Source organism: Malaya genurostris, chromosome 2 (assembly GCF_030247185.1).
Source record: "Malaya genurostris strain Urasoe2022 chromosome 2, Malgen_1.1, whole genome shotgun sequence".
Taxonomy (NCBI): domain Eukaryota; kingdom Metazoa; phylum Arthropoda; class Insecta; order Diptera; family Culicidae; genus Malaya; species Malaya genurostris.
In genome coordinates this window covers 324,578,951-324,723,129 of record NC_080571.1, presented here as the reverse complement: position 1 = coordinate 324,723,129, position 144,179 = coordinate 324,578,951, and the positions used below count along the sequence as shown (strand labels likewise).

The following is a 144,179-nucleotide window of genomic DNA, read 5'->3' as shown; positions in this document are numbered from 1 at the left end:
GATTGTGTAAGAAATTCACGATTGTTTTAAAAGCAATAACCGAGTAGCAATGCTCCTGTAGGGGCGCTTCGGACAGCCCAGTAATCTGTTATGGGCTCTTGCGTTCGAGCTTTCATACCTTATGATAAAAAAAGAACCGAAATTTTCTTTTTAAAATTCCCGCGCTTGTCCAATCGGTAAACTTTTATTCTCTCAACGTTGGCAACACTTTTATACAGATTCTGTCAAATTTTGACGCATATCGTAAGATAAGTTTTTGTTTGGCGTCTATACAAAGAAGTTGAAAAATTTTCGTGTGGCAATTTTTATAATGGATGAAAGTTTAGAACAACGTGGGTGCATCAAATTTTGTGTTGCAAATGGATTTAAGCGTTCCGAAACGTTGGAAATGTTAGAAAAGGCCATTGGTGAATCGTGTCTAGGAAAAACACAGGCATACGAGTGGTATAAACGCTTCAAAGGTGGTCGTACAAGCTTGGGTCATGATGAGATCCTTGCCGCCCAACAACATCTGTTACTGAAGAAAAAATTGAATCGGCGAAGCAAATCGTGTTGCAAAATCGTTCTGTACCGATTAGAGAGATTGCTGTGTTGTTAGGCATCTCTTATGGATCAGCCGAACACATTTTAACTGATGTTTTGGGTTTGAAACGCGTCGCTTCTCGGTTGGTGCCAAAAAAACTGAATTTCATTCAAAAACAACGTCGTGTTGATGTGGCCAAAGAGATGATTTTCAACGTAGATAGTGACTCCACATTCATCGGATGCATCATAACTGGTGATGAGGTGTGGATCTATGAATATGACGTCGAAACCGTACAACAATCGACCGAATGGCGCTTCGAAGGCGGAGCCGTTGTTCTAAATTTTCATCCATTATAACAATCGCCACACAAATTTTTTTCAACTTCTTTGTATAGACGCCATACAAAAACAAATCGTACGATATGCGTCAAAATTTGACAGAATGTGTATAAAAGTGTTGCCAACGTTGAGAGAATAAAAGTTTACCGATTGGACAAGCACGGGAATTTTAAAATGAAAATTCCGGTTCTTGTTTGATCATAAGGTACAATGGTAATTTATAATTCATAAGGTCGTGCGCAACAGTGATTTTTAACGGATTTTTACATGTATGCTTTACACAGCTTTTTTGAAAAAAATTGTACCAGCTCTCTGTTCTCTGTGGCTTAGATGTGCGTTTTAGATCGTTATTATGTTGAAGAATAGATCCAAAGCGAAGTCCTGGCATTACATAGTTTTTGTGGAATTTGGCCATTCTGTTTCAACACACAACAGTCGATTCTTAGTGTACAGAATGATTAGTACTATGATCCTACTGACACTAATGCCGTTTTTCATTGAAAAACACTGGTGGCGTGGATTGCTCTGGTTTTGCACTTTCAAGCAGGAGTGCTATTTTTTGACGGTGTTTTATTGTCATTTCTGCTCGAAAATGCAAAATCAGAGTAATCCACGCCACCAGTGTTTTTCAGTGAAAAACGGCATAAGAATCCTAAATCCAGGCTGAAACTCGTATATACGATAACTGGCTTGTAAAACCAGTGCCCTATGAATTGATCCGCCAACCTACTGGAAAGGTGTCAAATGGTGTTGCTTTCCGTTGGAGAATACTAGTACCATCTACCATGTAGTGTAAGTACTGTACTTTTGCTGAGATAATGTGGTAGAAAATGTTTACTATGCATTATTAGACCAATCTAATTTATAGTGTCATTCAAATTTATGGCACCATCACATAACGAGTAATTAGTCCAGTAAGTAGCTTCTTCCAAATGACACACTTTTCTAACACACACACACCTTCGATCTACCGTGTGGTCAATCAATTTGGTGCTGCTCACTCACTTTGACTTAATCGCTGGGGTTAGTTCCGATTACCACCCAACTAATATTATTTCACTTCAACACCCTTCGACACATGTTTTCCCGCACCCCACTGTAACGAGCAGTGACCGTATAAACGATCAAGCGTAAACTCCACCCTCCTTCGCTGCCTTAGCACTGTCTCGGTATGTATGCTTAAACGCTCGCCTGATAATTTGGTTTTATTTATTGCCCTACTCGTTTCCGTCTAAGCTCGCGCCCAGTAGCGGAGTAACCCTGCGTTACTTACCCTTCGACGCCCACAACATCCTTTCGATACTGAACTAAGGTTTTCGCACTAGCTGCAGAGGAAAAAAAAAGTAAAACATTTCCCACCGCCGCTGCCGCACGAGGGTGAAAATCGACGCAGAAGAGATACTTAAAAGTTACTTGCCCTATTACAGAAGTGATGAATTATTTATACGGCGAAGTTCGACCCTCCAAACCGATCAGCCCTCCGCTCACAGACCGGTGGAAAAGTCTGTTAGCAGTGTCGTGGATTTGAACCGACTGAAGACTCAGGGTTGAAACCGAGAGATTGCATTTTCAATGACTAGCTACAAATATGACAAAAAAGTATGCGAAATGGATTGAAAAAAAAATCCAAAGCGTAACTCAAACAGAGAATCTACTCCAATGGTGCCGTGGGCAAAACGAAGGAGCAACTGATCGCCATAGCCACGAAATAGATGAAAACCATGTCGTTAAATATCTTCTAATCGGCCATGGCTATTTGCAGCATTTTTGTAGAAAATGTAGAACTTTGAACTTGGGAACTGAAATAAAAATATACCTCATTTAATTATTATTTGTAGTTGGTTTTTCATCATCCTCCTATATCAGGTAATTTATTGATCCACATGCTAAATTGACTCCCATCAACTGGGGCAGCCATATTGAAACAAGTAGTTTAATGTACGAACAGGTATCCCCCAGAGTCAGAACTATGGAACTTTTAATCAAGAAATACCCATCTCAAAAGCAATTCAACAAATATTGTAATGCTTACAAGGTTCTAGTTTTTCTTAATTCTTGCTTCTTTTTATTTTGCATTCCTGGTCACTGACCGCTGGCTTTTACGTGATTTCAAAATATTGTTTGTTTTTGATAAATATGAATTAAGGGGCAATTTACAATCTCAGAAAAACGGCCATACCAGCAATCACCTTTTTCGCAAGATTATTACCAACCAATTAGCTAAGCAAATTTAGTATTTTTATCGGCAAGATTCGGTGAACCTAACAAGTTTTTAGGTTGATGAAACCATCGGGCAGCAGGAATAATTAAAATATAACTGTATGAATGATTACATTTCAAGTTACGAATAATCATTGATTACAAAATTTTGTTGTACATTAAATTTTCAAATAATTTAGAGGCTGCATCAACATTCGGTGTTTTTTTTTAAATTTTAATCCCGATGGAACAAGCATTGCTTTCATCCCTGTTGTCTCGCCGATTCCTGGCGGACAGGAGCGAGTTAATAAAAGCGCACAGGGGTACACAAAGCTAATAAAACTGTAACAATTAATTTACGTTTGCACTCCTCGAAATGCAAACATATTAAGCTGTTCCTGGCGAAGCACATACCAAAGTGAAGTGGTGTGTTTAAATGGGAAGTTTAGGCGCAAGATCGGTATGAGGGAAATAATTTGTTTGCGGCTTATTGTTTTCGTTTCTTTTTTTATGTTTATGCTCTACCGTAGTTTCAGCAGTTTAACCATCGACGATTAGCAGTTTTGCGCCACGAGCTTCGATCCGCCACGGAATCGTGCAGATATCGTTCTTGAATTATACCTTTTTCTGTCTTCGATTTTACCTTTCTGATTTCGATGATTATGTTTGTTGATTTACATTTGAATTTGAGTTTCAAGTGATATGCCTTACGCCTGTATTACTGTGTGGATAGTGGTGTGCTGAGATTGAATTATCTGTAAATACAAATAAATCATCAATGATTCGTTTCACTTCTAGCAGGATTGATCCATTTAAATCAGGATATATGAAGCCCGGCTTTTCCTCAAGATTGATTGGATAAGCCAGTCAGTTTTCCGAACTCCTTGGGTGAAAAGACCAAGTACTTGTAAGGTCTTTTTATGCGATTTTTTATGCGACTTTTTTAATGCGAATTTTCAGAGTTATGCGGTTTTTTCATGCAAAGTTTCAGAGTTATGCTGGTTTTTTATGCGAATTTTCAGAGTTATGCGGTACGTAAACTCGCATAAAAAAGACTTCAGTGTATATTCCTTCTGTAGAATTTGACCATTTTGTTTCAATTGACTCACTGATAAAATTAATAAATGATTTAAAAAATATTAAATTTTTAAATTTCAATACGAAAAATTTGTCTTAAGATATGTAATTATGTTCCCTTCCAACCATTCACGTATTGTAGGATAGGCACTTTGAAAAAAAATCTTATAAAATTTTTTCTTGTCTTATGCAGATACTTTTTGCAAATATCGGACTACTAGCGATAGAGTATTCTGTGGGTCTTCTCACAAATTGAGTTTCATTGGATTATTGTATAATTATGACTTCCATTTTAGTTTAGTTTTCGATAAAAAAAACACTGCCTCTTCTCAAAAGACAGCTTAGACTAATTTTGGAAAAAACGAGTGTCTTTTTTGACAAAGTCTACATGTCCCGAAAGTTCCATTAAAATCTGATGAGGAAGAAAGTTCCAATCAAATCTTAATTTTCATCTCAATCCGACTTCAAATGCCTCATACAATTTTCCTGAAATTCATTTGGATCTGACTTCCGATTCCGGAATTACATGGAAATTTGCGCAACTTTTTGAAAAACTTCACTCTCAATTTTCTCGGAAATTTCTCAATCGTTTTTCACAAACTAAGAAGCAAATAAAAAGTCTTGAAATTCTTTAAAAAGTTCTCGAAAAGTTCCGGTTCCGGTATTACAGTGCGATTAGTGAACATTTTCAATTTCATGAGTATTTTTTCACAAGTGGTGGTGAAACGAGGTGCTCATTTTTATAGAAAATGCTGCTAAATTCATCTAATTGGCAGATCTTGTTAGTTGGTGAATATATAAAACTACTTTGGAACTACTAGTCTCCGGTTTCCGCTTCTGAAAGACCGATAATAGTGAAGCAATGCTCCAAAAATGAACCCACTTCGATTTCTCATCTACGGCCAAACCGATTATCACGACTCATGATTCAAATTAAAGCTCTCATTGTTTTTAAATATACTATGTAATTTCATCCAGATCCGACTTCCGGTACCGAAATTATAGGGCGATGAGCGTCAAAACATTTAAATCGTCATTCAAAATGACAATGCAAAACTGGTACGCGTCGGTACGTGCGGTATTTGAGAAGAAAACAATATCGGATTTACTCCGTTCACAGCGTGCTTTGTTCAATTTTATACAGCGTGCAAGGTTGCCACATTTAAATCTATATTTTTCAGAAGAAAAACATGTAAATTTGTAAATCTTTTATTCAATTTGTACCTATTTGTTAGTGTTATTACAAAATCATGATAATGATGCTTTTCTATTAAAGTACACTTATTGCCTTTCTCGTATAGGAAGTTTATACAATCACCTGAAAATTTGACTAAGGAAAATTGGCTCGGAGGGCTAAATGTTCTATATCATTCGACACAGTGCATCGAGCTGAGCAAAGTATGTGTGTGAGTATGTGCCAGATAATGTTACTCAGAAGGCTACAATTCTTCTAGATTTGGCTCAAAACTGATTTAATTTGTAGGTTATATTAGTTGCTTACTAAACTCTAAAACGAGACTCACTCAATTTTCTCAGGGATGATTTGATCGATTTCCACAAAACTAGGCTCAAATGAAAAGTCTCATAGGTTGCTGTTTAATTTCATCCGGATCCTACTTCCGGTTTCAGAAATATAGGGTAACGTGTGATCAATCATTCAGTGCGACGATGCAAATTAAAGAAAAATTCTCATAAACTTGACGTAACTGTTTACAAGTTGAAAATGTTTTGTTAGTTCATACAAAAGAAAGTTTTTTATTTTATTCAAGATTGAAAAAAAACAATTTCTTGATTTTTGGAAATATAAGTAATATGAGAAAGATAACATTATACCACAAAGTGAATTAAAAAAGGTTTTTAAACTCACGAATAGTTGTAACGTAATATTGATTCTTCAAAAACGAGCGACACTCCAGTGTTCCATGATGGAAAACTACTAGAAAAAAATAAACCTTTATTTTTCTACTTTCCGATGCCGTATTTGATTTCTCCCTTTCTTGTTTGGTTCCAGTGTAACCGGGGAACAAAATATGTCAGGTTCCTTTGCACAACCCTGTATTTGCAAGATAAACAAATTAAGTGGTGTCAGACCCTGTCAGCTTGAAGGGTAATCAATTTTCAGTTCAGCAATGCCATCACACGGCATCACATTCAACATATCATGTCAATTGTATGGGTGCGCAGTGCTGCTATTTTGGCGCGCACGAATTTGACATATCTCTCCCCTACTTCTATATACGAGACTCGATGCAGACTCGCCTGAGGGCGCCATGCTCGCAAAAAAGAATGTTACCAATAATTTGTCGCGGAAATGTGAGAGCTGGATATCTTGTTAATATGATGTCTTTGGTGTTTAGCTACACTCAAATGGAATGAAAAGTTACAGTTCAATGTACACATTTGACAGTACATAAAGAAACTACCACAACTGTATCTTGAGTTTATCGTTGGTTACATAAAGCATCACAATGGCTAGAGTGGAACAAATCTATCTCCAGTATAAACTTACAGTAATTATGAATATGTGACGAGGCTACTACTGGAGAGTACATCTCCTCTAGATTCAATAATCGTATTTAGAAAAAGTTTATGAAAATTAGTTTCAACAAGACTGAAATCACTTATCCTCGTGAAATGTCTTGTTCTGGCACACTTGCAAATAGTACCAATGCATCTCTCACACACAAAAAGACAATTGTCTGGTCGAGTTTACTAAAAAGTAACTTTCTGAAATTCGGAATGAAAAATATCTGATAATCTGGAGCGAAAAAACGAAGAATTCTTATCTGAAAAAAATCGGAAGCTCCGATTGTTGGTGTGAGTTTTTGTAACGGTAAACGTAAACTATATTTTGACTGTTTCTCACAATCATCATCAATGTTGTAGATAAGTATGTTTTCAAAACTATCCTGCTAGAACAGCAAATGCAAATTGTGTATAATTATTTCTACGAACTTTCTACTTATCTGTTTGGACCTTTTGATTTTTTTTTGCCACTCGACCATTGTGAGCCAGAAAAAAAAATTAAATTTGCAATGACATAATTCTAGTTCAATACAAAACGGTTATTTAAACCACAATCCTTCAGATTTGATATCCTATTTGTTTGATTAGTAAAATTTCATGGTTGAATATGGTACTTTCCAATTATTTAGAACAAACTTTTCTTGTAAAATATTCGAAGCAATGTATTTTTCTCTCATCTATTAAATATTTATCCGGTGAATGTTCAGCTGTTTAAAACCAGGGCTGAATAAATTATGAACTAACCAACCTTTTAAAATTCATACCAAACATACACACATAATATGAAATGTGAAATTTTTATGTGTTCAAACCAAAAAATATTCATTGGGTATGTCGCAAAACATGATGTTCCATATTTTCAATTTTGAACATATTTGAAACAACCAAACAAAAAAACACTGAGCCGATAATGAGTGGGTGGAGAATAGCATTAGACAAACAATTAGACGAATTATTGTCCACGTCTTACTTCTTTCCGAAAATCTCTTCAATCAGACCACATGCCGACTGAGGTTCTTCCCAACAGGCTCCTGCCCGTATCCAGTTCGACTTGGGAATTTGCAACCACTTCTTTTGTTTGTTTTAAAAACGAAAAGAAAACATTTACATACAAAACGGGTGTCGTATCGTGCTGCGGCTCTTGTTGCTTTGGTCCACCGCATCTAGAGTAGGAACGCAAGACGGCTAATGCTACCGGTATTGGTAGGTATACCTGGGAGGACATGTGAAAAGGAAAATATCCGAAATCTCTTACGTATTAATGTATTAAGAAAATCAATACGTTAATTGTTGGGCGATTAACGATCATTAGAGAGGTATTTAGGATGGAAATATTTACCGACAGCTTCGAGAACAAAAAACAAGCAGAACAATGATCACCATCGAGAAGGAGAAAATGGAAGCACCTTAAAACAAATAATCGGAAAACGTGTGAATAACCGGATATTTATGCATATGGATCACTGGAATTTAGTCCAATTCGGAAGCTGCTGCAGAGGGAGCGGCGGAAATCTCTTTCTCTTTGGTTGATTGGGCGATGTGAAGAGTCCTGCTGTGAATTCTGGCGTTGGATCCGTCGTTTCGAAAATCCAAATTGAATGCCTCCTATTTGGCTTTCGGTGGTGTGCTGGTGGATTATCATGCCCTAGCCCTGGAAGGGCTAAGACTCAGTTCAATACCGACGACCGGAGCCTGTTCAATGGCTACCGATGCGTGAACAAGGGCCAATTTCGAGAATGAGAGTAGCGAGTTTTCGAGTATTGTTTCAAGTATCGAATCGAACCGAACCGGGATCGGAGATTAAATCGTCTCCTGCATGCACCTGGCGTACTTGACATTGCTACTGTTGGGATTTCATTTATTAACTTCGTATCGAAGCTGTAATGAGCCACGGCTAGAAGTAACGCAATCACTGGAAATGGAAACTCATTTACAGAACTTCAAGTGTGTTTTCGTATCATTTATATGCTTACCTTGTGAACATTCCACCCGAATAATGATGCATGATTTTATTTCTACATAGAACGAAACTTTTAGAAACATTATTATTTGCTCGTTCAGTTGTCCTGTTTTTTTTTTATTTTTCTGTTAACTATCAGAGCCTTTAAGAAATTTTCTATTTAAAGAACTTTACTGATATTCATTTGATTATATTAAGGGGTGGCAACTAAAATTGTGGAATTTTTTCGAGGCCTGTATGCTTAACAACAAACGAGCTCAGAGAGAAATAAGAGTGTGTATGTGTTAGTTCTCTCTCTCTCTCTCTCTCTCTCTCTCTCTCTCTCTCTCTCCTCTTTCTGCTAGTATTTTCTGTTTTGTTTATGCTTGCTCAGTTTTGCTCAAAATGCCGTCGAAACGAGAAGTATTTCGCGAGCGCGTTGTACAGTTCTACGAACTGCACAGAAATCTCGGCAAAAAGTATACGGTACAACATTTTAAAAGCGAAAATGTTGCGGCTTCGACTCTTTACCATATCCAAAGATCCCCAATAACTGCTCGCAAGAAAATTAGTGGAAGACCAGCCAAAATTATGGACGCAAAAGGACTTCGTTCTCTTTCTCGTGCCTTCAACAACAAGGATTCACTGAGGCAACGGGATGCCCAAAGAAAGTTCAACTGTTCTCACCAGTACATCTGCAAAACATTGAAAAGAGTCGGAATAAAGTGCCGAAAGAAGACACGAACCCCGAAGCACAGATTTCAACGCTGAAGTCCCAATGCTGCTGGTTGATCAAAAATTATTCCGGAAAAGGTTTTGTTTTGGACGACGAAAGTTATTAGCCTCTTTCGAAGACGTAAATTCCCGGAAACGACCGTTACTATTCAATGGACAGTTCTATTGCACCTCCGAACTTGAAATATAAGTTTAAACAGAAGTTCGAACAGAAGGTGATGTTGTATATTTCCATTTCCGAGAAAGGTATTTCTAAGCCATGGTTCAAACTCTCTGGTTTGCAATCAATCAAGATGTGTACCAGCACGAATGTTTGAAGAAAATTTTGATCACGTTTCTTCAAAAACATCATGCTGATGGAGAATACGTGTTTTGGCCGGATAAAACGTCATCACATTACGCCAAAAAACACAATCGTTCCTGAATACCCATTCGATCCCATTTGTACCCAAAAACCACAACACGACAAATCTGCCTCAGTGTCGCTCAATCGAAGATTTCTTCGGGGTTTTGAGCTCCTTGGTGTACAAAAATAACTGGAGAGCCACGAATTGCAAACAGTTCATTGGTAGAATCAAGAGATGCATGCAAAGTTGACATGAAGGCCGTACAACGATCCTGTTCCGACATCAAACGGAAGCTTCGCCGAACATCCGATTACGGACCGTTTTGAAATGTTCACTATTTTTTTTAACAGTGGACAATCTATCATTAATTTCAGATCTTCTTTATATATGTTTGTCTTTTTTTGACAGCTTGAGAAAGAAATTCCAAAATTTTTGTTGCCACCCGTTATATAGAATATAGAACAGTTCGGAATTCATAGACTCGAAGTTGTCATACTTCTTCACAGAAATCATTCGTATATAATACAGAAAACAGGCTACGAGGGACGGTAAAAATAAATGAAGTGCTAATTACTTAAAGTCATATACATATTAGTTTTTGTATAAAGATATGGTATGTATAAGTGCGCCACACCTCTGTGTTAATTTTAGTATGAATCATCAATCGTCATAAGCACAGTTGTTCATTCGTTAGTGACATTGGTAGTTAGATTGTTCATCTTTTTAAAATATGCCTACATTCAGCATTGATTATATACTACCATTATGATATATATTTGAATGGTTTTACTTTCGACTATCGACTGCACGGAAATTCGAAATCTATTAGTAAATCAGGAATCAGAACAAATTAGCTCAAGGGCCCGTTTCCCTGTTCTCGACTTGTCACACAAGCAGATAGAGTACAGAAACATCGCATGGCTAGTACTACAATCCTACTGACACTAAAAATCCTTCCAGGTGGGGGCTCGAACATAAGACAACTAGCATGTAAGCCCAGCGCCCTATGCATTGAACCGCCAACCCGGGTCGATTTGTCGCACACTTATACCTTATAATTAGGAAATTCCACACTAAATGGGAAAACTACAGAATTTTTACCTGTGCAAAATAGTCATAGAAACAACGATTTTTTTTTGTTTCAATTATAGAGGCTTTAACATCTTAGGTCATTCGCCTCTTCGGACCAGAAAAACTTTCTGACCCCATGTGCGGGGTTGGGAATCGAACCCAGGTGGGCTGCGTGAAAGGCATCGACTATCCCATTACGCTATACCCGTCCCCAGAAACAACGATTGTTATAAAAATGCTACAACTAAATGTGATCTAGGCCGGAGTGACTGATGGCGTCTTGCCTTTTTCTGAAGGAAGGTATTAGAATTGCTGGAAAACTTTTGAACGGGGCCTCGGAGACCCATAGTATACCAATTGTCTCAGCTCGATGAGATCGGAGAATGTATGTGAATTTTTTACCACCCAATTTCCTCGGAGATGGCTTAACGGATTTTAACAAACTTAGACTCGTTTGGAAGCTACTATTGGGTAATTGGTCAAGTTCGAAGATCGAATGGCTGTCACTTCTGGTTTTAGGCATATAATGGTATAAGTGACGCAACCGACAAAACGCGTAGTTTTTAATAAGCTTAGGCTCGATTAAAAGCTTCTATTGGATTTTTGTCCAATGGAGATCAAATAGTTGTGAAATCTAGTTCCGAAGACATACTGGAGATGTAATGGTATAAGTAACGCTCGTATCCGTACTGTATTTTACAGTATTGTACTTTATTTTCGACCCAAATACTGCGTACTGTTTTTAACCCTCAAATGTACTGTATTTTTACACTGAAATGTACTGTATTTTTCACACTAAAAATTGATACACAGTTTTAAATCTTCAACTAATTTCGATTTGTGACAATACAAATGACAATACAAATATGAATGTGAATTTTAGTACATGCAAACTACATTTTTTCTTGTTCAGAGCGCGTCACTAAATCGAAATCATCATCAAAAATATCCGCATCTCACGAAATGTTTAATGAATAATTCGCGCATTTTTTTTAGATTTTGTCGAACCTAAAAAAGTCCTTAAAAGGAAATAAAAAAATTGAAATTATTAAAATAAATCATTTGATAATTATTTGCTTTTAACGATTTGCTTAGTCTTAAATTCGTATTGAGCTAGTTTTATATTTGATGAGTATCTAACGAGGAAAACAGATTAAATAAATGATATGCGAATACAACTGTGATTCGAATCCGTAGCTAGCTCCTATCCGGGGAAATCGTTTTGCCAAATTAGCTCTGCATGTGAAACACACTACTTTTGTTTTTTATTCACTTATTTAAGAAAAATGTGTACTGTAAAATGAACTGTTTCTTTTCAAAGTCGATGTACTGTATTTTCTTGATTTTGACGCCAAATGTATTGTTTTTCGTCAAAAAATATACAAACGTTAGGTATAAGTGACGTAAACGCTAAATCGTTCTTCTTATGCCGATGGCTGAACCGATTTTAACAAACTTCGACTTATTTGAGATATACTACTACTGAGTCGTACTATCCAGTTCGAAGACCAAAGCATTATACCAAAGATATAATGGTATAAGTGAAATAACCAACAAACGCGCTTTTTCCGCTTAATTTTCTCGTAGATTACTGAACCGATTTCAACAAGGTTAGGTTAGTTGGGAACTACAATTGGTTTATTAACGTTTGAAGTTCAAATGGCTATCACTTATGGTTCCGGTAATATAATGGTATAAATGACGTAAACGATAAATCTCATTACAGTTCAATTTCCTGGGATATGAATTAACTGATTTCAATAATTTTGAGCACGTTCGTGATAAATATTTGGTTGTGAATCGAATTCGAAGATCATATGGCTGACACTTCAATATACTAGGAGATATAATCGTACAAGTGACGTAATCGACAAATAAGTTTTTGTATCCGCATAATTTTTTTTATTTTTTGCTTCGATTATAGAGATTTTATTCTTAATGTCATTCGCCTCTTGAGACCAGAAAAATCTTCTGACCCCATGTACAAGAATAGTCTTTGACACTAGTGTTTTTCAACTATACTCAACCCACCTAGTGGTGTGATAATACCTTTCTCTTGTCATTGATACAGTCTCATTAAAAAGTTTTTTGACTTTTTTACAACAATTCATTAGAAAAGTTTCCAAAGCAAGCTTACGTCACAAATTCGCTGCCGTCACATATTCACTGTTGCATTTTCATATTTCAAATATACACAGCAAAAAATTTTGAAAATTACAGCTGACACAAATTGACATATGACTCAATTCATGAGAACGTAATCCGTAAAAAACTGAATTTTTCAAGAATGATTCAAATATTTGTCTAACACACTCAGCTTTTCAAGCAGGCGTGTACATTTACATGTTTCAGCACTTAAGGCCATCGTCCAAGTACCATGCGCGCGGGTAGTTTTAGGAAATTTTCGATGGAAATTTTGAAAAATTTACCAAAACCAAAAACATACAGACCTTTGAAGTACATTTATCTATCTACAGGGTGAAAATGGCTGGAAAATTCGGAGGATTTTCCGAGTCTTATCAAAAATAGCTCTGAAAAATGAGTGTTTTTGTGATCTTTCACAATTATCTGGAAAAATAAAGCGATGACATAAACTTCTTTTTTCGAATAAACTTTATTATGGATACACAGATTACATTCGGACACATTTTTGGAAAACCTTTTCACGCTTTTCATAGAAAATCCACGAATTTAAAAAATTTCCACGAAATCGGTTATATGAAATTCGTAGATTTTCCATGAAAAGCGTGTAAAGGTTCCTAAATTTCTGTTTGAGCTGTTAGTAGAATGTTGTCACTAATAGTACTGTTGTTGTACCGTTGAATTCCACTATGTTATATCACGTCATTACACTCCCACAAAGTCACTATTTTCACAGTCACTATTTTTCCGAAAGTGTATCAAACGTTATAATACAGATACGTATTTCGGAATGCTATTTGCATCCTTCTTCAGTGTATCGGTTTTATAAGTTTATTCCTAAAAGGTTTTCCAAAAATGTTTTCGAATGTGATCCTTGTTGCCAGCATGAGGTTTATTTAAAAAAAAAAATTTCATTCCATCGAATTATTTTTTCAAATAATTATGAAAAATTACAAAAAAAGCTCATTTTTTCTGCGCTATTTTTGATAAGACTCGGAAAATCCTCCGAATTTTCCAGTCATTTTCACCCTGTAGATAGATAAAAGTATTTCAAAGGTCTGTATGTTTTTGGTTTTGTCAAATTTTTCGAAATTTCCATCGAAAATTTCCTAAAACCACCCGCGCGCATGGTACTTGGACGATGGCCTTAAAATTATAAAATTATTATGCATTAAATATGTGTTATATCAGCATTAAATATGTGTTATATCATTAAATAACACTATTAAATATGTGTTATATCATTAAATAGCATAATATGCATTAAATATGTGTTATATCAGCTGTATAAATGAGTTATTTTTGACGCTCGAATATGCCGGTCACAGAAGATGTAAGTTCACACGTTTTTTTTTAGGTATACATCAGTCATCATTTTTATGTTTAGCTTACTTCGATTCTGTCAGTCACACACTATTTAACCCTCATTTTAGCCTTCATTTTGCGTAGTTTTTAACGCAACAGTGCGCTCAGTTTCAAATACCCGTAAAAGAACTCATGTTCCGGACTCAGGACTCCAATGTGCGGGCAAACGATGCTGTCTAGAATAGTAAAGACGCATAGTATTTCTTCATAATAAGCATACTAAGCATTTGACATAAATGTTAATATTTTTTTTACAACCAGTCTCTTATACACTACATATCTTCTCATCTCTACTCTGTCGTTAAAATAGGTTTGTTTATTTGTCATGTGATCATAAGCATGAAACATAAATTGTTTTATAGATACCAATAAACCAGAACTTCACAGGTTCTGAAAACATCCACTTTAGAATTCAATCTTACTTGAATTCGGCGTGAGCTTTCTCGTTGCTTGGAAGTACAGGTGGAAATTTTGGAAACTTGAAAATATAAAAGAAAAAAAGTTCTGCGAGAACTCGTTACTTGAAATATTCCAGAAACATTTGACAACTTGAAAACACGGTTTCTTTTAGTAAACTTTCTCGCTGCTCAACAGTAATCACGACGATCAGTTGTTTCGTGTGAACTCTCAAAAGTTAGTCGTTTCTTAAAGGTAGTTGGAACATTATTCTTGAACCTTGTAAGGTGCTTAAGCCAAATCGTTTCTACACATCCGAACTTTTGGAGTCTTGCGAATTCGCACTAAAATCGGAACTATTTCAACTAATTTGAGTTCTTTCTTGAGAACTCAAACATATGTCACCAGATTCGTATTCTCTCGTAAGAATCCAAACATAAATCCATTCGATTCATGACGCAATTTGTCATTTGTCATTTGTGAAAGAACTACGGTACCGCAAAGTGCGGGTAAACGATGCTGTCATGAATAGTCAAGACGCAAAGTTTATCTTCATCATAAGCATACTAAGCATTTTACATAAACGCTTATAACATTGCATTTCTTCTCAAAAGTGCAAAACTGGTTTTTACCACTGGTAATTAGCACAATTGTTGATAATCATTGGCAATACTTTCCAATGTCGAGCATAAGGACAAATAAACATGAGTTATAACATGCAGAAGGACTTGGAATACGTACCATATCATCTATATTTAAAACTGACATGTTGAAATTAACGATTATATATTAATGAAATCTCCCAATAGCAAGCGATGGAAACAAGAACATCCAAAATCTCCGAATTCTTTTCTACGAAGCTTATCAAGTAATTGATGAAAGCGATAAAATTAGTGGAATGTTACCTTTTTTTTCTAAGATTTCCTATTTGACCCAAGCACCAAAGTTTTCTATAGCTCATATTGACACTCAAATGAACTGCTTCAATCACGTATCAACACACAAAAAACAATATATTTTTTATGCTTATTATGTACCTAAAGCCAATACCAATGGATGCTCACATGTTTTGTAAGTGCCTGAGAAAAACAAACATACGAGAATTACATGCATTTAGTTTCTGTCGCACATTTTACCTTCATCACAAATTTGCGCCTCTACGTTCGGTAGCGAGCTTGTTTGATTTTCTTTTATCCCTTTTCCATATCCAACGCCAATTATATTTCTAAGAGTAGGTTCGAGTATCTGCCCAGCTAAGAATGATCATATTAATCCGCCTGACCTTCGAACTGAAAGAAGAAGTTCCTACATCGAAAAGCATTTCACGATTGCCAATGTAGCGTGAATCCTGGTGCGTCAATGAAGACTGCTGTAAATTATGTTTCACAACCTCATTTCGGGATTAATCCATATAGATCCGGAAACTTATGAAACTTATCGTAAGCGGATTTTCAAAGGAAGTTTGTTTCATGGCGATGGCAGTAGATGAATAGGGACGTGATTGTACATGGAGTGATAAGCAGCTAGATACTTTAGGTTTTGTCCTAAAAATAGATAGTGACACCCTAATTTAAAAGGCAAATAGCAACCCACGGTTCCTGTTAATTTCTAATCGCGAACTCCGTATCTCGTCCGTATCGGAGATTGAAACATCCAATTTCACAAATTGAAAAGTGTCACCTTTCCCGGTGCTGCTTCTTGTTTGCGACCGCACGGCTATTCACAGTAGATCACCTACAGGACAAAAGCGACCGAAACTCAAGTGGCAGTAGAAGTAGGTAAACTTGTTCATATCCGGATTGAAAAGGTTGGGGATAGCACCCAAGTCAGACCAGAGACACGTTAGGCATATGAAACACGAATGTTCACCGGCAGACATTTGTTTAACTAGTGAGATTGAAAAAATGGCTGTTCGACACACGCCATTCAATTCAATTGCCACCCGAACCAAACGGCCCAAACCAAACCCGTCGAACCGGTGGCTGGTGCTGAACGACGTCTGCCGTCTTTTTCATCACTTTGTATGAATACCGATGGAGCATGAAAATTGCATAGATCTATTTGAAATTCATAGCTCGCTCTTTTTTTCGCACTTAGCTCGTCGGTTATCGCTTCCAGCGTTGCCACGGTTTGTTCCAAGTACCGGAAGTTGCCAGAATTCTGTTCTGGTGCACGTATAGGGAAGCCAATACATTTGAATTGTTTTATGTTTGAAAACATGAGAAAATTTTGCTCTAAATTAATAAGCACGAAATGAAAACTTGATGGAGCATTAAAACGCAATGTTTTGAGAGTTTCCGACGAATTTAGATTTATTAAGTTGCCGAATGTTCAAAATCCTGTTAAAAAAGGCTTCCTATGAGCATTACCATCTGACAGCACTGCGAACTACAAGCAAATGAATAATACGGACCCTGGTAAAAGAGTTATTCCGTGGTGACACAAGAACCGTCGCTTCCCTTTGTCCGTCCGAGCCCGGCAGAGTGTTGGAAAAATCAATTTCCATTTAGCAAACAGAATAGAAGTTCACACTTTTTCACGCTCTGATTCCATCTCACTCTCGTACTTGCACTGTGCGCACACACACGGCAAGCCAAGTATTTACTCCATCGTCTGGATGACGGAACGCCATATGGCAGCTGGTCCCGGCTCATCTCGCAGCCTTGTCACTCACTTGACAAAGTGCCAGGATCTCTTAGCACATCTGGTGCACTTTTCAGTGAATCCGTCAATGTGTCGCCGTGTGTCCATGATAGTCGGGTACGGGATTCAGCTGAAGGGCATACATGCGGCTCCTACTGGAATGCTATCATGGCGAAGACGAAGATAACACACAGCAACCAGACGACAAACATTCAAGGTGAATGATGGACCAAAATGGAAGGTCGCGTACTTTTGTAAATCTTACTCACTGAGCTCGTCATTAGTCTTTGGTTCGATTTTTGATAATTTTAATGAATTTAAAGTTTTTAATATGCTCACAAGAACTACGGTCATGCATGAAATATCTTATGTTTAAATTAGCATTTATGTTCCACGTAGAAATTTGTTGATGTGAAGTTTTTTGAATGCTTAACCATTGAAATCTGAATAAAAAGTGTTCGTGAGCGATTTACAGCCAGTTACCATAAATATAGCAACCCCTTGAAAATAACAAATACTATCTATTCGTGCAACACTGTTTGAGTTGCTATGAACTATAGTTACCAAGAAGCCCGAGAAAAAATATACAAACAGTTTAAAATAGTTGTGGAATAATTCCACTTATTTGAAATTGTGTGCCCTTTTCTCTTATTCACCGAATTGCGGAGAGAAAAAACTAATGTGCATCATCAATGCAAACTATGAGAAAGGTGAGTGCTTAAATTTTATTTTTGTGTTTTCTGAGATATGAAAAATAGAAGTTATTTGTATGTAAACATATCATTATTATGTTTCAAAATAGTATTTTTTCATTCATTCAACAAACAGATTTCTATTATTTGCAGTTAACATTCTTCTGCCGCTTTCGAGAATGCCCCTGATGTTGAACATGGAAAAACAAATACAGCAGTATAACATATTTATAATATTCAATATATATATTTGATGTACATACAGAAGCAATTGAAAAATGACATATCCACGGAATACCAAACGAATTTGAGAATAAATTGAAATGAAAAACGTGTTCGATTTCACGAAGACGCTAGTATTATTACAACATTTGGAGATATTCTTGAATTATTTACAAAATATATTTTTTACCTGTAGACTCTAACAATTTTTGCTTTGATTTTATTATTTTCATTCTGGTATTATCATAGTAAGACATACGATGTTTTCAAAATTATTTTATATTTATTTCTGTTTGTACGTTATTCTCCTAAGAGTAAACTTCTTTCAAGAAAACATTGTTTATCGATAGTCACATGAACCAATTGTTCTGAGTTCCAAATCCGTCGGAATATACCATCCCCAAACACAGTAGTGCCCTATAGGCGTACCCATCTTTCAGTACCACAATACAATTTTCTAGTTACGAATGTGATTTGATTACGGTTAGTTACGAATGTCTATTGATTAGCCTTCCTCTCCGTGACTGCGATGAAATTTTTTCAGTTCTATGAATAGAAAGATACAACTTCAATCAAAGTTTAGCAAAAATGACTCAAAACTCTCTAAAAGAATAAATGTAATACCTGCCAGCGGGCCAGCTGTACTCAGTGTTTCCGTTTTAGATGAGAATCTCTTGCTTTTGTTTACATTACTCAAGTTTAGTAACCAAGGCTACTGGTAACTGTTTTTCAAAATCAATAATTTACCAACTTCTGTTTCCAATTTCAACATTTTTCAGACGATTTCGTTTCGACATTATCAGTTACTGAGGGTTATTGACTGATTTAATTTTACCGGTTGTCTAGAGTAATTAAAATACGTACTCACAACCCAACAATCATTCAATCTTCTGATATCTTCAATATAACTTGCCGTATTTTATCTCACTTGGTTCAGCTCGTATTCATACGTTTGCGCACTTTGAAGTAAGACTACGCCAATTCTATATTACAAAACAAAATTGCAAAATGCAAATCAATCAAAAATTACTGTACGAATTTATACAATTTTTTTATATATTATCTGCTTCGACTTCCCCTATAATATAGCATATAAATTATAAAGAAATCCATTTGGAAAATGGAGAAAAATTAGAAAACTGTTTTTGTAAAGAATTGGAAATCTTCCACTGAATGCATGCTAGATCTTCGATCGTTTATTTATTTAATCGTCAAACAAATGTAGACTACAGACAAAAAAAAAGTTACAATGGTTGCTATGCAGCAGTATTCCAAAATTGGCCCGACGTAAGTTGTATATAATAATTTTATTGTGTGAGGGTCCTGAAAATTATGACTGAAACATTTAATGAAACCTAACATACTATTTGCTCTATTGACAAGTGTATTATATTACTCCGCGAAAGTAAGTTTTGAGTCGTCTAGGTCTCTAATAATTTTACATTTTTCTACAGGTTGGTTTCCTAAATAACTGTTATAGAAGGAGACATGATTTTTCTACGTTACTGAACTACATTTCTTAACGTTTAGTTGGAGTAAGCTTTTATTGCACCAAATGTTGAATTCGTTAATTTCATGTTGGAATACTTCACCATCTACAGCATTTTTTATTTCCATAAAAAGAGCTTCATGTCGTCTGCAAATACAAGTACTTTTAGATGTTTGAGTAAGAAGAAAATGTCCTTTACGCACAAGATAAAAAGAGAGGGGCCTAAATGTGAACCTTGGGGAACATCTGAAGGGACATTTATTGATTTGGAGTATGTGTTTTAATAGCGTACAATTTGTTTACGTTTTGTGAAATATGATTCAAGCCATTCCAAAGGTTTTTGTTCAATGCCATATTTTTTAAATTTTGAATAGTAATAATGTTATGTCAATTCTGTCGATAGCTTTGCTGAAGTCAGTATAGAGAGTTTCTACATAATTTATATTGTCCATAGCTTCCAAAGTGAATGTAATGAATTCCAAGAGATTTGTTGATGTAGAACGACCTTTGAAAAAGCCATGTTGTTTTGGAGTTATGTAATTTTTTACTTGTTGAAATATTTGTCCATTGATAATTTTTTCAAATAATTTTGGAATGCACGAGATAATGCCAATTCCTCGATAATTACGTATGTCTGATTTTGAGCCTGATTTAAAGACCGGTACTAAGAAGAAGGATTTCCATGTTTCTGGAAATATTTCTGTTCTTAGGATAAGTTAAAGAAATGGTGTAATGGTGTTGTGAGTTCAGTAGCTAATTGTTTCAAAAATATTGGTGCTATTCCGTCAGGTCCAGGTCCCTTTGCTGCGTTGAGGTTTTCAAGTGCAGTGAATATTTTTTTGCTTTGATGATTGATTGACACTGATGTCATTAGAAAGCACCGGTATAAAGGAAAAGTAGTCACGTTCACGATCTGCCTCGGCATATGATGTATATATTTCTTGGAAAAAAATTGCAAATAAATTGGAAATTTAGGTGCTATTAGTTCCAACAGTTCCGTCGAGGTTCATCTGGGAAGGAAGGTTGTTATTCTTCAGTTTTGTTTTAACAAAGCTAAAAAAAAATTTTAGGATGCTCTTTGATTTCGCTTTCAACTTTAAGATTTTATTCTTCGTGTGCCGAGTTGATTGCTATTTTCAGGTCATTGCAAATGTCGAGGTAGTTTTGTAGATTGATAACACTTTTATCTTTTCTATATGTCTTATGTGCTTTCTGCTTTCAATTTTTCAGGTTTTTCAATTGCGGGTTGAAAACAGGCAATTTGCTATTGTGACTTCTTCTTCTTCTTTTTACTGGTACAATTTTCAAAATTAAGTTATTAATAAATAGATAGAATTTTTCCACTTCTTCATTGACATTTCCTTTTATACTCAAAATATGTTGCCAGTTTAATGTACTTAGTCTACGTTTCGCGTCTTAGAAATTTGTTTTGTGGTATTCCGGTACTTCCTCGTATTCTATTTCGTTAGGGAGAGACATATTATGCATGAAGATGGAGTAAGCAATTGCTGTGTGAAATGCTTCATTTTTCCAGAGTGGATTTGGTGAGGCGTTCACACAGAATTCTTCGGTACAGATTGTTAGGCGCGTATCGAGTTACGTAATGTTTGCCCTCTGAAGAGCATAATATGAATACAAGATTATTAATAAAATCGTTCGGTGCGTAACGAGTTGTTTTGTGTAGAATATTTACTGAGTCTACTTGATCCATGTGCTTCGCTATTTCGAGCCACATGCTTAATTGACTATGGGCGCCGAATGAAAAGCATTCTTGATTCTGAGAAAAGTCCTGTATGGACTCCGCAAACAGAATTTTACTATATATTAGAAAGGATTTTTGCGTGGACAGGTTCTTCACTAACTCATAATGTTCTGAAAAGTTAATCTTCAATTTCCAGCGTTGATCCATGGTTGCAATTTTCACTGTCGTAAAGCATTAACATATCAATCATGTCACCACAACAGGATTGAGGTGTATAAGTGACAAAATCAAATTATCACCATAATATCAAACGTTAAATCTGCCTCACTTTCTACGTAATTGAAACTCCCATTGAATCGATGAATTACTTTAAAAAATCATATTTTTGCGTTTGTTTGTTAATCAATTTCACTTTGTTTATCACGATTAAATTCTAATATCCACTGTCATGCCACTACACTTTTGCTAAGGAGTAATACTCATAATACAAGAGAGACGAAGTTCTTCGGGACAGCTAGTAGATTATGGATCGTAAAATCGTAAGATAACTAATTGCTAACCAGATTCCTGTGAGTCTATGATAATATTTGGTCAATAGAACGGTGTGAACTGGGTGCTATCGCCTTTCCGTTAGTAGCAAAATGAGACGGTGCGACATTCAGACCTGGTGTAATATAAAACATTTTTTGAAAATTTCCAAGTGTCAAAGAGTTGACGTTTTTCTAAGACAAAACAAAAAAACGAATAACTTTGAAAATTCGCGTTAAAAAACATTAGCTAAATATGCGTAGATTGCTTGTCATTTGCAAGGAATCGGCAGTCTTCATGCGATGTTTGAATCCATTTGATGCAAACATTGCATTAAGGCGGGTCGAAAAAACAGTGACTTTGCAACACGATTTGCGAAATGGACCATCTTAATTCGATTGAGCTCTCTAGGTCCTAGACTAAAGTTATTTATTAAGTTATAAACCAAACACCTAAAAACGTCTTTTTCTGTAAACCGCTGCCAGACAGTGGAGCTTGGGTTAGGTTAAACACACACATACACACGCACACCGGACTACGTAAATGTATTCTATTTACTATATTTTTTAATTCGGCTTTTTTCGTTTTTCTTTTGTTTCCGGTGCGTAGACCCTTCATGAAGCACTGTTTTAATTCACCTAGTGGTGTGATGATGCCTTTCTCATATGACTCATGATTTCATAATTGAAAAAACTGATCAAAATAGTGTATTCGACATTTTGAATGATGATTTTGCACTGATAGTATGAGGGTTAGCTATCGTATGTTTAAAATTATCCGGAGTTCGATCCTGCGAATCCCGAAATACTGATTCTGAATGATGAAATTAGTAGACTTGGTTTCCAAAATGAAAATGTGATTTTCAATTTGATTATCCCAATCCAGATGCATGGATTATTGAAATAATCTTAGATTTCATTGCAAAATGTGGAAAAAAATGTAATCATAAAGATTGCATAAACAAAATGTTTGTTCACGGCTACTGCATTTTTTTCTTATTGAAGTACATAAAACTTAATTTACGCGTACTCTCCTACGTCTTTTCTCGGGTACAGTGAAAGTGATTTAAATTTCAAAGCTGCCTCCTTGCACAAACCGAACCCGAAAACTGCTCATTATTTTGCTTCCTAGAAAGCAGCACAGTACCGCGGCCGGAAGGTACGTATTATTCAGGTTTATTTACTTATATCGAGTTTGTACACTGCTGCACGTACATACGAGGTGAACTATACAGCCCGCTCGACGACGGAACTCAATGTTCCAACTTCCAACGCGATGCGGCAAAGGGAAAAAGGTACGTCACCACGTACAAAAGCGAGACTGACGAGATCAATTATCTTGGGCAAATATTTACCAAAGCTGTTTTTCACCAGTTTGCCAGTCCGTCGCTCGGGGTTCAGTCGTAGCGCAATTTCCGCTTCTTGTTGGGTTGTGGGTTTGGGAAATTCGTGATGCCCTGGAAGGCATTCTCATCATCGTATACGTATAGAATTGCTGCTCGCTCGAGTGGAGCTAGGACGAGGGAGTGTTTGTTTGGATGCGATGCGCATGAGTATCTCTTTTCCCTGCTTTTTGTGTTCAGTTTTGCTGGTCCATGTCGGTGAAAATTTACTCTGGTCTAGGATAGTCTGGTCCAACCTGGACGCATCAGGCACCAACCCGGTAAAAAGGTAGATTCTCTACTGGGCTGCCGTTTCGTGGCGGTAACATGGCAATTTTTTGAGTGCCCTACCGACAGAGAAGAGAAAAGGCACACCCAAACAAGCATCGTACATACAATCGTTATCCTTTTGCCAACTCTCCACGAGCGATCTAGTCACTGGGTGAGGCATTCACAGACGTTCATTTCCACTCTTTTTGCCTGACCTGGCTTTTGCTGTGATCCCACTCGAAAAAGGGTTGAAGATGTGCCCAGAAAGTATTCGGAGAAGAAGTAGTGTACCCACTTTATGGTTGACTATTGTAGCTTGTGCTACTGCCTTTCTATTCGATGCGACATTTTGTGCTGCTTCTGGCAGCATGTGTATTTGTGCCCTTCAGTGACACTGACACAGATGTGGGTTTTGCCGGTTCAAAGAATTGCGACATTTCGAGGGTCTTCATTTGGTTTGGTTTGCTGAAGGTTCGATAGACATAAAAACTATCAGTCAGAGGAGATTGTTTGACTATGAGCTTACGGTTACGGGGTTTCACCACATCCGTCATACGGCTCATGAAACTAGATCAAGCGACAAATTATTTGCCTATCGGATTTGAACATGTTTTATCACCCTTGATTGTTGAACAGCAAGGACGATAATTTTACGGTTGCTAAAACGAATATAAAGTAACATGCAACTTTTTAAAGAATGAAAATAGGATGGTTTACCAAAAAACGTTTACATGATACATTACATTAGGTATTATCTAATAATATTGGAAGTACAAATTAGTTCTGTCCATTTTCAAAAGATGGCTCTGGCTGTTATGAATATTGAACAGTAACAGCTGATGTCAATAATTTCCAACTAGCAATAATCGCAGCTCGGTTGAACCTCATTGGTTACGATATCGCCACTGCGCAGAGCTGCTTATGTCGATAGTTTCAAGAGATTAGACATCTGTAATTAATATTCAGTTTATACTGCCTCGGGTTTTTCAAACCTTCATTTTCACTATATTAATTATGACCATTTTAGTGTTAGCTCCGCTGCATTTCGGGAAGTTTTAGTTATCTGTTTTGATTTGAAGAAAGGTGCAGTTGAAGCTAAATACTGAAAATTATGAAGAGAATTTTTTCGACATTTCAAGAATGAAGATTTCAGCTTTGAAGACAGACTTCACACTGGACAACCAAATAAATTCGAAGACACACAGTTGGAGGCATTTCTCAATGAAGATGAGAGCAAAACGCAAGAGGAGCTTGCAGAACCGTTGGAAGTGACTCAACAAGCAGTTTCTATATGATGAAAATCCATGGGAATGATTCTAAAGCAAGGCAGTTGGGTGCCTTATAAACGAGAGTCATTGAAATGCGATTTTTCACTTGCGAGCAGTTGATTCAAAGGAAATAAAGAAAGGGTTTTTACATCGAATAGTTACTGAGGATGAAAAATCAATATTTTATTTTTTTTTTTACCTAGTGGTGTGATAATCCCTTTCTCTTCTTTCATAACAGTCTCATGGAAATATGTTCCATACTTTTATTAAATAATTTTGGATACTAATTTTGACACCAATTGATTCAGATTGATTCGAGTAGTTCACAAAAGCATGCTTCAGTGTTTATGTCACACAGTCAGCATCATTTTTCCAAACTAGTGCTTGACATTTGCGTTGCCTATTTGTATGAGAACAGTGATGCTAATCTAAAAAAAGCCTTCTTAGTCCACTTAGTGGAATTTTCATATATCTTGAAAAATCACCATAGGGGGGAGTACATGAAATTTTCGAAAGCGAATAAAAATGTTTGATGCCAAAAGGCTTAGAATTGCATGAAATGTCGAGATTTAGTGTCATTTCGAAAAAAAATTTTTTTGAAAGAGTCGACTTTTTGGGACTTAGAAAAAATATGAAATTAGTCCCAGAAAGTTGATTTTTTCAAAAAAAAATTTTTTTGAGATGACACTACATTTCGATGTTTCATGCAGTTTTAAGAGTTTCGGCATCAAACAAATTTTCGATTTTGGGAATTTCATGTACTATGGTGCTTTTCCAAGATCGAAAATTGTCACACCTTTACCACCGGGCAGCACCCCTTACGCATGTCCGATTTAGCTCAAATTTTGCATGAAGGCTTTTTTCGATCAATGGCCCGACAGTAGCTTTCAAACGAGCTCAAGTTTGTTGAAATCAGTTCAGCCATCTCTGAGAAAATTGAGCGCGTTCAAAAATCTTCGAAAAGTGCACACATACACACACACACACACACACACACACACACACACACACACACACACACACACACACACACACACACACACACACACACACACACACACACACACACACACACACACACACACACACACACACACACACACACACACACACACACACACACACACACACACACACACACACACACACACAGACAAACAGACATTTGCCGATCTCGTCGAATGGTATATAACACTATGGGTCTCCGAGGCTCCGTTCGAACGTCGGTTTTTCCAGCAATTCTAATACCTTTCTATAGAGGAAGCAAAAAGCCTTCTTAGTCTACTTAGTGGAATTTTCATATATCTTGAAAAATCACCATAGGGGGAGTACATGAAGTTTTCGAAAGCGAATAAAAATTTTTGATGCCAAAAGGCTTAGAATTGCATGAAATGTCGAGATTTAGTGTCATTTCGAAAAAAAAATTTTTTGAAAAAGTGGACTTTTTGGAACTGCAGTTTTAAGAGTTTCGGCATCAAAAAAAATTTTCGATTTTGGAAATTTCATGTACTCCCCCCTATGGTGCTTTTTCAAGATCGAAAATTGTCAAACCTTTACCACCGGGCAGCATTCTTTACGTATGTCCGATTTAGCTCAAATTTTGCACGAAGGCTTTTTTCGAGGTGCTTAAACTTTTGAGCACTAGAGCTTAACGAAAATAGAAGTGATCCCAAAATTTTGGCACCCTTATATATATATATATATATATATATATATATATATATATATATATATATATATATATATATATATATATATATATATATATATATATATATATATATAAGAGCGGTAAAAATCAATGTGTTTTGTCTCTTACATCACTTATACCATCATATATCTGGAACCAAACGTCACAACCATTTGATCTTCGAACTTGATCAATGGCCCGACAGTAGCTTTCAAACGAGTCCAAGTTTGTTAAAATCGGTTCAGCCATCTCTGAGAAAATTGAGCGCGTTCAAAAATCATCGGAAAGTGCACACATACACACACACACACACACACACATTTTCCGATCTCGTCGAACTGAGTCGAATGGTATGTAACACTATGGGTCTCCGAGGCTCCGTTCGAAAGTCGGTTTTTCCAGCAATTCTAATACCTTTCTATAGAGAAAGACAAAAATACTACCCTATGCCCGGTCAACTGTTGTCGTCGACCTCAACATCTACACCATAGCCGAACATTCATGGTTCGAAGGTCATGTTGTGCATCTTGTGGGACCAAAAGGGTGTTGTGTACTATGAGCTACTACAACCAGAAAGGTCGGAATACAAGCAAAGATATGAAAGTTCGACCTCATCTCGAAAAAGTCGTGACAAAATATTTGGAAACTCTCAAGTGGGACATTTTGCCGCACCCGCCGTATTTTCCTGACATTGCTCCCTCTGATTACTGGTAGTTCCGACAGATGCAGCACGATCTGGCAGGTTATCGATTTACTTCTTTCGAAGAAATCAAAAATTGGCTTAAAACTTGGATCACCTTTATTTCTACATGGAGTTCGAAGAGGTGGGAAAAAGTAATAACTAGCGATAAACGACACTTTGATTAATCTTCAAATTCTTTTTGTTTTCGCCCACGGAAACTTACCAACAGCATGCGGGCCACCCGCCGGGTATTCGTAACCTGGGGGTGTTTCCCGCGGACCCACACGGACCGAAGAATGCGGCCAACATGAACATTCACCAACGCCATATGGAAGACTCTCATGAAATATTCAATTCACCGGCCACTGCCGATCACCAGCTGAAGGCTGGATCTGCCAAAGTCAACCATTGCGACCCAAATATGACATTACTCAATGATACAACCCTAGTTTTAAGTTAGTCGTAAATTAAAATTAGTAAAAGCCCTTGGCATCTTAGAGCTTAAGCAGTGTGCCTTAAACATTATATTCTTGAATAAAAAAAAAAAATTCTTTTTGTTTTGAAATAAATGCATGTTTGACCCCAAAGAAATGGATTGAATTAATGTGTACTCTCGATATATGTAGAGAAAGATCATAGTTGGATGTAAATCGTAACATGTCTTCAAATTTAACGTATTGAAATGTTAACCGCAACGAGCTAAACATATATAGATTTCTTTGCGTATACTTTTCGACCGGTTATTACACACGGAAATTTTATGTGGCGATCAATTGCACGGTAAGACAAGATCTCGATCATGTTAAACTGTTAAACTGAGCACAAAAATTGGACTTCGGTGAAAACATCAAAAGTGTAGATTGAACGGAAGTCAATCTTCAATAAACAGAACGATATCAAAATGTCAACAGTCCTACATGCTACAGTAAAGCTGATATAAAACCACTGAAGACAAAATATACAACTGTAATAGTGCAGAGGATGATTGCTTGATTTCTGCACTACCAATGTTATTTATACTGTGATTATGAAGTAAAAACGTGACTCAAGTCCATTACGACGACGAAATGTTTAGAGACATTTAGTCGAACGTGCTACGTTTTTTACTTTCTGTTAAAAATATTGGTACTATATCGTTCCTTCATTCAGTAATAGCCGTTCAACCGAGAAGGTTGTGTATAGAAGCGTACAGTTTAATAACGCTGGTTGGTTTACACGCGTTAAATACGACAACGGTTGAACTACAGGTAGAGACCTGTTGGCAGCAGCCGTTAAAACGTATAGTCGTGCTGCATAAGAGAGCCCTAGTGCTGGGCCAAGCTGGTGAAGGAAACAACAAAGGGCGTTTCCCAAACTCTACCCAGGCCGCAATATACAGCCACAAGTGCTGAGCAGGAGAGTGCAAAGGCACATTGAAGAAGAAGAGTGCAAAGGCACACAGAAGCAGGAGAGTGCAAAGGCACACCGGTGCGAAGGCACTTCGGTGCAGAAGCATATCGGTGCGGAGCACTAGGAAGAAGGAGACAAGACAACTCGGTCTTTCCACTGCCATACAACACGCAGGTATACACCGGTGACCTGCGCTGGTTACAGCTGGCGAAGACGAAAGCAAATCGGAATTCGAGTGGTGCTGGATGTCAGGTAGCAGTAGCATCACATCATATTCTATCGCTACAGTGAGCTTCAGCATTGTATCAACGTCCAGATACATCCAACAAGAACATCTAGAGCAACGAGGATCTACACGGCAGTGCAACGGAGATAGACAACAATTTCAAGGTAGAAGTTTTTTCTTTTCCTTTTGATTGAGTACTGTGTAGTGTTGGTTTCAAATTTTATTTTAAAGTTTAGTTAAAAATTTTAATGTAATGGATGAATCCATGGACGTAAATCCTAGCATGAATCCGATACCCCCACGAACGAAAAAATATCAGGAGAGCTCTTCTGGGCCTTGGATAGTCTTTTTTAGACGTATATCAAAGCCATTAAACATTTTTCAAATTAATAAAGGTTTGACATCACGATACTCTTCAATCAAAGAGATCATAAAAGTAAATAACGATAAAATTCGTGTTGTGGTAAATAATTTGAAACACGCGAATGATATTGTCTCTTCGGAACATTTCAATAAAGAGTATAAAGTTTACATACCCTCCAAAGATGTCGAAATTGACGGTGTTGTTACCGAAGCGAGTCTTTCGGTAGATGATTTACTCAAGCATGGTGTTGGTCGTTTCAAGATCTCTATGCTTGAGGGTGTGAAAATACTGGAGTGCAAACAACTGTACTCAGTAGTTCATGAAGAGGAAAAAAAAGTTTATCGCCCATCAGACTCGTTTCGAGTGACATTTGCCGGGTCTGCGTTGCCGTCCCATGTCTATGTCGATAAAATTCGCCTCCCTGTTCGGCTTTTTGTTCCAAATGTAATGAATTGTACGAACTGCAAAAAATTCGGCCACACAGCTACTTACTGTAGTAATAAACCAAAATGTATTAAGTGTGAAGGGCCTCATAAAGATAATGATTGCAACAAGGAAATTGAAAAATGTATTTATTGTGGGAATAGTCCTCATGATGATATTTCAGTATGCACTGCATTTAAAGTGCACAAAGACAAAATTAAGCTTTCTTTAAAAGCACGGTCTAAGCGCACATATGCAGAAATGCTTAAAACGGTCATTGATGTCCCCCCTTTGGAAACCGAAAACGGGTTTTCAAATCTAGAGGAACCAGAGGACTCTGACTCTGACGAAAATAGTGAAGGTAATTCGTTTATCACTACCCAAGGGTCAGTTAAGAGAAAGAAGTCTTCCTCCAAATTACTAAAAAAGACACCTAAAATTTCATCTTCAAAAAAAGATCCCCGTGTTAAACAAAAAAAGTCAAAACCAAAGACTGTGCCTCCTGGTTTGTCAAATTCACAAACCAATCCAGGATCTAGTACAGAAAAAGATAATAATCCAGTGGGCTCTATTTCACAGCCACCAACAGGATTACTGAAGTTTTCGGAAATTGTTGAATGGATTTTCTCAGCATTCAATATATCTGAACCCTTAAAGACCCTCATAATGGCATTCCTTCCAATAGCTAGAACCTTTTTGAAGCAGTTATCAGCTCAATGGCCAATTGTCTCAGGTTTTGTATCTTTTGATGGATAATTTATCACCCGTCGCAAATGATACAATCACTGTCCTGCAGTGGAATTGTCGAAGCATCATGCCAAAACTTGATTCATTTAAAATATTATTGCATAGTCAAAAATGTGATGTATTTGCTTTATGCGAAACATGGCTTACTTCAAACATAGCTTTAAATTTTAATGATTTTAACATTATACGTCTCGATAGAGACTCTCCGTATGGTGGAGTGCTTTTGGGAATTAAGAAATGCTATTCCTTTTATAGATTAAACATCCCTTCAACTTCTAGTATAGAAGTTGTTGCTTGCCAAATAAAAATTAAAGGCAAAGATATTTGCATAGCTTCGGTTTATATTCCTCCAAAAGCACAAGTTGGACAGCAACAGCTTAATGAAATGGTTGAAGCCCTTCCTGCTCCACGATTGATTCTGGGGGATTTAAATTCGCACGGAATGATGTGGGGTTCCGTTTACAATGATAGCAGATCATCTTTAATACAAAACATTTGTGACAATTTTAGCATGACGGTATTAAATATGGGTAGCATGACACGGATCCCAAGACCTCCGGCACGCCCAAGTGCATTAGATCTATCTCTTTGCTCAACATCAATTCGACTAGATTGCACCTGGAAAATACTGCCTGATTTACACGGTAGCGATCATTTACCAATCATCATCTCAATTAGCAGTAGCAATTGCATTGCTACTTCCGCTAGTATTCCATATGATTTGACAAAAAATATCGACTGGATTAAATACCAAAGTAGTATCTCTAGTATTTTGAATTCAATGGAAGAGCTCCCTCCACTTGAAGAATATGACTTCCTCATTTGTTCGATTCTGGAGGCAGCAGAACAATCCCAAACTAAACGCTTTCCTGGGCCAACGACTAACAGAAGGCCTCCCAACCCCTGGTGGGACAAAGAGTGCTTAGAGGCTAAACTCGCAAAACAAAATGCTTGCAAGACGTTTCTAAAACGGGGAGGAGGAACTCCTCAGAATTTTGAAAAACTTATGGTTTTAGAAACCAAGTACAAGAGCATACTTCGAGCCAAAAAATGTAGCTATTGGAGACATTTTGTCGAAGGTTTGTCAAGAGATACCTCAATGAGCACTCTTTGGAACACGGCCAGACGAATGAGGAATCGTAACGTGGGCAATGAGAGTGATGAATACTCGAACCGATGGATATTTGACTTTGCTAGGAAAGTTTGCCCAGATTCTGTTCCTACGCAGAGCATTATACGGGAATCTCCTCCAAATAATGGTTTTATTAATAACCCATTTTCAATGATGGAATTTTCTATAGCACTCTTGTCTTGTAACAATAACGCTCCAGGGTTGGACAGAATTAAATTCAACTTGGTGAAGAATCTGCCCAACCTCGCAAAAAGACGTTTGTTGGAATTGTTCAACAAGTTTCTTGAGCAAAATATTGTTCCACCTGACTGGAAACAAGTGAAAGTTATCGCCATTCAAAAACCGGGGAAACCAGCTTCCAATCACAACTCATATAGACCCATTGCGATGTTGTCCTGCATCAGAAAATTGTTCGAAAAAATTATTCTACGACGTCTCGACACTTGGGTCGAGACGAACGGTTTGTTGTCAGATACTCAGTTTGGCTTCCGTAGAAATAAAGGGACGAATGATTGCCTTGCATTACTTTCGTCTGACATCCAAATTGCCTTCGCTCAAAAGCAACAAATGGCATCTGTATTTTTAGACATTAAAGGAGCATTTGATTCAGTTTCCATTGATGTTCTTTCAGACAAGCTTCACCAAAATGGACTCCCAGCGGTTATAAATAATTATTTGCACAACCTTTTGTCAGAGAAACACATGCATTTTTCACATGGCGATTTGGCAACACTCAGAAATAGTTACATGGGTCTCCCGCAAGGCTCATGCCTCAGTCCGCTCCTCTATAATTTTTACGTAAATGACATTGACAGCTGTCTAGTAACCCCATGTACACTAAGACAATTGGCAGATGATGGCGTGGTTTCAGTTACTGGACCCAAAGCTATTGATCTGCATAAACCATTGCAAGATACCCTAGATAACTTGTCCGATTGGGCTGTTCATCTTGGTATCGAATTCTCTGCGGAGAAAACAGAGTTAGTCGTCTTTTCAAGAAAGCATGATCCCGCGCAGCTTCAGCTCCATATGATGGGAAGAATGATCCAACAGGTTTTAACTTTTAAATACCTCGGGGTGTGGTTCGATTCCAAATGCACGTGGGGAGGACACATTAGGTTTCTGATAACAAAATGCCAACAAAGAGTAAATTTTCTTCGAACAATAACAGGATCTTGGTGGGGTGCTCATCCGGAAGATCTAATAAAATTGTATCAGACAACGATACTTTCAGTGATGGAATATGGATGCGTTTGCTTTCGTTCCGCTGCAAACTCTCATATTATCAAACTGGAGCGAATTCAGTATCGTTGTTTGCGAATTGCTTTAGGGTGCATGCATTCGACACATACAATGAGTCTTGAAGTTCTGGAGTTCGGGAGTTCTTCCATTAAAAGATCGATTTTGGGAGCTTTCATCACGCCTGCTAATAAGATGTGAGGTGCTGAATCCCATGGTAATTAATAATTTCGAACGACTAGTCGAGCTTCGATCTCAAACAAAATTCATGACAGTATATTTTAACCATATGTCACAGGAAATCAACCCTTCAAGATATATTCCTATCCGTGTCAGCCTCCTAAATGTCCCTGACTCGACTTTATTTTTCGATACATCCATGCAGCGCGAAGTGCGTGGAATCCCGGATCATCTACGTTCGACGGAAATCCCAAAAATATTTTCAAGTAAGTTCAGGCATATTGACTCTGAGAAAATGTTTTACACGGACGGATCGCGAATTGAAGAAGCGACAGGGTTTGGTATGTTCAACAATAATGTTTCGGCCTCATTTAGGCTTCAAGAACCTGCATCTGTTTATATAGCAGAGCTAGCAGCAGTTCATTATAGTTTGAGTGTAATCGTCACATTAATTCCAAACCATTATTTCCTCTTCACAGATAGTCTGAGTGCAATTGAAGCCATTCGCTCAAACATGACTGGCAAGACTGAACCGTTTTTCCTGGGCAAAATAAAACAGTGCCTGAACGACATATTGAACAATAATTATCTAATCACTATAGTCTGGGTCCCGGCTCATTGCTCCATTCCTGGCAATGAAAGAGCCGATATTTTAGCCAAACGTGGTGCTATTGAGGGTGAAATTTATGACAGACCAATTGCTTTCAACGAATTCTATAGCTCGTCTCGCCAAAGAACACTTGCCAGCTGGCAAGCTTCTTGGGATAAAGATGATCTGGGTCGGTGGATGCACTCAATTATTCCGAAAATATCGACAAAGGCATGGTTCAGGGGACTGGATGTGAGTAGAGATTTCATTCGTGTGATGTCCAGACTCATGTCCAATCACTACACGTTAGATGCACATCTCCTTCGAATTGGGCTCTCCGAGACTAATCATTGTGCTTGTGGCGAAGGTTATCGAGATATTGATCATGTCGTTTGAACATGCGTGGAGTATCGTGATGTCAGATCTCAACTAATAAATTCTTTGCGTACCCAAGGTAGACTATCCAATATCCCAGTTCGAGACATTCTTGCTTGTCGTGGCCTTTCATACATGAAACTTATTTATCATTTCATAAAGAAAACTGGAGTTTCAATTTAATAAAGGCACCTTTCAAGACTTAGTTCTGATCACAGCTGCGTCCATGAGTTCAACCAATAGCTAAATTAGAATAAAAATAATGTAATGATACAAACATACTCGAAACAGTTTATGAAATTATTAACAAAATGTCTGAAAATAACAGCTTATTTTATAATTTATAGAAGTTAATCGTTTGGTTCAAATAATATTTCCGAGTAGATTTCATAATTAATGACGAGTTACCTAAGATGATATTTAAGTAATAAGAGAATATGTTTTAATAAATGCAAAACGTTGTGACTATGTTAGAATTAAATTAGGATAAGAATATTATGTAAAAGTGATGCTACGGCGAAGAAAAACTTATGTAAACTGCCTTAAGAAATAAACGTATTTATGAAAAAAAAATATCGTTCCTTAACTAAATAATTGAATCTGAAACCGCAGTGCTGGAAACAAAATTCAATTACAGCCGAAGCATATTCTAGTATTTTTGTAGCATGAATACTGATGGGAAAAGTATAATCAAATGATTGCATCTAACGACACTCGTTTGTGCGTTGAAATTTATCCATTGCGAAAACTCAACGGAAAATTTCACTTCCATCGGTACCGTGAGGCTGGTGGGCGTGTCGAACAGTGCGTTTTCCCTCGCAGTATCCCAAATTGTTGTCGGTGTACCGTGCGACTGTCGGTGTAAGCGTGTGTACCAGCAACCCTCTTATATTTTCGTTGTGTCATAAATATTAGATATGAACGATGCTGAAGCGTGTTTCGCTGTGCTATGATGCTTCGAAACTACGACCCGGAGTGCGCGCAATGTTGAGACCAGAATAGAAATACATACATACACATAGGATGGGTGTTTCAGGGATGCTTCTGGTTACCTGGTTGCTTTCCACTTCGTAGGAATTTTTGCTCGTTATCATGATTGCTGTTATCATTTTTGCCGCTTTGTCAGTTTTGCGTTTCGTGTTCTTTTCTGAGTTTTAAGTATTGAGTTCATTTTTTTCTGAGCATTGAGTTTTCCAGGTGGGTGCTCAAACATAAAAGACGAGGACGTAGAATGAGGAAGCATTTTTTCTTCTGTGCTACAGCCTGAGCATTATTGTTCAATCTTCTCAATGGAACAGAATGAGAAATATTCTGCTTCTTTTGTCATTGCAAAAACGTTGCAGTAATATATTTCCTAGATAACTTGCACGATTGCTAAAAATAATATCTGCGGATGGTTTCACGTGAATGTTGTAAGGCCAGCTTTACAATGTTGTGGCCATCATGTTTATAAACTTGCCTGTAATTAAATCATCAAAACAAAACGCACCATTACACCTCTTTATTATCTTTACGGTGATCTGTAATCTGTTTTGGTTTGTTGTTTTATGCCTCTGTTAGTTCTGGCGAAAAAGATCATATTACATATAAACATTTATTAGAGCAAAAAATTTTGCTTTTTTATCTCATCACTTATCAATGTGGCTTACTCTGCTGAATGAATGAATATATATATATATATATATATATATATATATATATATATATATATATATATATATATATATATATATATATATATATATATATATATATATATATATATATATATATATATATATATATATATATATATATATATTTGGGTTACTGTAACAATTGTCATCTCACTAGTAGAGTTGCAACGTTGTTTTTGCGGATTGTTCGACTTCCAGTCAGCAAATTGTGATTGAATTGGATACAATAAATTCGCTTCAGCTTTTAAAAGCTATATAACAAAATAATTAAGTTCTTACCCTCTGATGCGATGCATCGAACGGGAATTACCCTACAAATTCTGCTCCAATGCCACCTATATGAAAAATTGAAAATCTGGGTAACGTGCGAATGCCACGAATATTTTGCCATGAGACAGCTCAGCTTTGTTAATTGGAATTAAGCATTCGATCAATATTGAATCATTGAATCGTTTCATACTGGCAAATCAACGCCCCTGCAGAGAATAAAAATCCCCATTAATGCATCTGTTTCCATCACTTCTTGGCTTTGAATACCCATATCACAGAATGTAATAAAAGAATCAACCACTCGTCAAAAAATAAGATAGAATCACTCAACCCTCAGCGCTAAGAAGGATGTGTTTCGTAATTCACGCCAGTTGTGCACATCTGCAGTGTAGACAGGCAAAGGTGCAAAAATGTGCGGTAAGAAAGGAAAATATTTTGTAATAAAGAAATTATAAAGTTCGTACCAATCAAATTGCATTCAGCTTCCAGTATCGTACTTGGCCCGTATCAGCCCGCTCTCGTGCAAAGGTAATCTTCTCACAATCGGATCTCGAATTCAGTAGCGAGACAGAATCGTCGTCGCGCAGCAGGATCATATCCTGTACATTCTTTTTCGTCTGTGCCGCGTTTGAAGAAAAAACCAGACGCATCTACAGTGCGATTGGGACTTATGTAAGAAAAAAAAGTTGATGGCTCACTAGTACTTCGTGATTTCGTCGATTGACCCACGATGCATGCATAAACCACGTGGGGACTTTATTTTGCAATCAATATCGGCGGGGTGGAAAGACATTCCAAGCTGGCATTTATCTCAATGGGATGTAACCAGCCCACTGGTAGCGTAAGAAAACTGCTATGGGAAAAACTATATTTAATTATACATTGGCGAATTATGATGCGAACGGAAGGTCAGAATATCCAAAGGAATGCTTGTCAAAGTGAAAAAGGGGATGATCTTGTCTCAGTAGGTACACAAGAAATGGGCAGGGTTCATTGTTCCGCAGTATGGGAATCTACCAAGACTCCATATTGCTAACTCAAGAACGTAACTTCTTGACTTTCGTGGGAATCGCAGTGTTATGGGTGTGTCTGATTGAAAACAATAAAGACAAACAAGCAAGGGTCTCATATCACATATATCATAATTTGAAATCATGAAATTGCCATACCATCAGAAAAACGGACTCATTGCTAGCAATTGCGGCGATTCCGTCACCAAGCAGTCATTAGTAGTAATGAAGCAATAACTTTCTCATTAATATTAATGATGGCCACACAAATTTCCACACTTGCAATTTTCATCGCGTGATGATTGCCAAGCTGCAGAACGTGCGCGGCTTTCCTATAGCGATGCTGAATAGTAAACCACTGTCTATACAGATGGATGGGATGGAAAATTGAATGATAAAAGCAATGAATAGTAAAGTGGAAATAATTGCACCGGTACATAGAAGCATCATTACCAACATCGTCGTTTCACACCGCACTTTCTTCCTCCCCGTTTACTTTTATTGCGGAAAGTGATAAATGAAGACTGTATTCGAAGTACATGGCTGTGAAGGTGGTAAATAGCGTAACTGAATGTTGGAAGTGATATTTGAAACATCATTCGATACATTTGGGTTTTGTTTCGAAAGATCTAATTCAAAATTGTCAATTTTTGACCTATGAAAATATTAAATCGGCAGCAGTAAAAAAATAAAGGAATTTCAACACGTTTCGCTTATATAGTAGTAGCTGAATTACCCGGCCTTGTTCAGAAATGTTACGCGAAATCTTGGATATAGTCCTGACAATTGAAATAGTTTAAATTTTGAGAAATACAATTGCGCACGTCCAGTATCCCAAGTAGCAATTAAAACTTGTTATAATTGGCATGTTTCACAATTGCTTCATATCGGTTATTTTTGCTAGATATGTTACACAACTGATTCAACACGTTTTTGTAAGAGACGTACAATTCATTCATATTACTACTTGTAAAACCTCAAACTCAAAAACCTGAATGGATTAAGTTCCACATCCGGATTTTCAACTGACTGTATGACAAAATCATTCAAGCAGTTGCAATTACGGTTTCCACTTAGCAAATATTAATGTTATGAAACAAGAAACTTGTTGCACATCATACAAGAAAAGTGCGCTATTCAAATCGCATAATCGTTGCGAGAAGAGTTAATAAATTCAGTACTAAAGCTTGCTTCAGATAGAATTGGAGCAAAGACAATTGCCTGTATTTCAGTTATTTATTATTGAATTCAAGATCTTTTTTTATACAAACATAGCGTTTTTTTCATACTTTTAAGAAAAAATACGGATAAAATTATTCGTCACGGTTTCGAAGGAATTCTCGAATTTTTCCTGTAACACGGCTCATTAGGCGGCGCACACCTTCTTCGTCCATTGGTTTAGCTATCGTATTCCACCAGGTCGTCATCTGATTGATGTCTTTGACAACCTTTCCCTTTGCCTTGAGTCTCCTCTTCATGATTGCTCAGTATTTCTCAATAGGGCGGAACTGGGGGCAGTTGGGTGGGTTAAGGTTTTCGGAACAAACTGACCCCCTTTCTCTGCATACCATTCTTGAACGACTTTGCTGTAATGACAGCTTGCCAAATCTGGCCAAAACATTACGGGATGGTCGTGGGATCGAATGAACGGCAAAATTCGTTTTTGGTAACACTCTTTTTGGTATAGTTCCAATGTCATTGTCTTGTTTGTAACGAAAACTATCGTTTTTTGCTACAACTGCAAATGCCCTGCCAAATCTTAAATTTTCTCGCAAATTTGTCGGCAAAAACAAATTTAAATTTGGCTGGAACATCCTCCCGAGCTGTTGCCAAGTAAAATTTTTACCTGGGATTTGCCCGAAGTCAGCCTTGACATAGGTTTCATCGTCCATCAGAAGACACCCGTCGAACTTGGTCAGTACCTGTGTCATATATTTTCCGAGCACGAATTTTGGCTGTTTGTTAGCTCGATACGACTTGATTCCTTCCCGGAGTCGAGTTCTCCTCACGGTAGTATAGGCAGCACCAAATTTTCTGGCCAAATCACAGTCCGACAGATTAGGATTCCTCTTAATCGTCTTCAAAATGTTACCACGCAGTTTCCGGTCGACAGTTCCACTCCGACGATTGGCTTGAGGCTTCCGAATCGTCGTCAATGTTTCCTTATACAGTTTGATAACGCGCACAGATAAAAATATTTTGTGAATTTACATCTATTTTCATGCACATATTTGGAGCAGGTAATTAAACATAAAATTACTTTACAATTGTGTACGTTTCAATACAATTTAATCGCAAAATAAGCGTTAATTGAAAAATTTTCCAAATAACTGTGCACAATTTTTTGCCTTCTTTCGGCTTCCATGTTGATTGTTTACAAAGTACAGTCGATTTGCAGAATCATACGTGAAGCTGACAAAATTCCCGACACGTGGGCGCCAAGAACTTTTAAATCCGTCCACCAGGAGCGCCACAATACGAGCAAAAGTTTTTTCCAATTCTAAATGAAGCAAGCTTTAGAACAATGTTTGCTACTTGGGACACCATATTAAATATCATCATGATTATAATTTTCAAGGTTTTCTGGCCAAAAAAGGTTACTTTTATCTTTGGCCTGTTTGTTAGGAACACTTCAAACGCCTTCCTCGCTATTAAAACCTATTGTTCCCAGCAACACGATAGGCAAACACTGTTCTTGATAGCAGATTAGATCACAATTCAATTTATTTCCGACTTATACAGCTTCAAGCTACAATGAGTTATCCACTTTAGGTTATGTTTGGTAGAGGATATAAGGATTACCTACATAACGGTGTGCCGTTCAAACTCATAAGATAGAGAATATCTTTCCTACGCTAATACGTACTGTTATGGACACATAATTGAGTATCAAGCATATATTAAATCAATTCATTCTTACTTGTATCTTTACTCAGTCTTACTGATCAGCAGTCAACAACGTGACATTGTAATCACCGAATTCACTATATATGTCAATTGGAAAATATTAATAATTTATTCTCAAATGTACCTTAACACTATTTACCTGCTATAACTAACTTTTAATTCATTCAGTAATAGCCGTTCAACCGAGAAGGTTGTGTATAGAAGCGTACAGTTTAATAACGCTGGTTAGTTTACACGCGTTAAATACGACAACGGTTGAACTACAGGTAGAGACCTGTTGGCAGCAGCCGTTAAAACGTAAAATCGTGCTGCATAAGAGAGCCCTAGTGCTGGGCCAAGCTGGTGAAGGAAACAACAAAGGGCGTTTCCCAAGCTCTACCCAGGCCACAATATACAGCCACAAGTGCTGAGCAGGAGAGTGCAAAGGCACATTGAAGAAGAAGAGTGCAAAGGCACACAGAAGCAGGAGAGTGCAAAGGCACACCGGTGCGAAGGCACTTCGGTGCAGAAGCATATCGGTGCGGAGCACAAGGAAGAAGGAGACAAGACAACTCGGTCTTTCCACTGCCATACAACACGCAGGTATACACCGGTGACCTGCGCTGGTTGCAGCTGGCGAAGACAAAAGTATATCGGAAATCGAGTGGTGCTGGATGTCAGGTAGCAGTAGCATCACATCCAACAATCAGCATCCAACAAGAACATCTAGAGCAACGAGGATCTACACGGCAGTGCAACGGAGATAGACAGCAATTTCAAGGTAGAAGTTTTTTCTTTTCCTTTTGATTGAGTACTGTATAGTGTTGGTTTCATTTTTTATTTTAAAGTTTGATTAAAAATTTTAATGTGATGGATGAATCCATGGACGTAAATCCTAGCATGAATCCTATACCCCCACGAACGAAAAAATATCAGGAGAGCTCTTCTGGGCCTTGGATAGTCTTTTTTAGACGTATATCAAAGCCATTAAACATTTACCAAATTTCTAAAGGTTTGACATCACGATTCTCTTCAATCAAAGAGATCATAAAAGTAAATAACGATAAAATTCGTGTTGTGGTAAATAGTTTGAAACACGCGAATGATATTGTCTCTTCGGAACATTTCAATAAAGAGTATAAAGTTTACATACCCTCCAAAGATGTCGAAATTGACGGTGTTGTTACCGAAGCGAGTCTTTCGGTAGATGATTTACTCAAGCATGGTGTTGGTCGTTTCAAGAACTCTATGCTTGAGGGTGTGAAAATACTGGAGTGCAAACAACTGTACTCAGTAGTTTATGAAGAGGGAAAAAAAGTTTATCGCCCATCAGACTCGTTTCGAGTGACATTTGCCGGATCTGCGTTGCCGTCCTATGTCTATGTCGATAAAATTCGCCTCCCTGTTCGGCTTTTTGTTCCAAATGTAATGAATTGTACGAACTGCAAAAAATTCGAACACACAGCTACTTACTGTAGCAATAAACCAAAATGTATTAAGTGTGAAGGACCTCATAAAGATAATGATTGCAACAAGGAAATTGAAAAATGTATTTATTGTGGGGAAAGTCCTCATGAGGATATTTCAGTATGCACTGCATTTAAAGTGCACAAAGACCAAATTAAGCTTTCTTTAAAAGCACGGTCTAAGCGCACATATGCAGAAATGCTTAAAACGGTCATTGATGTCCCCCCTTTGGAAACCGAAAACGGGTTTTCAAATCTAGAGGAACCAGAGGACTCTGACTCTGACGAAAATAGTGAAGGTAATTCGTTTATCACTACCCAAGGGTCAGTTAAGAGAAAGAAGTCTTCTTCCAAATTACCAAAAAAGACACCTAAAGTTTCATCTTCAAAAAAAGATCCCCGTGTTAAACAAAAAAAGTCAAAACCAAAGACTGTGCCTCCTGGTTTGTCAAATTCACAAACCAATCCAGAATCTAGCACAGAAAAAGGTTATAATCCTGTGGGCTCCATTTCACAGCCACCAACAGGATTACTGAAGTTTTCGGAAATTGTTGAATGGATTTTCTCAGCATTCAATATATCTGAACCCTTAAAGACCCTCATAATGGCATTCCTTCCAATAGCTAGAAATTTTTTGAAGCAGTTATCAGCTCAATGGCCAATTGTCTCAGGTTTTGTATCTTTTGATGGATAATTTATCACCCGTCGCAAATGATACAATCACTGTCCTGCAGTGGAATTGTCGAAGCATCATGCCAAAACTTGATTCATTTAAAATTTTATTGCATAGTCAAAAATGTGATGTATTTGCTTTATGCGAAACATGGCTTACTTCAAACATAGCTTTAAATTTTAATGATTTTAACATTATACGTCTCGATAGAGACTCTCCGTATGGTGGAGTGCTTTTGGGAATTAAGAAATGCTGTTCCTTTTATAGATTAAACATCCCTTCAACTTCTAGTATAGAAGTTGTTGCTTGCCAAATAAACATTAAATGCAAAGATATTTGCATAGCTTCGGTTTATATTCCTCCAAAAGCACAAGTTGGACAGCGACAGCTTAATGAAATGGTTGAAGCCCTTCCTGCTCCACGATTGATTCTGGGGGATTTAAATTCGCACGGAATGATGTGGGGTTCCGTTTACAATGATAGCAGATCATCTTTAATACAAAACATTTGTGACAATTTTAGCATGACGGTATTAAATATGGGTAGCATGACACGGATCCCAAGACCTCCTGCACGCCCAAGTGCATTAGATCTATCTCTTTGCTCAACATCAATTCGACTAGATTGCACCTGGAAAATATTGCCTGATTTACACGGTAGCGATCATTTACCAATCATCATCTCAATTAGCTGTAACAAATGTATTGCTAATTCAGCTAGTATTCCATATGATTTGACAAAAAATATCGACTGGATTAAATACCAAAGTAGAATCTCTAGTATTTTGAATTCAATGGAAGAGCTCCCTCCACTTGAAGAATATGACTTCCTCATTTGTTCGATTCTGGAGGCCGCAGAACAATCCCAAACTAAACGCTTTCCTGGGCCAACGACTAACAGAAGGCCTCCCAACCCCTGGTGGGACAAAGAGTGCTCAGAGGCTAAACTCGCAAAACAAAATGCTTGCAAGACGTTTCTAAAACGGGGAGGAGGAACTCCTCAGAATTTTGAAAAACTTATGGTTTTAGAAACCAAGTACAAGAGCATACTTCGAGCCAAAAAATGTAGCTATTGGAGACATTTTGTCGAAGGTTTGTCAAGAGAAACCTCAATGAGCACTCTTTGGAATACGGCCAGACGAATGAGGAATCGTATCGTGGGCAATGAGAGTGATGAATACTCGAACCGATGGATATTTGACTTTGCTAGGAAAGTTTGCCCAGATTCTGTTCCTACGCAGAGCATTATACGGGAATCTCCTCCAAATAATGGTTTTATTAATAACCCATTTTCAATGATGGAATTTTCTATAGCACTTTTGTCTTGTAACAATAACGCCCCTGGGTTGGACAGAATTAAATTCAACTTGGTGAAGAATCTGCCCGACCTCGCAAAAAGACGTTTGTTGGAATTGTTCAACAAGTTTCTTGAGCAAAATATTGTTCCACCTGACTGGAGACAAGTGAAAGTTATCGCCATTCAAAAGCCGGGGAAACCAGCTTCCAATCACAACTCATATAGACCCATTGCGATGTTGTCCTGCATCAGAAAATTGTTCGAAAAAATTATTCTACGACGTCTCGACACTTGGGTCGAGACGAACGGTTTGTTGTCAGATACTCAGTTTGGCTTCCGTAGAAATAAAGGGACGAATGATTGCCTTGCATTACTTTCGTCTGACATCCAAATTGCCTTCGCTCAAAAGCAACAAATGGCATCTGTATTTTTAGACATTAAAGGAGCATTTGATTCAGTTTCCATTGATGTTCTTTCAGACAAGCTCCACCAACATGGACTTCCAGCGGTTATAAATAATTATTTGCACAACCTTTTGTCAGAGAAGTGCATGTATTTTTCACATGGCGATTTGGCAACATTCAGAATTAGCTACATGGGTCTCCCGCAAGGCTCATGCCTCAGTCCGCTCCTCTATAATTTTTACGTGAATGACATTGACAGCTGTCTAGTAACCCCATGTACACTAAGACAATTGGCAGATGATGGCGTGGTTTCAGTTACTGGGCCCAAAGCTATTGATCTGCATAAACCATTGCAAGATACCTTAGATAACTTGTCCGTTTGGGCTGTTCATCTTGGTATCGAATTCTCTGCGGAGAAAACAGAGTTAGTCGTCTTTTCAAGAAAGCATGATCCCGCGCAGCTTCAGCTCCATATGATGGGAAGAATGATCCAACAGGTTTTAACTTTTAAATACCTCGGGGTGTGGTTCGATTCCAAATGCACGTGGGGAGGACACGTTAGGTATCTGATAACGAAATGCCAACAAAGAGTAAATTTTTTTCGAACAATAACAGGATCTTGGTGGGGTTCTCATCCGCAAGATCTAATAAAATTGTATCAAACAACGATACTTTCAGTGATGGAATATGGATGCGTTTGTTTTCGTTCCGCTGCAAACTCTCATATTATCAAACTTGAGCGAATTCAGTACCGTTGTTTGCGAATTGCCTTAGGCTGCATGCATTCGACACATACAATGAGTCTTGAAGTTCTGGCGGGAGTTCTTCCATTAAAAGATCGATTTTGGGAGCTTTCATCACGCCTGCTAATAAGATGTGAGGTGCTGAATCCCATGGTAATTAATAATTTCGAACGACTAGTCGAGCTTCGATCTCAAACAAAATTTATGACAGTATATTTTAACCATATGTCACAGGAAATCAACCCTTCAAGATATCTTCCTATCCGTGTCAGCATCCTAAGTGCCCCTGACTCAACTTTATTTTTCGATACATCCATGCAGCGTGAAGTGCGTGGAATCCCGGATCATCTACGCTCGACGGAAATCCCAAAAATATTTTCAAGTAAGTTCAGGCATATTGACTCTGAGAAAATGTTTTATACGGACGGATCGCGAATTGAAGAAGCGACAGGGTTTGGTATGTTCAACAATAATGTTTCGGCCTCATTTAGGCTTCAAGAACCTGCATCTGTTTATATAGCAGAGCTAGCAGCAGTTCATTATAGTTTGAGTGTAATCGTCACATTATCTCCAAACCATTATTTTCTCTTCACAGATAGTCTGAGTGCAATTGAAGCCATTCGCTCAAACGCTGCTGGCAAAAATGAACCGTTTTTCCTGGGCAAAATAAAACAGTGCCTGAACGACATATTGAACAATAATTATCTAATCACTATAGTCTGGGTCCCGGCTCATTGCTCCATTCCTGGCAATGAAAGAGCCGATATTTTAGCCAAACGTGGTGCTATTGAGGGTGAAATTTATGAGCGACCGATAGCTTTCAACGAATTCTATAGCTCGTCTCGCCAAAGAACACTTGCCAGCTGGCAAGCATCTTGGGATAGAGATGATCTGGGTCGGTGGATGCACTCAATTATTCCGAAAATATCGACAAAGGCATGGTTCAGGGGACTGGATGTGAGTAGGGACTTCATTCGTGTGATGTCCAGACTCATGTCCAATCACTACACGTTAGACGCACATCTCCTTCGAATTGGGCTCTCCGAGACTAATCATTGTGCTTGCGGAGAAGGTTATCGGGATATTGATCATGTCGTTTGGACATGCGTGGAGTATCGTGATGTCAGATCTCAACTAATAAATTCTTTGCGTACCCAAGGTAGACTATCCAATATCCCAGTTCGAGACATTCTTGCTTGTCGTGACCTTTCATACATGAAACTTATTTATCATTTCATAAAGAAAATTGGAGTTTCAATTTAATAAAGGCCCCTTTTAAGACTTAGTTCTGATCCCAGCTGCGTCCATGAGTTCAACCAATAGCTAAATTAGAATAAAAATTATGTAATGATACAAACAAACTCGAAACAGTTTATGAAATTATCAACAAAATGTCTGAAAATAACAGCTTATTTTATAATTTATAGAAGTTAATCGTTTGGTTCAAATAATATTTCCGAGTAGATTTCATAGTTAATGACGAGTTACCTAAGATGATATTTAAGCTATAAGAGAATATGTTTTAATAAATGCAAAACGTTGTGACTATGTTAGAAATAAATTAGGATAAGAATATTATGTAAAAGTGATGCTACGGCGAAGAAAAACTTATGTAACTGCCTTAAGAAATAAACGTATTTATGGAAAAAAAACTAACTTTTAATTCACTTGTAAATATAATTCATTTGAAATTTCAGTTAAACTGAGCGAGCACATCGACACTATACTTTTCTTCTCACTACGATTATCAGGTTTAATCTCTTTCGTGGTTCAGCTCAGCATCCGTTCCCATTATTTTCGGAAGAGTTGCCAGTCGTGAAGTATCGGTGCCAACAATACCTTCCAAATAACCTCTGAGATGAAAAGAAGAAAGTTTCTACTTGTGAAGAACTTGTAATTAATTAGCTCTTCTACAACAATGACTTCCGTGGTTATAAACATTTTTGCCTTTCCCTCCTCGCTATAAATATTCTTATGACATCATTTTTTCCACGTCAACTCAAGAATCGTCTTGGGTTGGCAGTAATCTTGATTTACAAAAAAATTAGAGGGTTGAATGCAAGACACGACCGAGCACTAAAAACTTAATCAATTGACTAATTACAAACTTGCTCTAGTTTAAGCGCTTAGATTGTTAGCGAATGATAAAATTGACAATTAGATTCTTTCTTGATAATTAATTCTATTCAATTTTGGTCCCTTTCCACGAATTTTTACATTGTTAAGTTTTTGAATTTATTTTATGATGAGAATTTTCGTAAAACGTACAAACTTATTAATTTTATAAACAGTGAATCGATCCAAGAGAAGATTTTAGAAATTTTAACGAAAAATGTTGTACCAGTAAACTCAGTAATAGTGTAATTTTATTAATCCTACTTCAAAATCGTCGATAATCTTCGGAAAGTGTCGGTAAATAATATGGCAACAATACGAGGAAGAAAATATGTGAAACAGTCCGCATAAAATATTTAGTTACTTACATTGATTTTCACTTTGGCATATTAGGAATATACGGAATGGATACTTAACAAAATTCCGAAATTTTGTTCATATTGTAACTTGATGTTATTAACACATGAATGAACATTGTCATAATTACAACGCGTGTAGCCATCAGACGTTGTTTTGAAGCAAATAATAATTGAACTGAAACTGGCTGTTAACCAAATTCTACGAGGGTGTCTATTTAGACGATACATATGAAATCGTAGGTAAGCTTACCTTGAGTTTATCTTTGATACTACATGATATTGCATCTAATTGTCCTTTATTTGTGAGCCTGTGGAACTCATTTATACCGCTAAACCGAGGAGGCCGCTTTTAGACAAGTTTCAGAATTTAATTTTGAATCTTTTGACACGTTTAATTTCTGGTGGGACATCAACTTGTTCAGTCACATTTAATGAGAAAGAAGTATCTATGATTATCATCATAACACAACTTTATACTGAATCCATTTGCGCGCCACAGTTTTGTTCGTATGGGAATGGGGATTTAAGAATGCAACCGATCCGTTGACAAATTAAAACATTTTTAAGCGTACAATATTGAAGCTTTCGAATAATTTAAATGAGGATAATCCATCCATCCATCGAGGAACAAGCGCTGCAAATTAAATCCGAAAAATCTGTCGCCGATAATTCTAAATTCTTCTGATAGTTACCAGAGAACCAAAATAAAATACTACTATACTATACTGAACACACAGCATACATGCAAAAGCGACTATCCAACGAGCGAATGGAAGTGACTTTCATCCACTCACTATTCAAACACCTTTATCGGCCTACGAGGCATGCTTGCTCACAGTATGGGGTTAACTAAAGCAGAAATGTATTTATATGCCAAAATAGATTCCCTTTTGTGCGATAGTTCAAACTTCGCAAAGGAGAGGATGACATCATTCACGCACTGCTACTGGTATTGGCTCGTGAAAACATAGGTCAATTCAAACCTATTTTTCAATGGTATGCAATTGAAATATTTAAATGAAATTACCTCATAAGTTAAGGTTAAACATTTCCGAATCTATTGGTAGTTAAATTATATAAATACATCAACAAATTACTGAGTTATAAGCGTTCAAAATTATGACAGAAAAAGGTTACGCGGTTAGTTTTGCTTTTCTAAATTCACACCCAGCCTCGTACAGTGAAGAGTAAGCAAAAGCGACAATCCAACGCGCGAACGCATATACAATCTAGTCATCACCTCACTGCACGAGCTACTTGTTTTATTCACAGTCAAGCATCAACTGAAATCAAGAAATGATTTGCAGCATGTATTTATAGATTCCTCTTCACACAACGCAGAATGATGCGGTGTTTTTATGCATGACGCAAAGCCTCCTATACCGAACAAGGAAATGACGTCAATTTGTACAACTGGGATTGGTTCCGAGTCGATTGGTTGTTAAATTATATCAATCCATCAACAAATGACTGAGTTATTAACGTTCAAAATTATGACGTTTTAGTTTTTAGTAAGTTATAAACGTTTCGAAGCGTTACATGCGTTTCTTTTTTTTAGTGATAGGCGTTACGAAGCGTTACATGCGTTACTTTTTTTGTAAATTATGACGTTACGATGCGTTACAAGCGTTACTTTTTTGTAATTTATAGGCGTTACGAAGCGTTACATGCGTTATTTTTTCGTGAGTTATAGATGTTACCTAAGACAAGACCTGTCAACTAGAGGGGGCTGCTTTTGTTCCAAAATGGACCAGTTTCTGATTGGCTGATTTTGATGTTGCTACCCGCACATTGTGAAAAAAAAACTTTCGCAGGGTACGCGAGCAATTATGCCAAGTATAAAGAAAATCAGAAAACAAGTTTATTGAAATGTATAATTTTAGCTCACCAATGAAAATGAAAATGTTCAAAGAATGTTTCCCTTTTTTCAATCTCATTTGTAATAAATGTTTATAGTAGCAGCACTGTGTAATTAAAATCAGCATCAAGCCGTTTCTCTTTTTGGTGAATTAAAGTGTAACCAAAAAAGATTTTTTAAATTAGTGTAAACTCGAAAGTGTGTTTAGTTTTACGAGAAGAATGAACTGTTGTGTTCCACACTGTGGTCGCACTGAGCATTTCTATCCAAACTTGACTTTTTCCGGTTTCCAAAATATCCGGTAATACGTCAACAATGGATTCGATTTTGCGTCCAACATGAGATATTTTTTGTTTTGGCATCAAAGCTCAATTAATTGTTTTTAAGCATTCATATATAATAAAAAAATGCATTCACCAGAACATTTCTCATGTTTATTTCAAATCAAAAAGCGAGTCTAAGAATTTAAATTTAATAAATATCTTTTTCTTAGTATATAGTTATTAAAGATCTGTAAATATGGCTACACTGTAACCGATACGTTGATATTAATTCCACAGGGTGAAAATGACGAGAAGGATGATTTGGAAGGAAGAATAAGAAGCTAGATGTCAGGTCTTGTCTTAGGGTGCTACATGCTTTATTCTTTTATGAATCATAGGCGTTACGAAGCGTTACATGCGTTACTTTTTAGTAAGTTATAGGCGTTACGAAGCGTTACTTTTTAGTAAGTTATAGGCGTTACGAAGCGTTACAATCGTTATTTCTTGTGAATCATAAGCGTTACGAAGCCTTACATGCGCAATTTTTTAGCAAATTATAGGTAATATGTTACGAAGCGTTACTTTTTTGTAAGTAAAAATGTTATAAAGCGTTACATGGTTCCTTTTTTAGTTATAGGCGTTACGAAGCGTTACATGCGTTACTTTTTTATGAATAATAACGTTACGAAGCGCTACAATCTACTGGAAATGACAAAATTATGAAATGTTTGGAAGGATCATCAACGACATGGAATACACATGGAAACGAAAACTTGTATCTAATTTCGAAGGAAAATGAGCATAAATATTATTCAAGTTAATTATTTGTTCTATTCTATCCATGAAGGTATCATTAGTTCTTTTCTTGATATGAGATTATTCAGGAAATTGAAATGTTATTTCACATGATTCAACGACTTCAATATTTTAATTGTTTCCGACAGACACGTACCCAGAGGAAGAGCCGAGGGACCATGGTCCCTCCTAAAATCAGAAATAGAAACGAAAAAAAGTTTGGTAAATATTATGGGGCTGTTGATCCTGTAGACTACAGCGTAAAATAAAGATTTTGAGAGTTACTTGATGATCAAAATTCCACTGCCAGAAGCAGAACAGAATCAAAACCACATAAAATGGAGGATGAAACCGGGGTAAAATAAATGAAAATAATAATAATACATAAATTTGTACTGGACGACCGGAAAGAGAAAGCGCGCGAGCATGCCTTAGTTGGGCACGATTCTGCAGATGAGAAGATATCCTGCCGCTGGATCCCGCACATACTAATTTAGGGCTAGAAAGACGAACGCAAGTGCACTTCGAGTACATGTTTGGCTGAATCCATTATTATACGCCAGATAACAGAATAGAATCCTCGTACTACTATCTGTGCTCGAACGTTAATTTATCTCTGAGAAATTTATGAGAGTCTTGGAATTCGTAGACCACTATTTCCGGAACCTGAATCCGAAAACAGTATAGCCAAAATAAATTTGTATGACCATCTACTAATATGATCTATATAGGGTAAGGGCTCCCTATTTCATCTCAGCTCCAATTTCCATCTCATTCCTTCACCTCATAACTTTGAACATTAATCATATTTTTAAACGTACCTGAACAAAACTGTGGAACGTTTTAAAACATTTATTCTAGGTTTTGCCACACTTTCCAATTGAAAAAAATAATAAAAAACCTTTAACGATCGCTTTTTTCATTTAAAATAAACTCACTTTTTGATTTAGGAACCACTTTCGTCTGAAGTTTTACAATTCATCATGTTTCTGTATATTTACTAATCGATTCGTCTCAAAACATGATCACTATTGGATGTTGGATTTGTTGCAATCAAATACTAATAGATACTCAGAGAGAAAAGTCTAACGTTTTACTTCTCACTTTTTATGAACCTTTACAAATCTGTATTAAATTTAGAAAATCTGTAATCTGATTTAACGAACGCGAACTCAAAAATCTATACAATACAGATAATTCTGTATGAATGGCATCTCTGGTTCTGCATTTTGTTTTTAGAATGGCTAATGCCTAAATAGTAACAATTTAGCCATTCTAAAAACAAAAATTAATTTTTTTTTTGTTTTTTTAGTTCTCAGAATTAACTGCAGAGTAAAATTTTAAATTTGAAATGAAAGGTAATAAAAACGATCCAAAAAATTTTAAGCGTCGAAATGATTCCAAACTGTTTTTTTAAATATCGTGTGTTGTGTCGTAGTTGGCATTAGGCCCTTTTTAAGGAAAATTCTGACATTTTGAACCTGAGAGTGTAATAGTGCAATATTTTGGTTTTGATTGCTGTCGCCATTGCTAATTTATGAGATGAATAAGGGACCAACGATAGGATGAATATAAAACCTTTGAGATGAAATTAGGAGCACAGTAGTGAACATATCAGAAGTGTTTTTAGCTGATTTTTTAATTATTATTTTGATTTCCAAGGAATGTGAATCAATTCCCAATGCGGAGCAAGGCGAATTAAGCAGAAATATGAATAAATCGTAGTGATTTTGGTGTCTAAATCAGGTTTTTAAGGTAACGTCCTTACAAATGAGATGAAGTAGGGAGCCCTTACCCTATATGGCATCATCACAAGTCTTGTGGATTGTTGTGCAATATAAATATTTTGAAGGTCTTAGGCATGTGATACGGAAATAACATGACAGTAAACGTAAAGAAATGTAACGCAATAAGCTTCTCTCGGGCACAGTCACGAATTTTGTTTGAATGCTCCATAATGACAGTTCCAGTGGAAATGCTTAAAGTGTCTGTAAGGAACGCCGATATAAGGCACACCGAGAATTAGGTACATAAGTAATCTTCAGTAACATTATTTTTTTATCTGAGGGCCCCTGAAATCCTGGGTAAGGGCCTGTTTTGATTGATTACGATAAAACATTTTTAGAATTGCTACTTTATATACAAAACTACGTCTTTCCCAACTCATACACTCAACTGTAGTGTATGTAAAAGTGTATTTTGAAATATTGGCACACCACGAGATTTCAAAATCCATCGGAAGGCTGTGCAAACGAGGAACAAAATACAATCTGATGAATGCAACCATTGATGCATTATCCCTAAATTCATACCTTTAGCGAAAAGCAGAGCAGATCGTAGCTGGGTTGTGGTTTAGCAAAAGTTAACTGAATGATGGAACTATTGGCAGAGTTATTAGCCGAAAAAGGGATAATGATCTCAAAAACGGTGGGCAGATAATCTGGTTTATTTCGGCCTTCTGTACAACAGTCACCATAAGAAATTATCTTCCCTCAGTGCACCTCGGATGGGTAATGCAGCAACATCTTCTCTACGGTAGTTAGTGCCCATTATAAGGATGTCCGAATAATTTCAATCACTTTAGATCTGGTTTTGCTGAAGACAGCGGGACATACAAAGGCCAGAACAAACATTTGCCGAATTTTTGTACGGAATGAAAGAAAACATGTGTTTTCGTGAATCGCTCTCATGGTGTGGGAAAGGGAAAATGAAATTGGTCTTTGAAGTTCGAAGCTTACCGTGTGTGCTAGCGCAAAAAAAAAACTCGAGTCGTGGATGCGTCCTAATTTAAGCCCGGTGTAATCCGATAATCTGCAGTAAATCGGCTTGGTCAACATCGTGTCGGGATGGCAAGTTCAAAAGCATAGAATCGAAAACAAAACTTTGCAAAACAAGATGTTTACACATTTTCCTTGAATACTGAGCCGATGGCTATTGTTTCAGATGGTTTAAGACGCAAGATAATGGTAAGATCATTACTAGTCATTAGGAGCTCAAATTATTCCAAATATTTGCTCAACACACACGGCAGCGCATTGTTTCTACGATGTAAGGATTTGGTAAAAGTAGATGATCCGAGACCGATATTTCAATAATTTGTTTCAGGAGCTCCGGAACGATAGTTTCACGCAGTTATCAATTTAGAATTTAGACATTTGAAAAACTCTGCTGAAATAGAAAAAATGGAAATCAAATGGAGTTTAGTTTTCAGCAGTAATTAGTCTAATCATTTCCGTTGAAAAAGACGACAAATAAAAGAAATGAATGGAGACAAGCATTTCATTATTTAAAATCTTCAGGGAATTGTACTCAACTTACGCAAGATCGCTTGAAGTGCACTCGGAGTTCTCAATCTACGGTGACAGAGCAATTTGGGATGACAAACAACTTTATTACAGGGACACATTCAACAGTCGTCATAATTATGCCGATTCCAATCAAACATCAAAGCAAGTGGTATATTGTAATTAATAACTCCTCATCTAAATATGGCGAAAACCAGAAAAAAAATCCAATCATAATAGGAAGCAACGAAAAAAAAATGTTCAAGTTTCATCGTCATCAGGCCACTCCTCGAGGCAACAACAACAAATTCTCTAACCAGAAGCACATTGTGCGAGAAGATAGGACACCCGGCAGCAGCGGAAGAACAAACAAGTGATCCTGCACTAGAAAAATAACTGATGCTTTTAAATTTCCATATTTTCCTTAGCTCTTCGATTCGCACTCGGGCGTGACAATCGCGTCACTGACTGGTGGAGGGCTGTTCCGAATGGAAACACTAGGTGTAGCACACAGGAACCCAAGGTAAGGGGGAAAAATTGCGTTTCATTCCACCGCAGTCAGTCGGCATCGGTCGATGATGAATAGGGTTCCACCATTGAGGAAAAGCGAGATAAATCTGTTCAAATTAACGGTGAATAGAGGATGAGCATTAAATATACATAATCACTGCAGCCAACGAACCGCCACCGTTAGCTGTGCCTATTCTTTGGAGCAGCGCGGAGAAGCAATTGATATTCATAACTTACCATCCATCCATCCACTAGGAACACCAGACAGATTCGCCGCCGGTAGCTGTACAACCGTCAACAACGCATTCATCACAAGCCACCCACCCACAAAGCCAGAATAAGGACTTTTCTCTCGTGGTGCCGATGGTCGTTTGTTCCAGTTTTCAGCGATTTCAAGTAGTCTTGTGCTCTATATGCGTATTTGCATTTCTCTTTGATGTTTGAATAAGTCAACACCATTATCAAATGAAATCTTGACGAGATATTGAGTACGGGCTCTCATCTGGGATGGATGTTTCAAGTTTTCAGCTTCTCAGTGCACCGGTGGTTTTTGCTTGAACAATGTTTGTACTAGTGCTAGTGGCATGAAAAAAAAGCTTTAGATTGGTGCTTTCAGCTGATTTTTATCAGTTGATGGTGGATGATGACAATATATACATATGAACCTATTCCTGCATACACACAGTACGGTAGCCTTTGAAATATTTGAGCCGTAAAGTGCTGACTTGATCCGGAAAAAAACTTGCTTTCCCTAGTCGGACACCTTCGTAATAATTCGCATGGTTTAAGTGTGCTTTATTATGATGAACAGACGTAATGCGACAATTTGGTGGCAATGTGACAGTTGCTAATATTTCAAAATATAGAAGGATTTTATCATTACAACGAGGTGAAGTAAAAAATACTCTCCTTTGAAACGAACGAGAATGTTTTTTATTAATTGTTATGTAATTATTCACTCTTGACAGTCAAAGCAAAAAAACAATGAATGCTTCTGATACCTAATAATCATCGGACGTTTTATTTCGTTATATATTCATATTTTTTTTATTCAATATTATAGTATAATTTTAAGGCACACTGCTTAAGCTCTAAGATGCCAAGGGTATTTACTAATCTTAATTACGACTAACTTAAAACTAGAAAAGTATCATTATGTAATGTAGCGGTAGCGGATTCTCGAGAAGCTATCGGTAGTGGCCGGTGAATTGAATATCGCATGAGGGTCTTCCATATGCCGTTGGCGAAGATCCATGTTGGCCGCATCCTTCGGTCCGTGTGGGTCCGCGGGAAACACCCCCAGGCTACGAAGGCCCGGCGGGTGGCCCGCATGCTGGTTTTCGACTGGGGCGGCCTTCCGTGGACGATGATGGTGATGTTACGGAAGAGAATGAAAAAAAAAGTAAATATTGTGGAAACGGGGTAAAAAGGGGATGTGGGAACAAAATGTTTGAAAACGATAAAGATCTAATTAGTTGCCATCGAGATGGTGAAGAGACAGGGAAGGGGTAACGAAAAAGTTAGTGACAAAAAAAGATCTTGTTAGTTCCAATGAAGATGGTGGACAGGGACGGGGATCGAGAGAATCGGGCGGATGTTAGTGTCGAACCTGTAGGTGGAGTTTATACTTTCTGAGCGAGGGATAACACATTACACTTGTATATCAATGTGTTTAAGGTACTGGTATATGAGAAGCATATATAAACTATCCCGACTCGCCAACACATCCCGAACCGGAACCTCAGGCGGTCTACCTCGGGCCCTAAGGGATTCCAGTAGCTTCGACCTGGCGTCGCGATACTCTACGCACGACCACACGACATGCTCGATGTCCTGATAACCGTCGCCACAGGTGCAGAGACCGCTCTCCGCAAGCCCAACACGCCGGAGATGTGCGTTGAAGGTGTAGTGATTTGACATGAGCCGCGACATAACACGAATGAAATCGCGACTCACGTTCATCCCCCTGAACCAAGGTTTCGTCGATACCCTAGGGATAATGGAATGTAGCCATCGTCCCAGTTCGCCATTGCTCCATGAAGTTTGCCAACTTTCGAGAGTTTTCTGACGAGAGATACTGAAAAATTCATTGAAGCAGATTGGTCTTTCATAAATATCACCTTCTAATGCGCCCACCTTAGCCAATGAGTCTGCCTTTTCATTGCCTGGAATGGAACAATGCGAAGGGACCCAGACTAACGATATTAAATAAGACCGTTCAGATAAAGTTCGCAAGTGTTCCCGTATTTTCCCCAGGAAATATGGGGGATACTTTCCTGGCTTCATTGCCCGGAGAGCTTCTATTGAGCTTAGACTGTCCGTGACAATGAAGTAATGGTCTTTGGGCAAGGTTTCAATGATCTCAAGGGTGTACTGAATAGCAGCTAATTCTGCGACGTAAACTGAAGCCGGATCATTGAGTTTGTGAGAAGCGGTGATGTTTTGATTGAAGATGCCGAAGCCTGTGGACCTGTTGATGTTTGAACCGTCAGTGTAAAACACCTTTTCACAGTTGACTGTTCTAAATTTATTATAAAAAATATTTGGGGCCACTTGAGGGCGCACGTGATCCGGGATTCCACGAATTTCTTCTCTCATGGATGTGTCGAAAAACACAGTAGAATCAGAAGTATCCAAGAAATGAGCACGATTGGAAACAAACGAAGAAGGATTACTATTCTGAGCCATGTAATCAAAATACAAGGACATAAAACGGGTCTGAGAATTGAGCTCGACAAGCCTTTCGAAGTTTTCAATCACCATCGGATTCAAGATGTCGCATCGGATTAGCAATCGATATGAGAGATCCCAGAATCGGTTTTTCAACGGTAAGACGCCCGCGAGCACTTCGAGACTCATCGTATGAGTCGACTGCATGCAACCTAAGGCAATACGCAAACAACGATACTGAATTCTTTCCAGCTTGATGAAATGAGTGTTCGCCGCGGATCGGAAGCAAAAGCATCCGTATTCCATCACGGACAATATCGTTGTTTGGTATAACCTGATCAGGTCTCCTGGGTGGGCACCCCACCATGATCCGGTTATTGTACGAATTGACTCTCTGTTGGCATTTTTGTTTCAGATACCTAATGTGACATCCCCAGGTGCCTTTGGAGTCGAACCAGACCCCGAGATATTTAAATGTGAAGACCTGAGCTATGGTTTCACCCCCTAGTCGAAGCTGTAATTGTGCTGGTTCTCGCTTCCTTGAAAATACAACCAGCTCAGTTTTCTCCGTAGAGAACTCGATACCCATTTGAAGAGCCCATGTCGACAAGTTGTCGAGGGTATCTTGCAATGGTCCTTGGAGATCGGCAGCTTTGGGTCCTATAATGGACACAACGCTGTCGTCGGCAAGTTGTCTTAGCGTGCAAGATGTGTTGATACATTCATCAATGTTGTTCACGTAAAAGTTGTATAAAAGGGGGCTTAAGCATGAGCCCTGAGGAAGACCCATGTAACTGAATCGTATTGTCGACAAATCACCATGCGCGAAATACATGTATTTCTCGGACAACAGATTATACAAAAAGTTATTCAAAATTGGTGAAAGACCATGCTGATGCAACTTCTCAGATAGGATGTTTATGGAAACTGAATCAAAAGCCCCCTTGATGTCTAGGAAAACTGACGCCATTTGTTCTTTACGAGCAAATGCCATTTGAATTTCGGTTAAGAGCAACGCAAGACAATCGTTCGTTCCTTTGCCCCTGCGGAAGCCGAATTGTGTATCTGAAAGTAAGCCATTAGTCTCGACCCAATTGTCTAGACGAAACAGAATCATTTTTTCGAACAATTTCCGGATACAGGAAAGCATAGCAATCGGCCGATACGAATTGTGATCGGAGGCTGGTTTCCCTGGTTTTTGAATGGCGATAACTCTTACTTGTCTCCAGTCATGTGGGACAATATTATCCTCAAGAAGCCTATTGAATAAATTCAATAAGCGCCTTTTGGCAGAGTCAGGCAAATTTTTCAACAAGTTGAATTTGATTTTGTCTAACCCCGGAGATTTATTGTTACACGATAAAAGCGCAAGTGAGAACTCGACCATCGAAAAAGGTGTTTCGTTTCTGTTTGATGAAGCGACGCGCATGATTGTCTGTTCCGGAACAGAGTCAGGACATACTTTTTTAGCGAAATCGAATATCCAGCGGTTAGAATATTCCTCGCTTTCGTTTGTGGTGTTTTTGTTGCGCATTCGTCGGGCTGTGTTCCAAAGAGTGCTCATTGATGTTTCTCTCGATAATCCGTCTACGAATCGACGCCAATAACCGCTTTTCTTCGCTTTAATCAAGCTTTTCATTTTAGCGTCTAATGCCGCATAGTTTCTGAAATTATCAGGTGTTCCGTTTTTCCTAAACTCGACAAATGATGAAGTTCTCTCCGCGTTTAATTCTGAGCACTCTTTGTCCCACCACGGGTTGGGGGGACGGATGTTAGTTTTCGCTCCGGGTACACGTTTCGTCTGAGCTTGAGTCGCGGTGTCGAGAATCAAGCCAGCCAAAAACGTGTACTCTTCCTCCGGAGGAAGTTCTTGTGTTGTTTCTAGATTCTCAGATATCAAATTTGCGTAGCATTTCCAATCAATGTTTCGTGTGAGGTCATACGAAACATTGATTGTTTCCGATGGTCTTAATCCGGTGGCGATTGAAATTACGATAGGCAGATGATCGCTACCGTGGGGATCAGGGATTACCTTCCACGTGCAATCCAACCGTAGCGATGTCGAGCAAAGGGATAAGTCTAGCGCACTTGGTCTTGCTGGTGGTGCAGGAATTCGTGTCATTTCTCCCGTATTCAAGATTGTCATATTGAAGTTGTCGCAGATATCATGGATCATAGTTGATCTGTTATCGTCGTGAAGACAGCCCCATCCCGTACCGTGTGAGTTAAAGTCTCCTAAAACCAACGTCGGTGCGGGAAGAAGCTCTATGATATCATTGAGCCGCCGATGCCCAACCGAGGCTCTTGGAGGAATGTAGATGGAAGCAATGCAAAGGTCCTTGCCTTTGATTGTAACATGACATGCGACAACTTCAATACCTGGTATCGAGGGGAGGTTAATGCGATAGAAAGAATAGCACTTTTTGATCCCCAAAAGAACTCCTCCATAGGAATCATCTCGATCCAGACGAATAATGTTAAAATCGTGGAAGTTTAAGGGTATTTCAGAAGTTAGCCAAGTTTCGCACAATGCAAATGCGTCACATTTCAGATTATTTACTAGAAATTTGAAAGGATCTATTTTTGGGATGATACTTCTACAATTCCACTGTATAACAGTGATTGTATCCGTGACCTCGGTGGGTGTCTTAGCCATCGAAGGATACGATCGCTGAAAGAAGGGGCCATTTTGCAGTCAACTGCTTCAAGAATGTTTTAACTGTAGGAATAAAAGCCATTATCAGGCTTTTAAGAGGTTCAGAAATATTGAAAGTAGACATGATCCAGTCCACAATATCAGAGAATTTAACAAACCCAGTATTTGGTAAATTTTCTGACTGATCTTTAGGGACTTTCGGGGGTTTTGAAGTCCCAGGAAGTGATGGAAATTCTTGCTCGGAATTTAATTTTCCAAGGCCTGGAGCTTTTTTCTCTGGTTTTTTGCCATCACTACCAGTTGTTGTAATTTTTCGGAACCCATCAGAGGACATCTTCGAACCCTTACTAGGGAGCTTTTGAGAAGATTTATTTCTTCTCTTTCTAATTGATGAGCTATGAGGGACAGCCGAAGATGTACCTTCGAGGGGGTCATCATATTCGCTCTCGTCAGTTGACAAGTAAGCGTAAGGATTTTCGGTAGGTGGCGTAGCACATTTCAACATTTCTGCAAAAGAGCGTTTGGAATGTTGCTTGAGTGAACGCTTCATTTTATCCTTACGCAATTTGTACACGGGACAATCAGAGAGGTCATGCGGCCCCTCCTTACAGTAGAGACACTTTTCATTGTCTCCACTGCAGGAGTTATCCGCATGACTCCCTCCACACTTTATACACCGGGATTTATTGCAACAATGGGATGCTGTATGTCCCAATTGTTTGCAATTGGTGCAGTTCATGACCCGCGGCACAAAAAGACGAACAGGTAAACGGACTCGGTCCAGGAGGACGTAATTAGGCAAAGCCGAGCCAGCGAAAGTCACCCGATACGAGTCTGATGGGGTATAAGACTTAATCCCATCCTCAGCGGTCGATACTGAACGCAATTGCTTGCAGTCCAGTATCTTAACGTTCTTGAGTAGGGGGTTTTTAAAACCGCCTGCCCCATGCTTAAGAACGTCCTCGCAAGTCAGACTCGGATCGGTGATACGTATACGCGATACTCCCGCGTGAAATGCTCACTTCGAACGATCTCATTAGCCTGTTTTGCACTGGCTAACAAGACCCTAAGCTTGTCCGGGCGTACTTTCTCAATTTTTTGTACAGTATTGTATCGCGAGGACAGGTCATTAGAAAGTCTTAGAAGGTTCAATTTTTTACCGTTGGCTTTGGTCCGGATGTAAACCGCATACGGTCCGGCCGGGAGTGCAAGCCCATCGGGATAGCTTCTAATGCGAGATTTATTGCCATCAGAAGCATCCATTTGATCATCTAGGGGAAGGTCAGGCAATTCTGTGCCTTTTGTCATGGCACGGAAATGTGTCCGTGCGGGTAAATATTAGGGGGCAATAAAAATCTAATGGTACTGAACAACAGGGAAAAGAAAAAAAAATACTTAGCTTTAGCTCTCGAAGGGTGATCGGCCGACAAGGCCCGGTCCTAGGCAACCGGTGAATATTCCAGTTCAATAAAGTGCAAAAAACCTCTTTGAGGAAAAAGCACTTTGTTTTTAGTCTCTCACTACACTGTCCAATGAAACCAATCTTTTTATCACTATATATATTTATCAATGTTTCTAATGTACAACGATATATACGCAGCGCCCAGCGCTGGCGCTGGCTAACGGTACCACACGCAGTGCTGCTTTACACAAGCTCACAGTCGGCCTTGAGAACGGATTAATTAGAACTATCACTCGACCGCACTGATGCACACAATAGAATACGGAATGACCTTGATAACGGAATAAAACAATTCACCACGCGATTGGAGAAAGCAGAATTTACGTCCGATCGATCCGATAGTCACGGCACGAATGATATTCATATTTGTTTGATTTCTAAGAATAGTAACATTTGCACCATTCCTCCATGCTATCAGTCATTTGAAAAACCTAAAATACACTCATATTAAAGCCTGTGCTCCTAAAGTGATCTAAAATTCGAATAAAAGGAAATAATTTGACTTGAGCAGCTACGCTACATTTTGCCCATTTTGCACCGCATTCCCCTATACGTGATAATGTTTGCTTCATTATGATCTTATATAATCCACCTAGTTGTGTAATGATGTCTTTCTTATGTTACTTATATTTTCAAAAATACCACCACCTAAACTAATATAACCTTCTCAGTTTGTGAACAGTTCTGACAAATAATAATAATTTTTGCTTATTTCGCATCGTAGCACTAAATAACGGTTTGATATTTGAAACCCACTTTACCCTATAGTTCCGGAACAGGAAGACGAACTCGGATGAAATTCAACAGCAACCTGTGACACCATAGCACATTTTATTTGAGCCTGAGTTTGTAAAAATCGATCAAACCATCTCTGAGAAAAATGATTGAGTTTCGATTAGAAGTTTTTGACCACTATTTCCGCTACTTTCGAGACCGGTAAATAGGAACCGGTATTACCGAAGTCGGTTTGTTTAGTAAGTAACTAATATAGCCTGCACGCATACACACGAAGTCATTTTTCTGCTCGATGATCTGTTTCGAATGGTATAGGACACTAGTCAACTTTTCAAGTGATTGCATAACCTTTCTGTATAAGAAAGGAAAAAAGGATACTTTTATAGAATAGAATCGTAATCATGATTTTATGATAATATTTACAAGTGGAAACAAATTAAATAAAAGACAATGTCAAGGATGGTAGTCATTACTAATGGTCCCATCTGCTAATGACGGTTTATTTATATTAACTTTTCTGGTCATTGTTTTAGCGTAATTTTTTTTTTGTTTTCTGAAATTTCTTCCGATAAGATGGAAAGGTGTAATGTAATGTGAGATAGTAAAAAGAAATGATTGCCAATTACATTACTATAAACACTACCTCTGAACAAAAGGTAGCAATCATTTTCAGATTCGAATCAATAACTTTTTCATTTCGTTGCGCTTATTTCTTATAATTTTCATACGTAGAGTTTCATTACAGAATTTTGATCTCTCGATACAGATTCACAAATTTTTCTCAAGAAAAATATAGATTTAATTGTGGTAGCCCTGCACGCTATAAGAAATTGAACAAAGCACGTTGCGAGCTGAGCAGAGGCGATGGTGTTTTTTTCTTCCGTACCAGCACGTACCGATGCGTACTGGTTTGGATCGTCATTGTGTATGACGGTTTGAAAGTTTTGATACCAATCGTCATATAAATTCGGAACCGGAAGTCGGCTCTAGATGGAATTGAACAGTATCTTTTAAGACAATGAGAGCTTTAATTTAAATCAAGATTTGTGAAATCGGTTTAACCATTGCTGAAAAACCAAAGTGAGTTCCGTTGCTGGAGCTTTTCTGTACTACTATCAGTGCTTTCGGAAACCGGGGACTAGTAGTCCCAAAGTATGCTTATATATCCACCAACTAACTAGATGAATTTATCACTTCATCTAGTTGGTCATTTGTGAAAAAATACTCATGAAATTGATTTTTTTCACTAATCGCGCTGTAATACCGGAACCGGAGGTTGGATCTGGATTAACTTGTCAGGTACTTTTTAAAGAAATTCAAGACTATTTATTTGAATCTTAGTTTGTAAAAATCGGAATTTCCGAGCAAACTGAATTCGCATTTTCTCTTTTTTGCACATATTACCTTGTAATTCCGGAACCAGAAGTCAGATAAAGATGAAATTCAATAGTAAGCTATGGGATCAGAAGGCCTTTCGTTTGAATCCAAGTTAGTGAAAATTGGTTCAGCCATTTCTGAGAAAAGTGTATGACATTTTTTTTCAAGTTTTTGATGCATATCACCCTGTAATTCCGGAATCGGAGGTCGGTTCGAGATAGAATTCAAAAGCAGTCTATGGGATTATAAGACCTTTCATTTGAATCTAAGTTTGTGTAAATCGGTTCAACGATTTCCGGGTAAATAAACGATTTCCCTGGAAACTACTACAATATGGGTATTTTTAGAACGAGTTTGAAAATTAGATTCCGAGAAAACGATGATTGATGTTTTTTTAAAAACCAAAAAGGTAGTGACAAAAAAAAGATCTTGTTAGTTCCAATGAAGATGGTGGACAGGGACGGGAATCGAGAGGATCGGGTGGATGTTAGTGTCAAACCTGTAGATGGAGATTATACTTTCTTAGCGAGGAATAACACAATACACTTGTATATCAATGTGTTTAAGGTACTGGTATATGAGAAGCATATATAAACTATCCCGACTCGCCAACACATCCCGAACCGGAACCTTGGGCGGTCTACCTCGGGCCCTACGGGATTCCAGTAGCTCCGACCTGACGTCGCGATACTCTACACACGACCACAGGACATGCTCGATGTCCTGATAACCGTCGCCACATGTGCAGAGAGCGCTCTCCGCGAGCATAACACGCCGGAGATGTGCGTTGAAAGTGTAGTGATTTGACATGAGCCGCGACATAACACGAATGAAATCGCGACTCACGTTCATCCCCCTGAACCAAGGTTTCGTCGATACCCTAGGAATAATGGAATGTAGCCATCGTCCCAGTTCGCCATTGCTCCATGAAGTTCGCCAACTTTCGAGAGTTTTCTGACGAGAGATACTGAAAAATTCATTGAAGCAGATTGGTCTTTCATAAATATCACCTTCCAATGCTCCCACTTTAGCCAATGAGTATGCCTTTTCATTGCCCGGAATGGAACAATGCGAAGGGATCCAGACTAACGATATTAAATAAGATAAAGTTCTCAAATGTTCCCGTATTTTCCCCAGGAAATATGGGGGATACTTTCCTGACTTCATTGCCCGAAGAGCTTCTATTGAGCTTAGACTGTCCGTGACAATGAAGTAATGGTCTTTGGGCAAGGTTTCAATGATCTCGAGGGTGTACTGAATAGCAGCTAACTCTGCGACGTAAACTGAGGCCGAATCACTCAGTTTGTAAGAAGCGGTGATGTTTTGATTGAAGATGCCGAAGCCTGTGGACTCGTTGATGTTTGATCCGTCAATGTAAAACACCTTTTCACTGTTCTAAATTTATTATAAAATATATTAGGGACCACTCGAGGGCGTACGTGATCCGGAATTCCACGAATCTCTTCTCTCATGGATGTGTCGAAAAACACAGTAGAATCAAAAGTATCCAAGAAATGAACACGGTTGGAAACAAACGAAGAAGGATTAACTGCCTTAAGAAATAAACGTATTTATGGAAAAAAAACTAATAGAACGCTCCGTCTTCCTTTGCAATTTTTTTTATTGAACGAACTGGATTCGCCCGATTCTTTTTTTTTATGGCAACGACGACCTGTGGTCACCTTCCCGGATAGTTGTCCTTCCTTTTCTCGGTTTGAGACCCTTTTCATGGTCTACCGGAGCACCCCCACGGAGATTGAAATGTCGTTTTGTGACAGTTGCGAGTGAGACATATCACGGATGCGCTGCTACTTCATCATGGTACAACTAGTTTTCTTTTATACACAGCCTACCAAGTTCTGCTTGCAAACAAACTTTATTTGTACGACTGTGCAAACATTATCACGCATACGGTATTGTTCAGCTTGTTCTACGCACAATTTTAAGGTTTACTTTAAGTACACTGAAGTCTTTTTATGCGAATTTACGTACCGCATAAAAAAAACGCATAAAAAAACCGCATAACTCTGAAAATTCGCATAAAAAAAACCGCATAACTCTGAAACTTCGCATAAAAAAAACCGCATAACTCTGAAACTTCGCATAAAAAAAGACCGCAGAAGGGTAAACCGCATAACTCTGAAAATTCGCATAAAAAAAACCGCATAACTCTGAAACTTCGCATAAAAAAACCGCATAACTCTGAAAATTCGCGTAAAAAAAGTCGCGTAAAAAAACCGCATAAAAAAAGACCGCATAAAAAAAGACCTCAGTGTATGTTAGAAACTATTTCTAAACGTTCAAGTTGTTAAAAGTTTCACGCGGATTTTAAGCGTCAATCTACAGCTGCTGAAATTAATCAAGGCTTGTATGAAAGCAAGCTTAGAATATGATGTCGTGATTAAAAAAAATGCACAATCAAATGTTCATAACAACACATGTTCTCACACCGCAGTCAAGACCCAAGAGAAAATGCAAGATTTTCGTTGGTAGCTGCTTGCAATCCCGGCGTTGCATCAAGTGATTACTTCCTTACATTAAAAAAAACGGTCTACTCTCTGAAAATCAGAATAGACTTTAGGACGCCGCTGAAAACTGGTTCAACTCGCTGAGCTCGAAGCAAAGCATAGCTTGCATACAGAGAGGCTAAAAATACTGATAAAGGCCCGTTTTGTTGACCTACAATTGTACTTCTTGAATAAATATTGTTTCTTGTACCCTTGAATAAAGATTGATTAATGATCTTCAGAGAGGAGTTCCCAAGGAAACTTGTTGACTATTAGCCACTAAGCATCGAAGCAATTGCATAGGTGTATCTACCAAGTAAATGTATGTGGTATTTTCCGTTTACTACGTGAAACATATCTAATGCGGCTTCGCCACATCGATTTGATTCGTGTGCTGTGTGCTCGCTGCCGCTCGTTCGGAGAGAGAAACCTACTTTCGGCGAAATGACAGGCTCCCGTATAACATATATGTAATAATAATACGTAATTTGAATGGTCTTATAAAACTTCATTATATCACCTAATCTTTCCATATAAAATAAATTGGTAAATTTATTCGAAAATAGTTGCGTTGTTAATTTTTACTAGAAGATTCATTTTCTATTTATTCTTCATTTCATGATTTTATCTTTGTGGAATGATAGTCGTTTAGTAGTTCCGATGACTGTTTTGTGTTATATAATGTGAAAACAGAAAATATACTATCAAAATCTAAACAACCAAAAGCTTAAAGCCCTTTTTCACAAGCATCCCGTTACCACAATCCTCGCAAGTAATGCTCAAATGACTTCGAAATAAATAAATATGTGTTACAAACCTATATTAGCATTGAATAGCTATGGAAAATTTATTTTCTACATATTACTATCATATTTCGCCTAAATGTTAGTTTGGCAAAGTAAGGTGCAATTATTCCATTCTATTATTTGATTCCGAAAATCCATACTCAGCACTGAACAGACACGTGTGACATTTCTCAGATGAGTGCATATCGGTGTTAGCGAATGAGTATAAATCTGTTACATATAAAAAAATGCTTCTCAAAGGCAAGTAAATCGGTTCAGTGTCATGTTACGATGCACAGATTCACCTGACAGAGAAATGATAGAACCCTAGATTTACAACCCCGTAAAGTTTATTGTCGTGGGTGTGAACTGGGCCACATGTGCGCTGCATGAATTGGAATTGTTTCGTCGTAACACAGAATACGCATTCTGTACAACCAGGAGACACATCAGGTAAGCGTATGCTTTCACATCCCTGGAGAAAATGTGAAATATTTCATTGTGGTGTTACGTTGATAATAGTTTTACGAGTTAATATGCGAACATTTTGCAAAATCCATTCGACTATAATCGAGTGGGAAATTTTCCAACCAACTCCGAAATGTTGGCATTGTCTCTCAGTACAACCAGAGATTAAACTCGAATGAAACCAACGGACTGAGACAGCAACGGCATCATCACCCCGGAAACAGACGGAAAACGGTACCAGGGTGACACTGCACTGTCGGATCGTTCCGCCCAACGAAAGGTATTTGAATTTCGATACGGTTCAGCACCTTACCTCAATAGCAGGATTATAGGGCTTTGTTCATTTCTGCATCACGCAGATCGAGCATTCCGTTCGATTTCCTGCTTCAGATATAAACAGCACCCATCTTTCCCGAGCCCCCTAGCCAAGGTGTGGGGTAACAATAGATGATGTGCTGTTAAATGAAGATTATAGCATCGTAAGGCTCGTACTGATTTGGCTCCCTTGATTTTTGTTGTATCAGAGTTAAAGAATACAACTACACTAGTAATCAATACACATTCTAGATTAAATTCAACAGTTCAACATTATTATACGATCAAAAATTGATCAGCCTCAACTTGACGCATTTGTTTTCGTCATACATTAAAACAGTTGTGTATTCCTGATTCTAAACATGTGTATGTAGAATCATGTCTACTGTTTGATGTTGAAAATTGCTCTTCGCTTATTACAATGACAACGAAACAAGAGGAGGACCTCGTCAAAATTTTGCTCGCAGAATGCAAAAATTCAAACAAATCGCACCCCAAGCTGGCGAAATAAATTAAATGTGGCCAAATCAACTATTCTTAAAATAATAAAAATGTTCGATGAGTGTACGTCGACAGCCAGGATGGAAGGAAACCGGAGGCCGTGAAAACGACAGAAAAAGATAGAAAATCCAATTTTCTCCGTTGGGAATGTCACACGTAAGCTGGAATTGCATTAAACTAAAAATAAAAAAAATTAGAGAATTCAAATCCAAGGAGCTTGCGCTCAATTGATCAGTTTTTACTCGTAATCAGTGTTGGAAAAAATCAAAATTTCGATAACCGCCACTAAAATTTTTCACGAGTGATTTTTAGACAAAAATATCTTTAATCAGAAAACTCACTGCAAACAGGTTCAGTACTGATTTTTCGACAACGCGATTCTCACTGAAACCGATTTTTCATGGCAAAAAATCAGTACTGAAAAGCTCACTAGCGAACATTCTCCTCGATGATATTCAAGAAAAAAGTTCGCACATTGATTCGGCACATTGATATCTGATATGATTTTCGAACAGAAGATTTTTGTGATATAAAGTTTCATAGCCGCTGTATCTCAACAATGTGCAAAATACATGATGAATAAATTTGCCGATGAACAAAAACTGAACCTTGCTGAAAATGTTCGGTGTGCGTAGGGTGGTTGATAAGTGGATCAATAGTGGTGATGTATTTGAAATTTATTCGGCACTACATCAATAATATCAGTGCTGTGATTAATAACAGATGTTATGATAAAATATAATAGATGTAATCAAGGATGGCTTTTATCGTATCAAAGAACGTTCGCTGGCAACTATTCAACGATTGAATCAGTGCCATCAAAGAGAGTTGGAAATCATCGCAACAACAAAAACCCGGCATGGCTCATTTAACATAGAATCGACACCAGTGCGAGAGCGAATTTCTCTCGATGACATTTCTGAGAATCAAAGGTTGGCACGCCGCTGTGGGGATCTTTTCTGAAGCAACAAACGGTCGCTTATTCCCGTTTCGCGATCCGATTTATGCAGGCAGTTGATAATTGCGATAGAATCATTTTACTATTGCCGCTTATTCTAACTATGTGCATATAACCTTTGTATAAGTTGTGTCTATGAAAATGTCTGTGAATGTTCCACACAAGGGTTTTGAAATATTGCAACCTAGTATGAGAATCATCAAGTTGAATCATCGACTCGATTTTCTGCGATAATTGTCAACTTGCGATTCTCTCTTGGGAAATTCCACACAGCAACGATCATTATCAGACTGTAATTTTTTTTAAGGGCCGAGAAATACTCAGAGTATGAAATAAAGCGAAGGAATGTAGAAAAATTCTGTCGCGGTTCATGCATTGAGAGACTCGAGTTCTTGTAGCATCTTCTACCGGATTGAAAATGTTGTATACAATGTAGATAGCAATATAGCAGCTTCTGTGAAATTTTCGGCAATCACCAACACTGGATGTAATGATAAAACATTAATAAAACAATCACAAAGCATTTTTGGCAGCTGATTAAAAAATATTAGCAATGCCATTTAGCTTGAATAACGTATGCAGTAGTAACAGGAGCGCAGACTATACAATTTCAAACGCGCCATTCAAACACTGCGCCTACTGCGTGTTCGAGACTTGCTGACAATACTGCGCTCCTGTTACCTCTATGAATCAAATTCATACTAAATAGCGTTTTATTGGGTTTAATCTAACTAATGCAATGTAATCAGCCAGCTGGAATGAAAACAGCCTTTCGTCGCTATAATCACTTTTTGGAATGTAACTATTTCTAAGTTGCGGCTCAGTTGAGAATTTATTCAGTAGAGATTTTTTTATTGAAGAAAATATAATAATTCGGTGTCGAACTGAAGCGTAGTGGAAATTTAGCATCGAAGTATCATCAGGGACTCTTCTCCCTTCCGATTTAGAGAACTTTCGCGATATTTGGGTGAAAATTCGTCATAAAGTTTCGTTGACACAAAAAATCACTTGTGAACTTTGAGGTTCAGAATTTTGTGGATCAAGAAAAATATCGGAATAGATTTTTTCAATCACTGAGTTTTTTCAGAAAATCTCTTGAACTGAGTTTTTAACGAGTGATAGTGAAATGAACTACTTCTGGTCACGTTTTCCCAACACTGCTCGTAATACCCTTTTAAAGATAGACTGAAAGTTAACTCGTACGCGCAAACTGTCATGTGATTCGTGATCCGATAAGTTTAAAAATTGTTAAGTGGTTGCTCTACAGTACAGTTCTTCTAGTCAATTACGTTGTTTTTTCATGTGTTTTCACATGCAGGATAGTTTAATTGGTCAAACAATTTCCCCAGACAGGAGCTAGAAACGGGTTCGAGTCTACGGGTCGAGCTACGGAGCTCTGCGGTAGCTTTTTCGCGGTTTTCATTACATAGTTGTACAGCCCATACTCGCATATCAGTCCCATATCGATTCTCGCCAATATTGAGTTAGCTTGAGGAATGCAATCTATCCTCAATATACTCTCGGAAATTGCAATATAGGTTGAGGGTTTCTTCAGTAAAATGTGAAAAAAATATCAACTCATGTCTGTCCCATATGCAAAGTACCCGCATATCAGTCCCATTCAGTGCAAAGTTCAATAATTTCATTTGTTGCAACATTGGAATAGCAAAGGTGTATTACCGATATTTTATGTAATAATACCATGATTTAGCATTAGGTAGCACAATAAATCGAAAAATTCGAAAATAAAATTTTAATCGTCTTTTCCCCGATCTTGTTAGGAGCATACAATTACATGGGAGCGGGTCATTTCGCCGAAAGTCATGTCGCCGAAAGTCGTTTCGCCGAATGCCATTTCGACGAATGCCATTTCGCCGAAAGTCGTTTCGCCGAATAGGTCATTTCGCCGAAAGTCGTTTCGTCGAAAGGGTCATTTCGCCAAAAGGGTCATGCCTCCTGTATGTTATGTCTCCTGTATAACTGATGTAATGCAGCCACATAACAGAAGCCAAGATGGCTCGGCGGCACAAAGCCGAGGCGACACCAGCTAAGTCGGCCGCCGACCCGCCGTCGGAAGCGGCGGCCTCTTGCATACAAACCTGTAACCGCCTCGTTTGCCCGGTCTACTCAAAGCTAGGATTCTTTGCTTTTGTTAGGTCCGAACGAGCGGTAGCGAGGTCAGACAACACATGAACCGAAACGATGTGGCGTAGCCGCATTAGATATTTTTTTCATTTTCACTTAATAAACGGAAAATACCACATGCTTTGATGCTTAGTAGCTAATAGTCAACAATTTTTCTTGGGAACTCCGTTATGAAGCTCATGAATCAATCTTTATTCAAGAGTACAAGAATCAATTTTCATTCAAGAGGTACAATTGTAGTTCAACAGAACGGGCGTTAACGCTATCATCTTTAATTTGTCTTTATTTTAAATCAATTTCAATTATGATTTTAAGACGATTTCAGGATTCGGCGAAATGACTCTTTCGGCGAAACGGCTTTCGGCGAAATGACCCTGATCCCAATTACATAACCACTCTGGTGTAGCGGCAGCTGGCCAAATCGTATCAGAGATGACTTTGCTCCTATACTCGCAGATAAACGGTAATACAATCGATGTAAACTACAATACAATCGATGTAAACTTATGTCGTTTCTGTTTGATGCCAAACCTAAACCAGTCTCCACTTCAACTGCTGTCAAACTGTTTGTTTCAACGTTATTGAATTGAAAATTGAGTCGGTTTCGAACCTGGTTTTTATTTCAGGTTTGTTCAAACCCCCATTGCTAAGTGTGAACTCAACACAGTTTCATGAAAAGTGTTCGTTTGATGAACCTACCCAGTTTCAGTTTTCTCAAGCCAAAACGACATTAGAATGTTGTCGACGATGATGCGACGAATGGTTTCGTTTTCACGTCACTACTGCAAATCACTAGCCGAATCATGGCCTTCTTCGCGAACTTGTCAGCAAACATGAACTTGAATATTCCCAGCACATTCCCACTTTCCCACCACAGCACATTAGCCAGCTTGGAACAGGACTACTCCGGATCAATTGGTTTGGGCACAATCGGAAGTGTGAAAGAATACGTTTCAAAAATTTTACTGCAAGGAATACATCTCCACAAATTAAAAAAATGGTTAACCTTTCCGACAATATTTTAAACATCACATACAAGTTTTTCGATGAACCGGTTTCTTCAAAAATCAAATTCTTCAATATTTTGGGTAAACTGTCTCCAGTCCACGCTCTTTCAAATGTCGTATGCAGATATGAATTCCCTTTCAGGGCAGAATTCATATCTTACCCGACTGTTTCTCTTTTTGTCTTATCCTCAATAAAATACAATGAAAATTTTTATACGAAAACAAGCTGAGAGTTCGTCGTATTCCAGAGAAAAATTCCACCGTCAAAGCTCGATGTAAAAACAAAAGAAGGTGAAAACAGTAAACGCAAGAGTCAGGAATTGTTCAATATTTACAAAACTGCTGACATCGGGGAACTTTTAAAATAAACGCCTTCAATGCGTGACTTGCCAAAGTGATGTTTAGTAGAAAATCTGGATCAATCTACAGACTTTAGTGGATCAGTATGTAAGTAAGAGTAAGTATTTTAGAGCAAATATCCACACAATTTTTTAGTCCAATATACAGATATAAGTTAAGGGATTTTCACCCAGTAGGTTGGAATGTACCAGAGACAAAAAGACTTTATTGAGAATAATGAATGCCATAATATACTACAAGGAGCTACTTGTGAAGTTCCTATGATCAAGTTTCTTCCAATTCGGTTTGATGAACGTCATTTAAGTTTGCATCTTGTTTCGTAAGTTTTCTTCGAGTATCGGTTCAAACTAAGTTCACGTGTTACAAAAAACATGGATTAAAAAAACATGAATCATTATCACTAGAGAAAAGCATAAACACGATTTAAAGTAAATCATCATATATAATCGCATTGTATTGAATAATTATTTATTATGTGACATTCTTGAATGAGAACAGTCGATTTTACAGGGATTACCAACAAGATTGTTATCAACGATTACGATTACAGCAATTGAAGGGCAGCGTCGTAAGAATTAAAACAGAGATAATCGGTTGATGATGCTGTTTGTGTTCGTTAGTTACTGATTAGCAGTTCGATCGAAACAAACGATGTTCTTCTTGAAATGTACCTTTCTGCTTCTCATGTTTTCAACTTTTCGTGCAATTTTTGGAGGTAAACAATACACATAGTAGGATAGATTCCACGATAAAAGCTATTTTCTATTTTTTTCCAGATGATTGTGGCCAGCGGACAGCATTGACTCGTCAGTTAGTTCACTTTGGAAACCAATCACGCTTGGGAGAGTGGCCATGGCATGTTGGTTTGTTCCACAGGATGAACAGAGCTTCACCTAGTTACGCATGTGGTGGAACTATTCTCACTAAAAACTGTGTCATTACGGCTGCTCATTGCACATACCCGCAGTCCAGAGTGCGTCCATTGTTTGCTTCGGAAATACTAGTTCGAGCTGGAATTGCTAATATACAACAGCTGGAACATTCACTTCAGCAGTTTTCCGTCGCTGAGATTCTGCGGCATGAAGAATACAATACGGATTCTTTGGAAAGTGACATCGCGCTGCTGAAATTAGCGGGATCATTTGAATTCACGGATTATGTCAAACGGATTTGCTACTGGATTGGTGGTGATGGAGAAGAGTTGATCATCGGAAAAAATGGAATGATTGTTGGTTGGGGTAAAGATGAGAACGAAGCACTTCCGGACATTTTGCAACATGCAATAATGCCGATAGTATCGAGAAAAAACTGTCGTGATAGTGATCCTGTTTATTACCCGAAATTCTTATACGACAGGAAAACATTTTGTGCTGGCTATCGCAATGGAACATCTGCCGGACTTGGTGATAGCGGAGGGGGTTTGTATATCGAAATCGATGGAAAGTGGCGTTTACGGGGAATTGTAAGTAACGGTAAACTAAATCCCACAACTCTTTTACTAGATACGAAGAGCTACGTAGTGTTTACTGATGTTGCATACTATAGGTCATGGATTAATCAAAAAGTACCCCAATTAAACGCATCACATCACGAAGATTCTACTGGGCACCAATTCAGTAAATGCGGAAAAATCAAACAAACTGAATTTTCTCGCACCGGCTTCAAAGAAGACCGAAAGTGGCCTTGGAAAGGTGAAGTTTATAAGAATGGAAAACCACCTTCCAGACTTTGCGAAGTTGCAATTATAAACCCCCTGTTTGTGTTATCTCCTGCTGAGGTTTACAGTCCTGAAGACGTAATCAATCCATCGCAGCTTCTTATAGTTTTCAAGGTTATAAGAAATTATGAAGGAAAACCATTTCATCACTCAAAAGTAAGAAAGATCAGTCCCCATGAAAACTTTGATCGACAGACAAGAATGCATAATATAGCTCTACTACAGCTAAAGGATTCCTTACAATTCACTGAACTTCTACGCCCAATTTGTCTCTGGGAAATGGAACCTCCGAAATTCGATATTTCAAATACTGATGGTTATTTAGGAGAATTCAACAGTTTAATTGGGCCTCATGATGAATGTGTCAATGTCTACAATATTTCTCAGTCATTCTTAAACGAGCATTCATTGTGTATCATTATATCAATATATAACTTTAGAGGAACGTTAGGAGATCTCTTATTTCTAAAATATAACGATTCTTGGTATCTTCGTGGAATATCTTTCAACATGATCAAACGAGATTACGTATATTACATATTACTACTGGACGTTGCCTTTTATAAAGATTGGATTATAAAAAAATCACTTACTCCGTCCCAGAACCTTCTCGCTATTGAAAATTGCTCAAGCGCTTCACCTGGCCAGTGGTTGTATAATATTCGAAACAATTATGTACTTCAGTGCTTTGCTGCTCTAATATCACCGTCACTACTAGTAACAACAGCATCCTGTGTCGAAGGAATTCCTATTACTAAATTGTAAAACTAACCACCACTAACCACAAACTTATACCTTATAAACAGTATTGCTTTTTTACAGATCAGTTGGTATAACTGCAAAGGCACGAAAGGTTTATCTACACCCTAGCTTCGACAAATTGGAATTATCCAATAACATCGCTATTGTAGAGTTGGAGCAACCTTTCGCAAACTCTCCAATCTGTCTACCAAAAAGTGACGGGAATAGTTCCCACTTAGAATTACAGTATCGACATTGGCAGCCTGTCCTTCAATTTGATGAACATTTCACAGTAAACTTTACATCATCTAATGTTCGATCCTGTGCCAGACGATGGCAACGCGAGGGGGCGAAAGTGCACACCGACGGAGGTCACATCTGCGGTCAGCTTTTGGGATTCGAGATCGGACCGAAATATCAGTGCAACGCCAATCTGCACGGTTCACCGTTAGTGTATGAATCCGGTAACAATACTTTTCTTAGGGGAATCCTAGACATTGGAAAGGGCAACCATTGCGAACTGAATGATCTACCAGAGGTATACATCGATGTGAGTTTCTACTCAGAATGGATTGCTGGTATTGAGAAGACGAATCGTGAAGGTTCGACGGCCCCTGCTGTAGAAATCGAAACAACCGAAAGAGAAGAATGGAGAAAAGGTAGTTGGTAGTAGTTGGAAAGAAAGTAACTCTAGTAACAATTAAAGTACTAACGAGCTTCGAAATGTGCTATCAGGAATTTAAATAAATTGACTCCATTCATCTCATATACTTAAACTGTTGCACTTAAAGTACAAGATGATATTTGATGCATTTTCATTTTGCTATTTGAAAATATACACATAGTTTTCTCTGGCAAGTCTGGATAGAATTTCACAAACTCAAATTAAAAGTACCATACGTAATTTCTGAATTTTATCCAGATCCGACTTCCGGGTGCTAAGTCATGACGGTGTAAAAAGACAACCGGCGGTGTAAAAATAAACCAACTTCCACAAATTTAGGTTCAAATACAGTAAAGTAAAATTTTTTGAAGTGGTGTAAAAAGACAACCGGCGGTGTAAAAATAAACCAACTTCCACAAATTTAGGTTCAAATACAGTAAAGTAAAATTTTTTGAAGTGGCCCCCCCATTTTTCGAATCACACGAAATTTTGCAAATGGATAAACAACTATTCATAACTATTAATAAGAAATTTAAAATGCTCAATTTACTTAACTTTTTACTTAAATTTTCCAAAGAAATCGATATTAAAGTACCTTCTTCACCCGATTTTTATTTCTGTTGAATGTTAAAATGTTGCATATATTATTGGTTTTCATAATCAACAAAAATAATTTTTTGCGCGAAGAAGGTTTTTGAAATATTTATTTTTTTTTGTGTCCGCCCGCTGTATGCAAAGTGCACCACGTGAGTGAATCGGCATGGTGCGGCAGGGTTCGGTAGGGTGCGATGTCACTTGCTTATACGCCCTTTTGAAAAATTAACCGAGAAGTGAGAAGCAGATAATTGAGTCAAGTATCGGCCGCGCAAAGTCTAAACATGTACAGAGTTCTACACTATAGCAACTTTTTAGCCTTTCTTTATAGAAAGGTAATAGTATTTCTGGAAAACCGACGTTCGACTCGACGAGATCAGAAAATGTATGTGCGTGTATGTATGTGGGTTATTTCTAATCTTGGGCTGTAGATCGAGTATGAAGATACAAGTTACGTAAACTAGAAATCATTCATTATCAATCTGCAAAATTATTTCCGAAATTGATCAATGATCAAGTTTAAATGTGTTATTGCCGATACATTTGGTTTGAGAAATGTTTCCGAATATGTGACGTATGCGTTAAAGCATGCTTTTGTGAACTATCCTGTGAAACTCTGAATGAATTTGTATCACAAATGAGCCCAAATTCGTGTCAGAAATCGTTTGAATAAAAATAAGGAAAGAAGTATTTTTAATGAGACTATGTCAAAGATAAAAGAAAGGCATTACCAAATCACAGGATGGTTGAAGGTTTTTCTAGGTTACTGACAATTCCGGTTCCAGAAAAATAAACGTAGAAGAGGCCTAACCGCCAAACCGTACTTTTATTTATATCCGCGCCATTATTTCGTAGATACCTGAGCTGAGTTGGCCGCCGACATGTCAAACATTTGCCTGGTAGATACCATTATTAAAATGCGTTGATGCTTAGTAGCTAATGAAGTCAACAAGTTTTCTTGGGAATCCCGTTCTGAGGTTCATGAATCAATCTTTATTCAGAAGTATAAGAATCAATCTTTATTCAAGAAGTACAACTGTAGGTCAACAAAACGGGCGTTGACGCTATCATCTCTCATTTGTCTGTATTTTAAATCAATTCCAATTACGATATTAAGACATTTGCAAGGTTCGGCGAAATGACCCTTTCGGCGAAATGGCTTTCAGCGAAACGGCTTTCGGCGGAATGACCCTGACCCATTCGAATGGCATATGGTGAACACTTCCGGTTTCGTATATACAATCGATAGATATAAATAACGCTTTGTACAGATCACACTTTTCGCACGATTTTTCAGAGATGATTACACAAATTGGGTCATTGATCAAGAGGACATTCCCTGTTACGGAGATATAATCGTTACGTAACTGATAAACAGTTACCGATTATAGATTTATTTATTAATTTCTTTATTTATTAATTTTTTCATTTATTACTTTATTTTTTAATTATATTTATTTATTTGTTTAGCAAGCATAAAGTTAATGCTTTTTGTATTACCATTTTTTGCACCGAAAAGCCATGTCTTTGCTGAAGTGCATGAACGGGATCGATGAAACCCAAAAGCTGTTAGGGTAGAGGGGTTATTCAGTTTGTTACATTATCATCAAATCATTAAGAATATTCTTAAAATCTCCCTATGATGTCTAACTTACTCTATTTTCATTGCCGCTAATTTCTACTGTATCGATTGTTTTCATCGGTATTGAACATTACTGTGGTATTTTTGCAAAAACTTTTCATTAAATGGAAACAGGAATGTTTATTCGGACAAAGTTCAATAAAAAATCGGAGTCATCTCCGATTAAAAACCTGTTTTAATCCACCTAGTGGTGTAATGACTTTTTATGGTTTTTCGCCCTTTTCAGCGATGGTAATAAATTTTTAACACACTTTACCCTATATTTGTGAAAATCGGAACTCAGTGAAAATCGAATATTCAGGAATTTTGTATGAGACTACAAGACCTTTCATTTGAATCTACGTTTGTGAAAATCGGTTCAGCCATCTCTGATAAAAGTTAGTGCACTTATTTTCACAATTTTCGGAAGTCGGATCCAAAAAATATTCAGGAATTTTGTATGGGACCACAAGACCTTTCATTTTAATCTAAGTTTGTGAAAATCGGTTCAGCCATGACCGAGAAAAGCTAGTGCAGTAAACCGTTACACACACACACACACACACACACACACACACACACACACACACACACACACACACACACACACACACACACACACACACACACACACACACACACACACACACACACACACACACACACACACACACACACACACACACACACACACACACACACACACACACACACACACACACACACACACACACACACACACACACACACACACACACACACACACACACACACACACACACACACACACACACACACACACACACACACACACACACACACACACACACACACACACACACACACACACACACACACACACACACACACACACACACACACACACACACACACACACACACACACACACACACACACACACACACACACACACATATTTTGCGTACTCGACGAACTGAGTCGAATGGTATATGACAAAAAAAATGTCATTAAGGGGTGGTAGGTTCCAGAATGATCGTTCAACAAAATAATTTCCAAAGTTTTGCATGATAAAAAGCATCATTCGAAAAACATTTTCAAATTTTTTTGTAGAAAAATATAGAGAAATAAGTCGGTAAAGAGGTAATTTTGAGGACGCTTCTTCAAAATCATGAAATGTGGTGTCCACTGTTTCTCAGCGCAGACTAATCAGAAGTGAACAAATGAACGCAGCGTAGTTAAAGTAGAAGTTTTTCTAGACCCCAACGTTTCTGTTTGATATTTTTTTAAATTTTTGGTGGTTGTTCAAAGTGAAAACTACACTCTTAGAAAAAATGAAATTTACGCTTGACGTAAATTCAAGTATGCCGTATTTGCGTCGGTGATGGCACAATATTACATCTACTAACATGTAAACATATATTTTGCGTCTGTGTCGATGTGAGTTTCAGCTAAAACAACTGTGAAGTTAATGATATGACTTATCTTTAAATGCTTTGTATTGTGAATGTAAGTAAATCGCGACGCTCCTTTTATGTGCATCTATAAAGATGTAACATTTTTTAAGTGTGTATGATTTTTCACAAAAAAAATCCGCCATTTTGTAGCTGTTAAACCTCCCCAAAATAACAAACAACGAAAAAAAAAACGTTGGGGTCTGATTTTTTATATGTAGAAAGTGTGTGCAAAATTTGAACAAAATTGGTGCAGTAGTTTTTGAATGACGATAGACTTTCAAAACCTGCTTTCTAGAAAAACGCGTTTGAAGTTTTGAAGTCAATCGAAGAAGAAATCTTGGGCATGTGCGCCGAGCTCTTGCTTCTTCGCAGAATGACATAGCGATAGATAAAGGTCCATAATTTCCAGAGTGCGTTCCAAAAGCAAAGCAAATTCTTGGCATTACATTCCTTTGGTAGAATTTGGCCTTTCTGTTTCAACAGACTTCGTAGCCGATTCTTAGTGTACAGAATCATTGCATGGCTAGTACTATGGATCCTACTGACACTAAAGAATCCTTCCAGGTCGGGGCTCGAACATACGACAACTGGCTTGTAAGACCAGTGTCCTATGCATTGAACCGCCCACCCGGGACGGGTTCACTCGGCTTAAAAATTTCACAGAGTATACTTCAACGTTTTACTATAAGAAAATATAAAGAAAATAATAAATGATTTTTCAAAAGTGGGAAATTATGCACAACGTGTTGCAATAAAATACATAATTTCATTAGAATGACATCATTATACCAATAGGTGTATAAAAGCAAGGTAAAAAACTGAATTTTACATGTCGTATAAGGGATTAAGTCACATGTAAAATTCAGTTTTCTACCTTGCTTTTATATAATTATTAAAGACCTAATTTATCAAACGACGGAGAATTTTTTATTGTAATGACTTAATGCTGGATTAGCATGAATTTTACTGGTTTCGACTGAAGTTTGCATTCGGCTAGCAAGTGCGACAGTATGAATTTATGTGCACTATTTACTAGCCAGGCAGATGTATGCTTCCGTAAGCTCAGTGAAATCCAATGATTCTTGGCTCAAGTCACGGTGGTCCCTAGTATAGTTTTTATTTCAACAAATTTCATGTAATAGAATTTTTCGAATCACACTCAATATCACACGTTGTTGTACGTACATTTGCGTGAACTACTAGGTTCCATATATCACTAACTGAAGTCATAAATCAAGAAGTAAAAATAAATTTTAAAAATTTCCTTTTATGTTCATCTTATTAGATGTGAAATCACGAGTTTTTTCGGAGCTTGCAGGGTGTTTGATTGCATTTAGCATTCTATATCACAAATACTCCTGATTCGAATATATTCTCAAATGAAATATTGGGGTGACTAGAGCTGTATCTTTTATTCATCACATTCATTGAAATTATTCGCTATAGAGAGATCTGTCATCAATTAAAGTTTCACTAGCATAAAAAACCAACTCGAGCCTATGTCAAAGACTAAAAAGGCCATCGTCCAGGTACCATGCGCGCGGGTGGTTTTAGGAAATTTTTGATGGAAATTTTGAAAAATTTGCCAAAACCAAAAACATACAGACCTTTGAAAAGCTTTTATCTATCTGCAGGGCAAAAATTACTGAAAAATTCGGAGAATTTTTCGAGTCTTATCAAAAACAGTTCTGAAAAAATGAGTTTTTTTTTGTGATTTTTCACAATAATTTGAAATAATAATTCGATGGAATGAATTTTTTTTTTTCAAATAAACATTATGCTGGCTACAAGAACCACATTCGGACCCTTGTTTGAAAAACCTTTTCACGCTTTTCATGGAAAATCAACGAATTTCATATAACCGATTTAGTAGAAGTTTTTGGAATTCGTTGATTTTCTATGTAAAGCGTGAAAAGATTTACCAAAAATTTCATTTTCAAAAAAAAATTATTATATTGTTGCTTTATTGAACCTCGGTTTTCACCTTAGGGTCATTCGTCGAGAGGTACATACGTTTTTCTTTTGATAAGCATAAGCAAGACAACATATTTAGTATTTTTGTTATTCATTTATTTTCAATTTTTGTAGAGGTTTGAAACATGCGTCACGTACAATTTCTTATATTTGAATTTTCAATATTTTACACATAAATTTGTGTGCTCTTTTCTAAAATTACATTTAATAAAATTCTTACATTCATTCAATGTTTTGCTAAAAGCAACTTACTCATAATTTTCTTTTCTACAAATATTTACGTGAAAGAATGCATTCAAAAAAAAACAATCACTAATCGGAAGTTTCACCGACTTCACGTGTGATTTCACGTTTTGTTCATCACTCACTTAAATCACTGGTCCAGCTACCATCGAACGGTATGCTGATTTTTCATTTCCTATGTAGATTCACATTTAACGTCATATCTAGTAGCTAGTAGCCTCTTGGGTTTCCTATTATATTGCACTGGTTCTGTGTAACCCTATCGAATAGAGTTGTAGTTCGTCTCGAATATTTTGCTCAGGAATCAAAATTGAGAGAATACACTGGTCCCCTGAAGATCTAGTTGATTAGTATGCTCTTGGTCAGACTTGTCAACTGTTGTTGTTGTTGTTGCTGCTGCTGCTGCTGCTGCTGTTGTTGTTGGTGATGTTGAAATAGTAACGATCCTCCTAACGCGTTTGCAGCGGTTGTTGCATCATTATTGGGATGCTGTCCCGGGTGCTGGGGAACGCTAAAGTTATGCTGATAGTACTTCTGTCAAAAGACTTTGCCTATAAAAGGGGCATCCAGCCGACCGCCCCGTGCACTTGGCATCAAGAAAGGACTGCTGTAATCACCCGACCGTAATGCAGCGGCAGCGACGGCAGAGTGGTGTAGATTCGATAAGGTGGACAAAGGAGATGCTGATAGGGCTGCCAGAGAGGCTGACGTTGAAGCAGGACCATTTCCTGGCCAGGAAGAACCGTGACGACCGGGATCGGATGATTGTTGAGTTGAGTGCTGCTGTTGATGTTGCTGATGTTGACGCTTTAGACTAGCACTAAGACTGACGTCGTGCAACTTTCGCATATGCTTTTTGAGGTCAAAGTTGCGACAAAATCCTTTTGCACAAATTTTACACGTGAACGGTTTTTTATCGTTGTGGGTGTGCATGTGAAACGTCAGGTTGTACACCTGATGAAACGCCTTATTGCAAATAGTGCATTTGTAAGCCTTGTCACCGCTATGCGTTAATTTGTGGTTCTTGTAATTTCCCTTCTGGTGAAAACCTTTCCCACAGTACTCACAGATATAGGGTTTATAGCCTGCATGGATGCGAGTGTGTGTGTTGAGCGTCGATGACCGATTGAAGGCTTTTCCACAGGTCTGACACTTATGTGGTTTTTCCGATGTGTGAATGATTTTATGCCTACATAAAGTCGATGCTTGTCGGAATCCTTTACCACAGATTTTACAGATGAAAGGCCTTGCTCCGGTATGAACAGGCATATGGCGAGTAAGATTGTAATGTGCATTGAAAACTTTACCGCATTCCGGACAGGCAAAAGTCTTTTGTTTCGCTAAGGCTGCTGCCGACGTAAGGTTGGTCGAATTTGATGAGTTCACTGAACTGTTGAGATCACCGGACGAAGATGAAGACGTCGATACATTCAGGTTTACTTTCTTGTGGTGGGCCAAAGAATGCTGACCCGATGACAAGGAAGAAGAACCTTCCAAACTTCGCAGAGCATTAGCCCCGGAAGCGTAGGGATGCAGTGGAGCGCCATTGCTTCCACCGACGGCACTGGCTGCTGCTAGAGAAGTACCATTCAATAACGTAACAGGATGTTGAGTTAAGGCTGCATACTGGGCCGCCGCAGCAGCACACATCAACTGGCCAGGATAGTACAACAGTGGATACTGACTCAGCAGGTCCTGATGACGATTGGCCACAAATTGATGCATCGAACTTGGCACGTACTTCTTGAACGCAGAGTCATACGCGGCCATCGTCGAAGATTGTTCATAATTCGGGCTTGAAGCAACCGACGTGGGACTTGAAGACTGTGGTGGTTGAAGGATATCGGCTCTATCCTTTCGCCGAAGCTCCGTTTCAGCATCATCGTCGTCATCTCTGCCCATAATGTTGGCTATCGAAAACTTAAGCGCTCCGCCATTAGTTCGCTGTATTTTGATCGGCTTCTGGTCGATCTCAGGTTCAATGCTAGTATTACTGTTCGCTGATTCCATAGTGGGACTCTTGGAAGTGATGGGTAATCCTGGTGGGCTACACGGCGGCTGCATACCACGTGGACTCTGTACAAAGGGTAGAAACAAAAAAAAATGTCATGAGAATTTTAATCAAACCTCATGGGACCAATGTGGGCCGGGCATACGTGATGAGTAAAATAAAAACGGCACCGCTGGATGCCACCATAATGATTGGAGAGCAGAGTTGATTCTATTCAATTTTTGCTAGGTTCACTCCCGTCGAGGGGAAAAACCGGAGAAACGGATTGAATCCATTGTTTGATTGTTGATAGTGGAAGAACAATTGAAGCTGCCGAGTGTAGAGGAAGGTTAATTAAATTTATTCTCCGGCAAAGAGCCAAGCGTCCCGCGAAAGGGGTCAAGTTTGATGGAATGTCACGTAGCAGTTTTAGCGGCAGCATGAATGAACAATAATTTAATTGAGATTTGAATTCGATGTAATGACTGTTGGCATAATAAGTACGGATCGAAACAATCCACACTGAGCACACGCCTTTTTAGCACAAATCTTTGATTGATGCTTGGCTCCTATTGTTCGAGTAGTCAACAAACATGTATTGAACATTGTTCGCTTGAATGTCTGATTAATTACAACAAAACTTTCGCCCCCTTTAAAATTTTTTAAGGTTTTATACCTTTCCAAACTTGATTGCAGAAAATTTTAAAACAAGCTTTAACTTTTCCTTGACTTTGCAGGCATATACGAAAATTTTGATTATTTAATAATAGCTCAAAATGGTTGGATTCCAAATTATTAGACAGCTTTAATATTTAGCCAAAGTTGTTGAAATGCAAACAGTTTTTTAATAACAAATGATTACTCAAATGTTCATCTTTCCTTTAAAACACTTAGTTGTAAAGTAAGCAACATATTTCCGGACATGTTCAGTAAACTTCTATTATTGTTTTCTTGTATTCATTATTCTTCATGTGTTTTCAAATGTAACGATGAATTTTTGTCAACGTGAAAATATTCTAATTTAACAAAAATATGAATTGCACAACTTCTCTAGCCTACAACATAGTAGCTAACAATTTTGCAAAAATAAAACATAAGCTTAGTTAAAGCTTGAGTTAAATTCAATAAATTTTTTATACACCACATCATACATTTACATCACAACCCAGAGATTGTTAAACAAAAATACTTAAGGGATATAAAAAAAAAACAAAATACGTACAAAATAAACCATGTTGCACTGACGGAACCCGTGTATGGTGTTGATCAAGTGCCTCTCGAGCAACCTTGGAAGCGGCAGTCCTTCTCGTTCGGAAGTGCTCGAATCGTATTCTGCGTGATGGGGTTTACTGTTTCGATTCGTTCAATTATACCACTCCTCACAGTACCGAGTACACACTGGCTTAAATCACTTAAATTAAAAGTTTCCTTCTTCAGTCACACCGTGTTATCACATCACTTGCACACACCAACCCATGCCAGACACTCTCGAAGACGTTCCTGTTTTGATTCAATAACTTCGTAAGCTGCTCCTTACCGAGGTGCCAAATGCGGGTGGCAAAACTCAATTAGGAAAATTAATTCAATTGATTGAAGACAAGAGGTTGGCCTTATCCAGAACCAGACGGTCGTACGTGTGCGTATATGCTTGTTGGCAGCGATAACACTCGAGTAGTCTTCCTCGTTCAAGTTCTTCTCGACACTCTCTAGGTACATACATTAACACTTTCCAGCAGTAGTTCACTTTCCGTTCGCAGACAAATGGCCCCGAGAATGCAACCGGTTCGACAGCTGAAACTGGTCTGAGCAAACAACGGTTCACAATTCGACTGATAGCACTCTACGGAAAATCTCGGTCAGTCAGCTAGAACTGATCCAGGATCGAAGGGAAGCAACGAAAACAACAATTCGTTCAATATGAATGCAGACGAGTGAACGAGAACGCACGATACTCGCTGTTCGATGTTTTTTACGTTCTTTACCAGAGACGTGCAGAGTCTTCATATCGCAACCTCCTGTGCAAGGGACAGGTAATCCCTGTAGGTTTTCGCTTCACTCACACAAGCGTAATCACTTACGAGTGCAGATTTTGCGCATAATCGTACCGTGTCAGCACATACACACAACCAAACAGGAGCATCGGCCGCAGCAAAAAAGGTACCGAGCATAAAAAGGTAGAACATCCCTTCACTCACCCATTTCCACCCATCAGGGAATTGCACGCAATCCTTCGAGCTATTCATCTTGCCAACCGACAATGAGCAGCGAGCTGGAAAAAGGACACAGTCATACATAGCGTTAATGCTATGTACAAACATCTTCCCTGTGCACCCCTGCGCTCTGTGATTTTCAGTTTCTATTTCCTCCTGATCGCCCATACACCCATAGGTCCTCATCATCGCAGGATGGTGATGGCATATTATGGCGCTACATTGATGGTGTTGGTGGCCTGTCCTTTTGGATGCGAATGAGAGCCTTTTCCAGAGTAAGAAAGATTTGTACTTCTTCTCCGGTTCATCTACAGCAGGGTGACGCCCTCTCTAGCAGTTGCCAGTATGCACATGCAGCAGCAGAACACCACCCCCTCTGTTAACTATTCGTTCGTTCGTTCATCGCATCACCAACCACCGATCGTGATGGAACATCGTAGCGTCGGCAACCGGTGCGGACAGCTCTGCCACTTTTTCTTGTGAGTTTATTTCAGTCTGCACGTCCTTTGCTTCGGCAGCCTCGGTGGGTGGCGATTGGTGGTAAGTAGACAAAGTGGTAGTTGTTGCTTGTTAGCTCATTATGAAGCAGGCGGAAAACTAACAGTAACGAAATGTTTAAGCAAACAGAACCGTTCTCTTGGCAAGGGCAGCCGAGTGTGCGCTGAGCGACGGGACGAAGCAATTTGAGACTCTAAGGAGAAGTGTTACAAAGAAAAGTGCAGCGTTGTGGAAAGTGCACAACCGAATGCAGAAAGCTATGCGTCTTAACGAGATGGATAGTTTCTTGTGGAAGGTAGTGTGAAAGGATTGTTAACGGAAAATTATTAAGTCCTGATGAAATCATTATTTCAATAATAAAACCAGTTATGCAAATTTTTTGGATTCATTAAAATCAAAACAAACTGAAAAATACTATCGATTATAGCTCTACCTGATAATATTTAGCATTTAAAATATTTATCTCGTCTTGGCATGTATGTTTCCGATGGAAACCTAATGATGACGTTTCTAGAATAGAAAGGAATCTGATAAATTAATAAATGCTCTATGAATTTTTCCTTTATATTTTGAATTGGCAATGCTTGCCTGATGATTTCTTCATCACTTAATATATCGTTTCAACAAATTAAATCAATTGATGGTATAACATGGCTGATAAAGACTGTTGCCTTACGACACAGAGGAAAACTTTTCTCATGTAAATAACATGATTCGAATTTTCCTTCGTCGATGGAACTCATAATAGTATATTCATAGTAATAGTATTAATATGCGTGATTCAATCAGCTATAAATTGACCAGATAAAATGATTATTGACCGTCGTGTTAAATGACTTTTTCTGTTCGTTTTTTTCAATCAGACTTGCAAATATATGATATTTTGAAATTTCCTGTCCTCTACGATTCAACATAATCAAGAAACCATGATGGAGAAATACAGATCGAGAATATTTTGCAAATTTTTTTCATTTATTTTCACTCATATATTTGGAACCCGAAACTGAACTTGAAATTATTTATTTTTTTTAATAATTCAACTTATTTTGAAAACAGCCGGAAGTTTTTTTTAAACTACTAGCTGACCCGTCGAACCTCGTCTCGCCCGAATTTTTTTTTTAATTTATATTTTCGGATAGTAGAATTGTCAAACGTCTTATGCTGTTAAGGTATCTTTCCATTATTTTATTGATTACTTGGATGCGATGAATTTATCAAAAAATATTGTGAATATGTTAAAAGCTTTTGTTACGCAAAAATTAAGCGAATGCACCGATCGCCATATCATCTTTTGAGTCAGTTCATCGAACAGCGATTGTAGATCTCTCTCAAACTAATGGTTTCGTCATATGGGATAAAAAGTGAAGTAAAAATAACTAAGATGACTACTTTGAATTGATTCCGCAAATTTACAAAGGCTGCCCTCACGACTTGTAGTTGTAGACTTGTAGTCACTTCTCGCTAGTCTGGTAATATTAATTAGTCGTGTTTGATGAATGTTCGTAGCGTGACAATCACAAAAACAATTTTCGATTAACAAATTAGCGATAAAACATTTTTTTACTTTTAATTCATGACTTCTGGTCAGTCAGTAATTATTTAGTAAATTTGTGACATATCAGAGACTCGGAGGATTCGCATCGCTAAGTTCGACTCCTCTGGTAGAAAGTAAAAGTTTAGATGCGACAAACCCTCTTCTTACTTAAATGAACCTTGTTACGTCGATTTTTTCGGCACTTTATCTTCGAATCCTTACTCTTCCTTCTATGGCTCTATATTTTTCATATTCTTTCTCCTCTAGTTAGTTTGATATTGTTAAAAAAATCGAAAGATAAAATGAGTAATTCTTGGACATTCGAAAGATCAAGTTACCATTCTTTTAAAACCATTCATTCTTGACTTTTACACGAACACTGCATTCGTTTAATAGTTGAAATAGTTTTCGCATGAAAAATCTCCACAGAAAACAACTCGTTGCGCGCTAAAAAATTCTTCCAACGATCTAGTATTCATTTCTCCGACGGTCAAACACTTATGCAACTCGTTATGCGCCAAACACCTTCCGATGATCTAGCAAGCATAGGCAAATTTTTCAACGGAAAATTCCATTGTCCATACAAAATAATTTTATTGATTTTGCCCACTTTTCCGGCAAATTTTCCTAATTTTTTTATGTACGAACCCGGTGGGGGTAGAAACTAATCAAACAAAACAAGAATCATGTAAATTCATCCATCCGTTCTTACGTGATGCGAATGATCTCTGCATTTATATATATATATATATATATATATATATATATATATATATATATATATATATATATATATATATATATATATATATATATATATATATATATATATATATATATATATATATATATATATATATATATATATATATATATATATAGATTTAAAATTGCAGCTTTTTCAACAGTACAATCAAAACTTTTAAATTATGTGTTACACAGATAAAAATATTTACATCTATTTTCATGCACATATTTGGAGCAGGAAATTAAATATAAAGTTACTTCTCAGATCTTTACTTTTCAATACACTTTGAAAGTAAAACTAAGCGTAAATTAAAATATGTTGTATAATTCATTGCGAAATCAAGGCATTCTAATTTACGTTTTACATCGATCATAGTCTTCAATCGATTTTTGATTCAATTGACGTCTATTTCAAAGTATCATTGAATTACATGTCGTGTGAATTCCATTTTTTTTCCTGTGAACTACAATGAAGATTTTCGATTCCAACAATGTTTATTTCGCATTTATAAAGGGTGTTTTTTTAAAGCTTGCTGAATGAAATTCAAATAAAATGTGTGTTGTTGACCGATTTTGATCAAACTGGTCGCAAATGAAAAGTTTCCCCGTCACCCAGAACGCTATTTAATGGTTTTGTGATAGGATGTTTACTTTTTGAGTTATAAGAAGTTTCATGGCAAAATTATCTGTCACAATTGACCTTGAAAACAGAATATATTTTCAGACTTAGATTCCGCACGGTAATACCTATCCAACAAACCATAGATTGTTAAAATCCGTCCATTTTTAACGGAGATATCGAAATTTTTGTGTAAGCGACTTTTTCCCTATTCCAGCAGTAGAAGTTTTGAGCGCTGTCTGGCAAAGAAATGCTTTGGAGCAACATAAAACACGATTTTTTATACTGTTACATACATTTGTTTCTAAATACCCAAAAGACTGTGTACATCATGATATTTTACCTCGGACCGATTTCAGCACGGTTCGTTTTTGGCAAAATAATCGTTCGAATATGCCATATGAAAACCAGATGATGGCGGAACTTTCGAGTTGAAAGCAATTCCATAATTATATTGATTTAAACTACTTACAGCAATAAATGCAGGAAAAACATAACAACCATATACCATTCGAATCAGTTCGTCGAGATCAGCAAATTCGTGTGTGACAAATAATTCCACTCAATTTTTTTCGGAGATGTCTCAACCGTTTTCTACAAACTCAGATTCATATGAAAAGTTGTATACTCCCAAACAAGGTTCCTGAATTATGTTCGGTTCCAACCTCTGGTTCCGGAACTACAGGATGATATCTGAAACGGAATTAAAACTGTGTAACTCATTTTTCTCGTAGATGGCTGAACCAATCGAAGATTCAAATGAAATCTAAGAATCATATAAGATTCAAATGAAAAGTTTTAAGGTTCTATAAAAGGTTCTTATTTTTCAGTCAGATCCAACTTCCGGTTTCGGAGATACAGGGTGATAAGTATAAAAATGTCTATTTCACTTAAATTAATCAGGTTTATCGGGTCTGCAGATTCGGATAGTCGATAACCAAACAAACTTATTTCATTTTTGTTGTATTCAATTTTCGTTTCGGAAGGCACCCAAAAATTTAATTCGCACTACGATTCCTCAAAGATGTCTACATTGATTTTCAAACATTTTGAAACAAATGTAAACTATACAGCTACTCAGGTGAATTTGTCTGACTTCGGCTGCACCGAATTTCGGATTCCGTTTCTCAAAGCTCAATCGTTTTCTCAAAAAATACCAAATCAAAATTCAGAAACAAAAGTTCAAATTAAAATAAATCCAATTTTATCCCATTCTGACTTCCGATTCTGGAATTGTAGGATGATGAATTTTTAAAATTCAAAGCGATATAGAAGAGCGTATTCCAGCAATGACACGTTTAATATTGGTTTCAAAAACATCAATCGTTTATCGCTGGTTTATCCCCACAAATAACAATCGAGTGGCGTCAAATAGCCAGAATCAGTTTGTTTAGTTGCCTACTTATAATGGCTATCGATTTGTGGAATTTTGAATCCAGTTTAGAAAAATTTTGCGGTTTTTGTTTCGCCTGTTTAAGTGACGGTGTACAATATTGAACGCATGTTACCCTATAGCTTCGGAAATTCAATAGCAACCAATGAAGCTACAAATCAAGTTTCACAGTGATTGCATAACCTTTCTATATGCGAAAAGCAAAAAAAGTTTCATCGCTATTGGTTATAAAGATCAATAGCCATTACTAAACATCTTTGATCCTATGAATGGTTAATTGAAAATCGTGATTCTTCCATGTACCCAAACAGTAAAGTTGGTAATGCGAAAAAATAATGATAAAAATTAATTGATAAAATTTGAAAAATGTTTTATCATTTTTTACGTACTGTCAACCAAAGTTACAATTTTTCAACAATAAAACCTAAATAAAAGAGCCTAAAATTCTTAAAATATTTAGTTTTAAACAATGAAAAAAGGATCGACTCAAATATTTTCTTCTAAAATCTTAGTAAAAATTTTGCACTAGCGTGTCCCATAGACAAAAAGTGACAAAAATGCCCTGGTTTTGACAGTCAAACATGAACGGGTTGAATAAAATGGGAGGATTTTTTTCATTTCGTCGGGTGACCATTTCCATGTTAGGGTGGATAAAAAGTTTAATATTTAATAATTTAGACCTTTCTACACAACATATAAAAAAACAAGCGAAGTAACAATTTTCGTTTTTGAGTTATATTTTGAGAATTTTAAGTCATTCATTTATCGATCATTAACCGACCATATTTAAATCGTAGCATTTTAACAATTTAGCCGATATTTTCAATTTTTTGATTTACTCTGTAAAAATTCTTACACTTTCCAGAAAAAATAAGAATAAATAAAAAAGTTGGATTTTCACGTGGGATAAAGAACTGTAAAATGTCCATTATATTCGCTCATCAAATTTCACACAGAGTGATAGTTGTTTGATTGTTTGGATATGTTCTGTACAATTGCAGCTGATCCCAATGAATATCGCAGTAACTACCAGCGGTGTTCCTTCAAGGTAATAAAATAAACTTATATATTACATCGCGAATTTGCATCAATCGAATTTTCTTTGCGACGATAATTTATTATAGATCGAATTCATCGCCACCTAAATTCAATGACAATAAACCATGGTCGCGGGGAAACACTGGCATGAATGCTTTTTTGTTAATTTCGATTCTGAGTTTATTATCGGCAGCATTATCTTGTTATATGATTCTATCGTCCCGACCATAAGCGGTTTGTGGACGAAACGCAAAAACGAACTAAATATATAATGTGTTGCTTGAGTAGTGTAACCGTCATAATACATTCGTGCTAATGTTCATTTTTTTTTCTTTGACACTATATGAAGTAGGTAAAACGAATGAAACAAAATACGAGGATAAATTATTTCAGGTTATCTCATTGATGCACTGTGTTTTATGATTCATGATTCAATTGATTACCAATTGAATTGAATATTCCTTTCATGAACTGAATTAAGTATATTGTATTAGTCATAATAAAATAACGCGCCTTACAATATATAATACTGTATCACATTTCAAGACACTACTGGCACTAATATCAAATCATTTACCAACATATAATAAGTATAATAACCACATCATTGTAATAATGCTACTTACTAAAACCATGCACAGTGTGTTAGTTTTGCACCAGTGAAATACCATCCCTATATTTATCAATGTATAAATCGGAATCTTCTTGTTGCTTTCTACAGCAAAAACACTATTTTTCTACCAACAATCATGTCTTCAGAAAATCCTTCGCTTACAAAATACTCATATATAATCTCCGGTTTATAATCCATTAGGAGCTCATGTAGCAAAATATTTTCCACAACAAGCACCCTCAACAGAAACATTTTTGTCCTCACACGTTCGCATGAGTTCGTTCGGACAAATGAGACCACAATATTTGAAAATATTGACCCCACACAAACTGACCAATATTTGCAAACTGCTTTCTTCTCCGACCATTTAATAATAAAGCAATTTTTTCATTACCTTCCATTAACCTCACTTAGGCCGGTCAGCCCGGTTCTTCATACTATGATCTTCTCATTTCACCATTATTCGATCTATTTACAGGATCATCCCGCTCCGGAGCACATCATCTTTCTGCTCTGGTAGCATCCTACGGCTTTGTAAAGGATCTACCGCAGTAAAACCCACAAGGAAATCATCTCTATACTCGTAAAAATTACCGTCTGCTCGGTCGAGTGTGCAAAATTTTGCATATCCCATCGATCGGCTGTGGTCCGACGTGGGATCAAACAACCGTAGTTCGGCAGACCATAATCCGTTTAGGGTTCGAAAACTATGGGTGAGAAGAAAAAACAAAAAAATAATGATAATAAAATTTTCAAGAAGGTACCGAATGAGGTAGATCAAAGTGGAACATTGTAATCTGTTCAAAACATCCTTAATCCGATATACAGCGCGGCGGCAGGCGGCAGGCGGCAGGCGGCAAGTGTGCCTTTGGTCTTAAATCATATCGAACTGCATATTCTTCATTTTATCCTGCTCTCCTCGCATTTTAGTTAGACTCCGGCTTTCGGTTACACGTGGTATATTTTTTTATGAAATATCCTCATTTGATTTGGTTTCTTCTGGCCGATGCATAACTTTAACATAGTATATGTAATATGTAGATGTTCCATTTTAAGAAATTCGTTGTCCTATCTTATCAAGTGCTTAAGGAAGTTTCCGGTAATGTTCTTGAATTTATTTGAATGTTTCTTTCACGTTTTGTCTCTTTAGTGCATTGTCCTAGAATTAATGAAAAAAATGTATTTGTTCCATCATTCCCGTTCTACTTAAACTCATCTGATACTTAATACTTAGTCTGATTATTTGTAGAAAAAATATGTATTGTTAATCAACTACAAAATAATGAATATTAATAACAAAAAAAATGTTTTCATCCACCTTGGAGTTTTTAACAATCTATTTCCAGAGCCAGAACTCAGAAACCATCATAGTCTTAACAAATTTTTGGAGCCATCAGAAAGTCAAGCTCAAATAGTTCTAGTATCTGCTTTGATAATTTCGTACTTACCTGTGTCGTACATTTTATGACGATTAGACATTTTGACTAACATACGATTAGACATTTTGACTAACTTATAATACGTTCGGCTAAAAAACTATTCCATTCAAATGTTGATTATAGAGACAAAGACTTTGTTTGAATTAAAGCTAGTTGATTCACTTCTCATGCACTCTTTCGATTGAGGCAAATAAAAGAAAATTAAACCAAACGAAAACCTTTACTCCTGTTACTACCTACTGTCAAGGATGGCTTTTATCGTATCAAAGAACGCTCACCAGAAACTCTTCACACGATTGAATCAGTGCCATCAAAGAGAGACGGATATCATCGCAACAACAAAAACTCGGCATGGCTCATTTAACATAGAATAGACACCAGTGCGAGAGCGAATTTCTCTCGATGACATTTCTGAGAATCAAAGGTTAGAACGCTGCTGTGGGGATCCTCTCTGAAGCAACAAACGGTCGCTTATTCTCGTTTCGCGATCCGATACTATACAGGCAGTAGATAATTGCGATAGAATCATTTTACTATTGCCGCTTATTCTAACTATGTGCATATAACCTTTGTATAAGTTGTGTCTATGAAAATGTCTGTGAATGCTCCACACAAGGGTTTTGAAATATGGCAACCTAGTATGAGAATCGTCAAGTTGAATCATCGATTCGATTTTCTGCGATAATGTTCAACTTGCGATTCTCTCTTGGGAAATTCCACACAGCAACAATCATTATCAGACTGAAATTTTTTTTTAAGGGCCGTAAAATACTCAGAGTATGAAGTGGAGCGAAGAAATGTAGAAAAATTCTCTCGCGGTTCATGCATTGAGAGACTCGAGTTCTTGTAGCATCTTCTACCGGATTGAAAATATTGTATACAATATAGATAGCAATATAGCAGCTTCTGTCAAATTTCCGGCAATTACCAACACTGCCTACTGTATAAGAAATTCAAGTTAATAGGGTAGTATACTTTTCAAGCAGCATAATGAAACATGCCTTGTGATTCGATTTTTATTTCTGTGATCAATACCAATAAAATCATTTGTAATTACAGCCGATGAATTCGGATGTGTTTTGAAAACGTTGTAAGTTTTCGGTCTCTTTTCGCTCTCCCGTACACTCTATACGAAATTGAACAAGTCTCGCTGCATGCCTCGTTTGCAAAGACGGTATTGTTTTCTTCTTCCGTACCAGTACGTAGCAGTTTTGCATCGTCATTCTGTATGACGGTTTGAAAGTTTTGATACTCATCGCCCTATATTTTTGGAAGCACAGTATCGTTTAGAATAATGCTACCTTTAAGTTGAATCAAGATTTGTAAAAATCGGTTTATCCGTCGCTAAGAAATCGAAGGCAGTTCCCTATTTGGAGTTTTTCTTCAATATTATCAGTGCTTTTGGATCCGGAAACCGGTAACTAGTAGTCCCAAAGAAGGTTTATATATTTACTAACTAACAAGGTGTGCCAACTAGAAAAGTTTACTAGTCAGTTTTATAAAAAAAAATTCACCTCGTTTTCACTCATGAAGTTGTAAGTTTTTCACTTATCGTGCTGTAATACCGCAACCGGAAGTCGGATTCGGATCCTCTTTTGATTGAGTGCGTTTTTCTCATAAGTTTGCACATATTACCTAGTAATTCAGGAACCGGAAATCGGATCCAAATAAAATTCAGGAACTTTGTAAGCGACAATTATACCTTTCATTTGAAGCCTTATTTATGAGAATCGGTTCAGCCGTTTCTGAGAAAAGTTATTTTAAATAAAAAGTTATTATTAAAAATAGCATATTTATTTTATTTTTTTGCACATATTGCCCCTGATTCGAATTAAATTCAGGAACTTTATATGGGATAACAAGACCTTGCATTTGAATCGAAGTTTATGAAAATCGGTTCAGCCATCTCCGATAAAAATGAGTGCAAAAATATGTTACATACATACACTAATGTCTTTTTTATGCCGTTTTTATGTAACTTTTTCTATGCGAATTTTCAGAGTTATGCGGTATTTTTATGCGAAGTTTTAGAGTTATGCGGTTTCCTTTCTGCGGTTTTTTTAGGCGAAGTTTCAGAGTTATGCGATTTTTTTATGCAAAGTTTCAGAGTTATGCGGTTTTTCTAAGCGAATTTTCAGAGTTATGCGTTTTTTTTATGCGGTACGTAAACTCGCATGAAAAAAGACTTCAGTGTAGATACATACACATACATTTTGTGTACTCTACGATCTGAGTCGAATGCGAAAGGCGAAAAGGTTCGAACGGGAATATTTTTTTTTTGTTTTGTTGTTCTTTGTGACACATTTCACTTATCTTTCAGGAAAATCAAAAACTTTTTTCTTTCGAGACAAAGTCAAAATTGTGAAGTGCTGCTCTGCTAGTGAGTGTTCCTACGATGCAAAAAGATGATAATCGGACGGGGCGAGGTTGGCGTAATACGGTGATGCGATAAGATTTTCCAATTAAGTTAGTTTCGAAATGTTGTCGTGTAGCAGTATAATTCCGACCGGAACCATAACCCGACCCGTACCCGATTAAAATTAAAAAAATAAAATTGTGAGTCACAGTCTGACCTGATCCCGTCGAGTTGGTATTCGAGTCGGATCAGTGTTCCGGGAAATGAATCCGAATCTCGAAAAATTGCAAATTCTTGAACTCGAACTCAACCCGTAAGCATTGAAAAACCCGACCCGAACGTGACCATCCTTATGAAAATCCCCGGTACCGACTACTTTCTTTATATGAAGAATTGAGTTGATTCTTAGATCATCTCAGAAGATGTATAAAATATTAATATCTTCCTTCAGTATGGAACACACGGCATAACTAAATTGTTAACCTATGTTTACTAGTCCAATCAACTGAAACAGCGAATTAAAATTGCATTTCATGTTACTAATGTTACCATAAATTGTTTTAATAATTTAAAAACAGCTACAGATTTGAAACTTGATTTTTAATGTTATACCTACAAATCACCATTCTACATAGGGCGTCGGTTTAAATGCAAAGATTAACGTTCTCACTGAAATGAAAATAATTTCGTCTTAGACTCGTCAGTGCAGAGCAGTTTAAATTGTTGCAAACTTAAAACAGTTTGAACTGCTATGCACTGACGAGTCTAAGGCGAAACGTTAAGAAAAGTAAAAACGGTTAGGTGCCCAAAGCACAAACTTAGGATAACCCCCAAATAAAATAAGTTATTAACCCTTTCTGAAACTCCTTGTTCGTTGTCTGTTATCTTTCTTCATCGCAATATTTCAGATCAAGGGGTCTGATTAAAATAAATGTTTAAGAATTGGAAATAATCATTGAATGTTTCTTTGGTAAGAAAAATATAATAATTCAGATTCTGGAGCAAATGACTTATACAGAAGTGCGACACACTTAGCAAATAAAAATTACTTTCAACGACAGTATAATTTCGGTATTGTAATGTTTTTACAGCGACTACAGATAACTTTTCGAATTAGTTTAAGCTTAAGATCTGGATTTTTAGGCACCCTTTCTCTAGAGTAGGTAAATCTCCCTACAACTGTTTTATATATGAGCAATGAATTTGCATTTTCACATGCTCTACTTCAGGCAGATTTCCAGTGGATGGAAACGTGCGCACGAGGGGACTCCACGGTTACCAATGCTGGGGGAGTTCTGTCAGTGCATACACACCGTTATTGTTCGCAACAATGATTTCACGATGCACAATTGCATTCTAGGTATGCAGCTAGCTATCCTGACATATTTCAAGCTAACGTTCCTGGTACATTTAGCACATCCATTCTTGGCTCTGGTATTTATATCCATGATTCAACATTAATCGTCGCAGTGGGACTTCCACGAGGAGATACAATAGCAGATACTGCATTTTTATGAATTGATGCATTAGTGAAATAGATGCCTCATTCATCAATTCCTCAAGAGTTGAGAAACCCTCATCAACTGACACAAATAGTGAAATGTTCTACGATTCTTCCTAGTTGATCCTTCAAAATGAAACGGATAATAATACTCATTAGAAGATTATCATTATAATGGATCAGATTTGATCCCTAATGTCGAATTTGACCTGCCACACGCACCGCCGCATTTCGAACAGATGAAGCAAGCCGCTCACTCGGAAGCTGATTGTAAAAATTGTTTTTGCTTCCAGTTCTGCATCGGTAAGTAATAAAGCGTCGGGCGATTTGTGTTCTTACCTTGCAGTACGAATATACGTATTCAAGCGTGGGTGAAATCGGGTTCTACACTTTGAGCACAGCTCAACAACTCGGCATACTGATTAAGAGCTGTGTTTCCAGCACGCTTCACCAGTCGAGGACAATTATGGAGAAGGAAAGCAGAGTAGAGCTTGAACCACAAGGCAATAGCTAAACATGATGGAGGAATAGAATGGGATTAATGTTTACAAATATTTTGCCAATAGTTCGAACAATGCATGAATGCAGCGTGTCCGAATTTTTGATACAGCATTGCTAGTTTGATCAAATATTATATTTCAAGAAGAAATATGTGTTTACAATCGCGAAAAAAGTGCGATTTTGTTAATTCCAAACAGGAAGACTACAAACTGTTGTGCCATTTCTTTTCTGTAAATGAAAAACAGGTTTTGATAACTCGATTACAGGTATTTGGACCTTGTGAACATTCGACTATCCAATCAGGAATACTCTCGGATGCTGTATACGTGGAAAATACTTTAATATCTTTTAACACTTTCTACATCATACAAGTGATATATCACTCATAATCCAACAATAAATACTATTTTGAAACATTTCGAGTAATATTTCCAAGAAAATGATTTTATCGAAAAAACGTATAAAACAACTCGAAGTACTGCGTAGAAAACGCGAACAAAAAATGTCGACAGCATTTCGTAGGTTCGGCTCATACCTCTAGAAGGAAAAATTGTCAAGAGAGATAAAATTCCAAAATCCTATGCTTAATCTTTCTAAAGTATATCGGATTTAAAATCTTGATGAGCTGATCATAAGCACTAAATTGAACGATATGTAATGGTCAGACTGTTTTCTAACAGTGTGTGCAGCATAGGGTATTAAATTGCAAATATTTTTAAATATTTTGATCTTGTTCGAGACAATCCGCTTCGGTGGGAAGCTAGTAAAGATAATCCTGACACAAACGATATTCCGATATAATATGTTTTTCTATATTTCTTTCAGGTAGATCACTCTCTCACTGAACTACCGTAATGTGGCAGATAACACCAACGTCATAATCGGATAAATTGAAATGTGGTCCCCTTAGTAAATCTAAGGCGTATACACTCCCAGGACATATTTTGATCATGTTTAGTTTTAATTTAAAACAACAAACAGATTGCGGTTCAGATGCCCCCAGGGAGGATATCTTTCCGTGTTTACTTTACATTGGGTTCCAGTGTGGAACTCACTAGAGAGATTCAGCGTCCCCTTTTAATGTCAGCTTAGAGCAGCAATTGAAGAGATTTCTCCCTTTTATTTGATTCGGTGTTTTGGCGTGTTGACGACAATTATCACCGATGACAATTTTGATGTCGGCTGTCCCTCCGTCTGCTGGTGTCTCATCCAATATAAGAAAGCGAATCCAGTGACAGAAATTGATTTGTGGTTATACAAGGGTACAGCCACCCCTAAATGAGCCATTCGATATTAAATATTCCGATCATTAAGATGTTTGACTGTTTTGCTCTTTTCCACGATAACGAAAGCACTGCATATCATAGTTTTTTTTATCGAATCACTCCATGAGTAATGTTTTACAAATATTTATGCATGAACTTAAAATTAACTCTCTGGTATTACGATGACAGAATCTTTTTAAAAATTCAATTTTCAGACAGGATAATAAAGTCGGCAAATCGCTAAAAGAAGTGTTTTGTTTTCATTCTCAAATAGCAAACAAAACTTTTCATTTGAATTTAAGTTTGTCATAATCAATCTCTGACAAATCTATTAATATTTCCTTTTGGAGTTTTCGATCGGTGCTTCTAAACCTGAAACCGGAAGCCCATAAATCCAAAGTAATTTTGTATGACCATCAACTAATGGGATCTACAAATTGAAATAGTTTTGAGCCTAATTTAGAGAATTTTTTTTCCGTTTTTTCGATAATCGGAGCTGTACTCTCTGAGTCATTCCACGGTTATGCAGAAGTTCCTCAAGAAGGCCATCTTGGACCACTCCGGTTTCTGCTATTCGTGAATGATCTAATGTATGCAGATGTTATCAAAATATATCGTATGTGTTGTAGACTGTTATGATTTATAAAAAGACCTTACGAAAACTAAACCTTACGTAAATTTTAGATAGAAAATTGAATAGATGTTGATTAACTAATTACCAAGTAAAAAGGTTAGCTACAATTCTTCCGGGCATCTGTATTAGATTGCACAAATAAACAAAACTAAATACCAAATATTAGTAGCTGTTGGAGTGTGTTAGTGTAAGGAAACTGGAAAACCGGTATATTTGTGCCTTCCTTGTCAAGAAAGGCTATGCAAGCAAATCAAGAAAGGCTATGCAAGAAAATCGACCTCAATTTCATCTGGATCCGACTTCCGGATAATATGTGCAATTTGATGAAAAAATGTTTTCTCGGACACTGCTTAACCGATCTTCACAAATTATGATTTATATTTTATAACAATTCGAGTTTTATCTTGACTTCCGGTTACGGAATTACTGTGCCATAAACAGGAAAATTTTATTTCAAGATAATTTTGTCATAGATTTTGTAGAACGAGGCTCAACTTCCATAAAACTGGCTGGTAAACTCTACTGGTTTACAGATATTGTTATTTTGAGGATATATAAACTTACTTCGGCTATACTATTCCCTGATTTCCGATACCGGAAGCACCGAAAATAATGAAGAAAAACTTCAAAGATGTCTCATAGGGTGGTGTTAAATTTTATCCGGATCCGACTTCCAGTTTCGGAATTATAGACTGATGAGTGTCTAAACTTTCAAAACATCATATAAAGTGACGTACGTGCTGGTACGGAAGAAGAAAATACAATACCGTCTTTATGAACGATACACACATCGTTCTTTGTTGGATTTCGTACACAAAAAACGTAAATCTACACCGAACCGCGGTTTTGAAAACACATAAGATTCCTTCGGCTTAGAGTACAAATAAACACGTCTCTTCAACCTTATTGGAGAAACCAGAACTGCGGTCCAGGAACGAATGTCTGCTACTGGTGTTTGATTTTGGTAGAACACGGTACCCAGTTCAGAAAAATCATAGTTACTTTACGTAAAATGTAGCAGATAGAATAGCAGCCGGTAGTGTGGTAATATCGTGCTAGAGGTGTAGTGACGTTACCAATGAACTTTTCAATTTCAAATACGAAAGTATCAGCTTGATTTATTCAATTTCGTTTCATTGGTTTAACCGAAGTAACGCATGAGAGATAATTCAACCAGCTGGAATTGAAACATAGTCTTTGAAACTGAAATAAATATTCGAATGAAATATTTTTTTTTACTGAATTTATCATATGTTGGTATGAAAAATGGAATTATAAAAATATCTAACCGTAATATAATTGACGAAATAATTATAAATTTTCAAAACAGATTTTCAAACTATTTGGTCTTGCTAATTGATGACCGACGATTAATATTTTCATTTTTCTTAAATTGCAATTCTCAACAGTGTGTGAGAGTTTCTGGCTCACTAGACTATGAAGACGATCACACATTATTTTATTTTTCTGTATGGTAATTGCTAGTAACATTTTTTATTTTAGTAAATACTTGTAGCAGTCTTCAATATTACATCACAAATCTTGTATACAAACTCCACAAAATCCTACTGAAAACCATTGTAAGTCAAGTGAACCTTTCTTTGTAAGGTTTATAAAGCAAAATTAAAAATCAGCACAAACTTGCGTTAAATCTATTTCGATATGATTCAAAATTCAAGAAAGTTCTAGAACCTGCTTTATTTTTTTCCATAAATACGTTTATTTCTTAAGGCAGTTTACATAAGTTTTGCTACGCCGCAGCAACACTTTTACATAAAATTCTTATCCTAATATAATTCTAAAATAGTCACAACGATTTAAATTTATTAAAACATATTCCTCTTATTACTTAAATATCATCTTAGGTAATTCGTTATTAATTATGAAATCTACTCGGAAATATTATTTGAACCAAACGATTAACTTCTATAAATTATTGATAATTTCATAAACTATTTCGAGTTTGTTTGTATCATCACATAATTTCTATTCTAATTTAACTATTGGTTGAACTCATGGTCGCAGCTGGAATCAGAACTAAGTCTTAAAAGGGTCCTTCATTAAATTGAAACTCCAATTTTCTTTATGAAATGATGAATAAGTTTCATGTATGGAAGGTCACGACAAGCAAGAATGTCTCGAACTGGGACATTGGATAGTCTACCTTGGGTACGCAGAGAATTTATTAGTTGAGATCTGACATCACGATACTCCAGGCATGTCCAAACGACATGATCAATATCCCGATAACCTTCTCCACAAGCACAATGATTAGTCTCGTAGAGCCCAATTCGAAGGAGATGTGCGTCTAACGTGTAGTGATTGGACATGAGTCTGGACATCATACGAATGAAATCCCTACTCACATCCAGTCCACTGAACCATGCCTCTGTCGATATTTTCGGAATAATTGAGTGCATCTACCGACCCAGATAATCTCTATCCCAAGAAGCTTGCCTTCTGGAAAGTGTTCTTTGGCGAGATGCGCTATATAATTTGTTGAAAGCAATCGGTCGCTCATAAATTTCACCCTCAATAGCATCGCATTTGGCTAAAATATCGGCAACCTGCTTTATTATAAACATTAAATTTACTCGGAAGAACTCCAGTAATCCAGTGAGAATATCTTAGATTTTTTTTACGACTTTGAAGCTTTGCCTGAAGTAAAAAAAATATGCGCTTTCATTTTTTCGTGAATGTATAGATAAAAATAAGAATTATAACTAATAGCCTTCAAATAAATGCTATTCTAGAAAAAGTCTGTATGATTTATAAATTTTTTTGTTTTTGTGATTCATCGTTATTTTGATATAAGTCAGCACAATTGCGTCGTAGCTATTGCCGGTGTTCTGAAAATGAAACATAATAGTCAATCGTATTTCCTTCTTATTTTTATTTGAAAAAATTATTTCATGTCAATAAATGCTACGGTAGAACATCACAATGGCGGACATGAAATTTTCCTCAATGAAAATTACACACCCTAAAAAGTAATAAATCCTATACAAATCCCGTTAAAAAATGTAGTGAACTAAAGAAACTGTCATTTAATGAACACACATTGACACAGAATCCTTTTCCACGGCGTTAACGAACCGGAAAGCAAAAACAAAGCCTTGGTATTACTTTCCTTTGGGGGAATTCGACCTTCTGTTCCAACAGACTTCGCAGCCGATTCTTAGCGGTACTACGATCCTACTGACACTAAGAATACTTCAAGGTCGGGACTCGAACATAAGACAACTGACTTGTAATACCAGATTCCTATGCTAAGAGTGCAAGTCGGTTCAACACTAAATTTGATTACGTGAACAGGCTCAATTTATAATAGTACCATCCATGCTATGTGAAACGAATGATTATTATTCATTGTTCGTTATTAATTGAAGTTTTTGTCCAGCAATTATCTCAAATATACAATTTTATCTACTCGAATCAATGCGATCTGTTTGCACGGTTCTATTTTTTGTATTCTGAAGTGCAGTGAATAGTTGTACAGAAATCTATGCACTCTCACATTTTATTGAAACGGGACCACCTAATAAAAAAAAAATTGGGAATGGCAATCCCTCTTAGAGAGAAAATGTTTTGTGAAAGGGAAATCTTCTTCGTGAGGAAATCAATCTCGAAATTTGTTCTTATAATCCAAGCTAAAGCTCTCGAAAACCATCGCAATAAGCGTCGAACGTAAAAAATTGTCACTCCCACCCGAATTTTTCGAAAATTCGTTTTTTTTTTATTTTAGTGGAAAATATTACAAATTAAGTCTTAATCATTGTGATTATGTGCTAAGTGGAAGTATATACCTGTATCGTATTCATATGGACTGACTTATGAAGTCTTTTCACCATTTCCATTCACTTTCTGTGTGTTGAATTGGTGTTTACATGGATTTGGTGATCATGGATATCTCCTGATTTGACCAGAATGATGTAGTCGGCGAGATTGTTCTAATTTTAATTTAATTGATATGCACTGATTTGATTGTTTCAATCAGCAATAAACCTGATGATATAAGTGTGCAAGAGGTTCGCAGGTTCGCCCTCTGAGAATTTGTTCTGAAAGGCGGTTCTGTATTCTAAATGGCTGTAGAGTTGCACTTTCATGTAAATCAATGTAACTATGTAATACTAATCTGAAACTCAATTTAATTTGAATCCCAAAAAAATCAGAAGGAATTTGTTTTTTGATATATTATAGACAAAACATAAAGTATGGAAATGTTTACAAATTCCACCATGTTATAGCGCCCCCTGTATGTTGGCGCCCGAGGCGGTTGCCTCACTCGCCTCACCCTCACTACGGCTCTGTTTCAAGTATATTAATATAAATGTGATTCCTGATAAAATTAGGAAAAGGCAATGAGACTTTTTTACGTACATATTGTTGTCAGTACACTTAGAGCAAATTCAGCAGCTGGTAGTTTTATATGTGCGATCTATAATAGAACTAAAACTGAAACAAACGTATCCCCAGCCAGCCGTTCTAGTTTTATATATTCGAACAGTTTTACTGTCAAATTTAAAACTGGTATACGCTGCCGTTCTATTTTTTCTATATTTGAAACACGAGTAAAACGGTGCTGGGGTTGCCAGCTTCTTTTGTTATAATTTCCGGATTTTAATTTTAAAACTAGCATAAATTATGCCACTCGAACACTTCTGAACATGCCCTTACGCTTGCCAAGTGTTTCTCTCTTAAGCTCAACTTCAATTCCATGTACAGAACGTTGAATGCGACACTGCTTGAAATCAATAATGTTTGACCTCTTCTCCGTTAGTTTCGCTCGCCTTGAGGTACAAAAGCGAAATAAATTATGTATCTTTATAATCCAAATTAAAAAAAACACATGTTAATATGTTTGTAACATATCAATTATGTGCACTCAAATATACACTGTAATCGGCAAGTTTCTGCAAATAAAGGATGTTTCGTTGCTGACATTTTATCCGGGAAAACAAATAACAATACGAAATAGCCTTTATTACAATAAAAAAATCACCCACGCACTTCATGCCGTAGCAAACGCCGCTTCCGGAAAGAAATAATTAACAGGAAATAAAACAATTGCCACCCCCAGAGAATTCTTGCAACCCCCTTAGTAAACCAACTCATCTTGGTTTGTTTGTTTTTGATCATGGAGCTGATGATGGTTGTTACGAGATTCGACAAAAAGAAGGGTGGATAAAACATGTGTAGAAAACAATAAAATCTCCTAATTGTTGCTAAAGTGGCTATCAGATTCCACCTTTACATCACACACGGTAGACTATATAAAGGTGAATGTAGCAGAGCTCCATTCATCTTAGAAGACGTTGAAAAAAACTGTCATGACTTAATATGTGTTATTTTGGAATCCAATTTCAATTTCGATTCACATATGCTTATTTTAAATCAGTAACATGCAAGCCATAATTTGTTCACATGGATGACAATTTACGATGCATAACCTACTCAATGTTCAGCACGTTTCACCCATACGAAACAAAGAGAACAGCAAATTACCGCCTATAGTCACTTGACTTTACCCCGTTTATGTTATGATAATTTAATCGCCTATCGAAACTGCACTCCACGGCAATTCGCCTACTGAAAAGTAGCATATCCATATTCTCTACGGAATAGCTTACGGATATGCCCGCAAAGATAAGTCACGCGATTGTTCTATTTTTACTTAACCACGTGCACTATCAGCCAGTCTGATGATGGTTCGCCCGACGAAAATCACGCGCTCAATTCATCAAGGCTAATTTTTCACCATTTCCACTGATATACAACCCCCATAGGTAAGTGCTTATCGCACACGGAAAATCATGAGCTGTGTGGTTGGTGAAAAAGACGTCATCGGTGATGGTAGGTGACTGACTGGCAGTGATAGTCTTATCTCGCTAGCGATGCATATAATTATGTGTATTATATCAAGGGGAGCTCTTTTCCAATGAGCTAAACTCTTTTCAAGACTCCTGCCGAGCTGAACTCCGGCAAGTGCCTCTATGCAACCTGAACGGATGGCGAGGGAGGCGAATGTAGAAACGTTGTCTATTTTGTTGCTTCTTCGATGGCAGATAATTTACATATTAGATTGAGACATGCGATAAAGTGCTTTCGAGCCATAAAAGGACTTCAGATATTCAGAGCAGGTCAGCAGGTTCCCAACTCAGAAGGGTGTTCGAGGTGCACTCAAACGAACGAGGAAAAATTACCGTCCCTAAGGTACGGTGGAAAATCGTGACACTTTAATAGGATGATTGCGCGGTGATAAGAAACGTATAATTTCTAAATATATTGTGGTAATATAGTGCTTTATTTTGGTCGGTGACAGATCCTGATACCTTTGCAGGAAATTTTCTACCGACTCTGAGTTTATAAAGTATTATTGCAGGATCGAATTTTTGCTCAAATCTAACAACTAAGAAAGACAACTTCGGTCGTAGTCTCTCTCATGTCACCAGTTCTACTCCGACGAAAATTGCGATTGCTGTACGATGAATTTTATTTTTAACTAGCTGACCCGTCGAACTTCGTTTCGCCTAAAAAATATTTGTTCGCTGTTATGTATTAGGATAGCAGATTTGTCAAACGACTAAGTGGTTAACGTTTCTCTCCAATATTTTTCTGATTACTCACCTACAATCAACGGAATTCGACACACATTCGCTATAACCCAAAATAGAAACATCACCAAAAATTAATGTGAAAATACTTCTGTTAAGTAAAAATAGAGCAAATGAGCAAACTGTCATCTCAGCATATATTTACAATTTGTATTTAGCCAAAGTAACCAAAAGTTTGTAAAAAAAAATGATTTGCTTAAGCTATATACACAGCATTCTGAACAGTTCATTTTTGGGAACATTACCCATACTTTAATGTTCACCCGACGTAACAGAACAAACTTTGAAGCAGTTCCTTGTACAGCTTTTAAGCATCAAGATAGTTTTCTCAGAACTTTAGTCTATAATTAGCACTCATGGCGTTTTTCATTGGAAAACACTGGTGGCGTGTATTGCTCTGGTTTTGTACTTTCGAGCAGAAATGGCAATGAAACACCGTGAAAATATTGCATTTCTGCTCGAAAGTGCAAAACCAGAGCAATCCACGCCACCAGTGTTTTTCAAAGAAAAACGGCATCAGATTACGCGCCCTAATAAATTAATTGTATTGAAAAGTGAAAGATAAATTCTTTATTGTTACGTTAAAACTTGCACAGTACAGTAATGTCAATTCGTTCAACATATAATATAATTATAATGTTATAATTTTTTTCTCCTACCGACGTTGGTTTTAATACAGCATTCATTTGGTTAGCATTACGCAATTCTGTCATTTGTTCAATTATTTTGATACACCTTTAAGCACGTGGTTCGAAATGACGAATAACATCGATCAAGAACGCATGTGAAATCTCCACATGCGTTCTTGATCGATGTTGCGTTGCGCGCCAAAAGATTTTCTAACGATCTAGTATGCTTTCCTGCGACGGCCAACCACTTATGCAACTCGTTGCGCGCCAAACACCTATCGATGATCTAGCAATCATTGGCGACTTTTTCAGTTGAAATTTCCATTATCCATACGAAGAAACTACGCATGGTCCTTTTCCAAAAGTTTTACTATTACTACGGATGGATATACTTCGTACTAAACAATTTTTCTAGTTTTATTCCCTAGACAATTTTCAGACTCTTCAATTATTTCTCAAAGCTTCGGAAATCGGCCATGTGTTGCTATTCCATTATTTATCAGAAACAGTTGAGGTAGCAAGATGTTTTTTTAAACAACATACCTAGGAGTATTGCAAAGCTTCACATTGTGCCAACTTCAATAAATCCTCCATGCTGATCAATAGCAACACCGGCGACAACCGGAAACAGATCAATTTAGGAAGGGAATAAAACTGGACGCCTGTTTCTACTACTGGCCGTGGATTTTCCTTATGTATATATTGCTATGGGTAACCGACTACCGAGTGAATTTCCCTGAGCACGTTTGTTCAATTTTCGACGCTAATGAGTAAATTTCTATTTACTGTAACGCGTGTAACGCGAATCAATTTTCATCCTATTTCCAAAAGCATGGTACCATTGAAAAGGGAATTTAAAGTCTAACCTTTATTTTTGTTTTTGTAAATCCTGATTGTTCACGCAAACATTACGAATGTCATCATCCCTTTGGCCAGCTCCGCTTTAATGCAATGTTTGCATCAAATCTATGCAAACATTTCTGTTTCACTTATCATATTGAATCCTACCAATAAATGAGCTTGTATACGATTTCATAAAGCTTACCAATCATATCCAAGCTTGAGTATCAATGTGATTTATCAAGTGATTTTATGACAAAACTAAAATCATTCGTTGGGAATGGGCTAAAAAACTAGTGCTAAAGTGTATACGTACGGAGAAATTTTTTCCATCGAACGGAAAATGCGACGGAAAATTTCCCCGGTATCAGGAATAGCGTGCGAGTGTTAAGGCTATTCCATTTTGCGTAATTTTTGGTCAGGGAGTGTAAATCAATGGTCACCTACGAAAATCAGCTGATTACATGTTAGTTTTGTGAGCAATCTGCTTACTACGCTCAACCCTCCACTGAAACTACGAAAAGGGCATCTTCAATCAAAGACAAGTACAACCGTTCAGCAACGGTGACTAGTGAACTCAATGCTTCTGTTCCAAAACCGTTTTCACCTTCGAATCAACTAGCTACAACAGTCAATGTACAGCAAGGAGCATTTGCAACAATTAGCAACGTCCCCAACACTACGAACACCAAGAAAAATGCGAAGAAATGGAAACTACCCACAAAAATACGATTGAAAACAACAACATCGACGATAAATCAATAGATGATAACACGAGCCACGAACAAAGTGCCCCTCAATCTTCGTTGGATGAAAATGGAAGCTTCTCTCCCGCAAGAAAAAGACGGAACAACGAGATCCAATAATAAAAAAAATAGTTAGCCTGACAAGACACTACATGGAATGAAAAGTCCCGGGCCCCTCACAGAAAAGGCGTCAATAGTTTTGAAACGAGTATATTTTTGTTGAGAACATGCCTCTAGATGACCCTATACCAAATTTCATGACAATCTATCCACTAGTGTTTGAATAACAGCTGGTCGTGTCAAACGAGTTCTAGTTTTTATCAAGCTATGGGAAAGACCCACCAGCGCATTCATGCATAAAAGCAACGGTGAAATTGAATGATTTGCGGAACGGATTTGTCCACCATTACCCGTATTCTCCAGACCTGGCTTCCACTGACTGCTATCTTTTTCCAAACATGAAAAGGTTTCTCCAAGGAATGAAATTTTCGTCGAATGCTGAGGTCGTTGCTAAAACGTAAGCCTATTTTGAAGGCATTGACTTTTTTTTCACGGGGCATCAAAATGTTGGAGGACCGATGGGTCAAGTGTATCGCTCTAGATGGAGATTATCCTGAAGTAAACAAAGGTTTTCACGGTAAAAAATCCATTTCTTTATTAAGCCCGGGACTTCTCATTCCATGTATTAACGGCTCAATTGGCCACAAAAAGCTTGTACGCAAATAGGCCTGAAAATTTTTTTTTATAAATAAACTAGGCTTGACTTTTGTGAAGATCATTTCGTAATTTTAGTGGGCTTGAAAATAAAAAACCATGTCCATCTTCTCGTTCTGCTACTAATACAGGAGCGCGATAGCTCTCAGTCGACGTATTTCTATTGACCAAATGTTATCATAAACTTACAAGGTGACATGATATAAGACCTAGTGGGTTTAGTATGAAAATCATGACTAAATTGCACACCGAACTTAGTAAAATATAATTTTTGTTTTCGAGGAAATTTATAAACAATAAAAAAAGAGCACGATAGGAGTAGCAGTTCTTTAAAGTAATATCAATTTATTAATATTGATAAAGTCCTATACATGTCACAATATCAAATCCAGTTATATGATGTCATAGTTTAAATCTTTTATCCAAATCTCAGCAACAACGCAAAATTTTCAGCTGCTCACGTTAAACCAATTGAATGCATTACTGTAGGTTATGATTATTGCATGAAATCGTGCCCATGTGCGATGCTATTCTTATTACACCAGTAGTGGTTTCAAAGCCAACTAACTGCCTGTTTCCTGAATGCTTTTTTTTTTGGTTCCATTATTCAAGACGATGTGCATGTGGGTAGAGACATTTCCTGTTGAAAAGTGTTACGTAAATTTTTCTCATCCAGTTTTCAAAAGTTATTATCTGGAAAACTATATCACAAAACTAAAACATCATCATGTTTGAACTGAAGTTTATGTGCTCTTCTACTGCCAAATTAATAAATACTGTAGTGCAAAAGAACAATATGGATTTAAGCAAGTAAACAATCGTAAAATCATATACCACCACAAGTACTGAAATGTTTTTTTAGGAGTACGTATGAAAACATATATTTGGAATGTTCGAGATATCAAATTTTCACAACTTAAAAGTCTTTTACTTTATTACATTATTTCTTTGCAAGGTTAAAAGCATTGTTGAAGATATATAATAATGATAATTATACTCAATATATAAATCACCACATGAAATCGCTTGAAAAGATGTTTCGGTGTTGTAGTTTTCAACCTTCCGGAGGATCGTCTGCATTCGGTACGAAGTGGAACGGAAATTCCAGAACGCGCGGTGCAACGCCCTCCGAAACAAATCTCGCCTGTATCTACGAGTCTGCAGGGATTATACATGGGTATACGTACCAGACTGCAATTCGCACCCGGCTGGGAAATTGAATGGAGGAAGTGATGACGGTATTGCTTCTACCGTATGAACAATGAGATTCAGTCAGCTTGAAATTTCAAGATCAAACCGTATGGTTAGGAATGGGGCAGTGTACGACGCTATACTGAAAAAAAATTATACAAACTATTTATATTTCCTACGGAACGTAAATAGTATATTTTACTATTTAGTAAAACAATTTTGCTCATAATCATAAAAATCATAACAGTCACAGGTTTTATGTTAGTTATATTCGAGTAGCCTATTAAGGCAAGCCACTACCTCTCACCATAGTTTTGCATGCATCCTAAGCCACCTTTAAGACGCACTGACCGCCGCTTAAGGACCAAGTGCACTTGGATTCAAACCCTAAGAAAGAATTTGATATTTTAATAATAGCTCACAAGACCAGCAGCGTTCATTGTTATCCCTCTCGATCTCAACTCGGTTAGTTTTTTCGTTTATTCTCTTTGGCACACATTTCTATTGTTGGAATTGCTCACCTTTCGTCGCGTCGTCGATGTCGTACACTGAGTTGTGGCGGAGCGGAAGTGCCTGATGGTTATACGCCTGCGGATTTTTTCTTGCCGTTGTTATGCACGTTGCTTCCTTCTGGGTCTCGATCTTCAAGAAAGGACGCGTGTTTTGATTTCCGGTTAATTATTATTATTATTTCAGCAGTTGGCTCGTGCCGGCAGCAGTCAGTGAGGACGATTGTGATATATCACGATTCTTATGTCGGTATGTGCCACCAACTCAATCCGGGACCAGATGCACAACCGGGAATAAATTGGTCTATTCGTTGTCAGAGGAGTATTCCTGCGTTTCTCTGTCAAGGTAATAACCTGATTCCAATGGCTTTGCATAGTAGGATAAGCATCTTGTGTATGTTTTGTGGAGGAAGCTCGTTGAAATTTGAGTACATACCTACAGTTGTTGTAGCAGATCCACGCAGCAAACGACAAAAAAGTGGTCTTACTGGATGTACACTTGTTTTAAGGACCCTCTATCCCGTTGGTCTGTGGTGACTGTCTTCGCAGGCAGGAAGCAACCCGTTTGCAACTGGATTGCTTCATGTAAATTAGTGACGCTAACTTATACCTTCGGGTGCTTGCACGTGCTTCCTATTGAAATGTGGGTCTGACTTCTACAAGTAAACAAAAAGCGAGTCTTACTCCTTTTTCTATGAGACATACCTCGATGAATCTAAAATTGCGATAGTTTGAGGCCATCTGTTACCAAAAGACAAACTACCAGGTGTTTCGGATTCAGTTAATTCCACAGCTGCATCGGTATATGGATGGCATGCAAATTGCTAGTGAACCCTTGGCTTGGGTGCTGTGGGTTCATACAATGTGCTTGTCGGAATTGCCTCGCAAAATACTATGTTTACTTTTCGATTAATTTATAATTGAATGTGAAATTCTGGATGTTATAACAATATCTCTGAAGTGGATGAATGAATCAAAATATTTACCGATACTTAGATAACTTAGCAAATACCTATCCAACAAGCTAGAAACTACTAAAATTCGTCCACTAATAATAGGTTTTATCGATATGGCACACACCGAAAAAATCATGTGAACTTGCATATTAACAGATGCACATACAAGTAGCGTCGAAATTTACTAAAAATTTACATTCAGATTTAGTGTCATCTCAAAAACTTTTTTTTTAATCGACTTTCTGGGATTTTTCTTTTTATTTGAGAAAACACTAAATCTCGACGTTTTATGCAATTTTAGGATTTCTCGTTTCATGCAATTTTCGATTTCGGAAATTTCATGTATTCTCCCCTATGGTGCTTTTTCAAGATCGAAAATTTTCAAACTTTAACTGCCGGGTAGCACCCCTTACCTATGTCCGATTTAGCTCAAATTTTGCATGGGGACTTTTTTCGGTTACGTCACTTATACCCTTGTCGGTTACGTCACTTATACCGTTATATCCGGAACCAAAAGTCACAGCCATTTGATCTTCGAACTTGATCAATGGTCCGATAGTAGCTATCAAACGAGCATAAATTTGTTAAAATCGGTTCAGCCATCTCTGAGAAAAAATTTGATATTTTTCTATGTCCCAGAAAGTCGATATTTTCAAAAAAAAAATTCGAGATGACACTAAATCTCGACATTTCATGCAATTCTGAGACTTTTGGCATCAAAATTATATTTTCGATTTCGAATTATGAAATTATAAGCCCCCGGGGTGAATAAAAAATATAATATGATTAATAATAATACTATTATAAACCGAGTGATAATAGGAATCATCCTACTGTGAGGTGGATAAGTGCACTTTACATTCATTTTAAAATATGTTCAATACACATAAAAATATGTCTTTTTACTGGTGATGCAAATCCACAGAAGACACAATTCATAATAACTTAATTACTAAAATGAATACCTAATGTTATACTTGTTACAGATATACCCGTGTATATCGGAATGTTATTTACATCCTTCTTTAGTGTATCGATTATAACAACATTATGAAACGGTTTGATTGCTGTGGCGTACAGGACGAATTGAGCTTATCATCACTTGATAATTAACAGTTCGTCGAATAATTTACAGTTCGTCTCCGGACGTATTTTTTTGGAGAAATTTTGAAAAATACTGATGGCTTTTTCGAATGATAAGTTATTGAAACATCAATAGAAACCCATTGAAATACAAACGAGTAAGCTATCCTAAAATTTTTCTTTCATATTATGATAAAAAACGATATTTTATTCAAACTAAAAATTGATCCTTTATTGTATGAGGGTAAACTTGAGCTTAATGAAAATCGAATGAAGTTTAAGTTGTTCCTTCACGAATTTTCGAACTTTTGATCGAACGCTCTTCATCAAGTTCCGGACAAGTGTTGCATCGCATTTTTGGACGCTTGAGACCAAATTTTTTCGAACTCCTGCATGTTCCCAACTGTCTTATCAGTCTTCTTGAAGACCCTCTTCACGATTGCCCAGTTACGTTCGATGGGTCGAAGCTGAGGGCAATTTGGTAGATTGATATTTTCCTTAACGAAATTTAAACCCAATTGAGAGTGGTTTTGACATAGTGATCCGACGCCAAATCCGCCCAAAAACAGTGGAGGTGTACTATGCTTCTTATATAAAGGCAGATCGATAGATTTCTGCATTTATAGTTCCGGTAGTGTAAATAAATGGTTGACTCCAAACCACAGAAACATATTACTTGCCATACCAGTACCTTTCGGTCGAATTTCTTCACTTGAATCGACCTGTCCGCATCGCTCACATCCTCCCCAACGACTACAGTAAAGTATTGTGGACCTGAAAGGGATTTTGAGTCCTCCTTCACATAATTCTCATCGTCCATCAAAACGCATGCATCCGGACACTGCAAAAGACGCGAATACAATTTCCGGGCCCTTGTTGCTGCTCGCTTCTTCTGTTCTACACTTTGTTCCGAGATTTTTTGCCTCTTCCTGGTAGCTTATCCAAATAATAGTGTTCCCCAAACTTATTAATGATGGTTTTAACACTAGCATGATGAATTCAAAACCGTTTCGCCAATTTTCACATAGTTATACCCTTCTCACTTAGCCATGTGTCCAAAACCTTCATTTTCACTTTCTTTTCAATAAGCGACATTTTGAAAACGCAGAATTTCAACCGCACAAACAAGTAAACAAACGAAATCTGACAGCCAAATGCACAGCATGCAGTGATCTAAGCATAAAAACCCTTAATAAATACATATATACAACACAAATGTATGTGGATAGCTTATTTTCGATACACTCCTTAATGACAACTGTAGAAGATACACCTAATAGACTATGAGAATGTGGTCAGAAGATGAAGTTTTCGCAAGCAAAAAATAAAGTTAAAAATAAATCCTATAGAATTATGACAACAGCGGACATTTTCATTAATTTTTCATCTCTTACAATCTTTGAATACGTTAAGGAAGCCGTAGGCTTCCGTGAAGTATATCAAATTTTCTTAAAATCCATCAGCAAACCTTTTGCAAGATCCGTGGATATACGAAGGTTATCTGGTTATACCGAATCCGATCGCTGGAGAATGGTAGCAGTTCCGAAAGTCGGCTGCCGAAATTCAAAAATTGAACAGTGAAGTGTGCCTTGTGAAGAGGTCGTATTGTTTATGATGGTCGAATCTCTTTCGTACGAAAATACCTTATTATTGTAAATTCTTTTTTTTTGTTTTTGCTTCAGCTACGTAACCTTTGGTCGTTGCCGGCGTCCCTCACAATCAGTTCATACATTACAGTTACTTTTAGTCTTAGAAAGTTTGTTCTTCAAACCATTTTGGGTTTATAATTAAAAGTGATAATATGGAAATATCTTCCGTTATGCGACTGATTTCCCATTTTCCGGATAACGATTTTTATCTTAAAACAAGTTGTCCTAGAGTTTTGCTAAACCTCACACCCAACGCCAGTAATACGAGCCAATGATTTTTCTGAGAAAAACTTTGTATTTCACGCCCTCATGTCAACTCTTTACCATAATCCAAAATCTGGCAAAACATAACCCCATCCAAGGAAAGTCTACCAACAATACCAGCTGTCACCACCGTCAACGGGCCGTTGTTTGTTTTGCTCTTTCAGAGCAAAATTCCATGCTCTAATTTGATTCACATTTTAAAAGGATTAGAAATCCTTCAACGGCAACGTCGGTCATGGAGCGTGAACTTTGTTCGGCTCCTGTCACTGTCACGACGAACTTAGTGTGTTGTGGTCTGTTTGACGGGGAACATAAGCGACGATTCCGTGCCGCGCAGACAAAAGGCTGCCCGATACAAATCCCTACCACTGATGTATGTCAAGAAGAAGGGGAACATATTTCAAATTGTGTAGGCTTTAAAATCCTTAAAATCACACGCTCATGCCAGCACGTCACTCGCTCGTGGGTGGAACGAATTGTGGGATCGCAGCAGGCCACAAATGAGTATGTCTGGTGATGACGTACATTACATGTTGAGTAGTGTGCCGCGTGAAAATACAAACTTTTGTCACGGAACAGAGAATTAGGTTTGTCACTTGACGTTATGCGTCGAGGTGATGATCGTTAAACTAATACCTGGACTGACCACTGTTCGACAGAACGGTCGGTAAATAACGCAATCAAAATTGACCCCCAGCGGGATGTAGATACGAGTATCAAACATAATTACCACCGTATACCCGACACCCTTTTAAAGATTTCTTCGGTTTCGGATTTTATACTTCTAGTAACAAGCTATTTTGGAAATAATGCCTCCGGGCATCCGGTCAAGCTGTTCAAATGGGGTTTTGTGATAACATATGTTGGTATTGAATAAATAGGTTATGATTGTAATTTTCAATCGAGGTATAAATGTTTTAAATGACATTGCGCATTTTGAGAATGATTGAAAATAAAAATTTTGGATGCTTCCCCGAAGCATCAATTTTTAATAGTTGACTGTTGTAATCGATATTTCATGAAGTATCGATCAAACAATTTCAGATTTGCTATATGCTTGTCGTCAAGGTGACATCTCGCAATAAACAAATTCTTTTGCTGTTTTCTGTTCGTAACATTGTCTTGAAGTTTAGCATATGTACCAGGCGCGTACACAGGGGGGGGGGTTTAGGGGTTCAAACCCCCTCCGAAACAAAAAATTATAACCCATGGGAAACATTGTGATATAAATTGTACATGTGTTGATTTATCACCATGTTCTAAACCCCTCCCTCCCCCCCCCCCCCGAAAATTTTCTCTGGCTACGCGCCTGATTGTACGATACAGTTTTACATCATTCTACTTAACTAACCATATATTTTCAACTCGGTTTTGGTTAGTTCCAAATGATCATTTGAAGAGGTCAGTTACGTTATATATTAAAGAAGATATGATGCACATAATTTCGATAGAACAAATCAAACAATTTGACTTTTATTTCGTCATGTGTTTTAAAATCTTTCGTAAAACTAAAATAATTGATGTCGTAAGTTTATTGTAGAACAATGATTGTTTTCAAGGTTTTCCGCCCGAATCGTCATTTAATCTTACAACTTCTTTTATTTCAGAGTACTTTCAGATGAAGAGAATAGTATAAAAATAATGATAATTTTAAGTAGGCGTGAATTTAACATATGGATTGCCTGGATGTAGTATATGAATCAGGAATTGAATTAGACAGGGTTATTTTTCCAGATTTTCCAACGATTTAAAATGCCATATTTTAATTCTATTATGTGTGTGTTCAACTTATCCCAAGCCCCACTGTCTGGTAGCAGTTTACAGAAAAAAAGTTTCCATGTGGTTTAACATATTTATACATGAAAATACCTTTAGTTCAGCACTTAGGGAGCTCAATCGAATTCCGATGACCCATTTCGTATACAGAGCAAATCGTGTTCCGAGGTCACCGTTCCATCGACCAGCCCCGCCTGAATTAAATGACCAGCCCCGCCTGAATGAAATGTTTGCATCAATTGGATTCAAACATTACAGAAAGATTTTCGATCCCTTGCAAATGGCAAGTAATCGACGCGTATTTAGTTTATGTTCTTCAGTTTTGTATGAATAATTAACATTTTCTGATCTTTACAATACTTGAGTTTGCATTCAATGTTAAATTTCTTATCGTATCGAAACCTTCCAAACCTTCAGCCACATAGATCGCACACTTCTGAATATTTATATCTATAGACACTCCAGCATAAAACACTTATAATAATAATAGAATGATACACAAAAAGTTTGTTATCTCACCTTTTGATGACACTTCCCCAAAAGAAAACACTTTTGATTAATTCAAACTCGCTTCAGAAATTCGTTTTGCACGAACGAAAGTATGTTTAATTAAATCATTTAGTGGTTCTAAAATATATTTATCGAGCTACCAATCGAAGGAAAATCGGTGATCCGGAATGGCTTGTTGGTCGGTACATTAACTATACTGATGAAGACTGAACAACTTAAGGAGCAAAATGAAATAATTCCGAAAGATTCGTCGGTCATACTGTGACCTGGCATTATGTACGTAGTTCCAGTAACCCGGTGGTATCGTATAAGCCCGATACTCTTCGGTGAGATACGTACAAATGTTGCTCGCAATAAGCAGTTATGTAAAAAAAACAGAAGTATGCAATATTTTTTGTGAACGAGAAAGAAATTATTTTGAACCAAAAATTTCCGGTTATCTCGAGAATTTATTACGAAATTATTAAAACGAGAAGGAAACCTTATTGCTTATAATCAAAATAATAATTATAATTTATGTACTGTGATTAGTCGTGATTCGTTCTTATGGCTTTCGAAGAATATAACCTTCGAAAGCCAAACGAACGATTGTAAGATTATATCGAGTTGAGCATTAAGATCAGTTACCATTGGTTTCAAAAATTACCGTATTCGGCGTACAGTAAATCAGTATGAAGTTTGATAAATTAATAAATTTATCTTGATTTAAAAAAGTTAAAAGAATACACTTAAACAAAACAAACTGTTTAAAGACTGTCCCAGAAAGTATGGACGCACTTTGATTTCGCTGTAAATAATTCACAAGTGTTAGATATTCAAATTTTATTCGATATACTGATAATATTAGACTACAACAACAGAATATTATTCTCAACATTTGCTACTTAGCCATTGTAGACTAGCTAGTGCACCTTCTTGCGAACGTTCCTCATTAAATTCCGTACTTCTTGGCGACAAATTTTGACACTTTTTTCTAATCTTTTTCGAACTGTTGAATGGTTTCGGCTGCCGAGACATGTTTCCTAATATGTGCCTTCGTTAATGTCCAAAATTTCTCAATCGCTTGAAGCTGTGGGCAATTTGGTGGATTCATGTCTTTTGGGACGAAAGTGACATTTTTGGTAGTATACCATTCTAACGTTGATTTCGAGTAGTGGCTAGAAGCAAGATCTGGCCAGAGACAACAGGATCCTTGTGGCTTCGAATCATGGGTAGAAGTCGTTTTTGTAAACATTCCTTGATGTATATTTCGCTATTCATTGAAGCAGTGGTGATAACGGATTTCGAAATCTTACCGCAGCTACAAATTTCTTGCCAGACGATAGCTTTCTTACCAAATTTTTCAACTTCAATCGATGTCTCGGACTGGTTTAACACTTGCCCTTCTCGCGCCGAATAATATTGTGGTCCCGGCAAGGATTTGTAATCGAGTTTCACGTAGGTTTCGTCGTCCATGATTATGCAGTTCAAATTTCCAGCAAGAATCGTATTGTACAGCTTTCGAACCCTCGGCCTGATCGATGCTTATTGTTTCGGACTACGTTTTGGTTGTTTCTGCTTGTTATAGGTTTGAAGATTCAAACGTTCTTTAGCACGAAGAACATTTGACTTCGAAGTGCCCACTTTTTTGGCCACATCCCGAACTGAAACCTCCTTCTTTTGCTTCGAACGCCGTTTATCCAACTGAGGGTTAGCAGGACCTTTTTTTTTCGACCCGTTTTCGGTTTATCCTCAAGGTGTTATCCTCACCGAACTTCCTGATTGCATTTCGCACGGCTTTTTCACTTACTCCTTCCATTTTTACTATCTTTATCAGTGATAGTCCGCGTTCTGTGCACCATTTGTACACATTTTCCCGACGTTGTTCTGCTGAAAGTCCACGCATTTCGAAACAAACTAATGAAAACGAATAAACAACTGCACAAGTGGTTAGAGAAGAGTATAAACAACAGGACGCAGCCATAAAAATGACAGATTCTGAACCATTGCGAAATAGCAGCGGTTTTTGGTTGCGTCCATACTTTCTGGGACAGTCTTTCATTCTCATACAACTGAAGCATCAGCACTAGATACAAAATGTTACTACTGAAAAAAATAATTCACACAGTGTCGAACGTCCGATTCAAGATTCCAGCTTGTGTTGTGAAAGCCAATGAATCCTACAGAGATCAGTAGATTTTATGCAAAATTTGTTAATATCACACCGTAGAATTGGTTCTACACTGGCGGCGTCTAGCAAGAGAATTGCATTGTGGGTGTCCATGTCTGTTTTTCACAGAAGATAATGCTAGTTAATTGGCTTTTGGCATGGAATTGTTTCTGATAAGTAGTTTTATTGTCTGTGAATTGAGTTCTAAGAAATAGTTTCCGAGCATACTTTGAAATCATGAAACGTGTTATGTTCCTAATCGAAAACCTACAAATCTGTTCTTCCGCTAGAACGGTTTCGCACCACCAAGCGATAAACGACAAACATCAGGGCCCCCTTGCAATCATACGAAATAACAATATTTGAACTGGATTATTTCCGTACTTGGCTCTTCCACCTACCGTTTATGGCAAGTATAGTTATTATTAGGAAAATATATGTCCCCCCATTACTTTCCCGGTCTGACCTAAACCATAACTCATCGCTATTATAAGCAATGTGGCATCCGCCGGAAGCTCGTGAGTCAATTGAGACATCCCATCGGAAACGCATATTTCGTGTTAGCAGTTAATAATCCTATTTCCTCCCGCGTCGCCTTCAGTCAGTCCACAATACACAATCTTTGGTGAAGAAAATACAAGCAGCACGTGATGAAGGCAGAAGTGGAATATTGAGGACGTCGTTCCGGCACGTGGCCGATTTCGGTTCCAGGCCGATAAGCTCATCTTTATTATCTACCCGCCCTTAAACGGTTACCCATCACTCCTTGCTATAGTGAAACTGTTTGGCTTCCGAATAACCGGTCGTGTTATTTGCAATTGATTTGTTTGTAATATTGTTTAAATGGTTTTCACCACAGCACCCACACCCCTTTCCGGTTAGCGTGGGTAAATTATCCTTCCTAATAACGATCGACTTTGTTTGGTAGTGATGTCAGAGGGTTTGGTGGCGCGAAACATTTTGTTGACTTGAGTTTGAGAGTTTGATCGGTAGATCAGTTATTGAGTAAGAGTTAGAATATTTTAGCTGCACCTGATAAGTTTTTTTTTCGAAATACGCTGAATATTCGTACAACTCAAAGATTTATTTCTAAATTTTATGGTTTTGAGTGCTATTGACAAAATGTAATTGATTGAATATGTACTTGGTTTTAATTTGAAAGGTTATTAGTATTCACTGTATTATCGAAGATTATGATTTGTCATGGCGTCAGATTTGCCTAGTATTGTTTGCTGGTGGAGCTAACAATTGTTCCTGAAATTTGATGTCTGATAGCTTCAATTGGTACTTTCCAAAAGAAATATGAAATGAATACAACCATACAAGATGCAAAATGCAGTGAAACCCTGGACGACACGGACCGATTTTCCCAAAATGGTATAAATCTATTCATGATTTTTTTTCTATCATCAACCAAGCGCTGTATATGTTTTGCGGCGTTCATTACAAATAGTACAAAAAAGAACACCATGTAAATTTGTACATCATCAAAGCAAATACCGTGTGCATTTGAATGATTTACCCTCTCCAAACTTTACCTTCTAAGCGTGTATTGCCTGTTGTTACTATCAAATATACACATTATAATTATTTTATCGCCAATTATGCTGCCGATCTCGATGTGTTTTGGGTAACAACACTCAGAACCAGAGCGACACTAACGCGTGTTTTCTGCGGAGGGGTGAGATTTGGACCTTCAGCGAAAAAAAAGGCGAATTTCTCGACTGTTTTATGATGTTAGGAGTTACCCGGGCTTGTCGTCGGAAAGGGCGGAAGGAACCGTGCTCTAATTGTGTACCTCTTTGTATGCGAATACGTTAGGCGTAGAGCAAAAAGCCGGTAGCAGCTGTCCTTTCACCGCACCATATGTGGCGATAGTTTACAGAATCTTGCCCTCTTGAGCTTGACGAGACTTCCCGGGGACACACGTTCTCGAAACGGACTTCCAGCTGATCGGAATTGCCGTCGATTCAAGATTGCGGAGTATAATTCATTGTTCCCTTCTGTATTTCGCGCGTCAATATATGAACAACGCTCGCGCGAAAATGTTCATTTGATGTTTTTCTCTCTCAACGGTACTCCGACATGGTTTCCCGTCGGGCGGAAATTCCTACGAGCCTGGTGAGAAAAAGGTCAAAACGAATGGCGTACTGAAATGTGACTGTGAACTTCCAATGAACACACGCTGGCGATCCTTTTTGCGAAAGTTGTGCATTTCGGGGATTGTGAATAGAGTACATGTCAACGAAAAACTGAATAGACTTTTAACGGTTTTTGTTCTTTCAACTTTTTTACCGGGAAAGGATTTTACGATGTTGTGTGCGACTGTAATCAAAACAAGCACATTATATTCAGCATAATAATTCTGCTCAAACTACTCGATTGCTATAAACAATATAGGGGTTTCAGAGTTAAGCCTAACCGACCTATAGTGTCGAAATTTTATTTATTCTATAGAAGCGGCTCTGGTGGCTAGATTTTGAATTATTTGCTTTAAGTGTGGAGAAAGTTTCGTATCAATGCGAAGAAATTTAAAACTGCGAGAATCAGTACGAAACATGAAGAAAAAGCTTTTGAATAAAGCAATCGAATAGAATGGCACGATCCGTCCCAAGTAGCATATTAAGTTGCTTTCCTGTATTTTTCTACTGATTGTACAATTTATCAAGTTAGTTTATATTACTATTCCAGTAACTGTTGTGTTATGGAAATAGCGCATTTTTCTATGTTGTGCAACATATCTTTAAGTTTGTCCGTTATCACGAATATTTATTCACAACGATTGTGCAACTGATACAAAAACTCAAGCGTCGATCCCATCACAAAGGCAGTAATAAAATCAGCAAAAGATTAATTGTTAAACTCGTGAAAACTACTACGTAAACAAGAAATGGAATGACGTTTCTAAAAACATAACAAACTTAATTTTCAAAGATTAAGTTTCACATTTGATTTTCAATACAACTGCACATGAAAAATGATAATGCTACATATTGTAGAATTGATCTTTTTTGTTTTTGTAAATAAAGAATCGACAACGAACTGCATTTTTATGGTGAATCATGTATTCGTACGCCCGAAGTTTTGAAACACCTTTGAATTAACGTGTTTTGATTGTAAAATAACAGTATATTACCTTAATTATGTATCTAACTAATGTTTTATTGAACCTGAAAAATCTCGAAATGAATCTTTCTTGAATGTTCTTTCAATATGGCATCGATGGAAACAGTGAGTTGAATAGAAAATGGTTCACGCAACGTAATGATTTATATTATATCTAAATAACGGGAAACATTAACATGTGAATATTTCGGAAAGAAATGCTCTACGTCTTGTTTTTTTATCAGTTTAAATCTTATAGTTGAATTCAACAACAATACAGTATAGTCATTCATCTTATCGGGCCCAACTTTTGTGATACGCACTGTAGGTAATATTTTGGTAAGCCTATGTGCTGGAGTTGCAAAACCAAGTTGCTCAAGCGGTAATAAAGGGTGATTTTTTAAGAGCTTGAGAACTTTTTTAAACAATAAAACGCATAAAATTTGCAAAATCTCTTCGGTTCTTTATTTTAAACGTTAGATTGGTACATGACATTTACTTTTTGAAGATAATTTCATTTAAATGTTGACCGCGGCTGCGTCTTAGGTGGTCCATTCGGAAAATCCGCTTTTTTATCGACAAATTTTGTTCAGCGATGAGGCTCATTTCTGGTTGAATGGCTACGTAAATAAGCAAAATTGCCGCATTTGGAGTGAAGAGCAACCAGAAGCCGTTCAAGAATTGCCCATGCATCCCGAAAAATGCACTGTTTGGTGTGGTTTGTACGCTGGTGGAATCATTGGACCGTATTTTTTCAAAGATGCTGTTGGACGCAACGTTACAGTGAATGGCGATCGCTATCGTTCGATGCTAACAAACTTTTTGTTGCCAAAAATGGAAGAACTGAACTTGGTAGACATGTGGTTTCAACAAGATGGCGCTACATGCCACACAGCTCGCGATTCTATGGCCATTTTGAGGGAAAACTTCGGAGAACAATTCATCTCAAGAAATGGACCGGTAAGTTGGCCACCAAGATCATGCGATTTGACGCCTTTAGACTATTTTTTGTGGGGCTACGTCAAGTCTAAAGTCTACAGAAATAAGCCAGTAACTATTCCAGCTTTGGAAGACAACATTTCCGAAGAAATTCGGGCTATTCCGGCCGGAATGCTCGAAAAAGTTGCCCAAAATTGGACTTTCCGAATGGACCACCTAAGACGCAGCCGCGGTCAACATTTAAATGAAATTATCTTCAAAAAGTAAATGTCATGTACCAATCTAACGTTTAAAATAAAGAACCGATGAGATTTTGCAAATTTTATGCGTTTTATTGTTTAAAAAAGTTCTCAAGCTCTTAAAAAATCACCCTTTATATAACTATGAGAGCAACTATGATGAACTTAACTTTTCGTTCAATATCTTTAAGAAGTGATGTCAGGTCTGCTAATTTTTTTTTCGCGTGATGAAAACCAATTCTCAATTCGGCTTATCATATTTTGTCTTGCGGAGAGCCTAAATTTGCTAATTTTTCTTCCACAAAAGATTTATCGTAATTTCGACGGATCAGGGTCATTTCGCCGAAAGCCATTTCGCCGAAAGCCGTTTCGCCGAAAGCCATTTCGCGGAAAGGGTTATTTCGCTTTGTGCCGACGAGGGATCAGGGTCATATAGCCGAAAGCCAATTCGCCGAAAGCCGTTTCGCCGAAAGTCATTTCGCCGAAAGGGTCATTTCGCCGAATGTCATTTCGCCGAATGGGTCATTTCGCCGATTCCTGCAATTGTTTGTTTACCTACAATTGTACTTCTTGAATAAAGATTGATTCATGAACCTCAGAACGGAGTTCCCAAAGAAACTTGTTGACTATTACCCACTAATCATCAAAGCAATTCCATAGGTATCTACCAAGAAAATGTATGTGCTATTTTCCGTTTACTAAATAAAAAAATATCTAATGCGGCTTCGCCACATCGATTTGAATCGTGTGCTGTCCGACCTCGCTACCTCTCGTTCGGACCTAACTACTGCAAAGAAACCTAGCTTTGAGTAGACCGGGCAAACGAGGCGGTTACAGGTTTGTATGCAAGAGGCCGCCGCTTCCGACGGCGGGTCGGCGGCCAACTCAGCCGGCGTCGCCTCGGCGGCTTTATGCCGCCGAGCCATCTTGGCTTCGGTTATGTGGCAGTGCCACATCAGTTATACAGGAGGCATAATAACACAAAAAAATAGTTTGATGTATTCGAAATTACCCTTTCGGCGAAATGGCCCTTTCGGCGAAATTACCTTTTCGGCGAAATGACCCTTTCGGCGAAACGACTTTCGACGAAATGGCCTATTCGGCGAAACGACTTTCGGCGAAATGGCATTCGGCGAAACGACTTTCGGCGAAATGGCTTTCGGCGAAATGACCCGCTCCCCCGCCGAGTCATCCTGGCTTCGGTTATGTGGCTGCGCCACATCAGTTATACAGAAGACATAACATGTATGAGATATGACCCTTTCGGCGAAATGACCCTTTCGGCGAAATGACCCTTTCGGTGAAATGGCCCTTTCGGCGAAACGACTTTCGGCGAAATGATCTATTCGGCGAAACGACTTTCGGCGAAATGGCTTTCGGCGATATAACCCGCTCTCATTTTGACGTATATTGTTTCCGATACATTTATGGCAGCGGTTTGGAAAATTTTTGATAAGTTGCACAATTGTTATAGTTACTCCTGTTTTACATGACGATGTGGAAATTTTCGCAGAACATCTAAAACCGCTAGTGAAACATGAACAATTTGGTGATTTGCTTCACAATTGTTTTAGATGTACTTATTGTTGTTCTACAGTGATTTTTCGGTATTATTGTGAAACTTAACAGCACAACCGATTTTAATATATTTAAAAATCTTTCTGAACATATTTAACATAAAGAAAAATTCTAAAACATTTGTAGAATTTAATTTTTAGAACGTTTCATGATCAGGTTCTGACCTGACCCAAGTAGTACCGGCAACTTTTTTAAAACGTATGCAACATAATGGCCTTATGATAGATACAACGAAACAAGTCGGGTTATGAAGGTGACAATGAAATCAGAATAATATTACGAATTCACATCTCATCATACTAAGTTACAATATGTTCCAGCGTTACTTATCAGTAACCTAACTTTCACGGGTAGTTTACAATGACTATTTTCGTTTCATACGTTTCATACTGTAACGAAATGTGACAATGAAAAGGTGACATCTAAAATGATAAAATTCTCTTGTCATTGAATCTGTTTCATTAAAAGTTTTGCGTTTTCATTAGGATAACTAACAGAACTACCCGGCGTTGCTTTGTTGTCTAGAAAATGTCCTGCCCATTGAAATACTCTGAATGTGCTCGAACGACAATGCGCATCGCCCTCGCATCGTTGAACTAAGATCCTAATTGGTGCAGCCACTCTAAAAACAAGTTACAAATAATACTATTTTGTGGGCACGCGAGTACACTTCCCGCATCAAGTTGTACATCAATAGCATTAAATGATTTGATATATGAGACAGCTCTCTTCAATTATGCTATTTGAATATCAAATCAATAACAGGTGAATGATGCATCCATGGTGGCCACTCAATAAATGTATAAAGCGACAAATTATACAGAGCGAGAATCAAAATATTTGATATAGTTTTTTTCGGCATTAAAAATGCCAAACGCTATACGGGGCCGGGTGTCAATTAAAAGTTTCAAAAAAAGCCGCGTAACCTTTTTTCGTCATAATTTTGAACGTTAATAACTCAGTCATTTGTTGATGGATTGATATAATTCAACAACCAATCGATTCGGAAACTTTTAACTTAAACATATATGGCAACGTCGTTTTAGTATTTCAAAAGCATACTATTGAAAAAATGGTTAGAATCGACCTATGTTTTCATCCACCAATCCCAGTTGTACAAAATGACGTCAACTTCTTGTTCGGCATAGGAGGCTTTGCGTCATGCATAAAAAACACCGCATCGTTATGCGTAGTATGAAGAGAAATCTATAAATATAGGCTGCGCAATATTTCTTTGGGTAGTTGGTGTATGACTGTGAATGAAACAAGTAGCTTGTCCAGTGAGCTGTTGACTGAATTGTATATGCGTTCACTTGCTGGATTATCGCTTTTGCATTATGTGTTGGTAAAATTTCCTGTTGTCTGCGCAACACCGTGTTCGCTTGAGTATCTTATATATCATCTAGCTATTGAAGAACCGAATCAGCGCGGCGATTCTTTTGAAATATCCCATGTATTTAGCAAATTTTTGGTCGATTTTGCCATTAAAAATGCCTTACACTTCGCTTCCCGAGGCTGGGTGTCAATTTAAAACATGCAAAACTAATCGCGTAACATTTTTCTTTCATAATTTTGAACGCTTATAACTCAGTCATTTGTTGATGGATTTATATAACTAAACAAACAATCGATTCGGAAACATTTAACTCAAACTTATGAGACAACGTCATTTAAATATTTCAATTGCATACCATTGAAAAATTGGTTTGAGTTGAGTATTTTATTTTGGGTCTCTGGTAAGTATCAGGCCAATTTAGAATGATCGGCGAGAGATTTTTCGGATCTAATTTGCAGAGCTTGATCGATGATTTGTTAATGGATTTTCCTAATTTAAATAATTCCTCCATCTCCATTCCCATACGAACAAAACGTGACAATGTGACTGAACAAGTTGTTGTCCCATTAGGAATAAACGCTTCAAAAGATTTAAAATTAAATTCTGAAACTTATTTAAAAACGGCCTCCACGGTTTAGTAGTATAAATGAGTTCCACAGGCTCACATATACAGTACAATTAAATGCAATATCATATAGTATCAAAGATTCAAGGTAAGTTTACCTGTGATTTTACATGTATCGTTTGAATAGGAACCCTCGTAGAATTTGGTTAACCGCCAGTTTCAGTTTAATTATTATTTGCTTCAAAACAATAAGCGTCTGATGGCTACACGCGTTGTAACTATGACAATGTTCATTCATGTGTTAATAAACTCAAGTTACAATATAAACCAAATTTTGGAATTTTTTTGCATATCCATTCCGTATATGCCTAATATGCCAAAGCGAAAATCTTTGTAAGTAACTAAATATTTTATGCGGACTGTTTCACATGTTTTCTTACTCGTATTGTTGCCATATTATTTACCGACACTTTCCGAAGATTATCGATGATTTTGAAGAAGGATTAATAAAATTACACTATTACTGAGTTTACTGGTACAACATTTTTCGTTAAAATAAATAAAATCTTCTCTTAGATCGATTAACTATTTATAAAATTAATAATTTTGTACGTTTCTCGAAAATTATTATCATAAAATAAAATAGTTTTATTTGTTCAGGTTTAAATCTTTAGGTTGTTTGTATCTAAAATTGAGCTTTCAAGTAACTTTGAATTCATCATAATTGACTTCTAGTTAAAGCACGTTATTCAAAAACTTAACAATGTAAACATTTGTGGAAAGGGATCAAAATTGAATAGAATCAATTTTCAAGAATGAATCTAATTGTCAATTTTATCATTCGCTAACAATCTAAGCGCCTAAACTAGAGCAAGTTTGTAATTAGTCAATTGAATAAAGTTTTAGTTTAGTGTATCATCATCATTATCATCTTTATTTGTGTATTAATTATGAAGACCCTAGAAACGTTTCATTTTTAATGTTATTGTGCTCGGTCGTGTTTTGAATACAACCGTCAATTTTTCACCAAAAATTTTTTATTCAGTCCTTTTCGCTTACAAGTTTTACGTGGCCAATTGGTTGATATTTTGGTTACATAAAAATATATTTTTTTCTTTTGCTATTGGATCTTGTTGTCACCCTTTTTCTAGAGGGAGAAAAGCTTTCATTTTCATCTAGCCAGTACCAAGGGTCACGTTATTTGTTATATTTGCCCCGGCTGAAAGTGGATTATGACTGAATTAAACGTGGTACAAAAGTGAATTTTCATTGTATTGATTATAGTATTCGTCAGTATAGTATTCGTCAAAACCTCAAGCTATTAATCATGGCGATAGAGATAACAATGAACTTAAGAAAGTAAAGTAAAGGGAAGTTACGAAAGTAAAGTAAAGGAAAGTAAGGAAAAATAATTATCGGGGTACTTACCCTATTGTTTGTGTTTGAAATCAGAGCACTAAAATTGATGATAAAAACTCGATCCTGGTTCCCAGGTGCCGATTCCGGAGACACAAGAAATAGTGGTCATATTTTCTCAAACGGATTTCACTCCGGTTAAACCGATTTTCACAAATTTAGGTTTTAATGAAAGACCTTGTACAAAATTCCAGAATTTCATCCGGATTCGACTTCCGGTTCCGGAATTATAAGGTAAACTTTTTACCATCACTTCAACTCAACCGATTCCGGTTATTTTTTCAAAAATCGAAAAAAAATATTTTGAAATACCACAGTATTATATATATTAATAATATTGATATGAGAAAGGCATCATTACACAACTAAGTGGATTAAAACATGTTTTTATTAAACAGTTCATTCATTATATTATCCAGTACACATCTGGTAATCAGACGAAAAGTCATGTTGCTCAGACCAAATATTTTTTGGATATCTACTATCAAGCTTACTTTACTTTTCATGAAGAAAACAAAAATTGATCGATACAGCAGCCTAAACATTTTCCGAACCACAAATAACATTTCTACGGCGTTTAGCATTTGACAGCTGAATGCTATATCCTCACACTGGTAAGTAAATGCACTCCCTTCAACAACCGTTAACAAAAGACTCCGAACAGTAATTTGAGGAAAATCTGGGTGGGCGTCGTCGTTGTGTCTGTGGAGGGCGTTTTTGCAGCCGCTACCGGGTGATGTTTTCATGTGTCGATCAATTGATTCCGGCGCGCCGGAAGTGGCATTTATAACAAACACCATTGTACAGATGATTTGGTGATTCTGATTTCAAGCACAGCATCTACGAAGCTCGCTGAATTGGTGTGTACATGACAGAGTCGGAAAGGCGCGTGTCGCAGAGCCTGAATACATCCAGTAATAGCTTCTGCAAGGATGCTCTGAATATTAGATTCTCTTCCGATCCGGAAGTGTTGTGCAGTTGTGGAACATGAACAAATGGCATGTGTGAAAATGTTGCAGATCAAGCATGCCGCCTCTCACTCGTTTGACATTGCTAATTGAGCGGGCGACAGATGAACGTATATAATTATTAATAGAATCGGTTCAGCATTCAGAGGGGTATGTCATCACGATTAGCAGTAGGTTAATGCAACAAATTTTCTGATAAACCAGTTAGGATTATTTTGGGATTCTACCCTCAATAGTTAATTACTCAATATCCAAAGACGTTAGCAATTGTATATTCTGATTGATAATTGACACAAGAAATTAAGTTGAAATAGTGACCATTCTCCATTGGAATAAAGTAATCTAACCATACTTTAAAATTTATGTTCCAACTGAATCACCTGATGGCGAACACCGCAGATACAATTGTTCACACAACGTTCGAATTTGGCGTTGGAACTCATGCGTTTTTTAATGATCAACAAATTCGGGTCAAATTAAAATTTACTTTATCTTTAATTGACACAGATTACGATTTTTGTTTAAATTGATGAAAATTTTCGTTGGTTGCATTATTACTACAGATTGTTGATACAAATGTATTTGGTTCAACGATGTTGATCTGTTCATATCGGTTTTGATTATAGATAACTTCTTCTTCTTCTGAAGAGTTGATCTAATTGACTTATAATCAGATGACACACGTACGTTATTTCAGCATATAGAAAAAATACCACCATATTTTCTTATTCGTGGGAAGAATCTCTCCGTACAAATATGTTTTCAAATATAATGTACGGTAACATTAGGGAGGAGGGCATGTAGTTGCATTTCTATGACACAATCTCTTATGTTTCCTATATCTATCCTTTTCCTGTTGGACACAATACACGGCTCCGGATTTGCGGTACATTGCATTGGATGATAGTAATTCAAGCCAGTCCGTGCTTGCCTGACCTGGGAAGATTCGTAGTGTCAATAGGATCACAGCACTGTCATGCAGCGATTCTATACCCTGAGAATCTGCTGCGACATCTATTGGAACATTTTCAATAGCAAATCTTAAAGCTTCGTATTACTAAATAAATTTTATTAATGTAAAAGAAACTGATTCCTTTAAATTCTCAAAACCAACCTCAACATTTAGCGAATTACATCGATTTTTGTCGAATGGATTTGTATTTGTGAGTATGTGTCACTCATTTGTACGAAACCCGGGAGGACGCTTCAGAATCATTTTCAGAATTTTATTCTGAATCCGTTTCGTTTTTTTTTTCTGGTGGAACAACAACTTGACCAAATTGGTACTACATGAAAATGGTGGGTCTGGGACAATGGTAATAAATTACTGATTTTTTCTAAAGGCCTAGGAGCTTAGAATTTTCATTTATAAGAAGATATAAACATTTAACATATCAATTACACTTCGCCTGGATTACTTATATGTGAGCCTTGAAATTGTGATTGTTTCTTGCAATTTTTCATTTTGTCAGGTAAAGTAATCACCAAGAAGAGAGTCGCTTAACTCATACTGTGTTGTGCTTCTAAAAAAACGTGATAAACTGTGAGCCTAAATATGCCACTCTAGTGTGCCCCAGTTTCTTGTCCAAATTGAGCCTGTGTGTGCCGCAACCTGTACAAGTTAATTAAAACGAAAGTGCCAATAACTCCCTGACTCAACTTTATTTTTCGACACATCCATGCAGCGCGAAGTGCGTGGAATCCCGGAATACCTACGCTCGATGGAAATTCCAAAAATATTTACAAGTAAGTTCAGGCATATTGACTCTGAGAAAATATTTTACACGGACGGATCACGAAATGAAGAGGCTACTGGGTTTAGTATATTCAACAATAATGTTTCGGATTCATTTAGGCTTTAAGAACCTGCATCTGTTTATATAGCAGAGTTAGCAGCAATTCATTATAGTTTGAGTGTAATCATCACATTATCTCCAAACCATTATTTTCTCTTCACAGATAGTCTGAGTGCAATTAAAGCCATTCGCTCAAGCGCTGCTGGCAAAAATGAACCGTTTTTCTTGGGCAAAATAAATCAGTGCCTGAACGACATATTGAACGATAATTACCTAATCACTATAGTCTGGGTCCCGGCTAATTGCTCCATTCCAGGCAATGAAAGAGCCGATAGTTTAGCCAAACGTGGTGCTATTGAGGGTGAAATTTATGAGAGACCGATTGCTTTCAACGAATTCTATAGAGCGTCCCGCCAAAGAACACTTGCCAGCTGGCAAGCTTCTTGGGATAAAGATGATCTGGATCGGTGGATGCACTCAATTATTCCGAAAATATCGACAAAGGCATGGTTCAGGGGACTGGATGTGAGTAGAGATTTCATTCGTGTGATGTCCAGACTTATGTCCAATCACTACACGTTAGATGCGCATCTCCTTCGAATTGTACTTCCGAGACTGCTTGTGGCGAAGGTTATCGCGATATTGATCATGTCGTTTGGACATGCGTGGAGTATCGTGATGTCAGATCTCAACTAATAAATTCCTTGCGTAATCAAGGTAGACTATCCAATGTCCCAGTTCGCGACATTCTTGCTTGTCGTGACCTTCCTTTCATGTAACTCCTTTATCATTTCATTAAGTCCAGTGGAGGTCCAATTTAAATTTTATTTTGTGTTAGACTGTTTTCTCTTCCATGAGTTCAACCAACAGCCAGCTATCTTATATTGAATAAAAATGATGAACTGATACAAACAAACTTGGAATAGTTATAAGATCATGTACAAAAAGAATGTATATGTAATTTATAATAGCAAATCGCTTGATAAAAACAGTGTTCAAATTAACTAATGAATACCAAAATACTAATATGATATTCGAAATGTATTAGGTTTAAAGTGGATGCCACGGCGAAGAAAAACTTATGTATATTGCCTATGAAATAAACGTCGGGGAAGGTGAAATAAACGTCGGAAAGGCGGACAGAAAGCAGATAGCGTCATTCCGACAAATATCATGTGTGTGTAATAGCAGCACGTTCTTTTTGTGCTGAATACCAGAGCAAACAGAAGCTCGTATTTTTTGCTGCGTTCAAAACAAATTTTAATTGCGTGAAAATCAACACAAAATTTTTTTCTGACTTTTTGCCTTTCTCATTTAGAAAGGTTATGCAATCACTGTGAAAACCAATTTTTGAACTGAGTCCCGGAGGGCCGAGTGTCATATACCATTCGACTCAGTTCGTCGAGTACGCAAAATGTCTGTGTGTGTATGTGCGTATGTAAGTATGTAACGTTTTTTTGCACTAACTTTTCTCGGAGATGGCTGAACCGATTTTCACAAACTTGATAGGTCTTGTAGTCCCATACAAAATTCCTGAATATTGTTTGGATCCGACTTCCGGTTTCGGAGTCATGGGGTAAAATGTGCAAAAAAATTAAAATATGTTTTCTAGCTTTTCTCATAGATGGCGCGACCGATTTTTATAAACTTAGGTTCAAATGAAAGGTCCTGTGGTCCCATACGTAATTCCTAAATTTCATCTGGATCCGACTTCCGGATCCGGAAGTTGAGGTAAAGTGTGTTAAAAATTGAATACCATCACTGAAAAGGGCGAAAAACCGTAAAAAGTTTCATAAATCGACCTCAAATCTTCTCCAATTAATAGTTTTTATCAATAGATGGTCAAATAAACCGATTTCGGTTATTCTTTTTATGAATCGAAGAAAATTATTTTGAAGAATACCACAGTATTATATATGATGATATGATTGATATGAGAAAGGCATCATTACACCACTAGGTGGATTAAAACAGGTTTTTTAAAGTATCATAAGGTGAATGGATTGAATATTTATGAGGTGAAATCGATCTATTTCGTGATTTTATACCGGATGCTATCAAAATTTTCGCAACCAAAGATTTGTTTTGTCATTTTCAAAATGTCTACCGATTTCGGTTACTGGCATCCCAAGGTGTTTGGTTACCGGCACTCCATTTTTTTCGACAAATCGTGAAAAACTGTCAGTGATATGCAGGCTGCTGTGGAGACAAAACAAGCCAAAGTTTTGGCCATACATCTAGCTGCTCATACAACAGATGCTCCGGCTAATAAAAAACGTGAAAGACCGGCCAAATCAACACCGAAGAATGAGAGCCAAGGTGAAGTCACCATCAGACAATGAAGACTTTTATCTAAAACGCTTCCAAAAAGAAAATTTTTTCTTTTAATAACTGCAGCCTTTACTTATATTTTTCCATTTTTGGTGAAATTTCTTGGGGTGCCGGTAACCGAACATCTTTTTTGAAATGGCCAAAATTTATCGCTTTACTAAATTGATAATAAATTTTTTTTCAATAAAATGAATCAACTTAGTTTCATAATCAGTTGTTAGCTAGGGACTTTTGTTTTCCATTGATGTATAGATGTCCGCATAATGTGCACTAAGTCAGAAGTTATGAGCTTATAATAAAATGATGCCGGTAACCGAACACTCTCCCCTATTTATGGAAAAATAGAAAATGCCAATATTGATAAATGCACCAATGCGATATGTTAAAGTATGATTGGAACACTGCTCTAAGCGACCTACTCCTTGGTAATCACTGAAAATATTTAAGCTTATTTATTAGATGACTAAATATCACTCGTAGATTTCTAAACCATGGCAACCAACTTTTTAATAGTAAAAATAGAATTCTCATTTACTAAGATATTTTTTTCAAAAAGTTTACTGATAGAGTAAATTAAGCCAATTAGTCGATAACTGGACTGGTTTGAGGATAGATTTTCGATCTCTTACTTAAGTAAGCTAATGCGAAAAATTTGTCGAGATTTTAAACCAAGTCTCAAGGAAACATCGGGATGATTTGTAATAAGAATATTAAAAGTTCTATCATTACTAAGAGTCTTCATGTTTTTAAGCTTCCTAATGATTGACTTAATTTCATCAAAATTCGTCTCAGTAATGTCATCTTGTAACAAAATGTACTTAAGTCGAAATATGATCAGATTTCAATGAGACTTCTTTTTCAATAGGACTCACAACGTTTAAGTTGAAATTGTGGACACTCTAGAACCGCTGAGCAAGCTTTTGAATTTTTTTGCCGTTTATAGGAAATATTTGATTTTCTTCTTTGAACGCAGAAATTTGTTTCTGAGTTTTCTTAAGAACCTTAGAAAGTTTATTGTACACTTTAGCACAAACCGGTACCCACAATGTATCAAATCCTAAATAAATTAGAAAGTTTCCCGAAAGGTTTAGAATATGGTTTAATTTGTTTAAATCACTTTTGTAAATCCTAAACTATGGATTTCATAGCAGAATCATGAGAACGTTGATATTGTCGTCGACGAACACTCTTCAAACGAAATTTCAAATGATGCATCCGAGTTTCTCAGAAATGACAAAACCGATTTCAATGAAAGGGCAATCTTGTGTCAAAAACGGCCTACGATTTTTACCGGATTTAACCAGCCGTTCAGGAGATACGAGTTGTTGATGTACAGGGGCGCACAGTTTATTTTTTTTTTTCCTGCACTGTATTAATAATTTTTTTTTCAGGTAGGAAAGGGCTGCCACTGTTCATATTTATTTAGTATTTGATTTTACAGCATTTTTTCTCTACTTTTCAGAAACCACTATGCGATTCTGCACATTTCTGCTCCTTAAAGGTTATTTTCAATAGTTTGCGGGATCGACAATAAAAGTAACAGATACCAGGGCTTTTGTAACTGAAGTCGGTGTCAGTAAAATTTAAATAAACGGCTTTATCATAAGTGAAATCAGAATATTTATAACATACATAACATAAAACACCTATATAAATGTTGGTATATGAATCTATTTATAATATATCAGGCGTTGGAATAAATTATTAAAGTTTCATGATTTTTAGTGAGAGTATCATTGCAGTACCGTTTTTCAAAGTATAGTCCATCGTTATATACCACCACTAAGACTCGGATACCACGTTTGAAAAATTCCTTTTCCTCAGATTCAACAAACGAATCGATCCAATTTTTGGTGGTGTCGTAGTTTTTGACACTGACCTGACAAGTTATGCGCCATAGATTGGAGCAAATGGCAACCGTATGGAACAATGTCTGATAAAAAATGGCGGCTGGGGCAGAACTTTTCATTGCAGCGATTATAAAAAAAAGCTTTTACAACTTTCGAAGCATGCAGTCTTGCATTGTCATGGAGAAAAAATACTATGCCATGAAGATCTTCATATTGCGTCCGCTTTTCATGCAATGCTCTGTCCAAACGCATTTGAGTAGCTCATAATAAATAGCGCCCTGTTGATCCCACCACATGCACTTTTTCTGTTCTCTGGAACTTTCTTGTAGTCCATATAAAAATTCCCAAATTTGAACCACGAAAACCACTTTATGCACTTATTTTTTTGAACATTTTTCATTTTACATGATTTAATAGGATACTTTAACATAATAAAAATTCCCTATTATTAGTAAAACGGTAGTATTCAACCAAATTTTATTTTGTACTTGTGTTTGTGTTCTTTCATAAAGTCGAAAAACTTTAAAAATGCAAAATGCAGAGCATTTTCCAAAAGTTAGAATTTTTGTTGAAAACAAAAAAAAACACTTTTTTGATTGTTACTCTCCCATCTTCAATCATAGTGCAATAAAGTACATAAGTAGTATGTTACAGCATATCAGAAAATAAAAATATTAAGATAAGCCCTTCTGGAGAAAATTGATATTTTCAAGATATAAGGAAGTTTTTTTCTCTGTGTATACATTTTCCACACAGGTTTAATCATTATTTGAAACATTAGTTAGAGCTCCCAATCAATCACGAAATAAATAAAAATACACAAGTTAATTTATTAAAAGTCGTCATTTTCCAGTCCATAGCATGCACCATTCATCATGTCACTTTTAGGTGGATCGAATATTTTTTCATACGTTATCAAGATGGAAATATATTCAAAGACCTCAAATTATTAATAAAAAATCATCCAGCTGACGTTTATCGATGTATTTATGGTTTTTGCCAACTTTTGTATGGAGAGGCATCACTGTGGGGCGGTGGAAAACCTATTGTGAGTATACTGAACTTCACACCTGTAAAATGTCTGGGTGTGGAATTCCACAACTGGAAACGCGATTTTTCTCTTCCCTTCAACATGATTCCTGAGATCCGTTTTTGTTCCACTCCAATTCTGCTGTCAAACGTGTATCGAAAGATTTAATAACGTAATGCTTGTAAGAAAAACTAAGCTGTTTTGACCACACACAATTGCTTTTCGCACTTGCTCTTATTTCAATGCCATCTTCGATCATAAAGCTTGTAGTATTGAATTGATTTTACACAATGAAGCGCGAAATATTTCACGCGTTGATGATGTATTTTTTCAAAGCAAAGCAAAGCCGTGGTATTACATACCTTCTGTGGTACCTTTTGTGACCTTCTGTTTCAAGAATCTTTCCATGTCGGGGCTCGAACATACGACAATTGACTTGTAAGACCAGTGCCCTATTCATAGAACCACAACCGGGGCGTATTTCCAACAATTAGGGTTGTCCAAGTATATCGCGAACAAGTCTTATTTCATCGAACCGAACTAATCGACATGGTATAGATCAATCACATCTATATTGTGTACAAAACGATGTGAAATAAATTTAAATTTGAAGGTGATAATAACGCTCGAAAGATTTAATAACTCCAGAAACAGCTACACTACAGTATTTTGAACGGATTTTTGATGCAACTTTTTCTATTGTGAATTTCTAAAGCTATGCAAATTATGCGGTTTGCTTCACGAAATTTTTTCAAAGGTTTCGATTTAGTTCCTCGACTGTGAAAAATGTCTTCGCATGTGTGTGTGAAACTGAAAGAGTATGTGACAATTTCCACAGAAAATACTAAACAGATTTTCAAACTTATATTCAAATAGAAGGTTCTTCTATCCCATTGTATTTTTGGCCGTGTCAGTACAAGAGCCAAATGAAAATTATTCAAAAAATCTCATAGTAATAGGTCGCTTGTGAAAAAGGTATTATTACAACAATACAAGCAAACAGGTATTTGTTTCCGAAGATAGTTTTGAACACACCGCAATGGTATCATTTATATAGCAATTCTAATCTCTATTCATTCATGAATTAAAAGCAATAATTGTTACTTCGCATTGATAATGTATTTCCTATCTATAATAACACACAGATATATTAAAAAAAATTTGATGCTACACTGCATAACGATACTTTAATTAAGTAATAAAATAAAGAAGAAACAAACATTTTCCCCTTTCCAATGCAATTCTGTATGTAGTGTTTGCATATGCCATCTCAACTGTTACCTTTATCTCACTTTCGTATGACTCGTGCTCACCATCAGCAAGTAGATAGAAACTAGCTAAAAAAGATCAACTCTATATTTACACATGATCCACTTTTCCCCAGTACAGAACTGCAAAATATCGCTCACTGCCAGAATCAAATTGTGATGTGAAGTGAACCGGAGAAATGACGCGCACATGGCTTCCTATGCGTTTGCTTATGTACCATTTCAGCGGACCGAGAAACATCTGCACCGATACCAACAAACCGCGCCATCATAGCAGCATGAACAGCAGCACTGGCGCACATCGTCGTAGACAGTGTATAAATCATAAACACATATTGCCGTTGCTGGTAGCAAAGGCCAAAAGATTAAAAATGGAAACATTGTAGCATATTGCAGCTGCCAGGTGCGATTTGGCGTAAGTAGCTAGAGCAAGATAGCACGTCATATTTTGTTCTCATTCGGTGACCATCCAATCGAGGTGTACAGAAAATCTGGCCACGCCTACCAGTGATGGTGGTAGTCATGCAAGGTGAAATCATCGCAGAGTAGTTGCAGGCACCACTACAATGGCAGATACCGGCTCTGAATTCTATGTTATTTTGCAAGCACATCAATCTTGTGCAGGCAATCATGTGGCTGCAAGACAAAAATTTGATCAATTTCGGTCAATTAGTAGTGTACGAAAGTCGACACGAAACGATTTCGAAATCATTGCGATTATTACATTTCCAAATACGAGTTAAGCTGAACTGCTTGATTATTATCGTGATCAACATGAACACAAATATTCAAACCTATGGATTTGTCTGCTTTGTAAATATAAACCATTTATAAAGGACTCAACCCATGGATGATTATATCACTCAATTTTAATCTGTTCACAGCTTATTACATTACTAACTAAACGGAAACGGAAGTGATTGCAGGTTCACGTCATACCATTTTTTTTAACCAACTGTTATAATAAATGACAATACGATAATTTGCACTTAACTCTAAAATAATTTTGCAACCGAGTTCATAACTTTAAGAAACTTAATTGGAGTGCTTAAAAGTAAGAACGGAGATTTGTTTTTCATTTTAAACTAATCCGTACGAAGTTGGTGAAAATATTCGAATCAGTAACAATTCTTATTGTTCGAATAGTGCAAAAATTTGAATAAATAAATATGAGCTTAGACTATATTTTATAGTTTACAGTGAATACACTGAAGGCTTGTATAATGTGGATTTCTTAAAGCCGGTATTCGTTTTATCACCTCTGTCATAACATATGCTTTCTTCGATTAACTTGTTAATATAATGCGAAATAGTTTTCCAATAAGTCCTCTAGGCATTTGAAGCGATTTCAGCTGGTAGAAATATCAATTTGTGATTTTAATATCAGATGCAATGAAAGGAATGCTTCCGAACTGATTGTGGTAAAACCCGTTTTTTTGGATAAAACATACTGACGGCCAAGATTCAATGATTTCCTGGATTGGTAGGCCAAATGTAAAGTAAAACATCCAAACCAATGAGAATTCGATCATTGACCCTATCTATTGTGATGCATAAATATTGCACTAACCTGCATAAAACCTGTCAATTTTAAAGAACTATGATCGCAGAATACCTTAAGATAAATTATTTTTTAACGTTTCGTCCTCGACTCATCATTTCATAGCAATTCATGTTGAACTGATACGCTACCGCGCACAGATAAAGTCACACTTTGTTATTCTATCCGCTCAACTTTGACGAATGAATTTGAGTAAACACTTTTGGTTCCAGTTATATAATCATATAAGTGACGTTGATACAGTTTGAATGGCATTTGGTGGTTTCCTGCGTTAGCAGAGATATAATCGCATAAGTGACGTTTTTGACAATCCGCTGCTTTTCCTATCCGCAAAATTGTGTCTGAGATAATTCAATCGATTTCACCAATCGTGAGTTTGTTTGAATGCTCTGATATTGTTACAGATCGTGTTTATATGTTTCATAACGACTACATCCCGTTCCGAAGCAATAACCGTATAAGTGACGTTGCCAACAAAGCGCAATTATCTTTAACTGCATAATGATCTCAGCGACGGCTCAACCGATTAGAAAATTTGCAAAAAACCCTCGCAAAAAAATATCGTGAAAAAACTTAAAATAGTTTATAAAGTGTCTTTATAGAAGATGATTCTTATAAGTTTGCTTTTCGAAAATGAAGTCACAGAAATATTACAAAAGTAATTTTATTTTCAACTAGATCGATCAAGTTACTCTCACTATTCAGTGATGTTTTTCTCTTTAGAATTGTTGAAAATCCGATTTGTGGTCGGAGTCCTCTTGTGTTATATACCGTTCGACTTAGCTCAACGAGATCAGTTTCTGCATCTGTTTGTCTGTTTGTGCGTCTTTCACGATCAATTTTCTTGCAATTGACTGAACCGATTTCAACAGTCTTAGACTGGTTTGAAAGCTACATCATTTATCAAAATTAAATGGCCGCTCAATTTTTTTCGGACATGCTCAAGAAAATTTCGAAAATAATATTTAAGAGCTATTATCGGATTATTTAATAAATTTAATTGTTTTCAATATATTTACGGTTCGTCTTTGACTCATTAGTGCATAGCAGTTCAAATTGAACTGCTTAATGCAAAACTCGGCAGTTTAATTTTGAACCGCTAAGCAGACGTAGAGTTTCTGCTATTTGCTAGTTGCTAGTTAAATTTGAACTGCTATGCACTGATGAGTCAAAGACGAAACGTAAACATATTGAAAACGGTTATGTGCCCCAACACAAAATTTGGCTAACCCCTGAATGAAATTTAAATGGCTGAAGATGAACTGGCGTACCCGATAGACCGCACTTTTTCTCAGAGATGCCTTCCCTGATTAGAACAAACTGGAGCTCATACAAATGTATCATTATTAGAAAACTTTATAGAATAAACGGCCAATTTTTTAAGTCACACTTCTGTGAATTATCCGAAATTTGATTATTGAGTCGGCCTAAATTTGTGCTTAAAATTAGCTCTATGAAAAAAATGTTATAATGAGACTAATTGAATGATAATAGAAATGCAATTTCATACCAGTAATTTTTAAGACAATCCCACTTAATTGTTGACCACAGATACGCAATAAGTTGTCTACTCTGATAATCAAATTCAAGGTCAACCCGCAGTAGGCTGATCCGACCTACCCGACTCCGACTTTTTTTTTGCTTCGGGTACTACTGAGCTGCACATTAGATATTATCGAATAAGCAATGTCCTAAGCCCGAACCCGACCCTGGTACGAATACCCGAAAACCGGTCAAGTTTTTTATCCCAAGCCCGACCCGTATCCGTTTAAAATGAAAAAATCGAAACCCGTACCCGACCCGAACCCGACAAACATTTTTTTTTCTAAATTCAAATCCGACCCGTCTCGTCGTCTCTTCATGCATATGCAACTGTATGGATTAGAGATGGTATTTGTACACGAAACCCGACCTGAACCCGATCACGACGGGTATTGGTAGGGTTCGTTCACAGTTAAAGATATATTTGTCGGGTTCGGGCCGGGTCTCAAGTAGCAAGCAAGTTTATGTTATACTGGTTAAAACAAGGTGACAGCAGTGTTTCTTTATAACATAAACATTGACTGCCCATACTCGCATATCAGTCCCATATCGATTTTTGCCAATATTGAATTAGCTTGCGGAATGAAATCTATCCTCAATATATTCTCAGAAATTGCAATAAAAGTTGAGGGTTTGTTCAGTAAAATGTGAAAAAAATATCAACTCATGTCTGTCCCATATGCAAAATACCCACATATCAGTCCCATTCAGTGCAAATTTCAATAATTTCATTTATTGCAATATTGGAATAGCAAGGGTATATTACCGATATTTCAAGTAATAATACCATGATTTAGCATTAGGTAGCACAATAAATCAAAAAATTCAGATTCAGCATGGATATTCTTAGGTGTTTTAGTTCTCATGACATTATTTTAATTATCGTCGTTTTAAACGCAAATTGAGATTTTAATCACTCATTACCCTGTAATGTCGAAACTGCAAATCGTATCGAATTTCAATCTTAACGTGTGACACTTTAGAGTTTTTCGTACTTCCAGAGCCGGTATTCAGGAACTAGCATAACCCTAAATGATTCGAATGACCATAAATTAATACGTCAAACAATTTACATCTTCTATATCGGTATGAATTTTAAAAACTCATCATCTGTAATTCCAGAATCGGATAAAATTCTCCAATTTGGTATGGGACCTTAAGTCCATTAATTTGAATTTTTGTTTTTGAAGTTCGAAGGCCTTTTTGAGAAAATGATTGAGCTTTGAGAAACGATTGGATGCTGGAACCGGAATTCGAAAATCGGTGTAGCCGAAATCAGTTAAATTAACCTGAGGAGTGTGTAGACATCTTTGAGAAATTGTAGTGCGAATTAAAATTTGGGGGTACATTCCGAATCCAGAAACGAAAAACGCTTTAATTGCAATAAATTTATTTGGTAATCGACTATCCAAATCTGATAACCCGATAATCCTCATTAATTTATGTGAAATGGACATTTTTATAATAATCACCCTGTTTCTCCTAAACCAGAAGTCGGATCTGACTAAAAAGTAAGATGTTTTATAGGATTTTAAGACCTCTCATTTGAATCATAGATGATTCTTAGATTTCATTTGAATCATAGATCGGTTCAGCCATCTACGAGAAAAATGAATTGCATTATTTTAATTTCGTTTCACATATCATCCTGTGGTTCCGCAATCAGAAGTTGGATCCAAATGTAATTCGGGAGCCTTGTTTGGGAGTATACTACTTTTCACATGAATCTGAGTTGGTAGAAAACGGTTTAGCCATCTCCGAGGAAATTGAGTGAAATTATTTGTCACACACGCATTTGATCTCGACGAACTGAGTCGAATAGTATATGGAAGTTATGTTCTTCCAGCATTTATTGCTGTAATTAGTTTAAATCAATATAATTATGGAATTGATTTCAATTCGAAAATGCTGCCATCATCTGGTTTACATATGCCATATTCGAACGATTATGTTGCCAAAAACGAACCGTGCTAAAATCGGTCCGAGGGAAATTGTGATGAAAAAGGATGCTGTACACAGTCTTTTTGGTACTTAGAAACAATTGTATGTAACAGTATAATAAAACGTGTTTCACGTTGCTCCCAAGCATTGCGTTGTCATACAGCGCTCAAAACTTCTACTGCAAGAATAGGGGGAAAAGTTGCTTATACAAAAATGTCCATATCTCCGTTGAAAATGGACGGATTTTAACAATCTATGGCTTGTTGGATAGCTATTACCGTGTGGAATCTAAGTATAGACACATATTCTGTATTTAAGGTTAAATTTGACAGATACTGTCAAAAACTAAAAAAATTGACATAAAACTTCGTATAACTCAAAAAGTAAACATCCGATCTCAAAACCATTCAATAACGTTCTGGGTGACGGGGAGACCTTTCATTTGCGACTAGTTTGATCAAAATCGGTCCAGCCATCACTGAGATCTTGACCTCTCAGTTGACAACACACATACAGACAAACACACATACACACACACGGACATTTGTTCAGTTTGTCGAGCTGAATCGATTGGTATATGACATTCGGCCCTCCGGGCCTTGGAAATTTTTTCTAAAGTTTGAGCGAATTCTATACCTATATTTTATATTTATAAAAAAAAAGGTAAAAAAACCATAACTTTTCCCAAAACTACTATTTTGCGAAAATAATGAATGGCGAAAATAATCATAAACACGAAGAAAACAATATAGGAGTTGAACATCGATTGTGATAATATTATAGTTTTCATGATATATGAATTTAAAATAATGAGGAATCACTCTACTTGGAAAAATTTTGAGCATTCTGAACATAGGGTTATTTAGTTGTTTATTTTTCATATTTTCATAAACAGATTTTGATTGAAGGCGCATAATAAACCAGTTAATTAAAGCTGAATTCCGCTCGACAGTTTGAAAATCGTTGTGAAATTTATACCTTGCATTAAGTTTGTGATTTCAAGTACTCTACTGCCTTTTTATTGCTGATGGAAAAGTATTCTGGATTTATTCAATGTTTATAATGTCATTGATGACTAAGTTTCACCTAGTTTACTTGAAAACAAGTATTTTTCAAGTTATGGAAAGATAAGTGATTTCAATATAACTACAACTATTTTTAGCCGACTTAGCAACTGCGCTTTTTGAGTCACGCAAGTGGTTAGATGTTAGTAACAATCACTAAAATTTCTGGTTGCAAAACTAGTCACAAATAAGCTAGCGTAACAAACATTGTTACTAGGGTTACTTCGGGTACGGGCAAAAGTTTTTTTATGTGGATCACATCTTTATTTTCTATATAGGGGTGCAAATTAGTAACTCAAGGAAAAATACACGTAAAAATGTGGTCAGGTTTTAAACCCTTACAGCTCAGTATATTTTGTATCAATTATTAATATTATTTCATTATTTGATTGGAAATATTTCTAAGATTCGATTTGAATGCTCAAGCCACGTATTTTCAATTATAAATGATTGAAATTTTGATTAGTAGCGAGCAGTGTCCTATTTTGTCTGCTAAAAATCTCCGGCATACCAGATTTCCCTGCCATAGATGACAGTTTTGACGGAGTAAGCGATATATCAAAGGGAAAGCATCGCTCTGATTGCAATGCAAAAACGAAACTGTTGGAATCACGTGAATCTATAAATAGAAGCGAAATTATAACTAACGTTTCAGGCCTACGTGTAGCATGCTAGAGGTAGGTTATTGCTAGACAGCAAGACTGAAAGTGCCATAAAACGATTTGAAGCTTTAATTGGTATGCTCTGATCTTGTGTCATGCAAGTTCGGATGAAATTCCATGTTATGTCGTTTCGCCTGAGAAATTGACAACTACCCCAGGGTAAATTTTGAGTGCATAAGATTTATTTCTAATTTATATAAGATGAACTCGATTGATAACGAGAAAAAAATTATCGCTTTAACAGAAATCGCAGAATGGTAGAAATGGTAGAGAAACGCTATAAAAACAACTGCACAACAACACAAATTTGGCGAAGAGAAGCTTTTTTTTTTTTTTTAATAACTATTTATTGGAATATGAGTTAAAATTAAATTATTAAGATTTAAATTGGGTGTTCAGCCACAAGTGGTGACTTTTCAGCCCTGTTATATATATATATATATATATATATATATATATATATATATATATATATATATATATATATATATATATATATATATATATATATATATATATATATATATATATATATATATATATATATATATATATATATATATATATACATATATATATATATA

The 144,179-nt window shown here is 37.0% G+C and overlaps 2 protein-coding genes, 1 long non-coding RNA gene and 1 other non-coding gene across 5 annotated transcripts; 2 read left to right on the top strand and 2 right to left on the bottom strand.

Annotated features, from left to right (window-relative positions):
* Nucleotides 1-24,366: 24,366 nt before the first annotated feature.
* On the bottom strand, nt 24,367-24,505 carry LOC131433371 (U4 spliceosomal RNA). Its single transcript, XR_009230179.1, has one exon. It is a non-coding gene; the product is annotated as a U4 spliceosomal RNA (small nuclear RNA).
* A 47,533-nt stretch (nt 24,506-72,038) lies between these two features.
* Nucleotides 72,039-74,680, top strand: LOC131431393 (uncharacterized). The gene is made up of 3 exons (XM_058597074.1): nt 72,039-72,161; nt 72,223-73,924; nt 73,986-74,680. Exons 1-3 carry the CDS (start codon nt 72,098-72,100, stop codon nt 74,572-74,574), a joined length of 2,355 nt encoding a protein of 784 aa, XP_058453057.1. The 5' UTR covers nt 72,039-72,097; the 3' UTR covers nt 74,575-74,680.
* Nucleotides 74,681-80,311: 5,631 nt separating this feature from the next.
* On the bottom strand, nt 80,312-84,266 carry LOC131431392 (fez family zinc finger protein erm). The gene is made up of 2 exons (XM_058597073.1): nt 83,649-84,266; nt 80,312-82,512 (listed from the first exon to the last, which is right to left on the bottom strand). The coding sequence occupies exons 1-2, from the start codon at nt 83,658-83,660 to the stop codon at nt 80,974-80,976; spliced, it is 1,551 nt and encodes a 516-aa protein (XP_058453056.1). The 5' UTR covers nt 83,661-84,266; the 3' UTR covers nt 80,312-80,973.
* A 189-nt stretch (nt 84,267-84,455) lies between these two features.
* On the top strand, nt 84,456-134,254 carry LOC131431391 (uncharacterized). 2 transcript variants are annotated; one of them, XR_009229669.1, is made up of 4 exons: nt 84,456-85,176; nt 90,429-90,475; nt 91,557-91,791; nt 134,140-134,254. It is a non-coding gene; the product is annotated as an uncharacterized LOC131431391 (long non-coding RNA). The 2 variants fall into 2 exon arrangements; XR_009229668.1 differs by lacking the exon at nt 134,140-134,254 and having other exon boundaries at nt 91,557-92,262.
* Nucleotides 134,255-144,179: the final 9,925 nt, after the last annotated feature.

Excerpts from the sequence above, each read along its gene's own strand:
- LOC131431393 (XM_058597074.1), top strand. The coding sequence starts at position 72,098 with ATGTTCTTCTTGAAATGTACCTTTCTGCTTCTCATGTTTTCAACTTTT. Across the intron at positions 72,162-72,222 it reads TTTTCGTGCAATTTTTGGAG|ATGATTGTGGCCAGCGGACA; the intron begins GTAAACAATACA and ends ATTTTTTTCCAG. Across the intron at positions 73,925-73,985 it reads GGAATTCCTATTACTAAATT|ATCAGTTGGTATAACTGCAA; the intron begins GTAAAACTAACC and ends GCTTTTTTACAG.